We start from the raw sequence: 144,179 nt of genomic DNA on the forward strand, positions 1-144,179 counted from the left end.
TGAGATGTTTTAAGTTTAAATTTCAGGCCAGTAAAGCACTTTAAGCACCAACACCTTTTCAGTAAGTTTCAGTAAGTAGTTAGTAAGTTAAGTTCAGTAGGTTTGTAGAATTGTGCTTCAAATAAAGAACTTTATTTTGACCAGATTGCTAGTTAATCATTTACAAGTCAATATTGCCTATATGGACAGCGATTTAAAATTAATCGCTGTAAAACTGCGGTGTTAAATGCAATGCGTTTGAAAATTTGGGTGCACCTAACTTTTGTGCTGGTGCACCTAAGGAAAAAAAAGTTGGGCGCACCTGTGCAAAAAGTTAGTCTAGAGCCCTGCAAATGGATGTTTTCAACTTGTATCTAGTCCCTGTCTTAATTTATGGTGAAGCAGATATCTCTCTCCATGTTCAAACTCTCCAACTTAAAGCTTTTCACTCTTTACTTTGGCCTCTGAAACCTGGAGACATTTAAACTCTTTAAGCAGCACTCACAGGACTTGAACATAATGATCTCCGAGTCCCAAAGCAGTTTATTGACCCTCTGAAATATGCTTCCGCTGCTTTGTGCTGCTTTCTTGGCACTTTTTACCTGCGACTGATGACCACAGACGCCATCTTTTAGATTTCCAACGTGTTTCATGTGAAGCAGCTTTGCTCATCAACAGTTTGTTCAGGTGTTTCGTGTTGGGTTGGGACAGTTCTGTCTCATGCTCTGTATCCCAATAAAATCTATGACTTGTTGGTTTCAAAATTTGAAGACTGATAAAAATTGAGTGGAACCTGGAAAAGGCTTGAACTCAGTCGCTCTGCCTTCTCAAACTGCTCTCTAACAGACAGAGATGTTCTTCCTGACAGCAGTTTTGTCTGTCTTGAAGCTTTAGTCTTTTTTTTTTTTTTAGTTTTTTTTTTTAATTTTGTCCTTCAAAATGGAACAGCTTGTGCTATGTGACCACACAGCTGAGATGCTTCTTGAGCACACTTCAGCCTTCAGAAAATCCCTTTCAGACTTAAAGCCTTCTGCTAACAGCCTGAGCTGTTGAAGCAAACAAGTAGACTTCTTTCTCAGAGCATTTCACTCTTTCTTTCATTCTTGGTGGCTTTGACAAAATTCCAGGAAGGCTCTCAGTCATAACAACGCTGCCTTTCCTTTCCTTTCCTAAAATATCTGCAACTTGTGAAGATTTGGACCCAAAAACTGCAACACCAAACTTCTTTCTAGCATCCTGAACTATCTGGTCTGAGAGACTTTCGCTCTTTATTTTGAGAGTTAAGCATGAAAATGTTTCAGTCACGAGCTTCGACAGCCTGAGCAAACACTCTTTCTTAAATCCTGTGTCTGTGTCCGCCGTTGAACTTCAGTTTAATGACACTTATTTGTTGCCAACATCAGAGAACAAAACAAACAACAGTGAGTTTAATATGATTACAACATTTGTAGAGTTAATATGAGCACAGGCAGGTCTCCAGAGCAAATGTACCAAAGCTAACGGGAACTGATTCATATGAAACCTCAGGAGCTCCTCTTAAGATGGACCAAACTCATCGTAAATCGTACATTGGTCATACGGTCAGATTCGGAAGGACAGCTCGCCTTCTCCGAAGACATTTTTTTTAAATCTGACAGCTCAGTTCATGGACAACATCTAAGCAGTTACTGTTGGGTCTCTGAGAGAAACATGATGTTGAGGCGCACTCAGTCACCCCAGCAGCAGAACATCTGTCTGCCATGAAGGTGGCGTCACTAAACTGAAGAAACGGATAACAAGGAAAAAAAATACAGGGGTAAGTAGTTCAAACGTGGCCTTGTTTCGATATAAGATGTGAATAATCCCAGTAACAGAAGGATGTACATTGTTTACATTCATACAAGACACAAAAGGCATCCGACTCTGAGAGATTTTATTTATTCCATAACAGAAGCGATGATGACTAAAGTGATGACACCTCTCCGAACGAGTCAAGAAACACGAACAATCAAGAGTTCATATGGAAAACTGCGTCAAACTAGCTGTGCTCGGAAACATTAGCAGCACAGCTGCACCGCGTTGCAGTAAGCCTCATATGCGGTGTTGGTAAATTGACCAGATAAAAAAAAACAGATTGTGACAGCTGACACAATTTGTCAGGAGCCGCCACTGGATTCACATACTCACTTATCACATACAGTAATTTAAAAGGAACCGAATAGTCTCTGAAGAAGGGGAAACCCACTCTTTAGTAGAGTTCTGGACTCATAGGGTTACAAATGAACTGTCACTATCAGCAGTTGGGGTAACAGCCTAATGTACTCTGTGCAGGGGATGGTGTCAACCCACGGAAAGCACCAGAAAATCCACATTAATGAAATGCTGAAATTACACTCGTCTCACCTGTGGAAACAGGTTTTGAATTTCTCCTGCAATCTTGCAGAGGATCTTGACAGACAAGGATAGTGAGCTGATGGAGTTTCTCGTTGCTTTCAGGGATAATAATTTTGCTCTCAAGTCATCCGATCTTAGAAGTATGACTAATTGCTTGAAGTGAAATGTCAAAGAAGCGGCTTAATTATTGCGACTTAGTAACACCTGGATTGTCATCTATTTACATAGAGATGCTCAATTTGTTTGTAACTATGATATTGCTGCGTTCAGTTTGAGAAATTTGTGATCACCCTCTGCCTCCCTGACAGACACCGTGGATACACGCAGTCGTAATTCTAAGGCAGACGGTGGGAAAAAACTGAAAAGTAAAGAGTTGCACAACATCAGAACCTATTCAGAATGGGATGTATTGTCAAACTGGAACTAAATCCAAAAATCGTTCTCTGTTCGGTAGTCTCATTGAAACACTTTATAACATCACTCGCCATGTGACTGCTCATCAGTCCCAATTTGAAATTCGGCCGTAATTGATTTGTTACAATCACTGATCGTAGGACTTTGAACAGAAGAGCATTTAGACTTTAAACAGAGGAGCATTCAGACCAAATGACGGCTTCCCAATGCACTGTAAGCCATTTAAAGGGAAAATAAAGCAGTCGCTTTTTCACTTTCTCGATTCTGCGCCTTCCTCTCCGCCACACCGCTGGACTGACTCTGGAAACATCAGTGAAACAAAAAGAATTCTCAAATTCTTGGTGGAATTTAGACCCTTTTTTTGTCACTTCCTCCAGAGATGCAAGCTATCAGGTAAGATATTTTTCAAGTAGAACGTTACGACCAGAAAGAAGGCTACAAATAGTGGACAGTTGACTTGTTTCTGGCACTGACTGTTTGGCCTGGGGTGATACACATCGCACACCTTCTGGCTTTAAACAAAAAAGCACTGCGCTCAGACTTGTTCCCCTTGAATTTTTTTCTCTTCAGAGTAAATTGTTAGATTTTTCAAGATCATTTGTACGTTACTTATTTAAATCTCATGCCTTCTTTGTCAGGTCTCTGTTCTTCCTCAAATGGACCTCAGATGTGAATCTGGAAGGGAAAACTGCTATAGTAACAGGGGGCAACACTGGAATAGGCAAAGAAACCGTCAAAGATCTGGCTGCAAGAGGCAAGCAAAACGTTTTTAAAGCTTCATAAGTTCACCTAAATCAGGTGACAAATAGATGGATTACAATCAGAAGGACCGACATTGGCTTGTTTAAAGATAACCAAAGATAACTATAATCTTGCTCACACTCCGGCGTGCATGTACATGCAAACCCATTCACCATTAGGAGGAATATTTCTCTCCTCTGTAGGTGCTCGGGTGATTTTGGCGTGCAGAGACATGACCAAAGGAGAACAAGCTGCTTCTGACATCATGAGTGATGTGAATGGAGCCAAGGTAGTCGTCAGGCAGCTGGATCTGGCTGACACCAAATCGATATGTCTGTTTGCTGAGAACATCTACAACAGTGGGTGACACACTCGCCTGCACACATGCGTAGTCGGAGAGGGTCGCAAGAACACAGCTAAACGCTGTAATGCGCATGTTGTGTTTCTTTCAGCGGAGAAGGCTCTTCACTACCTGATTAACAATGCAGGCGTGGCTATTTGTCCTTATGCCAAGACGGTGGACGGTTTTGAGATGCAGTTTGGAGTGAATCACCTGGGTAGGAGATGAAAACATTGAAGAAATACAGAACATTTGGAGAACTTGTTTTATGCTTAGTTTATGCCAGTAAGTACGCAGCAATTGAACAAAGACTCAGTGAGTCTTTTGCTTGTGCTTTTCTGTGCCTGTGTGCTTTTTTCTGTTGCTCAGAAATCCTCATCTTTCGGTCTGCTTCCACTCCATCTCTGCCTCCTCAGGTCACTTCTTTTTGACCTACCTCCTGCTGGACCTGCTGAAGCACTCTGCGCCGTCCCGGGTTATCAACTTGTCATCGGCCGCTCATGCCATGGGCAAGATCCAGTTCGATGACCTGGATGGAGAAAAATGGTACCACCCTGTCAGAGCCTATGCCCAGAGCAAGCTGGCTAATGTGCTGTTCACCAAAGAGCTGGCCAAAAGGACTGAGGGTAGGCTGTGTAGCTGGGGAACAGATACTGATGATGTGTGTTTGATTACAAGAGTCTTTCTGTTCCTCAGTCTCTTTCCTCGTGCATGATAAAGAAAAAAGGATCTGCATCTCTTACCAGTGTGAGAGTCTCATGCTTCAACCACAATAGCTCTGGGCAAGAAACAAATATTTTCATGGGATCCCCATAAAGTCCGACAGTCATGGGATGATGTAATTAAGATTCATTCTAAATTATAATCAAGTTTTTTTTCAAAGTTGAAATGTAAACAAACGCATGAGTGAGAATGTGGACCTCTCTTGCTGACTCATGACTTGCCCTCCAGCTCTAGGTGTGATGGCACTGGCGGTGGACCCTGGCGTGGTGAACACTGAAATAACAAGATACATAAGGCGCCCTCTTGTGGATATAGTCAAGGTTTTCAGTTTCCTGATCAGGACCCCAGCAGAGGGAGCCTACACTACCATCTACTGCACTGTTACTCCTGACAACCAGATGGTCACTGGTGGATTCTACAAGTCAGTTTAAAATGCAATTGCACCAACAATACCACAACTGCTGCTTACTGAAATTAGTCAAACCATGCCTCTCGTAAAATAAAATCAAATGTCAGGCTAAATGTCATTTCTTGGAATGGTGCAGTTCACCAAAGTATTGCAAAGTATTCTCCTAAACTTGAGATCCACTGGGAAAGCAAATCCATTCAAACGTATAAGGTTTAATGTCATGCTTACAGAGGCATGTAATAGCAACGGAAATACATAATACATATACATAAAATACATAATACATAAAAGGAGGTGATACTCATTGTTGTTTCCTCTTCTTGGTTTTCCTCACAGGGACTGTGCGTGTGCAGACAGCTGCAGGGCGGTTCAGGATGATGGCACCGCCTTGAAGCTGTGGGCTGTGAGCTGCCACCTGCTAGGCATCCGCTGGAGATGAACAGCTCGCCTACACGCTGTCCAGCAGCACTTCTATGTACCTTTAGTAATACCGTTTTCATTTAGCGTGCTAAAAACGTCCTATTTCAACGGGATCTTGTGCATGTGATGGATATGATTTGTGTGAGTAGACAAAAAGCACGTCAGTGCAAGTCTGGGATGATATTGAAATGTTTTGTCTGATAGAAGAGCTACGAGGGCTGAGGTCGTAATAAGCAGGTGGAAGACAAGAAGACAGTAAATAAAGGATATCCCCAACGAGTTTTAAGTTGTCATTATGTGTTCCTTTCTATCTCCTTCTCCCTTTTATGGACATTTCATTGTTTTTTTTTGTAATTTAGCATTTTTGACATTTAGTTTTTTCTACAACTTTGTTTGGATGTTTTAGTTGTTTTGCATCTGACGTTCTGCGTATCCACGATTGTTCTGTATAAAGGCCTAGAAGGGCAGTGCCTGCAACTATGGATTTTAAAGCTGTCATCCCTAGAATTGATCATTTCATTGTCTCAAGCCTCTTTTGAGAGCAGGTTAAATTATTTAATCATATCCCTAAAATCTGCCCTTTACATGTCTCGAGGCGAGACAAAGATGCCAGCAATCTTATGGAGAACTCAAAAATTACCTTTCAAGACTTCAGTGACTGGGCAGGATCCTTTGCTAAATATTGAGAAAATGCATGTTCGATATCTAATCTTGATTCCTTTACTTTGTAGAGCTGACAATATCTCCTTATCGTTTTCAAAAAAAGGCAATAGCTAAAGACAACAGGCAATCCCTTTTTGCCATCTTACATTTTCATCTTAAATCAGTTGCATCCATGCATGGCACTCCTGATTCCTGACAACCCTTATGACCAGTAACCAGGTCCTTAATTAATCTAAAATAGTTTTTTTTTTCTGAGTCTTTCAAGTCTTTTTGTCTGTTAGTTTCTTTTCTTGTTTGTGGTTGTTTTGTCTCTTTTTTTTTATAGTAGTTGCTAGAAATCTAGCTGTAATCACTTTCTGTGATTGACAGCGAATTCTTTGGACCCATGCCAATTATCATGGGCCCCTTGAGCAATTCGAGGGACCTCTGGTGGCTGGAAAACAATGCTGCAATATTATCGTGCAGAAAAAAACAAATAAACTCAAATAAATAAAATCTCAGAGATACAACCGAATAAATTCATTTGTCTCACTTGCAGTTTCCAGAGATGTCACCATCTGCACCACTTCAGCTAAAAGCAGACTGGGTGAGATTTGGTATCAGTTTTTTTTTTTTTTTTTTTGGGGGGGGGGGGGCGCTCTCTTCGTGACAGAGCTCTCAGACAGCAACAGGAAGGCAACAGGAGAGCCGCCTGTTCCACAGCCTGGAACTTGTGAATCAATTATGCGTCAGCTCGCCTCTGATTGGCCCAGCCGTGAGATGTGAAACAAACGCAGCGGGGTGGGGAGAGATGACAAGCACGAAACCCGCTGATGAACTGTTGGATGAGGACTGGAGGAGGTGCGCGACTCATTTCACCGATCCTAAAGTGGAAATCAGTTTCTGTCGAGGAACAATGTACCGCAGGTAGGAGAAAGCATTTCTACAAGCTGAACGGGTTGGCAGCTGACTCCATTGATAAGAGGAATGTCAAAAATGTTAAGCAGATTAAACTACAGACTCCTACCATAGGCCATTTGGTGGTGTTATTAGACTAGTTATACGCAACTATTTGTGCAAATCCTCTTAAAAGTAAAAAAAAAAAGAGTGATTTTGAAATTAATTTGACATTTTCACAAGATTTAAGACTGTTATCATTGAGCCCCTGATACCTAGCACAATAATTACTTAGACAGATATGTGTTGGATATCAAAAACTGCAAAACTTGGATTGAAAAAATAAATAAATACTCGTGATGAAGGTGTAGGCCTATGGCGTTTAATTGTGTGTGCTGTTCAGGAGTGTTTGCTGTAACCGTTGGTCATCTGAGGAGAGGTTAGATGGGAAAACAGTCATCATCACCGGAGCCAACACTGGTATTGGCAAAGAAACTGCCAAGGACTTGGCAAAGAGAGGTACGGCCCAGCTGTGTGTCTGTCCATGTCCTCGTCACCTGTCTCTTCCACCGTCAGTAACTTTTAAACTACTGCATTCTGCGCTTTTACTCAGATTGAATTTAACTTTTAATCAGGCTTCATCTGTTTTACTTCAACTTCATTCTATACGATGGGAGTATCAGCTGCATCAAGATAGTACATAACCTTGGCATACCTTAAACTCTTGTCCAAGACTAAACGGAATTGGGAAAGAGTTTGAATTTGTTAACTATGGTCGCCACCTTGCTGAACATTTTACCAATCTGAGTGATAGACAGATGGCAGTGATGCAAAGCAAATGAGGCGTCAAGGGGACAGAGGGAGCATTGTGAGGGTCTGCTTCCCTCCCGAGCCCGACAGACAACAAAGAGAGTTTGGAGGGTGCAGCCATGCATGCGCACACATAAACCCAGTAAGACATATAAAAACTACCGCATAAATAATTTGATTTGTTTATTCATCTTCGGCCCAGCATGAGGAATAGCTTTGCCACTTTTTGTAATCAACTACCATGCATTTGACAGTGTTTAGAATAATAGCTTTTGTTTGGTAAATGAAAGTGCAAGTGGGAATCATTTTTGTTTTTCAAATTGGATGATGTGTACCAAAAGAGGATCTTTGCTGCTATAAATCAAATGACCACAGAACAACGTGAGAGATGGAAGAAAAAAAAAGAGACGGCACCAAAAGAGGAATCGCCTCAGGAGTAAATGAATGGAATTGTGCTTCTTGCTTCTGGAGGATTCGCTGTCAAATAATGGTATCATCTTTCAGTAAATGGAATTATGCAATGACATGATGACAACATGATTAGATTTTGCACAGATTCATAAGTCAGTGGTACCTGGGGGCAGCTGCACCCCACCATGGAGAATCACACTGAATCCCAGCAGTTTACATCATTATTTCGTAGGTTAAAAAGACACTCGTGTTTTGGCCAATTTGATACTTTGACAAAGTGAAATGTTTGCCATTATTAGGCTACTTATAAAAGGAGTCTGAAATACTATGATATATTTTTTTTTAATCACTGGCTGGTTTATGATACACTATACTCCAGAATTTCAACTTTCTGTATATTGTTTCATTGAATACAATTCATTTTGCTACTTTGGAAATGTGGGAAAAATTGGGTTTTCCCACATGGGAGCTACGGGACAGAGACAAAGACACAGTGATGGGACACAGACGCTGTGCTCCAAATGATTAATGACTCGCCTCTTTCTTAATTGCTGAGCACAGCAGTTATTTTGTTTGTGTGAGTGTTGGTGGTGCTCGGTGGTGTAGGGGGTGTTGTCTCTGTTTGTTAGTTTTTATGGGCGTGCATGAATGTTTGTGTTTGGCTGAGAGAAAGGGTGTGTGCACGCGTCCTCAAAACCCCTTTCTGTGCTCATTAAGGAGAATGTGTGGCAATTTGTGTCAGCACCGAATGAAAATGACACAGTTGAGAGGGTCTTGTGTTCACGCGAGGGAAGCAGTAGACTAAATGAGATCTGAGCGAAAGCTTAGCGGATGATCAAAAGTACAAAGAGATTTAGGGACTTCATTACTTATTTGGCTATGGTAGCTTTGTGTGCCTCCAAATGAGCAAAGCTGCGGTTGCTTTGAGTTTGATGTTGAACGTTTTGAATGAATGATTTCTATCATTATAGCACTTTTTAAGTTTAAAAAAAAAATTATTATAGTAATACAGTGTATTGTAACCCTAACCCTAGTAGCTGAGAGTATGCAAAAACAGAGAGGGGTCGAGTACACAGAAACGATGAGTTGGAAGTGTACTTGGCCTGGAGAGCTGGGTTATAAAGTTGTGACGGATGGGGAGAATGTGACGTCGTGATGTCACCAACTTGTTGCTGGCCCTCGCTCTTTAGGTGCCCGCATTATTATGGCGTGCAGAGACCTAGAGAGAGCAGAGGAAGCACGGACCGAAATCTTGGAGGACACAGGAAATGAAAACGTGGTCATCAGGAAACTGGATCTGTCTGACACCAAGTCCATCAAGGCCTTTGCTGAAGTCATCAACAGAGGTGGGCTGCTGATAATCAACAACATGATTGATACAAGCCTCAGAAAGAGATTCCAATTGCAAATGGGTTGGTTATGGCTCAAGCAACTGTGCGTGTGCTATTTCTTCAAGATCTAATACTCACTTTACGCGGTATGTTGTTTTCAGAGGAGAAAGAGGTGAATATCCTGATAAACAATGCAGGCATTATGATGTGTCCCTATTCTAAGACAGCTGATGGGTTTGAAATGCAGCTGGGAGTCAATCATTTGGGTAAGTTGTTCTGCTTTTTTTTTTTTTACGTGACCTACCTGGATATGTATTTAATTTCTTGTATTTTCTCAAAAGCAGGAAAATGGTTTGGCTGACTGGTTAAAAAAAAAAAAAAGACTTCAGTCTTGATAACTAATTTAACATGAATATTTATAATTCTGCATCCTCAAATGATTTAAATGTGAGATTACACAGAGAAAATATAGATTTGGTCTTAAAACCTGTACAGCTGTCCTGACAAACCCTTCAGCCCAGAAATAACCTGAAGTTACTGCTTTCATTAGGCTGGTTTCAACTGCCTGAGTCTGTGACTTCCTTTCAGAAGATGTTCTCCTCCACGATATTTTTGTCACAGGCTGTCAGTGTGAACTCTCTGTGCTGGAACACTGTCACCCACCCACATACGAACAACCAGATGCACACATAAAGACATGTGCACAAAGCTTCTTACATTTCCAAACATCCTTTGTATGTGTGCATTTGAACTTTAAGTAGTGATAATGTTTAGGTCGAGAGGAAAACAGGAAATGGAGAACAATTGAAGTCCACACACACGTGAACTTCGACGGAGATGCCATTGTGAGTGTGTCCCCCAAGCAGAAATAATTTTCTCACAGGTTTTTCCTTTTTGTTTTCCCACTGGATAAGGAAGTCCAATTTTTATAGTATATTCGTTACCCTGTATTTACATCATGAGCAGGCATAAATTCTATTGTCTAAACTTTCTGTCTTATGACACGTTAGTTTTATTCTCTGCAGCAATGAGGCTGAATAAGCTTAATGATGTTGTAAGATCTCTATGTGAGAGTAAGTCAGTTTCCATGCATGGAGAGAAATTTAAGATTGTCTCAGTTCATGTGTGTGTATGAAAAAGGTCCATAACCACCTGAAAATCCAAAGCTGTGCAGCTATTGAGACATTAGTTTTAAGTTCTAGGATTGACGATTTTCACAGGCCATGTCCTGTTGACCTACCTGCTACTTGACCTCATCAAGCGTTCAGCTCCTGCCCGTATTGTTGCGGTGGCATCGGTGGCCCACACCTGGACTGGGCTTCGACTGGACGACATTAACAGTGAAATGAGTTACGATACCATGAAGGCCTACGGACAGAGCAAGCTGGCCAACGTCCTCTTCGCACGCTCTCTTGCCAAGAGGTTACAAGGTACAGGAAAGTTTTTAAGAAATAAATGAATTATCAATGAGAAGAACATGGGATGAGGCAGAGTACTAGCAATATATTAATTTTCGCATAGCAGCAGAGTGATTTAAAAAAAGAAGAAGTCTGACAAGTGATACAGCTCTGCATGTATTTGCATAAATGTGCTGCATTTTTGCAGGTGACCTTGTAGGTGTCTGTGCATGTGTTGCAGGTACAGGGGTGAGTGTGTTCTCTCTTCATCCGGGAGTCGTACAGTCCGACCTGTGGAGGCATCAGCACCAGTGTATCCAGGTGGCAGTGAAGGTCTTCAGGATTTTCACTAAGACGACAGTGGAAGGAGCACAGACCACCATCTACTGTGCCGTGGAACCAGGCCTGGAGAGCCTGAGTGGGGGGTACTTCAGGTAACTTTCAGCCAATAGCTGTTTAAACAAAATGAGAACTTTTAGAGGACCGACTCTAACCTGCTCACTAACAAAAGGGCACCTTGTACTCATTGTAGAGTTTACAGCTTTTATCCTTTTTTTTTTAAACAATCACACATTTGACCGCTCTCTGTCCCTGTTCTGTGTTCAGCGACTGTGCCCCTGCAAGGTGCTCAAGGAGTGGCGCTGATGATGACTTAGCCCAGAAGCTGTGGGAGGTCAGCTGCAACATGCTTGGCATCGCCTGGCAGTGAATGACATTGTATTCTCTGTGTCAACTGTTAAGCACTTTTATAGATCAGTTACTCTTGTAAAATGGTTGTATGTTACGGCTTAAAGTGCAGTAGAGTCCGAAAATAACTTCTTTTTTTTTTAATATATATATTATCAAGGACAAATCACATGTTGTCGTGTATGTTCCTGTGTAAATGAGTTTTTTAGAATTTGCTGACGCTCGAAATATCATCGGTTTGTGAGCAGAATTTAACCATGTCAAAAAACAGTTTCACTGTATTATCTATTTAAAGGGCATTTACTAACTGATGTGGGCATTCTTTGTTTAGTTAGTCTTCTGTTTAGAGAGCCGATGTAGCTCCATCTTTAGGATATGTGAACATGGTCTCGCTTTGGATGTAAATGAACTGAGATGTCTTCTACATTTCACAGTGTTTTACTTTACTGCAATTTCCTAATCATTGCAGATTGCTTATGACACTTGAGCTCTCATTTTTATAACATATACAGCCAAGGTTTCCAAACATGACATTCACTAAGGAGGCTGCCTGGTAACTCACCATTATTAATTGATTAATTAAAGTCCCAAGCATAACAAGCAACACTGCAATCCTGCTATTGGCCCACCATAGGATAAGTATAGACAATTTAGCTAAAATATCAGAACAAATCAGTGTTAATCTTAATCTAAACCACATGAGGGAGTGCTAATTACCAAAGGAATGTAGTATAAGCAAGATGTGTGGTTACAGAAGTCTAACGTTTGATCTTGTTGTAACAGTACTTAAAGATAAAGTTGATGTTCTTGAAAAATGCCACAAAGCAAATATTTTTTTTACTCACTTGCTCAACAAATAAATCCTGAGTTGTAGTGTTCAACAGAAAAATGAAGGCTTCAGGAGCAGGTTTTACCTCCTTTTGAATAATACTACTTTTAGGTATGTTGCATGAATCTGTCATCTGACATTGAATTGCTTCTTTTTGGCCATCCCACAACCCTCTATTTCTTTCTTTTTTTTAGTAATTTACTGATTGATTTGATTTTATCTCAAATTTTGGACAATTGGGCTCTCTTGGGTTAGGGTTAGGTTACTCATTGTTTCAAAGTATATGAGGGTTAGCTTGTTCTGTTATACTGAAAACAATTTCAATGCGATGTAACGAATTTTCAACAACCTGGCTGGCTATTTTCACACTTTTCCAACTTCCTGCACCATATATTGAAACACATTTTTATTAGACTGAAAGTGATCATTTATTTGTAATTGCAAGACAAAAAAAGTATAATATGAGTATAATTATTCCAGCTTTTTTAGAAAAATAACATTACACAAGCAAATGGACAGTGAACATGAACATGCAAGTATATTTAGTTGGAATCAAATTCTGATAATTATTCAAATGTCAATGTATGTCATTTCTGCAATGTCTTACGCTTTGAAATCACTTAGATCTAAAAAGCCTATTTCTACTTCTGTTCAATGGAATCCATAAAGTGGAATAAATATTAAGGAAGTCAGTAAAATTGTGTGTTAATGTGCAGTGATTGGAACTACTTGTCGGTGTATGTAAACCTCCTTGCCTGCAGGTGGCAGTGTAGACAATATTTCAGGCAAAAAGGAAAAACATTGACGCATGCGCCTTATAAGGCTACGTCAGCTCTTCGCAGTTCTCTACAAACGAAGCTGTGTGAAAGCTACGTGGCCCTGACTCTTCACCGTCTTCAGACCGAACGACACGTCGGAAAAAGATCAACTAAAAGGTATCTTTAAAAATCTGTTTTCGTTTGTTTTAGAAGAAGGTATTCCATTAACTGGTAACCTCTAAAGGTTTGTTTAGTTATATTTGTCTGATTTTAAATACAATGCTAATTCGACGTGATGACTAGCTTGTCTTTGGATAATGTTAGCTACTCGAAGGAACTAAGGTTGACTTCTTTAAATTACATCTCACACATCTAAAGACATTTTTTTTTTGGTTTAGTAGTAAACATTCAATGGAAAACACGGTATATTGATGACTGTTCGGGTCTTGGTGCCATAATATGCTCATGCCGCTGGAGTTGGCGTCAACACTGTTGAGTAATCAGAGCTTTAATTCTGACCTCAATTTTTTTTTTTTTTTTTTTCCTGCCTGCAGCCCAGACACCATGGATCAGGTGATGCAGTTTGTTGAGCCTAGCCGGCAGTTCGTCAAAGACTCCATAAGACTCGTGAAGAGGTGTACAAAACCGGACAGAAAAGGTAGGAATAAACCGTATTGATCTTCCCCGTCTTCCTTTGAAATGTACCCACTTAACACGTATCCACCGCAGGATTTCTGGTGTATTTTGCAGTATTGTTGACGTGGGTTGTTTTTGGTCCTCTCTCAGAATTTCAGAAAATCGCCATGGCCACAGCGATCGGGTTTGCCATCATGGGTTTCATTGGTTTCTTTGTCAAGCTCATTCACATCCCCATCAACAACATCATTGTGTAAGTAAAACGCACCTAAGAAGTGCTCAAAGTAGTTTAAGAGATTGAGATTGATCCTGATTCCATGTCTTTTCTGTCCGGAGAGACTGTATTAACATTTTGTCCTAATGGCTGATATTGGTTAAACTTACCAAAACGATCTTGTCCTGTCCATCTGCAACTTTCAAACATAATCTGTTATCTTCAAAGTCAAATGGTAAAGCAGAAGTGTACTTGTTAGTATGATTCTCCATGTACGGTATGCAATGGCAGGTTAAATATTTAAATTTCAGTATGAACCTCACTTGTTAATTTGTTAGTATTTTTGTACAGTACCAGACTAACAGCAATTCTACACAGGCTGAAGAGCACTTGGGTTACAAAACTCTTATAGACCCTTTTAGAAGTGTCTTAAATCCACCAGAACACACTGCACAATAATAATTATTAGTGTTGTAAAAACCTTTTGATGCTTTGCAGACCAAAATCCAGCAGTTATGTTGTCAGAATTGGTTCAAATTAAAATGTAGAATAAGAAAATACTAAACTCATCAAGTACCTTAGACATAGTGAACACACATGATTATAATTGTATTTATTTTCTTTAATGGACACAAATGATCAATATTCTCTTCATGAAGACGAGTGCACATTTTATCAAATAAATGGTGAAACAGTACAAAAGCACAAATTTTCCCTAGAACAGTAAAAGATGACATAGAAATCCTGTGTAGGTTGTTATAAGTCACAATATTCAGTGTAAAAGTGTCGGCGATCTTTCTGTGCCACTCAGTCACTGTATAGAGTTGGTTTCCGATGGAGCATTTAGTTTTTATTATTATTAGTTTTGTCATTCAAACAGAATGTTACAGCATTTTATTATAGCTGTGGTTGCTAACACTGCTTTCTTTGTTTTTTCCTTCTAGTGGCGGTTAAGCACTTCTAAAGCAAAAACTTCAATATTGCTGGAGACTGTGGGACTGGTGTGATGGGGACTGAAGGGATGCCATTTTTACATTCTGTGCTCAACATTTATATGTCGTTGTGTAAATAAAACAAGTGGAAACCCAAAGATTGATATATTTCCTACAGTTTTTTTTTTTTTTAAGTCCAGAAGGAACATGATGAACCAATACTGAGGCACTGCTTGTCTTCCATATTAGTTGTTACAGAACAGTTGGACAGGAACATGGATATTAAAGGCACAAACTGGAAGCTGTAACGCAAAGCAGATCCCTTCTCACATGCCATGCAGGATTAGTAATTGTTAGCTTTTTAACCAGTGAATTTTTCTGTTCCATCTAAGGTGACAAAAAGTTAATACTGACACATCATCCTGAGAGACTTTCAATAAACATTTTTTCACCGTGTATAATAGTGCTTTCACCATCTTCTACCTCGTGTTGTAGATGACAGGTCGGTCTCTGTAACAATTGGTTATGTTACTCCACATTTGTCTGGATGCCCATGCTCCAAAGCAGAGGTTGGTCTGTGGTCACAGTTACAACTTTCCTGAGGTCTCCTGGGGTGGTGGGTTCATAGGTGTTGGAGGTGCTCACCAGCTTCCCAAACTGCAGGACCTGGTTATCTGAACAGAGCAGACGCATATTAACAGTTTTACCAACAGATTCTATTCACATTAGCTGCTTTATTGCCTACAATCAGTCAGAAAAATGTACATTTGATAAGTTCTTATAGTGCAGTGACCTTTGTACTTAATGATACTTGACCAATCATGATGTAGCCTTGCATTAAAGACTTGTTTGATGAGTTATGGTCTGGAGCAGCATGTGTCCCTGGACAACAACTGAAATTCACAAAGCTTATCACGGAGAGGCCACAGAGAGTGCTTCCACTCTCTGGTTAATGAAGGGCTAACAAATCCTCTCAAATGAAAGTCACTTGCTGGAAAGGTGACCACTGCGGTGTCACATGAGGGTTTTTTTTTTTTGTTGGGAATACTTAATTACGACAAGTAGTGAGTGAAGGACAGGAAGCTGAAAAGGACAAATTCAAGTCAGGATTTCAGACCAGACGCCATGTTAGATGCATTTTCACTTCAACGATCAACACAAAGATTCAAATAACAGTCACGAGTTAACACTTACAGTTTCTTGCCGTTAGACTTGACAGGTTAAATACAGGTGGCTGGTTTTCATTCCATTAGGTTCTGCTTCCAAACTTAACATTAAAATAAACACTTAGTGAGTATTGTCTTTTGTTTAAAATGCAGAATACTGCATTGTGGAAAGTTGAAGTGGGAATTATTTGAACTGTACAAATCTGAAAGGACAGCTGAGCAACACTGCCATCAAGTGGCTAAACAGGGGAACTTGAGTATTATCAGTTGTCAGTGTAAGACTGATTCTGCCATCTGCTGGTTCCCTGCAGGAACACATTAGGCCTGCTGTGAAGGATATTTCCTATACAGAACTAACAGTCATGATTGCTACTAATTTAGCTTTGTAACACTTAATCAAAGTTTCACTGTTGGATTTTGATTACCTTTGAAACTCTTCATAATTTTACTTTTTTTTTTGTAAAATTTCTTTTTTTACACTTCCTCAAATGATCAGCGGATTTTTGTGTTTTTTTCTGTTGAAGTGGCATCAGATTCCACCAGTGTAAGTCTACGTGAGCTGCAAGACCCAAGTCGAAGGACCAAAAACGCATCGTGTCTAATTCATTAAATTCAATCATGTCGTTTGGAGGACTGCACAGCTTCTGAGGATATACACGCCACAACTACAGCACTGTTACTCATCCATATATAGATCAGGATAATTATGCGTTGAACCCAGCCACGCAAAAACGATTGGTCTCGAAGGAACAAATAACAAATCATTTGATAATGCTTCGCCGGGCCCAAATGGCAGATATGTGCTCTGGCAAGTCACATTTTTCAATTACCAGCTTTCTACGTTTATTTATGCGGCATTAGCTCTGAGCGAGCTGAGCCGACAAGCTCCCTGAGAAAGGAGCTGTTGAATCGTGTCTAATATGAAAAGGGCAAGAATATTTACAGCAGGGCTCCGTTTCATTTCTTCAAATTAATCTGGTTATTACCATCAGTAGCAAACAAAATATGAGATGAATTTATGACCGTACAGGTAAGCAAATCTGCAACAGGTCAAATCTGCAACTCTGTATATTGGATACTGTGTATTGTTGTACACACCTTGTACATTTTATATTCATATATTTTTTATTCTTTATAATTATATCCTATGTTACATGTTTGCACCTTACGCCGCAGCAAATTCCTAGTTAGTGAACATTGTTCACTAACAATAGCAATAAAACGAATTCTGATTCTGATTCTGATTCTGAACAGGTTGCTTCAAAAGTGTTGGTGCTAAAATAGTAGCTGCACTTTAATAAACCAGAACTCAATAACTTTTTTGCCTTTATAGTCTCTAAAGCCCTTAATTGCCAATTTACTTTAAAAAACAAACAACAAAAAAAGTCATCTTGATGTAATTATCTGGTTTACCTGCTCCGTGCCAGCGGATCATGAGCAGTGTTTGAAAGTGCTTTCAGAACCACAGACCACAGCAGGAACACAGGGGTTCAGAGGAGTTCAGCCCACTTCTGCCCAATTCAGAGCTCTCTTTTAGTGTAGCAACAACATTGCTGCCTTGTATCAATCTTTGACCTATAAAACAATCAACGGTGACTACAGTGCATCCATCAAGCGAGCTAATTGTGAAGATGCTTCAAGAGATTGTCGTCTCTCTGCTGTTAAGTCACAAACCATCACAAACATGTTTCAGAAACCACAGTAAATACACCCATTATGGCTTTACCACCACATTCTAGTATTATGGAAGAAGCCGTGGGGTGCTTAAATCCACAAAGATCCGGGTCAGGAGGTTCAGTTAATGTTCCCATCACAATGTGGGAAAAATAAGGAATTTCAGTTACTTCCAGGAATGATTTGATCATCAATGAGGTCAGGGGAGAATGGCGTGTCCTTGGTCATCCTCCTGACTTCCTCCCCATTAGGAGGAGTTAGGGCTCTACTCTGAGATGCACTAAAAAGAAACAGTTTGTCTCTAAGGTTGACTTCAGAGTCCCTTTGCTTGTTTATATCTTTAGTATTGTTCTTGGATTAGCATATGTGGACCCACGATGAGTAAATACTCCAGACAGGAGCCGGTAGAGGCGCAATGTTGTGGCATGGCGAATGGTTTCTTGACACCTTAATACCATGCAATCCTTGTTTGAAGAGCCATTCTGCGTATATTTCTGTCTCGCCTGCGCGACCTTTTATCACAAGAACCCATAACTCGTCGTCTCCTGACGGCCTCCAGCGTGATTATGCACCATCAAAGCAAATGGCTTTTCCGGTCACCAGGTCTGAATACAACACTAAACCTCTGGGATGTGATAGAACAGAAGCACAAATCTACAGAAATGATGTGATGAAATCATGTCAACATTAATCAGAATTTCATAATGAAATGCCTCCATCATCCTGTCCAGGATGCAACCTGCCTCTCGCCCAATGACAGCCCCCCCCCCCCTCCTCACTTCACTTCCTACAGATGTACCGTGACACATGAATTCTGGGTTTTACAAATGGAATCTGAGTTTTCTATATGAAGGTGATTTCCTTTCAGTTCAGAGGAAATGGACTAATTGCAACATAATGACAGAATATTGCACACTGGTAACCCCTGGTAACCATGCAGTGTTTCAGGACTGACTGCCCTGAGAGCACAAAATATGTAGATCCAAAAATAAGAGTTTTATGAATATGCAAAAGTAGTTGTTGAAATAATATCACACAAGGGCAAAAATGAGCACAAAAGAACAAAGTTGGGAGGGGATTAAGCGAATCATTTGTCCACAGGCGCCTGCACGCGCATCAGGGACAAAGAAAATCCTATTCTGCTTCAAAGACTCCTAAACAAGCAAGGTATTAGAGCTCGACTCAAAATGGGGAGGAAAATAAGCCTAATGTGAAGTGAGGTTTCCTAATAACCGAGTGAGCACAGAGTCACTGGCAGAATCACTGTCATGAGTGAATGAGAATGTGTCGGACTGTGTTGAACTGCTGGTCTGAAATCGTTTCTTGGCAGGATGATGTGTTTCTACCATGTTTTTACCAGCACGTGTCAGCCTAAGAGCTGGGAAAATACAGAGTACTCACGGTGGTTATTGTATGTTCTTGTAGCATGTGCACTTTATTGCTCTCTTTGGAGGGTCACAAGTCCTGGATTGTGTCAGGTGAAATACACAGGGACTTCTTGGTGACATCTAGCTTCCCCTCTCTGCACTTATATTGCAACCAGAGAAGCATCTACACGTCAAACTGAGGATGTTTTGGAGGAGTCAAAAGTGATGAGCGACAGGTGTAGGTAACAGATCTACCACTAGAGGCACTAGAGCCCAACAAAAGGAGCCACTATGAGCCAGTCTTAGCAGGATGGCTGAGTGGTACCGACATTTACTCACACATAATCTCTATCTCTACATCCATTTACAAACCTGCACACACCAGGAAACACACACATGTGTGTGTGCTAACTTTACTAATAACAGCAGGTTTTCAAATAGCTTCATTAGTAATCCCCTCCTCAAAGCTGATAGCAATCAATAACAACCCCCCCCCACACACCGGGCTGCAAAGGGGGCCGCAATGAGCCCTCCAGTGATAACAATGGAGATGTTTGCTGCCTGTAATTGCATTTCCAGCGCCACAACCGAAAGGGCCCGTCAGCTGTAAGTAGGGCCGTATTTACACAACAAATTACCCAGGAGAGAGGGCGGGTGAGGAGATGTGCGACTCACAGACACTCACGCTGCAGCGGACAGGTAGAGAGGGGAATTATGGGTGGCTGGGGCCATTTCTGAGAGATGGAGAGGACTGTTGCTGCTCTATTTTTGCCTCATCATAATGTTCTGTGAAGAGGCTCTTGGAGGACATGTTAAAGGGTGCTGGCAAAAGCATTTTTAAACACTGAAACATCAGGAGCAAAACAGAGCAACGCTTTGGGCGACTGGTGTCTATCGGTAACGTTTTATTTTTTTAATTTTTTAAAAAAGGCAGTAAAAATAAAGATGGCTTTTCTGCATCTGTTGAACTGAGATTTTGAGCTAGAAAAAAGATGCTGGTGTTATTTTGAGCCGTGACCATGCTGGTCATTGTGAGAGTGAGTGAAAGCCCCCCCCCCATCTTCTCATTAATGACTTTGCTTATTCGTGCAAATTACACTAATCACTCGTAATGAAGGATGAAATTGGTCACCGACAGGAAAATGTGACACCGTGGTGCAGAAAATGCTCTTTGGCTTAGCATGGGACTTGGTATGAAGTATTAGTCCAACATGTTATGTGTAACATTTAATGTCATTATACTGTATGTTGTTCTTTAATCATCTGTAATCATGTAAATAGTGTGCAGAGAAATTCTAACCCACACACGTGACATATGTATTAATATTAGCTGAACTGAGAAGCAATAACATATAATAAAGCAAAACACTTGGGTCAGCATGTCAGCTTGTTGGAAGGAAAACAAACAAGAAAGGGATGGAGGCAACACGCTGAGATCTTTGTTAGCGTTGGGTTTGGGCTGTAAGTGGGCTGTGACCTGTAAGTGACATCAGGTGAGCATTTAGATGCTGGAAGCTTTACAACTGAACTTGGATATGTCTGGGAAAGAGTGTCTCTCATTGTTTTTGATTAAGAATAACCAGATCAGGTGACACCATTCACATTTACAAAATGTAAAGAAATCCTGCATACTCTACAGTGTATAAATAAACCAACACTGAGTGAGATATCTGCAACTGAACTGCATCCTATCCTGAAACGGATCACTTATAAAATGCACCACTTTTACAGGTGGTAACAGGCCAACGGCACGAAGAAACTTTAAGCATTACGAATATCAACAAACAAATGGCTGTGTTATTCAAGGACGGAGGCGCTGGATATTACAGGATATCGCTGCATGATTTCAATGCAGCAGCTTCATTCATGTCATCGACCTGACTCCGTCCTTACATCTGAGGGTTTTTTATTGGTCCCGACGCCAGCCAAGACGTGCGTTAGCACCATCTGCTGTGCAATGATAGCTGCTCCCGTTTAACGCCGCTGGGTCTTACGAGTGCGAGGTGACAAACCTTGTTTGGGCTTAAGTCGACCTTCAGATAAGAAAACTCATCTCTGCCGGGAATGTAGTGACAATCAGTCGGGGGACAAGCGTATAAACAGACAGCAGAGCAAATTATAGAAATTGATAAGAAAAAAAAAACCCTCAAAAAAGAGAACTTTTGTATTTGGCTTGATGGAGAGGTTGAGTAGATGAATTGATTCCATATTGTGTGCATGAGTGAGTGTTTGTCTACATAGTCGGGCTGTAGCTATACATATTGGTCTAAATTCTTGCAGTAGATTCAGTGTGTGTGTGCGTCTACTCCTTTCAAGTCTAAAGCTCCACTGGGGGTACTAGCAGCAGTTCACATCAGGCTGCTCTTAATTTCCCCCTCTGCCCCTCTGCGTGTGATGTGCACACTGTCAGAAAAGCTACAGATCCATAAATAAAACCATGAAAGAGCAGTTTTCCCTCCTGCTGCCACACCATGCTGCCACAAAATACACACACTTGTCATTTCCCCCCGACTAGGACCTTAGCGAGGGGGGAGTGAAGGAGAAAGGGAGAAAATGATGGGGAAGACAGAGAGCAAAGGTGGCATGAAGGTGTACAGGGGCAGAGAGAGGGGGCGGCATTATGTAGAAAAGTGTTGGAGAGGAAAAGAACAAAGAGTATGTGTGGATGAAGGGGGAGAGAAAAAAAAAAGCAAGTCAGACAGATAAAGGGAAAATAGATTTATTTCTTGAGACTAAACCACTAAAAGAAAACACACATTAAAATAACAAGCAGAGAAACACAGGGAAGCAAAGAACAAATATGAAGAGAATAGGAGAAGGTTAGGGTGCATGTTTGCATCTAAAGAAACAGCAAGAGACGGAGAAATGCTACAGTCGAGATGTCTGCCTGTTCAGGGACACCGAGTTAGACCTCACTGACTGAGCCAAGCTTCTCAGACATATCTAGCTGTTTGAATATAAGATAAAGCACACTGATTTGTCTTTTTCAGTAATTAGAATGCTTCCCCCTACACTGAAATACAAGGCTGCAACATATTCTTTGGATTTATTCCTTCTGAATTCACATGAAAATCCTTTTCTCCCTGCTATTTCACATACATTTGGTAGTCAAATACCTAGAAAGTTTTTTTTTCCAATAAGGATGTTGAATGCTGTTGGATTTTGAACCAAACATCACCCATCCAAAAAAAAGAAAAAAAAAAGAAAAAAAGGATTTTTTCAACAGAGTATGTAAAAGTAAAACACGTTTTCACTGCTCCTAAAGTAAACAGGCCAGTGGGGAGGCCGTGCAGAACTATGGCCATCACTACTATCACAGTGGCTCAAAAGGCAAGGGCAGTTGCAGAAAAAAAAATGACCGTGACCTGCAGAAAATGTCATCAATTCTATTTAAAGCTCATCCATAACAGTGAATATTCATCAGACTTAATTAGGCTCCATGCGACTCATTCGGCACGTTTAAGTTGTCAAAATGCTTCATATCTGTGCGCTCACACCGCTTCTTCGTGTTCAGAGTGCGACTAAAAATATGGAACATGGAATGAAGTCCTTATTAAAACACTCATTAGCATTCCAATGTGTTTTTGAAGGCTTACATTTCACAAACAGCATGCTCTCATTAACAACAAGGGCAAGCTTTCTAATCTCGCCCAAAGTTTACTTTTAATTAAGATTTCTCAATTGCTTTGGCTCTCTGAGAGACTTTGCTGCTGTAACCCATCTGTGTTCATGTCTTTTATTTTTTTTATCGAATTCTGCACCTGCCCGCGTTGGATTTGAACACCTCATGGTGTGTGTCCATGCATGTCCTGTCGCAGTTGTTTTTTTTGTGTGTGTGTGTGTGTGTGTGTGTGTGTGTGTGTGTGTGTGTGTGTGTGTGTTGCTTTGCGATAACGAGGTACTAAATTCCTCCCAGTGGGTGATTTGAAAATCCTTTATGACCTTTTAAATTCAGCTCTAAAATAGTGTAGGTCTTTAGCTGCATAGTGCATCGTATAAACCTGGGATCATTCTAGGCATGTTTTAAAGTACACGAAAATACTCTGCTGTTAGCATGATTTTGTTTCACAAGGTTTTTCCACACACGGATTTCAGAAAAGAAAATGTAAAAAGCCTTAAAGGCTACGGGTTAGAGAACTCTCTCGCCCTCGCCAAGAAATTCTGAATCTGAATCGCAACGCACCAATTTCCTCCTCTTGGGTACTTTTCAGACTGGCGTGTTTGAGTCCCAGTCTGGCAGGCCCATGCCGAAGCCAACAAAGAACTGCAGAGTCTGGGGTAGAACTGCTCTCATATTTTGGCTAAAAGCTGTTCTGCTTTCCCAAACCGCAGATTCTCTACATGCGAGGGAGTTAATGAAAACTGGTGAACGCAGGCAGTGACACAAACCACCCAAAGTATATTCTGATCTTGGAGGAAAAAAAATAAAAATCAAGGAGAAATGCAGGGACGGTTCTAAAGGTTTTTTTCTTTTTTTTCCACCTCATACGTCTGCCAGCGAACACGAGGTGAGTTTCCGGCTCATTGTTTTGGCTCTTCTCTCTGTTAGCTTCAGCTCTGCTCCTCTGGCTGTTTTTATGTATTTTTTTGTTTATGGGAGGTGACAGAAAGGTGGATGCCATCAGTGCATGCATCCTTGTAGTCTTTAATATTTTTTTTCTCTTTTTACAAACAGCGGTCACACCATAGCTGTGAATAAAAAAGGTGTCCTTGTTATGCTGCTGCTGCTGCTCCTCGGTAATCCATACACGGCAAGAGGAAGGAAGCACTGCATCAATATGCGATTACCAACAGCAAGCCAGCATGCCTCTTATCAACAACAGTGTAATTCTTAAGAGCTACTTTGTTGCATCTAAACTTTGACCTCCCATTCTTAACTCTATACTTGCAATGAAGGTGCATCAGTCCTGCCTGGGGCAATGTGTAGGCAATGTGAATTGATCACTAATTTCCCATATGTGAGGGCAATGGGCTTAGTATGAAATGACAGATATATAAAGCCCTTAACAGCATAGTTCACATTCACCCATTTGCACACACTCAACATAAACCTCAACTTTTTGAATGGGACTATCTGCCAAAGACTGTGACACGTAACCGAAGCAGCTTTTAACTGTACACTGTCAACTTTAGGCCTTTGTTATACTGTGAATAGAACACAAACTATTTCTGTGACTGCCAACAACCAATATCTTTGTCCAGTAAGACTCACTGAAATGAATGATTATCAATCTGGTTCTAGGAAAGGTAGAAAAGTGGCCAACGCACATTGCGTACTTCAGATCCAACATTAAAGTTCAAAATTCCTGAAACTCCTTTGTCCTTTTTTATTTACTTATACACGTATGTATTTCTTTCTGTTGCAGACATGCAAGTTGGCCTTTTTCTTGAGAAATGTGTCATACTTGTTTTGCCATAATCACTGCAGTAGCTGTTCTAGCTTGTTTATCCCCCCCTCCCCCCAAAGATCCAAAAGAGGCTTTTTTTTTGAGGGGGGGGGGGGGTAATTGTTGTGAAAACAACAGATGATAAATCTTAAGATTTATTAGGGCAAATCCTGATACTCCAATGAACAAATCTAAGATTATACTGAATTCTATTCCAAAATAGTGATTTTATATTGATTTACAGCCCAGCTTTAGGGAACGAGAACCTGAAGATACAGTTATAAGGAACCCTGTGTTGTGGAGTACCAGCATCTTATTTGCATATCAGCCTGAATAGAAACCTTATCTTCCACAGATATTCTGCCATCATAGGCCTGACAGTGGTTGTTCGTGAATGTTTAACATACGTGCACACACACACAGTATATATCTGCATACCTACACATAAAAGGAGCTAATGCGATGAAAAACAAACAAGAGCACATTGCAGTGTGCACACGCACACATGCATGGCCTATAATGCTAAACACAAGCGTATACTAGGTACATTCACACCCACCCACATGCCATGCAAAGAAGAGAGGGTTTGTGGATGACAGCCATTCAAATTTGTTGCTCATTATGATCCACTCTAAGCCGAAAACATCATGACTAAGCAGGTTCTAACAAACACAATCACACATAAACCGAGCTAGAGGCCATAACTCTGGAGGCCAGACTTTGTTGCTGCAGGATGAATGCTTTTCAATATCAAGCTGTCAGATGGGAGAGAGCTGAGTCACATACAATGACTGTGGAGGTTTTCCACATGCCAGCAAATGACACACACACACACACACACACACACACACACACACGCACGTACACACACGCAGCACAGGATAATAGTCAGTCAGTTGCAGATGGAGACTTACTGTCTCGCTGACCTTTGTAACCATAATTATCAGCAGAAGGGCTTTGCTTTTAACTCGCTGAAAGAAAGTTCTGCAGTAATTTGAAAGTCCTCCAAATACCCAATTGGAGGAATTTTATCTACTGACAATAGCTCTTGACCCCTATTTTCAACTTAAGGCACAAAAGAGATGGATTCCAATAAGAGGCATAATAAGTGTTTGGAAAGAACACATAAATCCTGAGCTGTCGTTAAACGGTTTAGAATGCATCTTAGAACTGCTGGGGAGGATCAGTATTTGGGTGCTTGTTTTTTCCCCCCCGAAAACTGCAGTCAGGACAAAGTAATGCGCAAAACTACTGCCTCTGGGTTTAAATGTCACAGTCACAATCAAGACTTTGTACGAGTGATGCTCCGACAGTAATTTTTAATTATGAGCAAAGTTTTATTTGCTACAAAACGACACTTTGAAGGTATACACGCCATAAAAGCAATAAAAGGAAGCCCTGCTAAAAGACATCAGCTAAAACTGGGGCAGAGTGATTTAACGTGTCTGCCATTTAAGCTCTGTTCACAGTGGATGGGTACGTTTGGCTTGAGTACCTTTGTAAGTGGATGCATGAAGCTTTAATCATTTTAATGAGATACAAAGGTTCATCCCTCCAAGTGGGTCTTGTTTCATTGATGGACGTACACCAAACAATTCCAGAAAAAGCAGTGTCCCAGAAAGCGTCGTGACGGGGAAGAAATGAAAGAACAAAGTCATATTCAATCATTTTAACTCTTCAAAAATAAGTTACTGCGCATCCTTCTCCGGCAGAGTTGGCCTAAACAATAGTTTTTAGGCCGCGGCGTTATCATGGCCTACAAAACCAACACGGAGCCCCCTTAATCATCCACTCAAGCCTGCTACCCTTTTACTGAAGTCAAACCTCAGCTTGAGGGCTTCATTTTCCTCATATCAAAGGAATCAATGCGCATTCTTTCTCGCCAGATGGCTTAACCTTGTCACCAATCGTTTACATAATGTAATGGAGGATATTTTCGGTAAATTTATTGAGCAAAGGGATGCTGGTGATAAGTCTACGAGGTGCATGAGCTGCGAGGCGAAAAACAGTGGAGCAATATGAAGCTGTGTGTCAAGGAACATAATGACCCTGACTTCATGAGCTCGCCCGAGTCGTTTCTCGCGGTAACTAAACTTGATGAAAAACGCAGAAAACAAAACAGGTCTTTATCATCCAAACTATGGCCCTCCATGACTCGTGTATGCAATATCAGTGCGTGTCACGCTGAGTGGGTCTCCAGCTCTCGAACACTGCTGAACAGTGTAATCAGAGTAAATAAATCCATAATGGTAGAGCATGCAGAGCAAACCCCATTCTCCAAATTGCTGTAGAGATTGATGCGTTTGAACCTGCAAACACACACGCGCGCACTGTGTGATCTCAAGGTTGCTGTGGAAGAGCTGAGCATGTCAGTGGTTTCCAGTGGGTAACCCCGCTCTTGCTATCATGGCTGTGGAGACTCAGTGACACCCCTCTGTGTCACATTAATGTTACAGTACTTATATGTAGCGCCACTCATATTCTGTGGGCTGAGTGAAGTCTATGGGCTATTTGATGCTGATAAATTGGCTGGGTTTTTTGAATATTACCGCTGATAACGCAATCAAAACTCATAGGCTCTTCAGCAAGAACTCGGAAAAAGTGAAAAAAAAAAAAAAAAAAACAACCTCGAAGATTGAAAAGAATTTTAAATAAGCACTGGTATCAGCAGCCCAGCTTGAGCTTAGGAAAGGATAAGAAAAATGTTGTGGTCTGAGTCTGCTATTGCTTGCGCTACAGATACTTAAGCTCAGGAAGAAGTGTGAAATATTGTAGCTCGTATAATAAAACTAGAAATGAAATAAACGAGTGTCAAAAGATGGTGACCACACAAATCGAAAGATTCTCATAACTGCTGACAGGTTTTCGGCATGTCTCTACTGGAGTTTTGAACCAGACTTTATTTCCATACAGAATCCATACAGACCAGTGTGATGGCAGGGAAGTTTTCTGACCTCAATACCAGAGGCCAGATGCATAAAACTCACAACTTTCTGTATACACGAAGGCAGGAACACACTTAAGAATTCTTTTCGCCAGAATTGTGAAAGCTGTGTATGGCTCTTTTTTTTTTATTTTAATTTTTTATAAAACTCGATTACTGGGAAATTTTACACATGCACAAGCCAGATGTCTGCTCCTCTTTGTAGCCATGAACTGATGAAGACAGTCCCATATGCGGCCATTTACATAAAAAATGCACCATTGACACCATAACTAAATAGACACAACAACGAAAGCAAAAGCAAAGAAGCTGAGACGCTACTCGGTGAAGTAGAGAAGAGGAAAACTCCTTCGATGTGGGTCTATGCTTTGAAATGACAATAACTCCTGAATGGAAAAGAAGTAACAGAAGACAAAAACGATCCGAGTTCAGATGAAAGGTCCCCGCGGAGGTTTAAAAACATAAAATAGAATAAAATGAAACCAGAGCTACACAAAGGTGCTGAATTAATATAAAAATCATGGAATAATTTCCCGCACTGTAATTTTCCTTTCTTTCAGTCTGAAGTATTTCTGTTGTTTCCTCTGAATATAAATAGGTTGTGTCCACATAATCTTCATGAAAATAAAAAAGAATCTTTGTATGAACAATTATTTTGTCTGTATTACTTTTATCGGTCTAAAACTGAGGCCAAGCAAAAGGAAATAAATCAAATTAACCCGTGTAGAATATGTTGACCCAAACTTAATATATTAATGATACAACAGTATTGCTTAATCCAGAAAGAAAGCCATATAATTGTGTGGAAATCTATCTTTTTAAATCCTCATTTTCCTTACAAAATAGCAAAAATTAATTACTTAATAAACCTATGCGCAACATATTTATGTAATGCTGGCATGTTTCTGTTGAGTCTTTAAAACATTTGCCTTTGTATATTTTTCTGAGTGAAGGATTAGGGCTGGCAACTGTCTGCAACGGATGAATGCATAGTCTGTGTATTGAGTAGAAGAGCCTTGAGCCTTGGGAAATGACCAAGAGGGAGACACTGAAATTCAGATGGAGCATGATGAGGTGGCTGTTTTCATTATCAGCATTCAGAAGCCTTACACTGCATGAACCAACAATCCTACTGTGCTGGGGGGAAAAAAAATGAACAATTTCTATGTACTACTTGACTTAAAGTTACATTAGTCAGCCGCAACAATAGCAGATTAGTCAACCTTATGCACTGACTCCTAATTTATAACAATTGGCTTTAGAACCCAGAGTATATTCATATACATATATATAAATAAATATATATATATATAGAGAGAATAACTAGTATTAACTAATGACAAAATGCAAAGTTATAAAGACATTTATTTCATGCAGTTATATTGTTCATTTTGTTTCATGTTCAATTCTTTCGCCTAATTTTTTTCAATTTCAGCTTCAACATTGTTAGGCTTAAGATTATTTAATTGTTTCCCATTCAAATAAAAACTCATTGTGAAACTTGACTTCATAATTTTGTCTCGTGGGCCTGATCTTTTATGTGCCTTTTATCACCTCTTATTCCCTGGGCTGAAGCAGTAATGGACTGCACTTACCTTTGCATATACAATTGAGCCTGTCATTACCCTCTGGGTAAAGTGCACAAGACCTGAAAAGCTTTACTTTTTAAAGGTTTCACACTTTTCACACTTTCAGCCTCCCCTGAGAGCTAAACAATCTTGTCTGCATATATGATCAAGCGAACCCCGGACTGCTTTTGGAACAAAACAAGCTCGAACATTGTATGGTGCATTTTGGATGTCTGACCTGAATTGTGTTATTTGAACATGAAGCGTGCCCACACGCTTTATTGCTTGCATCTACTTCATAGGTCCACATAATACATCTTAAGGATTAGAGTTAGCATGGGTAAAAAAAAAGCACATGAAGCTAAAAACAAGCCTTGGGACACCTTCCACAGATGGTTGCTGTATTTTGTCTGAGGAAGGAACAGATGCTGTGCTTGACATTTAGAATGAGGACAATTTGAAAAAGTGAAAACAAAATGGAGACCTTTGGTGAAACTGTACCAGAAAAATGTGCAAGGGAAGCTGGGGCAAAAAGAGAAATGAAGATTTCGATGGAAAAGTCATAAGAAAAAGCTTGGAGAATGATCCACTTCCCTTCCTCCAAATTTTACCTTATTAGATATGGCCTGGTGAGAGCTGCAAACCGTAGCAGATGGGGGCAAAGCCAGAAACAGAATCCCTGAAGTGTGTGCAGGCAGATGTCACAGGCCACAAGAAAACTGCTGCCATGGTGAAACCAGGTCAGAAGGGACAACATTAAAAAGAAACCATCCTTGACCACAAGTAATTGTCTCATTTGTCTCGTTTTGAAGAAGGTGGATGCCTGGTCAGGGCGAGACCATCATTTATAGCACTGAAGCCATTCTCAATATTTATAGAAATGCAATTATGGCCTCACACATGTGCATGAAGGAAAGAGATTTGGAATATTCTCTTGATGATGATGACGATGATGATAAGAGATTTGTGTGAATGGTCTTACTTTCAACAGACCCCTGAAAGTGAAGCTGGTGCAGTTTAACAGAATGTTTTGTGACCCCAAACAAATCACGAAACTGGTTACTTACAATCAGGGCTATGTTATAAATGCAAACAGAGAACCTTAAAAGATTTCAGTTGGACATACTCACAAATACAATTAAGCACAGAGCACACTTGCATATACTTATGCATCACAAGTCTCTCCTTGCATTTGTTTGTCTGAAGCTTGTCAAAAGGCTTTGGCAGAGACTGAGTGGGGGGAAGAAAAAAAAAAAAAGCAAAAGGAAAAGAAATGAAAACACCGTCAGAAAAATAGAAACAAATGGGCAAGCACCTGCCATGATAAAGTGCAATGGAGAAAGTAAATGAGCACAGAGCACTGCTGTGCAAACCCATTCAGCTGCAAAAAAAACACATTGGCAGCTGTATCTTCTGTAATCTGATATCAAATATTGGGAACAATAACAGAAGTGAGCACAGAGGAGGGGATTAGATGAGGCGGGATCGGGGGAACACGAGCTTCCCGTACAAAAAGAAAAAGAACAGAATACCTCTTTTCAAATTGACTACATTTCAGCTGAAATTGGTTGTGCCCGCGTGTGTGTGTGCGCATCAGAGTGTGAATAAACGCGAGCCCCGGTTAAAAGCTCCAACACACTTCCCAATAGTTTCCATAATCCGTCATTTCCTGCTGCGTTAGCATCCAGAAACATCAAATGAACGAGACGCATGACAGGTCTCATTCTCTCCCCCTCATATGTCATCCCATCACAAGCTTTTTTTCCCCTCACCGTGCTCCGACTTCTTTGCCTAAAACCTTCCTTTATCTCCTCGCATTTCTTCTGACTCAGCCGCTCCTACCCTGTCACCCCTGCGTTTGTCTCGCTTCCTGCCACTTCCTCCTTACGTTTCACCTCAGACCCCTCTGTGCACTGCATTTTTAGGAATCTAACTCGATTCAATTCAGTTTTATTTACATAGCTGCACATTACAACAAAGGCCATCTCAGGGTACTTCAAAGACACAGTCCAATTCAAGCCAACTTGAGTCCGATTCACTTTAAAACAATCATGATCCAATAATGTCCCATTCATTAAATTCCAAATGAATGAAAATAAGTCACACATGCACTTTGCTGATGGAACGGCACTGGATTATCAGTAGTATCTCCATCCATCCATCTGTCTTATATAATTTTCACAGGTGTCAGCTTCAACTGTCTCACAATTGTGTGAGGCCTTAACTAGCCTGATAGGGTCATGGCTTGTTACCAATCATCGTTAGGAAAGACCAGTTGATGCAAGTTTCAAAGCTTTATAAATTCCCAGACTCCCCAACAATCAGCAGCCGTTCCTCTAAGCGGTTGCCTAGAACTCTGAAACTGAAAATGACTGATGCCCACAAAGCAGTAGAAGGCTATAAGAAGATAGCAAAGCATTTGCAGAGTTTCAGCGTCTGAATGTTGCAAAAGAACATTTAGAAAACAAGTGCTGTGGACCGATGAGGTTAAAATAGAACTTTTTGGCCCGAACGAGCAAAGGTATGTTTGGAGAAGAAACGGGCACAGAATTTCAGGAGAAGAACATCAGTCCAACTGTTAAGCATGGGGGTGGATCAATCATGCTTTGGGGCTGTATTGCAGCCAGTAACACAGGGAACATTTCGCAGGTAAAGGGAAGAATGGATTCAATTAAATTTCAACAAATTCTGGAAACAAACATAACACCATCTGTAAGAAAGAGCATGGCTTCTACAAATGGATATTGATCCGAAACACACCTCAAAATCCACGATGGACTACCTCAAGAGGCGCAGGCTGAAGGTTTTGCCATGGCCTTCACAGTCTCCCGACCTAAACATCATTAAAAAAATCTGTGGATAGGCCTCAAAAGAGCAGTGCGTGCAAGGCAGCCCAGGAATCTCACAGAACCGGAAGACTTTTGTAAGGAAGAAAATCCCTCAAAACAAGAATTGAAAGACTCTCGGCTCCCTACAAAAAACATTTACAAGCAGTGATCCTTGCCAAAGGGGGCGCTACTAGGTATTCACTATGCAGGGTGCCCAGACTCACATGTATGTATATACTGTACACACACACACACACACACACACACACACACACACACACACACACACAAACATATATCAAACTTTAGGACTCTCAAGCTTTCATTAGGATTTAAATCAGACGAGGAAGGTGAGCTGGCCACACTCAGTCATCTCTGAGGCATGAAAATCATGGCCTTACTGAATGCTGTGAACTTCAATTGCTTGAAGATAAATAATCTTCCAGAGGCTGGCATTACTTCTGAGTTTAATTACAGTCTATCTTCAACAAAATAAATACCAACAATTCATTCTTAGGCGTCCTGGGTTTAGGATGTAGTGACCTCTAATGCAATAAACTTAATATTATATTGATTTATCTGTTGCTTTTCTCAAAGCAACTTACATATGAGGAACATAATGTGAAATGGGAACTGGGGAGGTTGGGGATAGAACTAGCAACCTTCCAAATGAAGGAATCTCTCTCTCTCACATATTATCCTGCAGCAGTAAAAAAAAAAACCCAGAGAAGGACCTGCTTTGGAGCCAGTGTAGGATTAGTCCATTGAGAGGTACTGTTGTAGCATAGGAGTGGTTCTACGCTAAAAGAAATACACTTATGAATAATACATCGCCTTTGTGCTTACAAATATCACATTAAGTGTTACACACAGGGACATCAGTGACAGCAGCCCGTGCCTGCATAACTCAGAGTGATGCCCCCTGTCCATTAATGATTAAGCAAAAGCCCATCCAGGAGCCTCTGTAAGGGTAACACTAACTTCATCTGTCAAAAAGATATTTCGTGAAGCATCCACATGATTCTCCAACTTGAAAATCTTCTTCGGTCAGTGGTCATGTTTTAGCCCTTTTTACCTCGGCCTTGTCACTAAAGCACTTAACACCTTGCACTTCAGGTAACAGTAAAATGGTGACATTGGAGGGTTGAAGTCTTTTTCTTAATGGTCACCTTTCCTTCTCCATATGCTTTTTGCCACCCTGTAGGCAAACCCCCCCCCAAAAACAAACAACATTTGATTGCCTGAAATGGCTCTAAAGCCTGCATGCTTTAATGTCATCGTTTCTGGCTTTTAATTTGAAAATACCGTGCCTTCCACAGGCTAGGTGACGGGAATTTAGGAATTGCAGAGACATCCTAATCTATCAATCACATAAAATTGTAAGGGGCGAGTTATAAAATGTTGTGAGAGTATGTGACATATAGGCATGAATTTTAAAAAATAGTCCACCAGGAATAATGCAGTTAATGTTAATGATGTTGCCCTGGGCTAGTGTATAAATCTCACAGTCTACTTTAAAATATGCATGAAGTGAATGAAAGTTCATACGTATAGATATATAGACCTAGCTAACTACACAATAACTTATGTGGACACACACAGAAAATGATAGTATTTACAGATAGTTTCCTGAGGGGAGTTTATTAATGATGTTTGAAAATGAAAACATTGTGACGATGATAAGCAGCTCAGATGTCACAGTCTCCACCTTATGAGAAGGCAGATATGGCAGGAATGTGACAATGGAGGAAAAGAAGAGAATCAGAGTAAATTGGATGGCGGTAAAAAAAAAAAGGAAATGTCAGTGAGAAATTAGACACAATGTGAATTATAGCAGAACGTGAGCGACAGCAACATTGTCACATCCCAGATTCAGGCCAGCTAACTCTCATCCATCTTGCCTGACTCTGTACAAAAAAAAATAAGAAAACAATTCTCTTTTAGTGTCAGTGCTCAACAGAGATTCTCTTGAGCCACTTTCTCATCCACCTTAGAGATGCCCACTCCTCCTTTGTGCTGCCTTCTTCACTGCACAGCAGGGTTATCAAACCGAGGAATTTTCTACAAAAAACAGACTCTTTCACCCGAAAGTTGGGGGTTGAAACATGTATTTTTAATCCAATGCGCTACTTACTAAACAATTAGTTAAATGCAGCAAATTTCTCCTCATCAAGTGTTGTTTCTGTGTCTGCTGCAGCCAACAAACAAGCAAGAACAACAGGTGACAAAATAAGTGATGCAGAGCAATCAGGCAACAGTGGATTTTTTTCTTTGCAGTGGAAGGATTTCATGCAGCAACAGACAGTGAGACTCGTAAAGTGTGAGTGAGAGAGGATTGTAACATGCTCCTCTTCTCAGTAGGGCTCTCTTGTTCGGAGGAGGGAATCCTATCATTTTGATCAGGAACATCCAGAGGAAATTCACCCTATCTGTGGAATTGTAGAAGAGTACCAGCAGAGACCTTATGGGGAAGCGCTCTTCAATCTTGTGGCAGCTTGACACTGACTGTGTAGTTCTCCTGATTCATGATATCATACATCCCTACAATTATTGGGAAGAATTTCGTTTTAATTTTTTTAGAGCCACATTGATCTACAAACACAGATTTGCTTTCATTTCTGGATTGTCAGTTATGCATTGTTTGAAACTATTGTGCTAATCCTTTCATGAAGTAGTGCTGTAGCATTGTAGATTCTATTCTTATTCAGCCAAGTGTCTACATAGGGAGAGGTTCAAGAAGAACAGTTGCAATGCTGCTTTCAGATAGGATGTGGTAGGTGCCAAACTTATTCATGTTTATGTGCTATGTTTGGGTGTAGTTTTCTGTGACAACACCTAAACGTGCCCAATTGGAGGGAATTTGTTGATCGGTTGTGTGAAGTTGACTCTTATTTTTGTGTTTCTCTCCCTAACAGGCTGCCAAATTGTGTCACACTGAGCCTGTAAAGTGACTCCTACCAATTATCCCAAGGGGTCACTGTACAAGACCACTTCCAGTCCATACGAGTTCAGCTCCTGGACCAACCTTTACTCTTCAAACTGCCGTCTTGCCCTAAGGATGTAATGAACCCACACCCTTCAAGCTACTGCCAGTCCACCCTGTATGGTTGCCTAGCAATTGGACAAAGGATGTTCGCATGCACACCTTCCTTCCTCTGCTCTGCACCTCACCTCTGCAGTGAAAAGGGATCAACTATTGTCCACTTTGTTCAGTGTCTCAGAAGCGGAAATAAACAGCAAGTAGCATAGTATGTTGTCTCTCTTACCCTCCTCAATCACTCCGGAGATGGCCGAGACCGTACAAAGTAATCGACCACGAACCAGGCAGCAGCACAGACACTCCATAATGGCTGCCAAGTATTATGGTACATAATGTGAGATAAGTTGAACACTACTATAAATATGCTTGGGGTTGAGGCATTCTTATTTCTCATGAAGCAGTGCTGAGCACAATCCATTACATTAAGCAGGCTGGACATACTCTGCGGAGAATTTAGCCCACATACTCAATGAGCATAGCAATTTCTTCTTCCTGGTTTATCTGGTGATTGTCAAACTGCTGTGGTGAATGACTACCATCATCTGTGGGTCGTAATAAATCAATGGCACTCTTTTCTTTAACAGCGTTAAAGTGACATTGCATTTACTCATTATTGTTTCAACTTTAACAGCCCTTGTGTGAGTTTCTACGATGCTGGCAATCAGCCTGCTAAACAGCTCATCAAAATTGACTACCCGAGACTTCTGTCTTTTCTTCCAAATGCTTTATCAAAGTCTTTGGGAATTTCATATACCTCTGCTTATCGCCGATTATTTTGCAAATTGCCATAGAAACCACACAGCAGATTGCTTCTGCCATGACTTTAGTGCCAGCAGTACCTCCATCCACTTGAACACCGGGGCATTGAGCTTATTTCCAGAATAGTCTTAGCCTGACTAAGACTGTGTCAAACAGGGTTAGTTAAATGGTAATGGAAAAAGCACATTTTGCCTCTTACCCCTACTGGTTTTAGCCATGTAATGTAAACAGGCTTTTAGATATTTGGCTCATAGCCCTCTGAACAAACACGTGTACTGTGTCTGTTCAGATCCCACAAACAACATAAATAATTCACAGACTTAGAAAAAAAACGAACATATGATCAAATCTAATTGTGCCAAGGTTATTTCAGCTCTTCCTGCTCACTCCCCCTGGAGTGTATTAGCCAGGAAAAATGTTTGCTCAACAACTCACTACTCAGTTCAAATTTACGTTCTGGATCAAAACAACATGAATCACTGCAGGATTTCATTCTTTCAAGCGAGTGTAAGAAAACAACCTCCTGATGCAAAGTCTCCCTGGGCCAAGAGGCTGTATTGGATGATAGCCTAAAACACTTTCTTTATAGAAATATCATACATTTTTCATCATAGAAAAGCTTTGAACCCAAGTGTGTGGGGCATCATTTCAATGAACTTCTAAGGAGCCTTAGTGTCACTCAAGAATGGCACTCTTCTGAGTTGGGCTTCCCCAAAGCGAGTTGCATTTAAAATCCTTCTCAGACACAAATTCATGCAGTCAAAACAAAAACACAAACCAGAAGGAGGTATTAACAGTGACGACAGTGTTTATCCACTGTTCCTGCATCAATACACAAACTGTGCTTGCAGCTGTAAAACCTGTGAGGAAAAAAATAAATGATATTCCTCATTTTTTGTTTCATATTCTGGTCCTTCCCTTCGACCCCAGAGGGAAATCAGTACTTCAAGCCTCCTAAATATGCATGTGCTTAATTCTGCATCTTGTTATCACTGGCTAATCTGCATAAGGCTTGCGTGTATAAAGTACCTCTTATTACCATTCAGAAGGCCATCTCGCAGGTGTGTCAAATAAACATACTGTACAACACATTGTAGCTAATCAAAAAAAAAAAAAAAAAAAAAAGGTTCACATACACATGCATAATCAAAACTCCATAGCGGCGTGTTCAAACAGGCAGACATTTGTGCTTGCTCAGGTCTATAGACTCCTGGAAACTACAGACACTCAGTGGACGCCCACCAAGGTGCAGACACATTATGCAACCTCAGTGACAGAAGGTCCAGGTTTCCCTCATATGGGTGGCAATTTGGTCGGTGCCAACTCATTATGAGCACAGCTGGCAGTTTGGCTCGGAGTGGGGTAAAACCACAGGGGTCTTCAGATAAGTGTCCGGCTGCATTTTACTCATAATGCTCAAGAATAGAGGAAGTTCCTCGGGGTATGTTATCTTCAACACATTAAACTTTTTTCAAACAACAGCTTCATTTGACTGAAGCAAATCAAGCATTTGTACATCTTGACATCTCATTATGAGAGCTGAAAGGCTTTCACCTTGAATGGATAAGTCAGCATTTGATCTTTTATTTTCTTAGGGCACAAAGCATTGTGGTCCTCAGAACTGTCAAAGAATGTAAATACCTCATTTTATCAGCCACTGCAGACTTGATACACTGCGTCTCTGGCTCATGAGTCAGACAAATGAAGCTGGGGACTAATAAGAAATAACAAGAAAGGACTCACCGAGGTTCCATTTGAGTCCTGTGGTGACTGTTTGGCATGGTCCACCCACTGGAATGAGGCTGCACCAGTCCCCCTCCAGACCCGTGTTCACCTCCAGTCTGTGGCTCCCCTGCTGGCACACAGCACCAAAGTGTACATGAATTACGATGGGTGTGTGTACTTAGTGTGAAGACGATAAAAGAAGAAAACAAAGTATTGGGCGATACTTCTTGGACTTTTTTCAGCACCGACTGAGAAATGCAGCTCCACCACCCAGGGACCAGCAGTCATTAAAATAAATTATGGCTCCTGTCAAAACTGTATCCCATTTTCAGCTCCCCACACTTTAAAGACCTCGCCATCTTGAATTATAGCCTATTGTACAGTGTGTCACAATGAGTCAAAAGAGTTTGACACAGACACCCATAATTAAACTGGTAACTGGCTTTAAACGTGAAAACAGTTATAAAAAAATCTCCTTTTAAGCTAACAAGCAGTGTATAATGGAACATATTTCAGTTACTTTAGAAAGAATGTTGTGCATTAAGGATGCAATTAACAATTGACAGTGCGAATATATGTTTCCTAGCGGTGTCTGAAAGGTGGATCCGACTTTGTTTTTGAGAAACGGTGGCATACTTTATGGATTCTCAAGGTAGAAAACAGATATCAGCAACATTCGGAAATGCCACCCGCCCTGAGAAATTAGGGCTCTGAGACAAAAAGCAAGGGAATCAACACAGCGTAGGTGAAAGAATGACTTTTTGCTTTCGGGCCCGCTGCCGGAGACTTAAAAAGGTCAAAACCAAAGTTTCTCTTACTCATAGAGTGTAGAAAAATGCACCAAGAAGTATGCCAACTGCATGCTGTGGGTAACTAAAGAAAACATCTGCAATGTGATAATTGTATTTCATAAGTATAAAAATGAAAACCCAAATGCCACCTTCTATGTGTAAACCACCACACACAACAGAGAAAACGGGTTTAAAGCTGTATCTTAGTCTATCAGCCATCAAAAAGAAACACACGCACTCAATTACGAGTTTGAAAACTTTGCTGTGTGAAGTGTTTAAAGTAGAGGGTCTTTTTTTGTTTGTTTGGCTTCTTGGAGCTGCAGGGCCAGGGGGAAGGAATAATGGGAAACATCTAAACTTTGGAGCTTTTGCCCAGAAAACAACCCTGAGGTTGTTTTTTCTGTGCATATGCACGGCATCTTTGTGTTGGTTCCTCAGAATATAAGAGGGAACGAGGAACAGAGGAAGAAGCCCATCCGCACACAAACGGGGGAGAACCTGAAGAGTAAAAACTGGAAGCAGACACCATTTTACTGCTATATTACAGTGCATCACCTTAAAACTGTTTATGATTGCACACTAGATTATGTTAACGGTTAAGTCAGTTTGGACATTTTTTGATTTTTTACTGCTTATTTCAAAAGGGAAATGAAGTCTTTGACTTTTATATTTAATGTCTATAAATCACCACAAATTCACAAAAAACCAAGAGCAGATTTGGGAACAATACTTTAGAAGATAACATCACCGTAACAACACTATATTTGGTAGCAACAAGCCAACCAACCGCATTTACAGATTCATTAATATCATTAACATGAATGAAGTTTAAATATGAACACAGCTCATCATTACTGGAGCAGGTCATTTACAGATTCATATTTATCCGTGTGTGCTTTGTTTTTAAAAGATTAATTAACCTTTCATTTACACAGAGAGATGAAACAGTAATACAATAAGGTACTCTTGTAAATCCCCAGTAAATTTAAAGGAATTCATCACAGCGTACTGTAAGAGTCACATTAATCTGCAGATCAATGGAGACTCCGAAGCATTTCCGCTTCTAATACAATGAACACAATTAGTGCTGACTTACATGCATCTACTGGCTGGAGAGTGACAAATTAAATTCAGATTTACATTTAAAGAGTTACTCAGCCACTGTGGTAACATTTGCTCTGTGTGATAATTTGACTCTTGTTGAGCGAGCCTTTGAAGTGGCAGCTGAGTGACAGATGTAGTTCTGAAATGTCTCGTCCCTGCACAGAGTTTCCCACCTGCTACTGCGCACTGGAAACAGGTTGGAGCACAAATGTGCCATACAGATGGCTGAGGTAATCAATACACGGGAAATTTCCTAACTTTAGGAGCACAGCCAGAAAAAAAAAAAGAAAAAAAAAAAAAAAATCGATATCATGTGGGAATATTATAAGAAAAGTATAGAGCTTCTCATTATTTCCCCCCCTAGTTTTGTTGCTGCTTTTCCACCTTTGATTTGTGTATAGAGAGCCTTACTTTTTCTTCTTTTGCATTGATTGCCCTAAACGATTAATTTAAGAACAGAACACACAGCACAGTGGCTTAGATGATCAGACACAATTCAGGTATGAATTACCTGAATCATTTATCAACTTTATCATTTATATCAGCCACTGCATTGACAAGTTTCAGTCTGGTAAACAAGCTCACAGTTTAGAGCTGAAGCCTGAGTGCTAGAATGATTTATAGCATGGGCTGGGCTGATGTAGCATTGCACATCATGCGTCTCACACCACACAGAGCAGGTCCGCTCTCAGGCATCTTCTTCAGAGGCTGGGTTGCCAATCTGAGTAAATGGGCCTCTTGCTTGGCCTTCTTACCAAAACTCAACTGAGCACATACCAGAGGAAGAATAAAAAAAGCCAATCAAATCAGCACAGCCTCTTTCTTTCTTTCTCTCTCTTTCTTAATATTTTCTTCTTGAGATCTAGATTGAGTAAATTTAGCACTACCTTGGGACTCTTGTTGTGCAGGGATTCAAAATAAAAAAAATAACAAAAACGCCTGCAGCCCTTATAGCCACCCCTACACATAACTTAATAAAAATATATGAGAAACATGCAGAGCACTGAGCCAGAGAGATAGAACAAGTGAATTTAGCTCGTTTCCTCGAGATGGCATGACAAAACTTTGACACCTCCTTTCCACAGAAAAAAACTAAAACACTCAGAACCTTGATTTAATCAGAGCAAGTCGGCGACTCAAACATACTCTGATTGAGTTGCCTGTGGTATGAAATGCGCTATATAAATAAAGATTGATTGATTGATTGATTGATTGATTGATTGATTGATAATGTAAAAAAAAAAAATACTCAACTTCTAAGTAGCTTTAAGGCTTAATAGATTAAGCAACATTTTCAGGTGACAGTTCCCATGTGTGAGTGTCTGTGTTGAATGTAGCACTTAATCCTAAAACCAAGCACGTAAAGAACCTGTGATTGCACGGAACTGAGATGTTGAGGAAATTTGGACGAAAAGTTGTAAACACTTCAATTACAGATGTATCTTGAACAAATGGCAGTGGGCTTTCTAAGGTTGCGCTCACCTTCATGTACGGGCGTCTGCGTTCATCAGGCGCCGGCAACTAGAAGCTGCGTTGACAAACGAGCTTAATTTACCCTCCCTGAAGTAGGATTAATTGGAGGTGTCGGGGTATGAAGCAGCAAATGACAACATGCCTTTGGAATAGTGACAAGAAGTATGGGGGGAGTGTACGAGACAGAGGTTTGCTTATGATGTTCCTGAGTGTCATCGGGAAGTGAGACGGTGAGCTGGTTTTCCTGGAGACCTCGCAAAGAAACAACAAAGCGGGGATGGGGACTGGCGTGTGTGTGTGTGTGTGTGTGTGTGTTTTGAGGCCGTTCAACCCACTTGTAAACTCAATCAACGCAGGAGCGTGAGAAAGAGGCTGGCACTGAGGAAAAAACAATTTGGGAGCATCAAAAGAGAGTCTCCCACTCTCAGCAAATTGGGACGTCAAGAGATGCAGAGAAGTGAGTGTGTGCGAGCGTGCGTGTGTGTGTTCTTGAAGTGATTACTTAACAAAGAAACAAAATGTTCAACACTCCAATCAAGATGGAAGCAGAGCGAGGGAAAAAAAAACTTGAAGAGAAGGACTGGAGATGGGTGATTAGGGAGTTGTTAGAGCAAAAGAAACAGAATCTCAGCCAGAAAATTCATTCTTGGTCCGTCTTCATGTGTAGTGTTTTCATGCAATTTAAAAAGAATATACAGCTTTAGTAAGACCAGTTTTATCTTAATGAAAAGTGGATTCTTAGGAAAATTCTTGATTTACCTTCGGGGTGCAATTCCAAACCTTTACTTGTAGTACAATAACTGGTCCATTTAAGCTTGCGTAGCATTAATCACAACTGAAATACAGCTTTGTAGTTCAGCATAGAGAAAGCTAAATAGAAAAAAGGACTGATAAAGTGAAGGCTAGTGCACCGGTCAGGGAAAAGGAAGGGTAGATAAGTTAGGAAGGTTTAGAGTCGATTTACAATTTACTCACGGGTCTGAGTAGATAAGCCAAGCTTTCGCCCTGTATGATCGAAACGGGGAGTTGTGTCATGGACATAGCGTGGTAGAGGGTCTCAACAGATGCCATGGCCTGGTCAAACCTGCCCTCCAGACCACCCAAAGTCACGATAGTATCCACCTGGAAAGACAATCAGAGGCTTTAACAAGATGCTGTTCTGCTGCAGTTTGCTTAATTTAAGCGAGATGTGATCAGTGTTTGGCAAAGTGACAGAGGTGGGAGGAAAAAGCTGTATCTGGATCCAACTTAAACACATTGTGTCAGTGTCACGAAACACCTGGTGTATCTTAGTCCTCTGGTACACGGAGGTCCATTGTGGTCCGTAATGATTTAAAAGAAAAGAAAAAAGGACGTAAGGACAGTGAAACTTTAAAAGAAACACAGCAAGGACAACAAGCCTGGAGAAATAAACAAAACGGAGGACATATCGTCAGTAGTAGATCAAAGAATGTTTGAAGGCTGTTGAAATGAGGGTTATCAACATTCTGTCTATTGAATTAAGAGGCGAACGTAATAAATGTATATCAAGTGCACTAAGTGGATAATCTAAAACTATTTCCTGCAAGCTCAGAGATGAAAAAAAGATTCATCTGAACCTTAAGCCACTAGTTCACTGAAGTACAACATTTACAGCTCTCAGCAGTTATATTCTTATACTAAGTCCCCAAACAGCCAAGCGCCAGTGCTGACAGCCCTAAAAACCCAACAGAGTCTGAAGGGAAAAATAGCTGTCACAGGCTGACAAGTGCCAGTCACAGCAGCACAGAAAGTGAACCAAAGTCCACCCATCACACATGAGCTAGTTTTTTTTTTTTTATTTCAACCCCACTGCGAATAATTAGCAAAGAAAAAAAAAGAAAAAAGCTTAAAATAGACCATTTATTTCTTCATTAGCTTTTTAAATGGTGTGAAGTTTAGGGTTGCTGAGACTTCTTTTTCCATGACGCTGTCCTTATCCAAACGCAAAGGAATATGCAGCCTGCTTTCCCAAAACCTCGGAGAGCTGGTTAGATCTCAGTATGATGACACCGTATCAAACAGCAAAGAGAATTTGCCATTCGGCTCCACAGAGGTGTGGCAGTTAGCACTGTCGCCTCACAGCGCAAAGGCTTCTGGTTGGAAAATTGTCTTTGTGGAGTTTGCGTTTGTTCTTACGGAAGAGTATTAGGGCCAGGCATAAGAAAAAATAATATTTTGCCTGTCGAGATTAAAGTCGACATGTTGAGAATAAAGTCGAATTTTCGAGAAAAAAGTCAACTCCTCTGGTCCATCATCTAATTACTTTATTTTCGACATTTCGACTTTATTCTCGACAGGCAAAATATAAATATTTTTTCTTATGCCTGGCCCTAATACTCTTCCGTAAATAACAGTTCCTCACAGTTCAGCCCAAATTTCTATCCCAAAGAATAAAGAAGCGGGTCGCTGCTTTGATTGACTAATTACTGACACCTGCGGTGTTTCAGCTCTCAAATCAAAACGACGCGTTTTTCTTAAGGGGGAATCTTGTCGACTTTATTCCCGACAGGCAAAATATAAATATTTTTTCTTATGCCTGGCCCTAATACTCTTCCGTATGTTCTTTTTGTACCTTAGGTGGGTTTTTTTCTTTGGGCTACCTTCAACAGCCCAAAAACAGGTTGATTGGAGATTCTAAATTGACGTTAAATGTGGTTGTGAGCATGCACGGCTGTTGTCTCTGTGATGGATTGGTGAGCTGCTCAGTGCACCCTGCCTCTAGCCCTATGGGTTCCAGCCAATGCTGGTTTCAGCACATGCACCAATTTTGAAATTACAGCACAGTGACAAAAACAAACTTGTGCTCATAACGGGAAGACGTTTACGGAACCAACTGGATCATAACTAACTTATTGCCTCAGGAAGTGGAGTGCTTGGATTGAGGGTGCTTCAACATCTGTGCGACGCCCCCACATGAAGAGACCTCACCTGTAAGCAACTACGCATGGTAAACAAACTCCCCTCTGCGAGAGAGACAGAGCGACAGGGGTGGAGAGGCTGTGAAGTGAAAATGCAAATCTTCCTGTCAGACAAGTCTGTATGCTTTGATAAAAATACTAAATTATCTGAAACTCTCTGCTTTAACCTGTACAGAGAACTCCATCCAGGCACCGCACACTATGAAACATGTATAAAGTCAGTGCTACTCGCTATTGTTTAACTCCATGCTTTCAAATCATATGTAAAACAACCAAAAAGCAACAATGTGTAAACTGCTTTCTGAACCCTCCAACTACTGTGAAGTCAATGGATCTAAACCCCAAATCTATAAATTCCCAGCAGCGATACAGATATTTCAAAAACAGTTTAGAAGGGCTCAGTAACTTCCATAACAGATGGGCATCATACCTTTTCGGAAAAATGTTAATTAGGAGTACATGCATTTATCGGTGACTATCTTTAGTCACAGTAACATTAGGACCTTTACCATTACCCTTTTTCAGCACCAGGACTATGTCATTTAGTGCCCCAATTGGCCTTCTCAATGTCTCTGGATAACAAGGACTGTCTGAGGTACAGAGAAGTAATCTGTAATAGAAGTGGGCTGAATAATTTCAGTTTCGGGAACTTGTTAATTCTTACATTCTTGACATTTACATTTTTTTTTTCCCCCTGGTAAATAAAACATTCATTATATATCAAACCATTGCAAATATAAATGATAATTTCCTACGATATAATAAAGCATTGTACTATTATTTAGTACTATTTCATTCAACCCTATTCTACTGAGGTGGGATCTCTTATCTGCAACAGGACTACATCCTTTGTATCTTAAACCTAATCTGACACAAGAGATAGTTAATTACACAATTCGGTCTGGGAAGCCAGTGTTGAAAACTGTTTGGAAAAAGGCAAGTTGGAGGTGACTGGATGAACTATCGGTCTATCATCGTCTATCGTGGAGACGAAGGAGATTAATAAAGCGCTGCCTGTTTGGAAAAATCAAGGCTTTGTCGAAACAGCAGGAAGAAGAGCAAAAAGCTTTCAGTGTTGTACTTTTCTACTCCTTTTTTTCAAAGAAGCGATGCAAAAGCATGAATACCTCTTTAGGAGCCCCCTTGGTCACACCTACAACCCACCTATAGCTGCCATAGTGGGATGCTGGCTGCTTCTTACGCCTGCCACAAAGAGTGTTTGGAGAATGACAGGATGTATTTTCGCCTAAATACAGCACATAAAGCAGCAAGAAACCAGCTGCCTGCCAAGATAATATAAAAACCATCCATCAAATCATCCCTCAATGTCCTTCCCTTTCTGTTATTGCCTAAAAAGATCAAATTATTGTAGAATTCTTACACAGATCAATTCCCTTATAAGACCTGAGCTGCTACCGTACCACAGATGGATGTAAGAGATGGTTATAGCTTCTGGGTCTAAAAAGTAAAGCTGACATGGGAGTGGCTTAAAAACCTGCATTCCCTCTCATTCTATGGGAAAACATATTGTTGACTGGTTTTCAGTCAAATCCAACTCTCGCCCGTCACGCTTGCTTTCAAACAAACAAGATGGTGAGGACAAAATTGTCAGTGAGCGTTCAAGGCTTCAAACCAACACCGAGCACCATCACTGGGGAGTTAAAGCCAGCTCAAAATTCCCAGCAAGGAGACAGAACGAGAGGACAGTTCTCAAAGACAGGAAACCACGATGAAAGAAAACAAGCAGCAATGACAACAGAGGGGAAAATCGACTACACAGAGTGTTAGTCTGCAACAACACCTTCTGTTCCGTCAGCTATGCAGATCCAAACGCTACATGAATGCACACTTTTTTATTTAGTTTGTTTACGAAAAAAGGAGAAGAGGGCAAGGAGAATCTCGCGACCTAAGAAATGAGAACTTAACAAGTTGGCTCGACAAACAAAACCAGTCGTTCGGCAACTGGAGGGAAAACGACAGAACACTCACATCTTTATCTTATTGAGAATCATCAACAGATAACCAGAGGTAAACAGAAGGTAATAAAAACACATGTACTGCTTAGTTCGGCAAATGTGACGCTAGAACACAGAGCAGTAGATATCTGCACATAAATGTGTGCACACGCTTCAGCAATTACATAAAAAAAAAAAAAAAAAAAGAAAAACACATTGTAATACACAGCAGATAGATGCAACAGCATAAACATTTTCTAAACCCCTCACACACAAATATAGATACACACAAAAAAGAGAAATGCATGACTTTAAATTGCTGGAAAAGTTCAGCGTCTATATAATCCAGTCTTATTTTAGGCATTGAAGGGACCAAAGCTCAATGATGAGTAACAGTGGGCAAAGCAAAGCGGAAATATCCTGGCAAACAAACAAGAGGCCCCCGTCAGCAACTCTTAGGAAATGTCAAAAAACTGATTGCCAGGCTCCTATCTCCAGCGGGCAGACAGACAGTCAAACATTCAGCGCCAGTACAAAAACAGATTAAATATTAGCCCGGATGAGAGGGGGAAAAAAAAAAAGAGAAAGATGATCCATGGAAGGGAAGGACAAAGCCAGACACAAACAAAAGTGAAAACGTACAGCGTGGCGACACATGTTTCATGTCTCAAAGTGTCTTTTCTCGTGGTCTTTCATTAGCTTAGAGATTTGAAGTGATTGGGACACTTGGCATTGATTGGAACAACACTCACATGCTGCTTAAAAATTCTAATAGAAGTGAGGAAAAGAATAGAAGGAAACAAAGAGAAAGGAAACAAAAGCCTGAGAGAAAGATGGATAAATATACAAAATATAAAACAATGCCTCACGAAAGTCGTGATGGTGATCACAAAGTTCCGTGCACTTCAGGTGACATTTTGAGAGCAAGAATAGAAACTGTGTTGATGTGTAGATCAGATCACAGCTTGTGTCTGTTGCAGTGTGCAGCAGCCGTCTTGACACGAGGCTTTAATCTGACGAGGAGCTCTCTGGGAGATCAGTTTGGGAAAAGACAAGACAGCAAAATGCTTTAGTTTTTAAAACTTGCAAATCACACTTTCCATTTTATATCGAGCTGTAAATATGGGTGTGCTTATTGCAAGACATGTTTGAGCAGTTTTTTTCTTCAGGAAATGTGGCTTGTTTCGTCCCCAGCAGAGACAGTGTTTCATATCCTCGCCTACACATTCCCACCAGGGATTTGCCAACAGAAAAGTAAAGTCTTGACCCTGCTGACCTCGAAGCACTTTTTCTAAAGCACCCGAGGACCGAATGTCTTACATAAGAGCACTAAACCCTGCAGAGACTGCAGATGAGGATGGCCTCAACTTGTTTGTTTTACCCGAAGCTACGCCGACTGCTACTGATTTCAACGATATCTATGAAAGATATAAAAATAGAAACATTTACATCTGAAGCGACTGCAAAAATGTTGCATCTAAATATCCATAAAAACAGGATTTGATGAGGTGTTTGTGTTATGTAAGAATCACATATGCCATAGTAAACATTGGCACAAAAATGTCCAAAACTGAAAGATATAAAGAAAAAAAAAGACAAACTCTGATAAAATTGGCTTTGTTAAATGCTGTACTTTTCCACGATGGACACGATACATGACCTTAAGTGATCCAGGAATAGGGAGACAAAACAATTGGCCTGGGAAAGCAGGTGCAAGATTCACACACACATTATTTGGCTTATTCAGAGACATTATTTTGCTTATTCAGAGAATATGACAAAGCATGTTGAACCTACTCATATCTAATCATATTTGGTCGACAATGAGTCCAACCTATGTGAAACAATCAGGCATATAAATACAAAATGTTACCGGAAATCGGGGCTCTGTCTGACGGATTTCCTGCGAGAGGTCTGTCATACTGGGTTCAGCACTGATATACTCCATTTGTTACGACAAATAAAGACTTCATTTAACTTGAGATTACGCCGGCTTGTTCTTGAGCTTCCAATGAAAGAATCGAGCTAACAAACTCCTACAATGTATCCTTAATGCCGACAATACTAACATGAGCCTCACGCATGTTTTTGCAGGTCATGTAAGAAGTGTTTTGTTTGGTGTGGATGGTCACTTCCATCTCATTGACTTTGTGCAGGTTGAGAAAGTTAGTTCTTACAGCAAGAATTTACGACTCTACAATCGCCTGATCTGGCCCGATGACAGTTGATATCTAGTTTCCTCCCGTTTGGTCAAAGTCAGTAGCGTGACATATCTTGTGCTGCAGTAACTGACATTGAAAGCAAAACACCACCTTATCAATGACTGACAATGTCTGCAGTTAAAGATAGGGGTGGGATGGAATGAGTCACATGTCTTTTGTTTCGGTAACTTGGATCTGACACCTTTCTGAGAACACTTTTCTTTTCATCGTGGTTTCCTCATAGCCCCCCCCCTCCTTCCACTCTCACAAGCAAAGTAAGTAAGGAGTGTCGGAAGTGGTCGTTTTTCCCCAGTCACAAGATTCATTAGAACGATGGGTTCAGTGACTGGCTAGAATCGCTCTTTGCAATAAATGGACTGCGAGGGAACTGTTTTTTACAGGAAAAGAAGAAGAAGAAGAAGCTTTTCTATCATGGATTAAAGTCTCTGCAAAACTATACGGAGAGTAAAGTCATTCCGTAATTATTTTGTGGTGACACAGCGCTGCTGTCTATTTCCAATTAATAGTGAGAATGCATTAAGCATTCTCACTATTAAGTTTCTGTTTCTCTTTATTATTATACCGTATTATTCTTCCGCCGATTTTTGTCCTTCAACTACTTCAGCATACTTTCAGCTATTTCAACAATTTTGGTATCAAAATGTTCAGCTCTTTCAGCACATTACTGCTATTGCTTCTGGTATTTCAAACTTTTCAACTTTTTAAGATATTAAGCTTTTTGTTCAACTTTTTTCCCCATTAAAAGTAATGGTAAATCTTCAAATCCTTTCAAATCGTAACTGCTTCTGCATACTTTCAGCTAGAGACACCATTCAAATTTTAAAATGTTCATAAGACATTCAGCTGTTACCAATTGTTTCATCTTTTAAAAATATTCAGCCAATTTTGAAATATGACAGTTTAAAAAAATATGAAAATTAAGTTCCTTCTTCGATTTTAGAGTGAGACATTCAGCAGTGCGAAAAGTTTCAACTTTTCAAACAAATTACTATAACTTTCATACAGTTTAACTGAGAGAAACGAATTATACCTTAAAATGTAGGAAAACTTGTCCTCTTTCAGCCAATGTAACTCCTAAAGAGCTCACATGGACATATTTTGAACTATGAGCCTTTAAGCTTCAACAAAATCTCAAATTCTGACGAAATCTGCCATTTTTGAGTCCTCAAAATCAGCTTCAAGTGTTTTCAAACTGCTTCGATTTAAATATAGTTCACTCCACAGATGTAAAACTACTTTGCTAACTTCCTCTAAGCCTTCTGCTTCTAATGGTGTTAAAATAATTTTTCTAGCTGCTCAACTTTTGTCACAGGATGTCATAGTATGGAGACTTGCGCTTCAGCTTTCGCCCGGCGCAGGACCTCTGTGTGTGTCTCATCTCTCCATATGTTGTGTGTTATCAAACTGCTTCGATTTAAATATAGTTCACTCCACAGCAGTAAAACTACTTTGCTAACTTCCTCTAAGCCTTCTGCTTCTAATGGTGTTAAAATAATTTTTCTAGCTGTTCAACTTTTGTCACAAGACGTGTTAGAAGACACTCAGATTTGTCCCGCGGCTACAGCAGCTTCGCTCTGTGTCTGTCTGTGTAGTCTTTAAATAGGTTATGTGCACTCACAGCTTAACAGAACGAAATGGCCTAATGGTAACACTAACGCCCTTTCGTCCGGGCGGCCTGGGTTCAATCCCCAGAATGTCAATTGAGATTTTTAAATTTTTTATTTTTTTTTATAACTATTTAAGCATACTTTCAGCCATTTCAACTGTTTCTAGCTTAAGTTTATCTTCAAATCCTTTCAAATCCTTTCAAATCCTTCAAATCCTTTCAAATCTTTTCAAATCTTAACTACTTCAGCATACTTTCAGCTAGAGACACCATTCAAATTTTAAAATGTTCAAATATTTTTGCTTCTTTTGATTTTTTAGCAAGGTTGTTCAGCTCTTGCATTCTCACAGCTGTTTCGCAGGAACAGCTCTTTCTAGTTATAGATAAAATCGACTAAAAAGTAGCAAACCGTTGCAAGATTACGTAATCCAGTAAACACATTCATCCCGATGATTTCCCCCTGTTGCATCTGCATGTTGCTTTGTGCCAGCCCCTTATATCCGTTTACCTCTCATCGGCTCTCTATGTTAGCATGTACTGCATCTTAATGAAGCCACATTTTCTACTCGGCTGCCCACATTCACATATTTTCCTTGTTTCTGTTGTCTGGCGGCAGAACCGCTTCGATACTGAGACTGAGCAGTGGCTCATCAGACTATGCTCACCCGCAGAGACCTCTTCTTGAGCAGAACTGTTTAGGTTTAGTGTGTCACACTCAAGATGCCCAAGGGTTCTGCTGAGTGGCTTCAAAAATCTTATCGGACAAAAATATTGTGTGGTGTCGACCTGGAATGTAGGGGTGGTGGGAGGTGGATTTAGTTTCCTTAAAGCCTGGTTATCCATTTCTTCGTACCTCCAGTGTTTAGGGCTTATCATTAATATACGGTAGAACAGACGAAAGTCATACAGATTAGTGTAATTCCAGATTTCTTTAGAATAAATGCTGTACCCAAACATAAATGGCAGGTTATAATTGAATTGATGAGTGGAGTGTAGTTTACCTGGAGCTCTCGCTTCTGAATCTCATCCACCATTATTGCAAGACATTTGCTGTAGTCTGTTAGATCCTGGTCAGCTGTTTCTATCAGCTTGCACCCCTACATACACACAACAAAGACAAATTAAAATGTACACAACAGCAACAAATCACGATCTGGTATTTGTGGACATATAGTGATAGCAGAGCAAATATCTGGGCAGAGATAAGGGATGGAAAAAAAATAAGAGAAAGGGATGGAGACACGGAGAGAGGTATAAATCAGTGTTTTAGTGTTGTCTGGCTGCTTGCGGGTTGTGTCGTTGAATAATGTAGAGGTTCCAGTCAGTGGCCCTAAACTACAAGATCTAGGTAAACAACCTCGCTCTGGCTTTCTCCCCCTCTGTCTCTTTCTCTCTCCGCAGTGTCACTTTCCTCCTAAAACACACCGCCTTCCACATATCACAGGCACACACACAATTCAGCAAGTTCACACAAACTTGTTCGCTGTGCTCCGTTTGATCGCATCCATCTTCCCCTCACTCCCCTCCACTTCCATCATCCTTCCATCCCTGCTTCTCTTTGTCTCTCTCCCTCCCCTATGGATGACTTTTTTTTTGGTTCTCTCTCTTTTGCATTTATGCAGAATTATTCACCGTTTGCAGCAAATCTCTGAAGGAGCGTCCCATTGTTCTGCTTCAAAAGCATTACCATAACAGTCTGTTCTCTCTCAAGGAAAAAGGCATTGCTCTTATTTTTTTTTATCATAGACAACCTGTGTGATATTTGTGGGAAAATATCTAGTATTAGAGATGGCTACAAAGAGAGAGAAATGGGTAAAAGGGAAAAAGACTCACAGCCAAAGGCGTACCAAAGTCTGTGATGCGCGTAAGAATATGTAAAACTGTATGTTACGATCATCAGATCCAAACTTCAGAGTGAAAGAAATGCAAAGCCCATGTGATCTTTGCATGTCAGTCTGCGCATGCCTGATGGATTTATCCAGTATCAATTATTCATTCAACCAAGCCTGCAGTTTGACTTGCTAAAAACACGGAGAAGATCCCCTCACTGATAAATTAGCATTTTCGCTTCATGCTCCTGGATAGTTGAGCCCAACTTTATAGGCATGAACATATTTCTTGGAAAAGTAGGCCTACAGGGAGCAAAGGCTGGAGTTTAAACAGGGGAGTCCAAAGGAGCTCTCTCTTGTTCCAGTTATGTTTAATGTGCAAAGGTCATAGAAATTGCTGATCAAATCACTAAAATATCCTCAAGAATGACTAGTCACAACCTTGTATGATAGTCATCTGCATTAAATTTATACCAATACATTTTTATACTTTTGACTGCACGTAATATTAATCATTAATTTTTTAAAAGATTTCTTATTTACCCAGTGTATGGCCCTTAAAAAATTATTATTATTTTTTTTTAATATAAGCTGTTATTTGTTCGCGGAGGAGATGATATCTGTGGACACAGTTAAGCGATTCTACTTTATTTGAACTAAGTTGAACAATCAGCACTTACTTGTATGACAGTGAGCTTTGAGAGTAGTAAAATTTGAACAATTGTTTCACTGAATTGAAACCGATGTCAAACTGCTCTGAAACACCACTGCACACCCAGTGTGAGAGAACTCTGTTTGCACTCTCACAAACTTGTCCTACTGGGTAAATGATGAAATGGAACAGATCTTGCGTGTGTGGGCAAAAATGGAAAATCTCTCTCTAAACTTAGAGAAGTGCTGCCTACAGATGCGCCAATTTGCAATTTCTCAACCAGGTCCAATTTCTCTTTGTTTTGGAAAAAAAAAGAAGAAAAAACAGCTGACCGACAGATTCCAATTGAGCCTGCTTTCGATTCTCTACATACAAAACTACAACTAGCAACACACAACGTACCTTTCTGCAATTTTTGTCCAACTATGTGATATGTGATCTGTGAAATTGAACTGATAACAGGACCTTTTCACTCTGTCAATAAGTGGGTTACTGGATTGTATTTGGACAAATAAAATCCTACTGAAAAGGAATAATGCCAAATCTTCCTTTATGCAACAGTTTATAAGTCCTTAACCTTTTTTCTTTTTTTTTCTTTTACTGCACAACCTCTGATACAAAAGTGCACCAGATAAGGGGACAAACTTTTTTCCCGCACAGCCTCAACTTAAATCAAAATGCACTAATCATACTTTTGGAAATAAAAAGAGGTGCACAATGTAACAAAAGCAGTCGAGTGCAACAATGTTGCATCAAGAATTCCATGATCCTCCCTGTAATGCTCATAGCAGTCAAATACCGTTGTTACATCTAAATTAGCTTGTAGATGTGCATTATTCTAAACCTCAGTTCAGTGAAGGCTACACATGAAATGCAGACGAATTACATCCACACCTTCCTTCTTGGGAACAACTTTGACAAAACCAGAGGATGGCATTATCTACACTGCATCAGGCTGTGTTAGATGACACTTTCTGATAAGCACCGCTTCATGACATAATCGTGTTGGTTTATTATTTAGGACTGGACTGAGACGTCAGCCTCACACAGCAGGACACCAGGAGAGCTTTTATGGTAAAATGGAGATGCAAACACTTTCCACACTGAAAATATGCTTGCATGCGAAAGTGTAGCCGTACGTGTTGCTATGCGTACGGTGCGTTTAATGTTGGGCAAAGAAATACGAATTCTTAGTGCCAGATCTGCAGGTCACCAGTCAAGCTGAAAATCATCCATCTCTGGTCACTTGCCGAGCAAATGGTGCATGTATAGTTCAGCCACAAGAGAATCGATCATTGGAGGCGTCTCCTGTCCAGTTCTGGACATATAGGCATACAGCTATAAGTTGTAAAGGTGCATGTTTCGTCCTTGACGTCGTATTCTTAGAATGAAGCAAAATAATTGTATTTCTTTTGTTCAGATTCTCCTCTTGTAGCTGCCTAAAGTCCCACTGCTTCTGTGTACCGGTACATGTGTGCGTGCAAGTTTTGTTCCACTCACCTTGTCTGCATAGAAAGCTTTGACCTCAGCGGTAATGGAATCAAAATCCCCACTGATATAGTCAGGCAGGAAGCTGGATGCAGGGATAGAAAGAGATGGTGAGTGACAGAGGGAGAAGGTTAAGATTGAAAAAGAGTGTGATGTAGAGACAGAAGAAAGAAGGAGAGAAACGACATTGGGGCATGTGTCAGCTCTTTGATCTGTGCAGTGAGGGAGAGAAGTGACGCCGCCAGGGAAGAGACATGGAAACTGACAGGGTGATTCTCTGTGGCGCCGAGCCCGGCCCTGTCACACTCGCACTCACACGGCTGACTGCGGATATATACGTAGATTGACGGGAGAGCACACCAAAGCAAACATGGAAACATACAGAAGCAAAAGTGTTTGTGTTTATGCTCTGATAATAAGTTACATACAGCCTGATAAACTCAAACGCATCAACACAGCAGAGTAATTACAGGCTCGGGGGCAAATTTGCTCATTAGTCACAAGCATTGTAATAAATAGATCTCCGTCACTCCCACACACACACACACACACACATATATTGACCTGTTCAATTACCTGAAATCAGCACATTCTCTATCAGAGCAGAACACCTTCTTAAAAATTGTCTTCAACATTTCTTAAGTAGGCGGTAAGGGTCAAAGTAACATTTGTGGGGATGCACGTTTCTCCAGCTGAGGACTGCACTGTTACTCACTTGACCCGTCAGTAGTTTTAATGTTGTGGCTGATCGTTTGATGGCACTGTGTAAGTCGATGTTTACTGTTTTCAGAAATGTGCTCAGTCAATGAGCATTCGGTAAGAGAAAAGAGAGCAAAGTTTTGAAAAGAAATCCTCAATCAAAAATAGTTACAGACTTATTTTTCCCTAGAATTTGAATGTCCTATACATCCATACATGTATTCCATATTGATCAGCTGAACCACTGCAAGTGAACCTGTATTGAGTGAGAACTCAGACAGCAACTGTTATCCAGCTACATTTGAACAAAATGCGGTAAAAGTTTTTGTATTTGAATCCAATGGGCTAAGATTTCACCTTGACAGATAGGCATATATACTCATCAATACGCATAAAAACAATACATTTTATTCATCCAACCATCCTTTCCCATGGTGTATGACTTCCTCACTGAAAACTGGAACATAGATCAGAAATATATTAATTGTCCACATAAACTAGAAAGAAATACCACATTAATGTAGGTAATGAAGATTTTCACAGTTGTAAATTAACTTGTGCAGACAGTTTGGGGTCTACCAGCTTTCCGGCTTTGCATCCTTAACTAAATCTTCTTGTGTATTTAATTCATACAAATGCCGCTGTGTTTTGAGGCCACCTGAAATCCTAAGCCGTGGGAATTGACAATTTCTGGAGCATATATTACTGAAAAGAGCCAAAAAAAATCTACCAGCCACTACTGAGTGGAGCATTCCGTCAAAAGAGACAGATAAGTCTCTGTTCATTCCGTTTATTCCATTATGTGTGTGTGTGTGTGTGTGTGTGTGTGTGTTCACGCGTAAGGAGTAAAACCATGCAGGGATACAGTTGCTGCTACCTAGAGGCATTAACAGTTCTGACATTACGATTTCACGGTTGGCTGGATATTGTGTTTGTGTACGTTTGTTTGTGTGTGTGCTCCCCGGCAAGCCGCGAGGGCTACGTTCCGGTCGGTTGCAGAAAGAGATACATGAGGATTATTCTCTCCCCGCCCTGCTCTGCGTTCCCATTTGCACCAACAAGATACACCAAGACTAAGAGAAGAGGAATTGCATGTAATCTGTTGCTGCGCATGTGCGCAAACACCAGGCACAAATTAGCACAACTCCACCTGAGCTGGACAAAAAAAAAACCAAAAAAAAAAAAACCCACAGATCTAAATCGACAATAAAAATTTTTATTGTCGACACTCTCATACCTAAAGTCCGATGTGATCACACACAGTTTATTCAATATGCGGATACACATAGCCACCAGAACATTTTGTCCCCTTATAAAACAGAACACCACAATCGGCATCTCCGTTCAGAAATAACCTTCACGTGACAGATGGGATGAGATGTGACACAGGACCTGATCATAGCTGCACATGTGGGTACACACACACACACACACACACACACACACACAAAAAAAGAAACACCTCCTTGCTACTTGCGTGCACGACACCGTTGGCTTCGAGTAATTGACCAAGCTAGATTCAGAATTCTATAGTATTTGTGTGTGTGTGTGTGTGTGTGTGTGTGTGTGCAAATGCTGTTTATGCATGTGTTTGTGTGCCTGCCTGTTGTGTGTCTGACAGTCTTCACTTCCACATTAATATTAACTGACACTTTAATTTGGATGGGAAATAGAGCATTTTACTACCAGTTTGTCTGAGTATCAGTGGCGGGGATGGCAGTGTGACCTTTGCCTGAGTGTGCATGTGTGACTGTGTCTGTCTATCAGTCTGGCTGCGCCTCTCTTTCTCTCTGCATCCTATCTTCCCGGCTTTTTTCCTGATCCCTGCTCTACCCACGGCCGTCCCTCTTCTGATGATTTCTATTTTACACCCCACCTCCATTCCCCTCACATTTGTGCTAATCTATGTAATGCAATCAACTTCCATTGATCTCACGACTGTTGCTCTTCAAGGATCCCCCGTAACACATTATAAACACTCTTTTCTCCTCATTTTCTGGTCTTTTCAGCTCCAGAAGAGATGAGGCTCTGTTTAGTTCTCTTCTCTTCTCCCTCTCTTCTCCCATCCAGAGGAGAGGAGAGAATGAATAGCTGGAGGAAGCATTGTGGAAAACATCATTACAGCTCATACACATAAACAACCTTGAGCAAAGCACTTTGACAACTTTAGTTCTCTGACTCATGAGCCAGAGAGCTAAACTCGTCAATTGACAACAAAGGAAAATTAGAGAAACAGTGAATTTGGTCTATTGTCCAAAATGTAGCCTCGTGCAAATGATGACAAATGCAAATAATGCATACTGACATTTCTCTTTGCTACAACCACTTGCAGCTTTTTCTTGCTTCTTTAATCTTGGATGTGAGGATGTGAGGAGAGATGCAAGGAAGGATGCGGCTGTTTTAAAATCGCAGAGACCTCCTCCAGTGGCCTGCCCCCTCCTCTTACTCTAGAGGTGCATTTCAACTATCACAATATCCTCCACAATGGCAGAAGAGGAGAGATTTCCAGGCCGCGTGGGGAGAGAGACACAAGGAAGAATATGTTAGCATAATGAGAAAGACCCCATATGTAGCAGTGCCACAGCATCTCTTAGGAAGGATATGTGGGCTGGATCATAAATTTTCACTGTTTCCAACCGAATTTTCAGCTTTTAAATGTGACCACCGTTTCATGACTTCAAGCAAACTGCGAATGACCTATATTTTTTCTTATCTTATCCAAATAAACATTATACAACAGAAGGGAGCATGCCACCGAGTTATACCGCGTAAATGTCTTCGGATTAAAGATCGCACCTCTAAAACGCTCTCTGAAGCTCGGCTTTTAGACAGTCATTAACAATCGAAATGAGTACTTTAGAACGTATTAACAGGAAATGCTAACAACCAAAGAAGAAACGCTATGCTGTAAAGATGAATACATACTGTACATGATCACTGACACATAACTTAGAAAGTGTGTGATCAGGATTTAAAAAGAGCCAAACCGCTGCTGTGGCTGATCTTCTACACTGTGCAAAATAATGCACTGCTTTCACAAACTACTTGTTAAAAAAAAACAATCGAGTGCTTCAGACTTGGCACAGACGTCATCCCAAATCCTGTTACCCCTCGGATGCTGAGAAGGACATTGCAAAACATCGATATCCACCGCTGACATTCAACCTTGCAAAGGGTTTCTAACTCGCTCTTAAGCATAAAATTGCAAAAATAAATTAAGCAAAATCACATGAAAGCACACTCTTTGAGGAAGTGAGACCAAGAAGAATTTGTTAAGCTAAGATAGAGTGCAGATTTAGGTAGGTAGGACTGTGATGATACAGTAACTAGCTATATTTGATTCCTACAATTTTTGAATGGTAAGCATTAATCACATATTTAGTCTCTACTTAGATGTTTTGTGGTTTAGTTTAAACTAACCATGCAAGTTAGCTTTTACCAGGTAATATTAGATAACTTGCTATCAATAAAGATTAATGCCCACCAATGTAGGTGGTTCAAGAGTCAGTGTTCACCAAGACAAACCCATCCACCAACAAACCTGGGGGGGGGAAGTCCACAAGGCACACTGGGTATCCACCTGGGCATTGAGCAGTCACTGGGAAACATTAGGCAGTGGATACTAATCCATACTTTAACCCCCCTTCCTGAGATATTTAGCCCAGAACTGCAGGCAACACAAAGGAGAGAGTCGTAAGCATTAACACAAAGATGACAGATGAAAGGTCTGATCGGTAAAAAATGAAACAGAGGGAACTGACAGCAAAGCGATACATCGTCAAACAAATGAAATACAATTTTTTTCCTCTTCAGCTAAAGTGAGGTTTACTTTCTCTAAACGCCTAATTTTTGTTTTGATATGAGGACAGTTTTGTTTGATTATATTGCTACAAATCTCATTCCACAGAGAGTCCTCTGAAGAATACACTTGTTAAATCACTTGCACTTTGACAAAAATAATCAGAAAGTAATTGCACGAGGTGGTTGTCTATCTAACACGAGTGACTGCAACCAATTAGATCAAAAGAAGCTTTACAAGCAGAGCCAGGCGGTGAATACAATACACCATTGTTAATTTTTATCACAGTTGAATCCCAGTTGTACTGTAGCTGCCAGTAAAGTACAGACTAGCCCACACATCTCTTTACTGGCTCCAAACTGACGACATGGAGAAGAACAAGATGGATATATTGCAAATTTGGTAAGAATCCACTTGCACTGAATGTTTAATGGAACAAATTTAAAGTATTAGCTTTAAAATCAATATATGAGCTCCACTTAAGCTCCTGGGAAAATCAAAGGTAGCAATCAATATACTATGAAATGATGTAATATTGCACTGAGGTATATTTACTTCTGTTCAGACTTGCTATTTAGTGATGCAAACTTTTTAAAGTGATTTAAATGAGTGTATGCTCTATAAATGCCTGGTTTCATAAGAAGCAGCTCTGCCGAGGCAGGCATGAAAAACAACCGATCGGTTTTAAATGGACCTCTTATTATCCCTCTGCAACAAAGACTCTAATCATTAAAACCTCAAGTCTAATGACTGTAAGCTTAGCTGCAGGATAATGTTCTTGTGATTTTAAAATGCACAACTTATATATGTATATTGAAAGAGTCGGAAGAAAGAAACGTCCCACCCTTCACGTCTTATAGGGCTTGATGATATGTGTGATCTAATTAGTGTCCCAATCCTCCAATTAATCAGATGCTTGTAGGCCACTAATAACTACATATCAATATTCTACACACCCCCCACAGCTAAACCACACTAAGTTTATTAAGTCTCTGCATTACTCTTCGGGCTACGAGGTGCACAACAGAGAGGAGGAGAGAGGGGGGAAGAGAGAAATGATTGAAATTTTAATCATTCTTAATTGTTACACTTTTACCAAAGTAAACTTAGCAAAAACTAGCACAGCACGTTATGTAATATCAGGAGAGTATAGCCCTCACGTTAGATGGCAAACCCCAGGCCCCCGTGCTCATCAACTCAACCCAGCACGTCAATTTCCAATACAGAGCAATAAAGTCAGAGGGAATTTTCAATCAGTCACTAATAAACAAACCCCATCTGGAGAGTAGTAGGGTTGCATGTGAAGAGAGAGACTAAAAAAAACACACAAAAACTAGGTTGGCTTTGACAACTATACATACTCATAATAGCCATGTTTTTAGGTTATGCAATTCTCTAGTTATCAAGTACCGTGCAAATGAGTACAAACCCTATGAATAAAGCCCAAAAATAAACTTTATTTCCACACCCTTCCAATCAGTCTTCACTCAACACACCTTTATTAAAATTAAGCTAACAGCAACTTCTAACTGCGACGTCGTCTTCTTATAAAACTACAGTTAAGATCACACACACACACACACACACACACACACACACACACACACACACGCTGATCAAATAAAGAGAAAAACAGAATGTGTAAGATGCGAGTAGAATGACACACACAGGACAAAGAGAAGCTGTCATACATGTATCTTTACGTCTAAACCTTAAGAAATAGGAAGACAACTTCATTCGCTGGGTTTGACAACATTATCTTCTCCAAACCAGGAGGCATACACCATAATATGCTGACACAACTGCGCTCCTCCACATAGTAAAACACTGACACAATCACATTCGCCATGTTTGCATCGCTCTGAAACTGCACAGACACAGCTGAAAATGTTCTAAACTCTGCTCATACTCAATTACCTCGTTCCACATTTAAAAAATGTACCCCCCCCTTCCCTCTCTCTGCTCATCTATCTCTTGACTTCTGATCCGTCTCTGAGGATTTGATTAGAAACACAAATTAGGCAAAATGTAATTTCCATTTGAGACAAGGAAGATAGTCAGTTAGGTTTACAGAAAGGCTTGGAGGCGTCAGCTCCAATGAAAGCAATCTTATTTCAACTTAGGCAAAAAAGTCTTCCTGGGTGAGGTAATCGCTCAGTGGTCCTGCATAAATGGCAAGATAATCAAAGTAATTTCCTTAATGGTGCATAAAACACAGGCTACAGACATCCCAATAGTTTCAAATCAGTGTGGTTCTCTAATTTGTCACAGTCTAGTTGACGACATCTACTATCTTCGTTTAAATAAAGGAATAAGTGTTTCTCTTTTATTCGTGCACCACACGGAAGGGGAAGAGGTTAAGAATAATAAGTTCACACCTGAATAACAATCCCTGAACCTTGGTTCATGGAACTCCAGCAGTTGCATTGCTTGGTGAATCTCAACCCTCTAATGTTTAGCTTCTACTAGACGCACCAGTTTACACACCTGAGGTTAGAAGACTGCAGTTGAATTAGCAGTGCAGGTAACTAGTTGTTACACAGCGAGTTGTAGATTTAGACGAATGTTAATCTGGAAAGAAAACTTAATGTTATATAGAAATGAACACTGTGTGTGAGTAATACTAATGTGTACAGTTATGGGATGTAGGCTTATCTAATTCAAAATGAAAAAATAAATAAATAGCACTTTAAGAACATACAAGTGCGTCAGAAGAAATACGGAACTGTGCGCAGAGTGATAATGGGCATATGTGCCTGCTGCAGGCTTGAAAAATGACAAGCGTGGCACCAAGAAGACAGCCTATGCATATTCACTCATACATAATATGACTACGTTTTAGCCTAATATGAATAAAAGTAGAACACTTTAATTAAATGATAAAACAAAGGGGATGCCGGCTAAATCTGGGTCAAAAACATGCACTTTATGTCTTCTAACACTCCTTACAGTGAAGTGGAATCACAATCACTTGACTCATCTTAAGAAGCAGAAAGCCTTAACCTGAAGCGTTCCCTCCTCCCTGCATCCCTAATGTCTACCATTAAAGCTGCTTTGACAGAAAATTACGTGGCACCTTTCTTTTAACGGTGCAAAAGTCGTCCACCCACTCTGTTCTGGTGACGGCGCCAGATACTTTGAAGGCTGGCAGAAGTATCCTTATTATTCTTTGATGGGAATACAAAGTAACAAGCCAACATATGAACAACAGCACACTACCATGCACTCCAAAATACTTTTTCTAAAAAGGTTTGAAATCATTTACATTTTTCAAAGAAAGGATTGAAAAGAAAATTGCGAAAGCATTAAGCTTCAGTTCTTGTTTGGCCCCCAGATTGCATCCAATTCAACAGTTGCACTGCACACAGGTGAAATGGCTTCTCTAAAATCTACTCTAAAGCAAGCATTGTTTAATTTCCTCTGGGCTTCTGTACCAACAGGCTCGTGCAAGAAGGCACAGAGGTGAGGAGAGTGACTGGGGCCAGTAATATGTTTGTGAAATACATGTTCACATGGGCAACTTGCTTTGGTTGTAGGCACAACTGTTCACATACGGTTACCAGAGGTTTCTACTTAAGGGCAAACCAGATGCCTCGGACAGAAAAAAACAAACAAACAAAAAAAAAAAAAAAACAACACACCACTAACACGTTCCCACTCCATTTCTTAATCAATTTCTGAGGATATGCACAAACGATGCTTCAAACAGTCCCAGAATGCGCGCCTCAACCACGATAAACACGGGTCTCTGCTAATAAAAGTAAGGATATTCCTGGTCTAATTGTGTCTTAGGATGTGAGCTACTCATTGTAAGATACTGAAAACCCAAGGATACTTATCATAATGCTATTTTACAATCATCAAATCACTGTTCTGAAGCGTGATGGATGAAGAAAAGCAGTTAGCTGACCCTGAAAGAGAAGCTGATGTATATTCGCCTCATCAGAGATTGCGTGGACTGTGAATGTACATAATTGCTATTAACCTAAGACAGATGCAGAAGATGATTACACAAGCTTTAACTCCCGTGCCATTTTAGAAATGCATTTAACATCTTAATTTGTTCATTTCACGGCAGTTGCTTCTGTAGAAGTAAGAGACAGTGTAAGTTTTTGTTTTGATGTATTTAAGCTAACTGTTGTTTTCCCTTCATACACCAATAACTTTAAAAGCTGAAGCTGCGTGTTTGAAAAGAGTAAATTGCTTCTTTGACAGTATATTACCAGAGCTAATATGGTTATCCATAAATGCTACAAAACTTGCACTCCTTTCTCTACGAGTTTTAATTTAAGAAACTACCTCTATTATGAACCTGTACAGCAAAGAACTGTAGTAAATCATGTTAATGTCCCTGTTTATCCGGCATAAAGTAGCTGAACACCATTTAGACTCTAAACTCTGAATGCTCTGATAGGAGCTTTAACTCAGCCAATAGCAACAATCAATCATAGACGCAATTAAATTATGGATGTAGCTGTCATGACATCAACCACTGGTTTATGGACTTCCATTTTGAAGCCTTGGGTTCAGCATTTGGACGGGAATCATCATCATACTCCTCTGAAACTATAAGTTATGAGCAACAGTTGGATCTGACAGAACTGTGGAAACACCCATCAGGTAGCAGTCTCTCAGCCATTATCTAGCCCCACCCTAAGGCATATCTGACTATATCAGTTATATTAGGAAAAACGGGATCATAATTTACTAAATGAAGAACATGCTCTTATAATAAGACATACAATTAGTGACTGAAACCACAGTCTCTACTCAAATGTTTACGGGGAAAGAAGAAGGTACTTTCCGATAGGACTCTATACAATCATACTGTACCTCTTTTTGATGGCCATTATGCAGAATGCATGTTTAAAGCTCTCCTGTCATGGCTTGATTTCTCAAACCGATAGGCTGCATCCCTTTTCTATATATACACTCAATTAACACCACTATTATCGTGGCATCACGTAGCACATATGCCTTAAAAAGTCGTCATGGGAGGGTGAATCCATATCATGTAACAGTGCTGAGTCTGCCTTGAGTTTAAGTGACATGCTTTGGTCTGAAATAGAAACTAATAGTACTATCACAAGAGTTCAACTATATCTGCGGGAAGAATTATGATTCAGTTTATGGATCCTGATTTAGTCCAATGAGATCAAGAGCTAATCCCTTGCCACTATTCCCCACTCCAAAGCCTCAAGTTGTGTCATATTCAGTACAACTTTCCTCATATATTTGTTATTTCTTTATCTTATTTTGAAAATATCTTCCAAGCCATCCATCTCTTTCGGCCGTCTTTTCTCTTGTTTTTGTCTTCCTGAGCATTTCTCTCATGCAGTACTTCCCTTCATTTCAGGACAAAGCGGGTGCTGCTCTCGTCCGTTTCCCAACAGACTTTGATTGATCACTTGCATCTCTCTCTCCCTTCCTCTTCTCTCCTCTCACTCTGTAGTCCATTAGTATGGTAATGTTGGGTTAAATACATCTCAACTTGTTGATGATTAATTTACAGATCCCCACCCATAAACACATCCTCTCTGTTTTTTCTTCATCCCTCCCAACCTCCTTTGTGCGATGCACAACCTTTTAGCACAGATGCTGTTAGCGTTGGGTGCAGTCAGACTAAAAGGAGAGCCTGGCTGTCAGCTCCAGGGCTCTCCTTTTAGTGTGGGCTGCTGGCAGAGCTCGAGTGGATGGATCTGCTGTACCACACTCTACGCTATGAGCCATTCCTCTGCCGGCAGGGATAAATCTAAGACCCACATTACACAACAGACCTGTACACTAATAACCCAATCTGAGAAATAGGTGGTGTCACAGTAATTAGTTTAGACCTCCTCAACTTGTGAACGAAGATAATTCACCTAAATCGGTAAATGGGCCGTTTTCGGTTTAAGAACACAACCACACTGATGGATTGTTAGAACAACATTAAGATCTAGAGCATGAACAGCTTTGAATGTCATCAATTCAAGGACTAGAGTGAGTTTTCTTCATGAAAAAGTTAATGGGCCTAAATGACGTCACTTCCCAGACATTTGCTCACCACTGATGTCAGTGACTTCAGATAGTTTCTACATGGAAAGAATTGCAAAGACAAGCACCCAGACAAGCACAACACCCATTCACACCCCCGCTGAAATGCACAGTCCTACTCGCACTCTGGGTGTTAATGTGAAAGTCTCGACACTTCAGGGACCCGGTGATCCCCGGATCCGTCTCTAACGTGACGCCCAGCCCTCCATTAGCCGCAAAAAAAAAAAATGTTGCTGCAGATTACACAACATAAAAACACACAGTCAGTGCTCATACGTAAGTGTATTTTTTCACCTGAAGCATGCACACACACACACACACACACAAAAACAAAAGCGCAGTCACTCAAATGAACAAGATGAAAAGCTTTTGAATGCACAATAAGGTTCAGAAGCTGATGATTTTCCGGTAAAAAAAAAAAAGTTCTTTAAACAGACACAGCGTGAACTTTCTCTGTTTAATCGTCATCCTTCAAAACACAAATGCAACAGCATAACAAAAATAAATAAATAAATAAATAATGCATTTCAGACAAAGCACAACTAATTTATCAATGTCAAAATGTACCCGAGGCCGACTCACCTGTCGCGATTTCCAGCAGTGATGTTGTAAAGGTGATTGGCAGCTCCATCAGCACATGCCCTCAACACGGCTAAAGGAAAGCAGACAGTACTTTAGCCCATTTAGCTCAACTTGACTGACACAATACTGTACACATTAGTTTGACTTTACTTTTAAAATGCACTAAGCCACCATCAGGTGTGATGAAGTTCAAACTGGTATTAACAGCGTACGGTTAAGCTCAGCGCTCCATTTCAACGCTTGATGAGCTTAAAGGTTAAGCTCACCTTTAAGAGGAGGCTAACCTTTAAGATGTGTTGACTCTCGACTTTGCTTTTATGTTTCAACTTACCAGAGTCATGCTCTCCCCTACACAGGCCAGGTTTAGTTTGGACCTATTTTCAAAGGGTTTTCAGACTAACTTACGTAAAGGAAGTATATTAATGTACAATGTGAACACAGCACTTTGAACCCCATCATCATCAATCACACTGTTCTTGTCGAATAAATATACCGACTTCAAGGTCCAAATCAGTTGAAGCCCAAATGGTTTAAGGCATTCCAAGGAGGCTGTTATCTACAATTTCTGAAATGTTATTCATGTTTCGTTGAATTATATGCAAACGCATGCTCTTTGAAAGCTTCTATTCTAATTGAATAGGCAGTCTATTTTCCCAATCCCCCGCATTCTGTTTACGGCTCTTGTGGTGCGCAGAGGGAAATGCTTCAAAAAGAATCAGATTATGTTTTCCTCTTTCACCTTGTTCAGAACTAAGTAAAACCTGCACCAAAGAGACGGGCGACACTCCAATGTTTAATTCCTTTTCTTGCTAGCAGGGTCCTTTATCCACACTCGAGTCTTTCTTACGGATAATATGATGCAGTTTTAAAAGTGTGCGGTCATAACTTTTGATTTAATCTCGAAAGCTACAATGTGAGTGTCGCCACACTGGTGCGTGTTGAAGGGGATACTGTCCCGCATTCTGAGGTGTTTAATTAAGTCAACCCAAGTGAGATGTTTTAGTTATCACGAAAGAAAACTGAGAAGATGTTTTCTTGTGAGAAACTTTACACTTCAGGGGAAAGACTTTTTTTCAGTATCACACACATGAGCTAAAGCAATTAAGCACCGAGTGAACCGTGATGGCGCAGAGATTAAACTTAGAACTGCTGCGAAACTTCACAGGCATTATCCGTTGAAAAATAAAGCCACTAAACTCAAAACCCATCAGGAGCCCCCGAAGAATACATGAAGAATGTCACAATGAATCCTGAATAGCACGTACATACTTTAGGTGATAATCATACACACACTACTCTGGCTTCAATTAGCAGATTGGTAAGAGCGGAAAGATTGTTCCAACAAAAGGGAGGGGTCTTCTTAATCTACCGGCCACCATCATCACAAGCTCTGAAAAACTGAGAACTGAGAGCAGACACATTTCCATCGATGGAAATAAGACATATGAACTCAAGGTAGTGCTTTCATCCACAACCCTCACCACCCTGCTGTCTATGTTCTGCATCAAATAATAATGTGAATGCAGAGAAAGACTCATTATCACTGAGAGAGAGCGAAGGGCTGAGAAAACCTTCCAGAGGAACTTTTTCTTTAAGCCTGGTGACAGACTGTTAAGCTATTAGTCGTTATCCGTGTAGAAGTTTATGCAGAACACCTACAACATATTTCTGTCTGTCAAACCATATCCTCAGCTCGGTGTAATTACCTGGCATTTAGAAGGGGAGGGGGGACTAAAAGTATATATTAAAGGTATTTAAAAATAGTCCACCTATGTGTATGAATAATCAATTAATCAATGCTTCTACCTGTAATTGAAACAAATGAGGGTCGTGAGCCAAATAGAAAGAGAAACAATTGATAGAAGATTTCTCCTTAAGAACTTGCTATGTTTGAGTCAACCGCTTCCGGCACTGGATGAAAGACAATGTGATAAAAAAATAAAAATCATTTATAATAAGCTCACATACAAATTATACCAGTAAAAACAACAACAAAAAACCTTTTACTTATTTTGATGGTACATTATTATTCATTATTTCTCTATCATATTTTATGTTAGCACCACTCCCGTGTAGTAACTGACATGAAAAATGATGGTGCGAGGTTGGAAAAAAGAAAGAAAGCCGATATACTGTAGCAGTCGAAAAGTTTGAACACACCAACTCATTAAGTCTGGATGAGTAGTTGTGTCAAAACTTTGGACAGGTGCTGATCATGAAGAGGACACATACTACACCAAACGTAGTATGCTGAGGTTAGCTTTAATAGTTTATACTTAGCAGAATATATGGTTGAGATCTGGAAGACTTTCATTACTTGTTTGCACAAAAAGATGTGGTTTCTCTGTTTAAACAGAAATACTCATAAAACATCTGCTCACATTTCAAAGAAAGTTTCTCCAACACTGGTGGGAACATCTGTCCGTCTAGAGCTCTTAAAGTCCCATTCATCTTCATCATACTAAATGGCTAAAGTGGGTGATCTGAATATGTGAAATATCATCTCTCCATCTGTAATCCATCCACAGGCAGCGTAGACCCCTTTACTGCCATTCTCTCAATGGAAACAATAAATTGTTGGCTCTTCAAAATTCAAAGTAAGCCACATGCACAACACTAACCAATCTGCTCGTCTTCCATCACCTCACAACATGCAGTGAAGTGACAACAATGATCGTCTTGTTACAATACAATGATCGGCTGTAAAACTTCGGATCCTGGCGTCTACGTTGATCCTACTTTGACAAGTACCACTCGAAGGACTAAAATACTCACCATAGGATGTCCCCAGAGGTCTAAACTGTTTTACACAGGTGGTGTTAATGTTATGGCTGATGTAGATGTCTCATGAGTCGTGATGGCAGTATAACATCAGCTGAGTAGAGACAGCAGGAGCAGTCAAGAATGATGACCTTGCAAGTAAACTAGCCATCATATCCCCCCCCCGCAGGTGTCAGAGCCAACTACTCCTGTCACTCAATCAGCAGTAAGAAAGATAATACACTTGCACACACTGCCAAGCCACTTAAGGGCTTTCAGTTTTGTTGCTGCTGAGTTTGATGCAGAAAAGGTCTGAGTACACACTGACGTGGAAACACACACACACACACACACACACACACACACACACAGGCTGCTGAGTGGTATATATCAGGGCAGGCCTGTATTGATGAGGTTTGGGAGGGGGGATTAATACCTGTCAAGTTGGGGCTTTGGGGCTGAACAGGAGAAGGCAAAAGGCCACAAAAAACGGTGAAAAGATTACAGTCCTTATTATGATACCTCGGTGCCCTTCCTTCATCTATCAATGCACCTCTCTCCTCATCTGTCACCCTGTCTCCAGATCCACCATGATCTCTGCACCTTTGCTCAAACTTGATTGATCTCCTGCACAAGCGTCTCATTTTCCTTCTCTCCAGCCCCACTCCGTTGCCCTGTAAACCACTCGATCCTTCTTTGTAATTCCATGTGGCACAGTGTCACCAGACCATTCTCTTTCCCCTTCCTTTGATAGCGCTTCTGGGGTTTGGGTTTTAGCTGTTGTTCAACGTCAATCCTCGCGACAGTTTTTCACTTCAAATTCCTCACAAACCCAGCAACCCCATCTGTCACGTGTTGCTGGGTGTCATGGTGGGAGAGCAAACCAACCCTTTTTCAGCTCTTTCACCGGACTGACACGGCTGTTACGTGACTTGCAGGTGGGGGAAGTCCTCAAACTTTAACTTTCGTGAGCTTCTCAGCATCAATAAACGATGAGGAGAGGCACTCGTGATCAACACAGGCCCACCTTTTTGTTTGCTTTGCTGCGAGAATTCTTTTAACCAATTGGTGCTGTTGCACAGTGAGCAGGTGAAATGTCTCACGATAGGTATACAAGTGACTGAGTAAATGAGTGAATGAGTGAGGGACAGATGGGCTAAATAAGCGAGAGGGTGCATGAGTGAGATAAGCAGCTTGATCCAACTTAACAACACCACACTCGACACCAGTAAATGAGTTCCCCTTTGATCAGAGTCGCGCTCTTTTAGTCTGAATCGCGCCTGTGCTCCCTGCTGCTTTACGTCTCCCACAGGGGAGGAAGTTGAGGCCCTGGGGCAGCACATCAGAGGACCTGAGAGTCATGCACAAGTGTGTGCATGTTTGTCTGAGACTGCAGATGTCTGTGTCTATAAAGCTGGAGACCTGGCGACGATGCCTCCAGGTGAACAACCATCTGGAGACTGACGCACTCTAAGACACGCTCATGAGGACGCCAACATCTGCTTATCACATACTTGAAAATACACGGGATTTCAAGGGAGGAATGATTAACTCGCTGTAAAGCATGTTTACCATCAAACTGTGAGAGATCCGAGATCTGTCCATCACACACAATCATCAGCCTGTCAAGATTTCCCATGTGTCCCATGTGCATTGGTGCCAAGAGCAAAGTTAATTAAGAAAGCCTGCCATCGTGTGAGATCCAAGCGAAGCATTGCTTCTGGCACTCTGAAAACCAGTCAAAATCTCTCAGAAGCAGTTTTTTTTTGTAGTAACGATATTATCTAAGAGGGAGCAGCAGCCCAAATATTCTACGTGTCAGCACCAAGCCGCATCACACTGACAATGTATGTTTATCACACATTGGCTGCAACACGGTTCCCTTGACTGGTTTATTGATGCGATACAACCTAACCTCATGACTCTTGTGCCCACAGTGAAACAGGAACTATTCTTTTTAATACTTTCAACAAGATTAGTAGGGGGGGGGGGGGGGGGGGGTTGTTTTTGTTTGAAAACAAGGTTTGTTTGACCCTCACAGACAACTTTCACCACAGTTCCTGAACTTAATTGATTGCTAGGCTTATGAATTATTCACCACTATCCTTAGTCAGAAAGAAAACATGCCAACAAACAAAGAAAAAAAGCTAAATTGCTAAATGTTTTCAGGTGACAGTTTCCAGTTATGCGCAGTAATTAACATAAAAGCAGCCAAAGAGAGCTTTCAAAGAGAACCGCAAGCAGTTTCGCAAGAAAGGGAAATTTAATTCCCATTTGACTGTAAAAGTCCTTCAGGAAGTTTTCTCCAACTCTGGATTGATCAAGCTTTGGGCTTGTGCTGCAGCCAGCGGCATTTCACCGTTCGAAGGAAAAATGGATTTAATTAAATACCAACACATTTGGCCAAGCCTCCGTAAAGCTGAGAAGAGGCTGGCTTCGACAATAGAATAATATTCATAAAGACACAATCCACACAATGACCCATCTCAAAGAGGTGCAAACTAAAGGTTTTAACACAACGCCCAGCAGTCTCAAAAAAGTGGAAGTCATCTCCAAATCGGGGTCACACCTCCAAAAATGCACAAAATGTGCAGTGCATATAGCCTCATGATGCAATATGGGCCTCATTTTCTGAAAAACTGCAGCACAATCACATATACCAGAGTGTTGCCAGTCCAAGCAGTAGCCAGGCCCCCAAGCCATCCCTCGCAATACACAGACACGTCAAATCAAGCCCTGGAGAGCAGGAAGGCCTCTTTCTGTCTTTTAGTTACATCAGCCCACCACGGCAATCACTGCTTAGAGATGGTCTACTGCAGGTGAAGGGACGATCACCCAAACAGAAACAAGAAGAAGGTTCGGCTTCGCTTTAAGGTGAACGTGGTGTCTGAGTAAAAAGGTGAAATCTTGGGCATATTATTCACCTCAGTCTGCTCTCTGACATGATGCGAACACCTAGAAAAGTTAGCATGTATCACCTGTACTGACTCCACTGTTGAAAGACACATAGGTCTAACTGCTACTGCTTTAAAGCACTTCCTTTTTTTAATTTGTCTGTTTGTTGCCGTTGTTGTTTTTTGGCTTTGCTTTATTTCGGGTTAAAGTAATTTTTTTTTTGAAGGACAACATCTCTGTTACCTTTGACAAGTTTTGGGCTCTTAAAAAACATCATTAAGGGGCCCAATTTTATCAAGGATACTCCTGCTCTGAATGAATACCTTTAAGAAATCCACCAGTATTTGACTTTGCTCAGCTAATGGCTGTAAAAGAAATGCCTAAAACTGTGCACTGTTTCTACATCAGTTCAATCTAGACACATCTACCTCCAAACACTGCTGTTTGATCAATAGGGCTTATTTCAGTTAAGTAGTGATTATACACTGGATATAAACTGGAATGCTGTGGGTATACAGTTAAAGGCCTTGATGAGATTTAGCTTCAATTCATTTTCTCGACAGACAATTTTTTCTCCTTCAATGTGGGTTTCAAACATATATTCATAATTCATGTATTTATGCTCCTTAACAGCCTCACATAACCGTGACATTTTTATCTCATAAAGCAGGCAACCTTCAGTGTGAAGTCTGATGGGAACATTTGCTGTGTCAAATGTCATTTAACATTTTGTAGAGGTTCTCCAGTGTGATCAACCAAGACGGCAATGTCTATCTACGTGTGTGACTTCTGTGAGATGAAAAGAGCTCAGGTGCCTCTTGGGTGCTTGCTGAACTGATAAGAATATCAAAGACTTTGATGATCAGATTTGAATTTGAAGCTGCTTTAATTGGTTTTAATCACAATTTGCTTTCAGTTATTTTGTTTACAAGCCTTCTTGCAAAAAATGCATCACATTGCTCATTCGTTTTTATTTTATAAGCTAGGATATGTTTAAACTTTATTTCTCATTCCGTGGTTTGGGCATTAAAAATGTAGAGAACAGAAGAGCCAGATCACTCCTTTTTTTTTTTGCTTCGTCCTTGATGAAACAATTAACTGAAAAAAAAATACAGTTTGATCCAAGTGACGCATGTTCAATTAGACTCAAAGTGGTCGGCTCACCTGATTTAAAAAAAAAAAAAAAAAAAAAACTCCTTTTTAGGGTAACCAGAAATGAGTTTTACATCAATCTATTTTCTTAGCAACACCTCTGAGAGTCTGGACATCCAATCTCTTCACAAACACCCTCTCATGCATGTTTCCCCCAGCAACGGGAAAAAAACAACAACAAAAAAAAAAAACAGCCAGCTCTTTAAACTGCCGGCAAATTTGGGGCCAGCAGGGTGCTGATGTGAAAGCGAGTGAGCACAGTTCTCACCATCTTCAACAACAATCGTCAAAATGTCCTTGGGCACGACGGTTATTCAGCGATTCCAAAAGTGGAGCCATTTGGTGAGCTCACACTGAGCCGACAACCGTACGTTTGAAAATGATTAGTAAGCGCCTGTCCTGCATTGACTTTTTTATTTTTGCCCTTTTCACAGAGTTGCGAGTTATTTGCTATCTTTATGTCAGAAGTATATAGCAGTGCAAAAGACCTTTAGGGAGAGATACAAACTGCCTCAGCACACCACACAAAAGGATTCAGATTTGCCCAGCTATGGACTATTCACACCATTTCTTCCTCATTGACAGCAGAACGTTAGAGGCCTGGGTGCACTTATGAGAATTAATCTTAAATCATGTGCTATCTATTACTGCTTTAAGTAAATATAAAGAGTCAGACAAGGACGGTTGACATTTTAACACAATGTGGACGGTACAAAGAATGTGGAATAGTCCAAATACTTACAGTATTGACTGTAAAATGCAGTTCTATAAATGCTTTAAAAATGAGACCTTAAGAGAAGGTGTAACGCCCTTACAAATTAAGTGAGTCCCTTACAAATGGAGAAATTAATCTAAAAATTTGTGGTGCCACTGACCTTAACAGCATATAAAGCTCCAATTTTTGTGCACTGTCCGCAAACTCAGCACCTCCACTTGGCCCTCCTCTCTGGCTCAGGACCAAGAGTACTGGACCATCAGCATCGTTCAAGAATTGTTCGGTGTGGCCAGCCACACGAGAAATGTTCTGGAGCACAAAAATGACGATGCCCACTCCTTTGCACACCTCCACACGACCCCTGATGGGTCCAAATTCTCTGGAATTACCGTGAAATCTACCCTTCTGCTGAGTGCGTCTGTACTCGGTGTGTCTCAGGCTCAGCAGGACAAAGAACAGAGCAGAGGGTGAAGGCAGGGTTTTAACCCAAATGCTATTTTGAGGCTGGAGGCCGCACACCCTCTGCCCAAGGCTGCAGCTGAAAAACGTCCGGAAAACATCAGGAGAAGATAAAAACAAGAGAAATACTAATTGCAGTCCAACAGTGTCTGGGGAGAAGTATAACACAACACACTTAGGGATGGGAATTAACAAGATTTTACTGGCACGGGTTGCATTGTGAATTATGCTAATGGATCCGGTTTCAATGAAGAAACAAGTACACTACGCAGACTTTAAAAGAACCAATTTTGAGTTCAGATCACCACTAAATGTAAGTTCCCAGCACTGTGAGGGATATTATCATCCCAACCAACACCCTCACCTATACTCACCTATATTATTATTATCCCAAACTTCAACGGATGTCGTTTTGTGTAGCTACACTGAAAAAAGTGACTTTTTGGTGAAGTAAACTCTATTAGAGTAACTGTCATAATTTCTACATTGTATTTTTAAGATTCAGTAAGAACTAGAGTTTCTTAAAGTGTTAGTTCGCCATTTTGCACATTAAGCCCTGTTTGGGGGTATTCTGGGATGAGTTAGAGATGTTCTGATCACAATTTGGACATTTGGTGCTGAACGGAGCATTTAGGTATCCACTGCTGCAGCCCCCCCCCCACCTTTGCATTGAGTCAATGACCACTCAAGCAAACAATCATAAAACGGCATTAAACTTTCGTTTGCAGAGACATGAAACTCACCGTGTGGTCTGTGGTGGACAGCGATACGTTGGCTCGAAAATCACCGCGAAATACGCTTCCAGAGAAGTTATATTACCATTATTGTCCGTCTTCATTGATTTGTATTGGTTTGACTAGTATTACTCCGCGCGCTGTATGTCGCTGGATGTCTTGCTGCTGCTATTCAACGGTGTCCGGAAAAATAGGTCCACCAAATGCTAAAACAACTGTTAGAAGGCACATTTCGCTGCGATTTTCGGGTCAATTTATCGCTGTCCACCACTGACCACACGGTGAGTTCCATGTCTTTTCAAACGAAAGTTTAATGCCGTTTTATGATTGTTTGCTTGAGTGGTCATTGACTCAATGCAAAGGTGGGGGGGCTGCAGCAGTGGATACCTAAATGCTCCGTTCAGCACCAAATGTCCAAATTGTGATCAGAACATCTATAATTCACCCCAGACTACCTAAAAACAGGGCTTAATGTGCAAAATGGCGAACTAACCCTTTAAGTCAAATGAAACATTTTATTAACGTAATACATGAATTATTGGGGAAGAGTAAGTTTTACTTAGGTTTCCTCATACAATTTAAATGTTTAATAGTTGCATGTACATAAACCTAGAAATACTACATAAACTTTACTCTGAATGTGTATCGTTTTGAAACGCATGCACGACGCATGCGTACAACAGGATTGGCGCTCATCCGCACGTTAGATGCAGGATCACAGAGCGAGGTGGAGCACGAACGATTCATTTCACAGGTAAGTTATTACTGTTCTGTTTTTAATTTGTGATAATATATACGTCGGCTTGTAGTTTGACGCAAGATATGTCACTGTTCATAAGTTAATTTAAAGTTAGCATTACGCCACATTGGTCCGTGCTGGCCTGTAAGTGTGTGTGTGTGTGGGGGGGGGGGGTTTACTCAGGATTCATGTTTTTGTAGTTAAATGAAGAACCGATTGTTCATTATAAGTTCTACTAGCAAATATACACTGTCATGAATAGTTTTATTTAGCTACACAAAATAAAATGTTCTGCACGGTGGTGTGGTGGTTAGCACCGTCGCCTCACAGCGAGAGGGTTTCAGGTTCAACTACCGGCTGGGCCTTTCTGTGTGGAGTTTGCATGTTCTCTCTGTGTATGCTTGGTTCTCTCCGGGTACTCCGGCTTCCTCCCACTGTCCAGAAACATGCATGTTAGGTTAATTGGTTTCCCTAAAATTGTCCTTAGGAGTGAGTGTGAGTGTGTGTGATTGTTTGTCTCGTTTGTCTCTGTGTGGCCCTGTGATGGACTGGCGGCCTGTCCAGGGTGTACCCCGCCTCTCGCCCAATGACCGCTGGGATAGGCTCCAGCCGCCCCGCGACCCGACCGACGGGTTCAGCGTGTATAGAAAATGGATGGATGGAAAACAAAATGTTCATGATACAGTTTATTTCTTATTAAAATATTTTTCTTTCAACAGGAAGCAAATCAGAACAGAATATTATTCTCATCATTCAGTCAAGTAGAAAATAATGTTTGCATGATGTAATATTGTTTTGTTATTTTCCCTTATTCATCCATTATAACGTAATATTAGAATTGTGGCTGAATGTTTTAGACCATTTTTAATACCACAAATTGTGTCTCTTCATTTTCAGGGTGCTCTTTGGAGGAGCCGGTGGGCTTTGTGGACAGTTGAAGTTGAGGTCTAGGGAGAGGAGGTCGAGGAGAAATTCATCAGGGAGAAAGAGTAGGCCTCTTGTGATATGAGATGGTCGTGCAAAAGATGCAATTTTAGGTCATCAAAACGTTTAGAGCTAATAAAACATAGGTTGAAGCATCCACACACTGGTCAAGGCCGGTCACTGCCCTGCTTGTACTCGGATTGTCCTTGTTTATTTAAAAGTTGGGGGGCACTTCATAAACATTTGTCTAGAAATCATACACAGACTCAACAGTCAGGGCAGATAGTTTAATTTTCGTGTCTTGTATGTAATTCATGTAGTTTTAACACAGAGAAGCAATATTTTGAACACCTCGGGACTGATTGTGAGTACAGTACGAATATATATTCCTGACCCTCTCTCAGAAGTTGTTTTGAGCATGTTTGTGTGTGTTAAATGTTCTTGAATATCTAAGTATTATATTTTATGTAATGAATGTTGAAACTCTGTTTCAGAGGGTTGTAAGTTTTTCACTGCATATTTGAAAAGCACTATTCCAGATCTGCATTATAAAAGTATTGGGACACCTGCACAATCCAATGCAATTATTTCCAGTCCACAGCTCTGCCAGCTTCTGCTTTTGTTAAGCTTCTACATGCTCAGATTTTATTTACATTGTAAGAAAGGTGATAATTTGACTTTATGTTTATTACTGAAGTTGTGGTGGATGGTGCTGGTCTACCATTATAGTGCATTATGTTGACAGTGTTCCTAATATTTTGTCCCAATAGTGTATATTGGATGCAGTGTCTGTTCTTTTCATGTCAGTCATGCCAATGTTAAACTTATGGCTGCCCCATAAAAGATTGGGCAATTCAATCCACAATAGTAGTGGATTTACTTTGACTGTTCATGTTAAACTGTTTCAAATGAAAAATAAACAGTTTAATTGCATTGTAATTTGGTTGCGTGATATGTGATAAATATATATTAAATGCATAGAGTATTGGTTAAATTTATTTGGTAACATTTATCAAAAGAATAATGGCAATGATTACCTAATTTTAATGAGTAATGTAACGTAATGCAACCAAGTAAATGTCAAGCACAAGAAAATAATTCAAATCTACTAAATTACTTCATAACAGCAAATACTACAGATATATAAAATTGACTTAAAATTTTGAGTAAAATGATGTTCCTGCATATGTAAAACAAGCAGACTTTACTTAATTTGTTTAAATAAATATAACTTAAAACTCAGATTATGTAAATGTTATTTAATATCTTCACAACTGTAATGTTTTATGGTAAGTAAAATTTACTTGATACTGGCAAGTGAGTGTTACTTGATATTGCAGCCTTAAATTACTTACAAAGGGTTTTTTAAGTAAATCTTATGAGTTGTTTTTTTTCAGTGTATAAAAGAATCCCTTCTCGCTCTAATAATCGAAACAAAGTCAGAGCAGGAAACAGGTGAAGAAATCTGGTTTTGCGAGAGGATTTTCTTTTTCGAGAACACACTCTTCATCTAAATGTGCGAAACGTTGTCTGAGACAATCCACCGCGCCAAAGGGACAAAGACCTCAGACCTTCTAAAATATCCATCTAAAATTGACCCAGCTTGGTCATTCACACACATATCGCGGTAACGCCCATCCCTCCTGGTCCAAATTACCGAGACATTTACAGAGTTGGTAGGTTGGTGTGTTGCCAGACACGGTGACCCTACCACAGATCAAGGTGGATTTCGTGTCCTTCCCGTCAAGACCAGCTGGGGCGTTTAATCCGACTTTGCTGGAAGCTGCCTTCTTCTCCTTTATAAGAGTCCAGGATCAGCGATACTCTCCATTTTAACAGACTAAAAAAAAAGATCAAACACAAGCTCCATGGATCCTCAGCTAAATTCTCGGAGATTTGGCAGCCCCTTTTAAGAACTCGTAGACAAACTGCAGCTTTGTAGCGCACTCAAGTAAGGCTGAGGGCCCTCTTCCTCATTTCATTTTACAGTATTTAAGTTGCGGGTTTTGTGGCTACCCCATGGAATGGATTGTGGCACTAACATATATATTCCTGTTTTGTAATGTACAAAGAAGGCCTACTTCTCTGATCTTGTTGTTTATATTTTACACTGTCGTATGTTTACTCAGAGGACCATCTAGATGCAACCGGGTGCGTGAGCATATGTGTGTATTTGTATCTGTATGTAAAAATGTGCAGGAATGTGTACATGTGTTGGTTGGGTTTTTTCTTTTTTACGGATTAGGGATCGTCTTTCACTTTGATACATATTCTAACATTTCATTTGTTTCGTTTCCGCGTCTTATTTTCTCCTGGTTTTGTAACAACCTTTTTTTATTTTTCATTCTGTTTTTACTGGAAAAATGTCAAAAATGCACCCAGTGCCATTTCTGTTCTTACAGAAAAATGAACAATGAAAAGCAACTTTGAGATCATCAGCATCTTTTCCCAACTCCATACATCTCAGATGTACAGCAACCCGCTGGTGGCGGATCTTTTGCTGATGAAAAAGGGTGCAAGCCTTTCACAAATAATTCAGCGACCCCGGAGAGATCTGTGGAATCTGTTCACCCTTTCGTCACTCATCATTTTCCCTCCCTGTGCAGCAAGTGTAATGGGGGGTTGAAATGAGCTGAAATGTCAGTAGCTTTACAGCTAATTTTAGCTGTTGCAACAGTCTTTCAGCAACAGTTTTCATTTAGGCTTTCTTAGTCAAAGAAAAAAAAGGAGCAAACACCGTGCTGCTGTGGTTTTAAGGCAGGATATTTACTGCCAGCTACAGATTGCCTGTCCCGTTGGTAAATATAAACAGTAAGAATTCTGCTGCACATAGAGTGTCAAATGCAAGATCCTCTTGGAAGGAAATCACATGTTGTGTAGAAGGAGATTTTTTTATGTCTTATGTATGTTATCCCATTTCTTCTTGAAATCTAGCCATGCTTTGTTTCATTTCTTTCTCTCTGCCAATACTCAGATTTCTATGGCAACACATATAGACACAAGTGTATCATATCGATTGATTGCAAGGAATTCTCAAGCGGAACCGGTTCACAACTCCTATCTCTGCACACATTTCTAGCGAGGCCATTCGACCGTGACTCACACTTTTGTGTGAGTCTAAATGTTGTTTGTGTTTTCAGGAAACTCCTGCTTAGTTTACTTTTTTTAACCACCTGTATAAGCCCGTGAAAAAGAAGATGACAAACAGCTCTGTGGAATCCTTCATCCCCAGCTCAGCTCTGTCTTTATATCCTGTATAATTAGTGCTCATCTAAAACTTGTTCGGCGCAATTTGCCATTATAACAAGCACCATCTGGCTGCGATCGGATTGTCTTTAGATGAAGCAGCTAAACATATCGCATGTCTGCAACTCGATACGGATGCTCGTTCTACAGGTGTTTGAGATTTGATGGACGTTATAGCAGTTAGGGATAATGAGCGGTATTCTTTCAGCTTGAATACGGTATAACCTTAAAATGTGTTTTGCTCTTCTCCTCTAAGTAGAGCTCCGCTGTCTGTTGTCTGTCTATGGAGTGCAGCTGCGATCTTCATGTAAACAGGCACAGTCACACAGAGAGCAGGTAACAGGAATGAAACAGTCAGACAACAAATCAACCAAATGATGTCTGGAGCCCGAGCCCATGCTCCGTATCATTACACATAACAGTTTGCTGAAATTCCGTGATTGGAGTTTGCAATAATTTCCTTTAACCACTCAGTAATTCACTGCCCGCTGATATAGTGTGCATCTCTAATAGTGGTGCACATGATTTAAAAGGATTTTGACTATGAGTACAATAACTGTTTATCTCACAAAGCCACCAAAGTCATTAAAATAAACACAAAGGCACCCTTGCAGAGAGGAATCTTTTTCCTGCAAAATCACAGTATAGGTGAGCAGAAGGTTTGAAAGAAGCACATTCAACAGCATGGCATCAAATTAATGTTTTTGCACAATCGAGACTGCACAGTCTCACAAAAAGCATCCAGGGGAATACATGCTCAGTACAAACCGATGCAAATGGTTCACAGTTGACTATTAAAAACGGCTTGTCCGACCAGTCTCCATGACGTGTGAGAGATTTACCTTTACTCCATAGAACGTGTAGGTAGTTCTTATCCAGAGGCTGGTTCAGAATGATCAGACAAATCTTCTGTGTGCCTTCAGAAGGAGACAGAAGGAGAAGGGAAAATAAGACACAGACAATAGGTAGAGCGTAATGGCCCAATATGACAGAACACATCATTACTGCCTGTTCAAGACAATACCTTTTAAATACAGACTGGAGGCTATGGCTCGTGGCAGTGACTGTGCTCAATAAAAGAGAAAATTAAAGCAGAGCTGCGATAATGAGGTCATGATCACCCTCCACGTGGAAATGGGAAAATGAGACAGAGGATTAAAAGCAGAAACCATTCCAAGCAAGTGTTGACTTCCCGAGAGTTTAATATTCTTCTCGTTTGTTCTATTTAAGCTGAAAGTGGTTTGTTTGGGACATTGGAGGGGGTGACAGGACCAAATCTGGGTAGAGACCGTGTGTATCCAGCTCAGGCAGTTCGTTGAACTACGGTACCTTCACTCTCCTTGACCAGGGTCACAATCAACCTCCAAGTCCTCATCATTTGTCAAAAGAAAAAAAGAAAAATCTGTGCACACATCTGCTTTCACACATTTAATTCATTCTCATATGAATACCTTGACCTTAGTTACACACACAGCTGTGGGTGCATGAACACGCAGAGGGCTTTTCATCCTCATCTCTCCCTCTTATCAGTGTACCTCCTTGTTTCTTTGTCAAAGCCTCTCTTTCATAGTGCAACATTTCAACAACCTTTTTTTCCCCCCTCGAACCCCCATTAATCCTGTTTTTAGCTTTTTCTTTTGCACTGCTGCTCACGCAAGTCCCCTGACTAATACTTTAGAACCGTCATCTATCTATCTGCAGGAGTTGGATATATATTTTTTTTTTAAAAAAGCCTGTATTTATTGACAATGTAAAAGCAGAGCAGCTGGAAAATCCTTAATGGACCCAATATGAAAGCACTACCTCTGTTCCTTGCCTCCCAACTTTTCATTGCTTATTCATTTATCTTTCCCTCTCATGTATGCCCTTATGAGTGATTTCTCATCCATTTTTTAAAGCTGCCTTTGACAGCAAAGTCAAAATGCCAAAACTAAGCATAAGCAACACGTTACAATTAATCTCCCCTTGCTAATATGTCAATCCCACACGCAATATGGAATGGCCAATAAAACTTGCATGCCTCCCAATCCACTACTAATGGTGTGGGAAGCCATAAAAAAAAAAACGCAGAGGAGGATATTCATAACATGTATTTTAGCTTTCGTGAATTTCTTACACCAAAATCACTCCAGAGAAAAAGCTGGGATTTATACCCTCAGGTATAAAAAGAGCATCTTTGCTTGGCTGAGTGACTGTGGAGTTAAAAAAACAAACAAAAAAAAAAAAACATCCTCTGGCCTTGTGACTTTGTGGCAGCATTGGGCTTGATGTTGTTAAAAAGTTCACATCATGGAAGGTCACTTCAAATGCGAAAGTCCACCCTGCCCGCCTGTGTTAAAAGGAAGAAGATAGGAAGAAAGGATATGAAGGGAAAGGAGGAGGAAGAAGGGAAAAGAGGACACGGGGAAGGGTAGGTGAGGAGGAGAAAGAGGAGGAGCAGGTTTGTCAGTCTTGTCTTTTAATCGGCCGGATGTGTACGGAGAACAAAAGACAAACTCAACCAGCCGTGACTTTTCAGATAACCCTTCGTCACACATGCGCACACGAGGAGGTGCGTGGCCTTTTTCTGCACTCTGTTCAAAGAAATGTCACCTTGGGATCTTTAAAAATGCAAGACGGCATAAATAGAACAACAACAGAAGCGTTCGCACACACCGAATCCAAGCACATGAGACGGCATGCAGATATTCCAGGAATAGGCATTTGTAATTAAAATGGTGAAATTTAAAAGGCCAACTGTGCACACCGGGGAGTTTAAACGCCGACATCCAGGGGCTGTTTTCATATTCTCCTCCGAGAGTCTAGATAAACATTTCCTGTATAAGATTAAACCAAGGAAGCCATAGAAATATATTCCAAATGTAACTAATGGGAGAAGAAGTGTGTCACTGTACTGTGGAGCCAGGAGAAAAAAATCTCAATGATGCAAGGAACCGCAAGCACATCTTTTATCATCTGGAGCAAATGACCAACTTATCAACAAAATGAAATCATCAGATTGTGTGCTCAGGTTTTCTTTGCTCTGTGAGATCTTTAGACTAAATCTTATGAGCAAACGCCTGTAATGCTCAGCTAATGAATTTGAGTAAACATTTGTTTCAGTAGATGCTTCAAATTTACTGATGGCTTCCTGACAGAGGTGGGCAACTCTTGAAGGATGCTGACCTTTGCGTTTTATCAGCTTTCAAGCTCAAAGCGAAAAGAAATTCAAAAGCAATTCTGTGTTTCTGCACTGCATAAATCACACACGTGAGACTATCAAGTGTGCAAACATATCTACACAGGCCTGCAGCACAATTACTACATCCGCTGGAGTTGAACATGATGATTACCCTGATTTAAAACCAGTAACAATGATCTATAAAAAAAACATACAGGTAGATGCAGATGACTGAAGTTTTTGTTACTTTAGCAAAACACAATTCAATTACTCTTGGCTTAAAGTGAAAACCCTTTGTTTGATGGCTTTTACTTCTTAATTGGAAAGAGCTCGGAAGACGTTTTACAAAGTAAAGTTTAGAAACTGACCAAAAATCCTGTGAAGAGCATGACAGTCTGACATCTGCAAATCATAGATACCACCAACCAGAATGGATTGTTTGCCTTGTGATGATTTGCCAGGGTCTTAATGGTAGCAGACTGCAGTGGCTGCTGCAAGCAGCACAGACCCCTAATCTGCAAATATTGCTAAATGACTGCAATGAAGTTACACCATTTGCATGCCAGCAGAGTGCAGGAGGCTTTTTCTTGACTTTCTTGGCTAGGTAATAGCCTTGCCGCCTCGAAAGAAAATCCGGATGGTAAACTTGAAGCCATGAATACATCTTTAAGATTGCAGCAAAGGACCACAGGCCACAACTTTAACCTAAGGCACCCACTCAAGCAGTTGAGTAAACTGGCATTATAGTACGACTCTTTCCTCTGCATGACGGAAATCCTGCAACCAAACACAGCCAACCTTGTGCCATCCCTGTGTGGGACTTTAGATTGCATGCCAGCGTGTTAGCCAAATCTGAGCTGAGAATATATCAAGGATTTCACAGTATAGACACTGCTCTCACTCACCAAATGTCTCTCACTGGGGTAAGCCTGACAACTGGCTGCTTGTTTTGAATGGCATTACCCTCCCCTTCTGTTGTTCGTATGTTACAATCTTAAAAAAATGTCCTCTGAGCTGCAACCTACATGCTGAAAATGGCAGTTTGTAGAGAACAGGCTTGCTTATTTTGCCGATCAATTGTGCATATTAGCCTTACTACATTTGCGGGGATTTTCTTGCATGTTTGCACACCTGTTTCATCAAAACCTGTTCCCAATTTACACAATATTCCAAGGGGCACCATCACTGCATCCTCTGCTAAATGCTGCCCAAGGCTATTGTGACTAGTTTAATCCACTTTTTCTACCTTCAAAAACACCTGGGTTGCCCTTGCAGTATGTTTTGGGTCACCGTGGTCCAATAATTTTGCTGTGTTGTTGATTGTGAGCAGGCAGTATATCCCCTGTGCACTTGATAAACACGGGCAACCCAGAGCCATTTGAAGCCATAAAAGCCCATGCCATCCCAGCATCTCCACCATGTTGCACAGATGGTGTTTTAAGCTTCAGATCCTGAGCCATTTCCATCCCTTTTTTCCCCATCCCTTCAATCTGGCACAAGTTGAACTTATTTTCATCAGTCCAAAGAAATTAATTCCAGAACTGTTCTGGCTGTTAAGATGTGCTTTTGCAAATCTGGCTTTTCTATTCTTGAGGCTTATGAAGTCTTCTTGTTGTTGTAGACATGGAACGCAATATGCCCGCCTCTAAGAGAATGTACTACATTTGGCCGCATCATATATCAATTAAGTCCCTGCTGCTGTTCATGCACGTCCATCAATGTAAGTGCCACAGTTCATATTAGTTAGTCTGTGGTCTCAAAGGGTTACAGAAAAGCACCAGGGGGTGTAATTCACAAATGACACTGACATGTTCAGCGTTGCATGTGTGAAATATGCTCCTGCAGCAACATCTAACCGTTTACCTGCTGAACTTGTTGAGGAACAGAGAAGAAATCCTCTAGTGCTGTCCATGAAACAACGTTCAAATGAACTGTCCAACTTTATTTTTATGTCCCATTCGATGGGTTACAAATTAAACGCATGAATATGCAACATTTTGCACTCCATATTCATGCTTATTTGAATAATATTTCAGACATATTGTCTTCAGGTTTGTCTGGAGCAAAAGGAAAGAGTCTGTCTCCAAATGTAATCTGAGTCTGTACTTACAGCTCAGCTTTAGCTAGAGTGTGGTTTATACAAGTGAGAGTCAAAGGGGACCGTAGAAACTAGGAGCATTCTTGGGATTTTCTACAAAACCAGAGCGGTTACCTGACACGGTAAACACAGGTATCATTAACAAGATCTTTTTGCGTCACTGTCTATCCATCTATACCAAACTGTGGCTTTGTTAAATCATAAATTGAGTTTCATTTCATCAGTGACTAGCCTTTTCTAATACTTCCTTTTAGAGAATTTTTCACGCTCAAATTAAATCATTCCAGTTCTCTCATAAAAAGCCATTTTCCTTGCCGGTATATCAGGGTCATTCTTCTCAGGTGGGTTGATCTTCACATTCCACTCCAAACATTCCAGTCGTCAGCCAGAACCAACCAGAGCTCAAAACAGCTATGTCATGATACCACGGCAGCCACGGCAGGTTGAAGGTAGGCGGTTAGAGCAATTTGCCGCACTCCTTTATGAGGCCGCTTCAGGAACGCAACAAACAACACAGATGGCTGAGATTAATTAAAAGGGGATTTTTCAAGGATTAAAACCTGAAAACTCATTTTGTCACCACACACAGAACAACGTTTTATGAACATCTGTGATTATTAAATGGCAAAAAAATATATAAATTCAAAAAAGGATCAGACGGGCTCAGATAGTGCCAAGCATGCTCGGAATATCGCGTGTGCCTTTCAATTCTAAACTCTCTATTAATATCTTCCTCTGGGTAAACAATATTTATAGCCCGAGTGAAAACGACACACTTAAGTTTCCTTTGGACAAACAGCGCTTGTTTTTTTTTGTTTTTCTATTTTTTCCACACCAGTAGCGACCCCCCTATGTATTAGGATGTGGTACCTTGTGAGGCAGTAATTACCCGACATGAAAATGAGCTCTTTAAAACAGATCTGAAAAACGACATGGAAACAAAAAAAAAAAAAAGGAAATCTAGTTGAAATATAACAGACTACGCGTACCCTCCCGTCTGCTCTACAGGCCTAATTGTTGTGCCTCTCTGACCTTTACAGGTTTGGGTAAAGCCTGTCCTCAGGCTTATGTGAGCTTTGCTACCTCCAAACTCGCACACACTTGCTACACACTCGCACTTAAATTATCAGGGAGTTCACGTACACCTCACATGCCAGTGTCTGAAGGCAGCATTGGCCAGTTTCCGTCGAAGGTCTGCAGGGCAGCCTGTGTTAACAATTGAGTTTCTTTTTTCAGACCACGGAAGGTGTTATAATGGTTCTGTATATGTCTTTCAAACAGCTTTGCACACACACATCGGCATGTCTGCAGCCACTTGTGTAAAATTCCTTTTTTTTTTTTTTTTTTTACCCTAACCCATTCATTCTATGCAAAGCCTCATTGCCAAGGGACAAGACACTGTTGTTAGAAACTGCATGTATGCCCATCACCATAGCCTCCATGGAGGTTGAATTGCAATAAAGCTGCTCTCTTAATCAAATGAAAGCTACCTAAGTGGATACAAGTGACAGATTATGAATCCATATTGAGATCTGAGGCAACCTTTGCATTTTGGTACAGGTAAGTATATTTCACAATAAAGACTGAGAAAGAATGTTTAGTTGGAAGGGTGATTGGGAGAAAGTCTCTTCTCTCTAAAAAAAAGAACATGGCAGCATGGGTAAGGTTTGGAAAGTTGCATGTGAACAAACTTCGAAACTTCTGGAACACTTTCCTTTGGACATATGAGGTCAAAGTGGAGATGTTTGGTCACATTACACAACAGGAGAGGAAAACTAAACAAAGCTTATAAGTGCAAACATCTAATAACAACTGCCAAGCACGGTGGTGGAAGGCTTATGATTTGGACTTGTTTTGCAGCCACACGGCACCTGGGCACCTTGATGCCTCATAGAGTCAACCATCACCTACTCTGTTCACAAAAGTCTTCTAGAGTCAAATGCAAGAATATCTGTCCAAGAGCTGAAGGGAGACTCAAATTGGGTCATGCAACAGTACAATATCACAAGCAAAATAGCAACTAAACTAGTGGCTGAAAAAGAAAAGAATCAAGGTGTTGTACTGGTCCACTTAAAACCCACACGAGCTGTGCTGGTCCTTAAAAGAGGTGTGAATAAACAAATACCTGCCAGCTTTAAATAAAATTTGGAAATGTTAAGACGAGTGGGCTAAAATTCCTTCCCCACAATGTGAGAGATGATAACAACATACAGAAAATGATTATTTTGAGTTATTGCTGCTTGGGATAGTTCTACCAGTTACTGAATCATGAGAACTTCAGAGTTTTTTGGCTTATTTTTGGCAAATAAATATCGATGTGTACACGTGTTCTTTTTTTCTTTCTTTTTTTTCACCCACTTGACAGTATGTTGTGTCATGCCCTAATGGGTTAAGAACATTTCAAACACACAACATGTCAGATTATAATTAGAGAAACTCATCTCTCTACAAAAAAGAAACTTTTGAAAATAGTTGATTTTCTGAGTCAAATGTCACATAAAGGACAGTATTTTGTTCAGACAAAAGGAATTTAAAGGGCAACTGGGACTTCATTTCATTTAAGAGCTAGCTTGATTATACATTTCTACAATCATATTATGCCTTCAAAGCAAGCGCATCAAAAACAAGAATCTCATATATATATATATATATATATACATACACACACACACACACTGGTATAAAGAAAGTGGAAGTGATTTGTTGTCTGAAATCCAATTTCCTGAGTGTTCAAAGTGAAGATGGGAAGAAAAGTTGGGCAGTAATGTGAATAAGTCTGCATTAAGATCAGATGCAGACAAATAAGCGTACACATATCAGCTCCTTGCAATCCAACACTCTTCAAGAAAAACCTTGGCTCCTGCCATTCATGTGGACTCCTTTTACACATTGAACTGAACCCTTTTGTACACCAAACGCACCCTCTACTCCCCTCTATTCAAGCCTCTGTTGGATGTTCCGGAGCGAGCCACATCTGGAGGTCACAACGTGCAACTTGCAGGACTCAGAGGGTACAGTGCCAACATCTCCATTCCATCCACCCACCCAACCAACACGAGACTCACAAATTCTTAAGCAGGTGGTTTGTGCAGCTTGTGTCCTAAAAGACTACCCCAGTCAGTGCACCGGCCTGTGTTTCTGAGTCATTGCGAGCATGTGTGCTTACACGTGTCCTTTGAAAGGCAGTACCTGAGGGCAACAGGCAGTCCAGAGGTGCCCACTCTTTATCCATGGCCATGCTTTACAGGAGCCCGTCTTCAATTAGCCAATTCAGTCGACACTGAGGAAAAGAGAACTTTGTGAGTTTTCTTTTTGCATTCATTCTCTTTTTATGTTCCATCTTTTTCGCCCCTTTGCTTTAAAACCTATCAAAAGAAGTCATTTCATTTTTCAGTTTGTCTCTATTCGCAATTCATCACCTGCCTTCCCCTGGGCATCTTATTCCCCTCTGAAGAAAGCAAACAGAATACAAACACTATTAGAGCATGACAACAATAAGGCGGGTGACTCCAGGCTAAATGGCTGCTACAACTGTACGCGATGGCATGCACATTTTTTGTTTTTTTTCGGGGCATCCCTGCAGTAAAAACAGCTTTTGGGAATAGTTAAGCGAGTGGATGATGAAGGGTTGTCCGAAAGGCATGAAGGTAAAAATGAAAAATTCTTTTCATAGGATGAAAATCCTCTATTATTTATGTTTTGTTCATTTATGTTTTATGTTTAGAGTCAAAGAATCTGAAAAAGAGAGAAGTATGCAAAAGTTTGGGTAATCCAAAGGATTACCTTTAGTTCACTTAGAGAAATTATTATCATTTTTTTTTACATTGTATCCAAACGTAAATACAAATAGATGCCACTCGAATTTTTCCGTCTTTAGTGTTGTCATCAAATGTGATGTTTTGTCTCAAGATGGTTTAAACATCTGAATCCAAAGTATTGGTTAGAATTCCAGCAGAAGTAAATGCTTGCCGAATGATCTTATTTTTGTAGCTGTAACATACGCTGTGTTGAACAGGGTAAAAAAAACAAAAACTAATCAAGGTAACTCCTTCAAGAATTAATCAGTCAGCTGACGGACAACAAATGTTCCGATGAGTGATTTAATGGCGTCAGTCATTACCAAATAGTTTGTGGATGAAATAGCTTCGATAATAATCCTCAGCTGTAAGTGCAAGTGAAAAATAAATGGTATCGTTCATCATGGAGGGGGTGAAACGTTTGTTTGGATCAAGTTCCGACAATTTTGTGACCATATGGCAGCAAAAACTATTGCACAATGAATAAATAGGCTTAATACTCCAACTCTTAATGTACTCACCACGTTCTGACACGTATAAGCAGAGGTATAAAACAAAATATATAGCCTACTGCACCTTCTCAGCACTCCTGCTGCTCACCTTTCAAACTTTGGCTGACAGAGAGGTGCAAACCGTGATGGAAGCAAATGCAGACATCAGGGTGAACTGACTGATCGCAGTAAATATTCAACCTCAGCTGGACTTTTAACAACAGGGTCGACTTCCCCTCAGTAATCCTCAATGGCGGGGTCTTCCTTCTCTTCCAAAGCAATAAAGCTTATGTTAATATTTAAACGGCATCACAGTATATCCTTGAACTTTAGAGGAGTCATTCTACAGAAACTATCAAGACTATTGTGGCAATCGATCAAATCAGCAATAGGTAGAGCTTTTGTACTTTCATAAAATTCATTAAAGATTTTACTATTGGTCAGTGGCACCATCTTTTATATATATATATATATATATATATATATATATATATAAAAAATAGACACATAGACACTGAATTAATGGACTCACATCATGGACCAGTGACGCAGTATCTTTTAGTTGCTTTCATGGGGCTTTTTAATACAGATTCATGATTCATCCAGTTCAAATTTAGCTTAAACACCAGTTCATATTCATGCCCCATGTATTCCTCCCCCTGTTGTTAATAAACGTGTTCACGCCGATGACAGATTTAAACACTCCTCTTAAAACGAAACCAGATTCTTCGCTGCTGCACTTCCTCCAATCTGTGAGATGCGACCTGTAGCCTACCATTTGATATCATTATTATTATACCTTTCACATGATTCTCCGACTTTTCCACGGCTGCTCTTAATGTATACAATGGCACGTCGATAAGATTTATGTTGTGAACGCATTTCAAATAAAAAAATATTCGTGTATATGAAGCATTCATTGGCAACACTGCGAAGAATCCTGGGCTCCATTAATGTACACCACCCGTGTTAAACCGACCCTGGAGTCACATGTTAGGCAACACTTTCCCTGAGAATTGGACATTAACATCGTTACCGGCGTCTTTTTTAAATGCATTTTCACCACACCTCCAACAGATGTGTGTTACCACGATGACATGGGGGCGGTTGTCTGCTCTGCTCCGAATTAAAGGCTATTTTGACAAAAAAAAAACAAGAAAGGTGTCGACTGCGCGTTTCCCCTCTAAAATGCCGACTGCACACTGTAAAGCTTTCATTGCTATACGACGTGAAAAATCGGCAAAAACTTACAGAATCAGGCAACTTCCGCGATTGATGTTGTGAACAGTCAACGTGGGACGCGCAGAGCTCACAGAGACGCTGCCGAGCAGGAAGGAGGAGTGGCTTCTATTTGTTACGGCGACATCTAGAGGCCAAAAGTTACTTGCACTTTATCTTTTCGGGAACTGCAGACGGGTATCTCCAGCTTTGTTTGTTTTTGTGTTGTTTCATTTTTCTTTTTTAATGTATTTTTAAAAAGTATTGTCATTAATAAATATCTAGCTTTCATAATAAATTTCAGTCTCCATACCGAAACCCAGGAAGTGACTAATCCTTCCTTTCACTCCTAATTATTATCATTATTATGATATAATTAATACATGCTGAACAAACAGAAAAATAAAATGTGCATCAAATATAAAAACGCAAAAGAGCTCCTTCAACAAATCTGTATTTAGCTGTGCATATGACACCTGAAAGTATTTTATCTGCACTCTTCATGATTATTTTTTATGTATTTAAAAAAAAAATGATTTTATTGCCTTGTTGTGATTTTATGTAGCTGTAAAGCACTTTGAATTGCCTTGTGTACGAATTGTGCTCTACAAATAAAATGGCCTTGCCTTGCCTATGAGCATCAGTGACCCAAACCTGAGGATACTTACATTAAAAAGAGCGATTTTCCAGTGTAATTCTAATTGACTTTAATGGCCCATGACGAGCCTGACAATTAGCTGCTTTAATGATCCTCCCACAGAAGAAAATCTACCAGATCCTATCCTGTTTAAAGTAAGGTGGATACACCAGAGAACAGTTTCCTAACAGCTCTGTTATCCTGCAATTTAAAAGTGGTATTAGAATGCTTCAATGATATCTTCACCATGACTCAAGTAACAATTCAAAATATTTCCCATTTGGCTGAAGAGTCCTTGCAAACCAGCAGAGGCAGGTGAGGACAGTGAGACCGTGTCATCACAACATGTTACACTCACATATTGGTTATTTCATTGGTAGTTTCAATATTTCATTTTCACGGTTGGGGTGGTAATTGGGGAAATGGTTAACGAGCACTTTCTGGCACACACAACTATGCACACATGCTGTCCCTCAGTTCATCCTCACAACACTGCTACATGTAATCACTAAGAATGCAGACACATCAGGAAACTCATTCCTACTGTTACACACTCACACACGGATAAACAAACATCCCAAAATGCGCACACACGAGCTGTAAACTCATGGTGTGTGCTTCCGATATCCTGAAGTGAGAAACCAAATCTCTATCAAAGTGAATCCACTCCCGAGTCTTGTTAGAACAATCGCCCTCTCGTCAGTCAGTACTTGTTCTGTCTCGGTGACACATTAAAAATGTACACATTCAACACACAGTTGGGCGAAGACAATCAGAGGCTGCACGCACGTGAACACATGAGCCACACATGCTATGGGAAGTCATTCATTCTCTGGGCATGCATTATAAATACATCTATGAATAAATCTGAGGCTGAGTGCATTCTTCATTGGCAGTTTTTTTTTTTTTTAAATGAACACCGCCTGAATTTTTGATCAGATCTCTTTTACTCACTTCATCTATCCGGCTCAATCACCTTTTATTGTCCATTAGTCTTTCCAATATTTACCCTCGTTTCCTGTGCCCCTCTTTTTACACTTCTTTCTCTTTACCTTGGTTTATTTTCTTTCTTTCTGTCATGCGCCTGTAGTTTGCGGCTCCACCTCTCTTGTTCTTGATTCTTGATTGTTTGGAATTCCTAAATATGACTTTTTTCCCCCCTTGACTATTTAGTGAGGATAATGAAGAAAACCAAGAAAACAAGGGGGCTGCTTGTGGAGGTAAAGGTGATGACGTGAAGATGAAAATAAAAAAACTGGTGGAGGTACATGATTTAATATTAAAGAGTGGATTGATGAGCATGTGGAATGTTTGTGAAGTAATCAGCCAAGTGATGTTCTCACACACACGCATACACACACACACACACACACACACACACACACACACACACACAGACACTTATTTTAGACTATATTTGGTGATCCCACAGTTACCAATTACACCAAATAAACAAGCTGAAATTTGAGGAAAAGTATAAAACAAATCAAGCATCTAGAATACTAAGTGGAATGCAAGTGCAACCATGTAAGAAACGGGACTGATTTTTATCATGTCACGCAGTGTAAACATCATTAGACTTCAATAAAAAATTGGAGCAAGTAAATATGGAATACCATCATGTGAAAAACAAGATAGATCCTCGTGCTGTGTGATACACAAATGATCAATAACGTTGTGCATAATTAATGTCACAAGCACCTGATAGGTCACATACAGTTTCATTTGTCTATCACTTTGTGTCTAGGCAATGGAAGATGCAATGACATCTGTGTACTACCATGTAAAAGTAATACAAGCCAGATAAACTGAAGATGATATGATATTTTTCATGAAATAGTCACTTTCAGCAGTTGATATGTTTTCAATGTTCTATAGTGAGCAAAACATCGGTCTATGCGATTGGCCACTCATAGTATTCGGTTATCATTTACATTTTACACAGCATCCTGAAATTTGTTGGAACTGGAGTTGTACTTCATCTTTTTTACGTGGCTGTATAATGTGTTGCACACTCAGCTGGAGAAAGAAAGCTTTTCAGTCTGTTACGTGACGTTGACAGGTAATCAGCAGGCCCTTGGCGTGTAGACTGTATGGCAATTGCGTTTTTCTTTTTTTTTTTATTTCTCATGATCATTTCAGAACCCCTGGCTTTCGTCACACGGCCCTTTAACCAAAGTAAAGACAGTGAATTGACATTAACATTCTAACAGCTGGCAGATGAATGAAAGAAAAAATGCCCCGAGGGATAAACCTCTTTCTGCAATTTCCTGCCTTTTCCTTTATGCAAAGTAAAAAAATAGTGGATCAAAGCCTTTTGCCGCTAGCATTTCAATAATTTCTTTGTACAAAAGTGTGGCTAGTTTTAGCTCTCAACTTTGTAGCTAATCACCATCATTATTTGGTATGTCTGAGCCATGAAGCCAGTTTCTGACCTGCAAAACATTGAGAGGAAATCAGCATGGTTACATGCACAGCTTAAAGCTAGACTCTGCCATCTAACTGGACCTCTGCCTTTGTAAGGCAGTAGGGCCTATGTACAGGAGTGGAATTGAGTATTGACTCAAACATGTTTGACGCCATGTGGGCTGTGTAAGAAATCGCTTAAGACTCTCTGCCACTTGCAACTCTCTGTGGGAGATCATCATGTATGCAAGTATAGCCAAATTAACTGCACAGATGTTGTCTTGCAGATACTGACATGTCAGATGATACTGCGGTTATAAAATCTGAATTCTATTCGAAAAGCACAACAGTTTGGAAATGCTATCGGCAAACTGCAAGCTGATACCGTATGTCGTTGAGCACATATACAGTATGCAGGAGTGATTTGATAACCACACGTATTGAGAAGCTCAATTTCATGCAATTTTTACTTGGACTTACATGTTTATATTAATTTCAAAAGTCCGGTTTTAGTCAGACAAACACAATAATTAGGCTTTTCTTGTGTCATGTAGGCTAAGTGACCCTAATTGCATAAAGCGGGTAAGGAAAATGTATGTATGGACGGATCGTGTCGTGCTTAATGACTGAAACGGCAGTGTTAGAAACAACACTTTTCCTAAGACATGAATGCCCTGTAATTTTCCTCTAAAATTGCCACCATGCTCATAGATACAGCAGCGATAAACTATAGCCGCGGAGATCTAGATTTCATTTTCTCGTTGAGGTCATATCATGGTAAAGTGAGTGTGTTTGTCCTGAGATCAATTTAATATCCCCTCACAGTTGATACATGGGTCACATTATTACCCTTCTAACACCTGTCAGAAAACACCTGTTATTGTGGCAGAAAATGAGACAGAAAAGAGAGACACTCACTGTTGTGCAAATTTAACTTATTCTCTCCCTCATGCACTTTCTCTGCTTTTTATATTCTCAGTCGTTACCTCGACTCTATCCTGTCATTTCTCTTCCACCTGTTCTTTTTTTATCACTAATAAGCTTTCTCTTTGACTCTCTTGTTCCTTCTTTATCTGCCTTAACCTCACACCCCTGCTGCTGTTTTTCTTTGTCTGGCTCCCTTTAGTCTCTTCCTTTCTTTAAGCATTACTTCACTTAACACGGCCAGTCTGCTTTTTCCCCCCTCATGCTTTGGGGGTTTGTATTCATGCAACATTTATTTTCTTGATGATTTCTTTTATGGTGTAACAACTCAAACAAGCCAGTTCAGGTGACTCCAGGGATCTTTGCTCAGTTGGGGACAACTGTTGACTTGTGCTGATGAAATAGCAGGAGGTTTGAGCACAGGAGTTGGGGCTATATAGGTCACATTTTATTCTTATCTGCCAATGATCATGACCTGTTTTTTTTTCTTCTTCTTCTTTTTTTAACGAAGGAACAAGACACAAGAGCAATGGAGGGCAGCCTTTTCCTCACATGTTTGAAGTGAAGAGTATGCCACGGACTACCAGTGCAAAAACAACACAGTCTAAAGGGTTTCTTGCAGGGAGAGTTCTTTCTCGCAGCTAAGTAATATCTCCAAGTGGAAAGAGACAGGGTTTAAATTACTACAGGAATGCCTGAGCAAGGAAGAAATTGCTCACTGAGACCAAGAAGGGCAAATTGCATGTGATTGTTTGCCCTTTTAAGTCAAATTATTTGGTAAGGCACCGTCTTTGTTGGCTCCAATACTATTGACTTAAGTGTGTCGTTCCTTACCACCCTGCTCAGAAGCAGGGATATAGTTTACATATATATATATATATATATATATATATATATATATATATATACATATATCATATATACACACACACACATTACTCATGTCCCTGGTTGTGCACGTCTGTCCTGAGGACCTGGAACCCTCCGAGGTATATATTAGCGGGTGGTGTATTAAACCACAGAGTGTCAAATGTGCATATGGGGCTATGATACTTGTCTTTCATCAAAATATATATATGTATATACATTTATTTCCACTGGCGCATATCATGCATAGTTGGGCAAGGCATTACATAGTTCAAACACATCCTCTGTCACCTAGGAAGGAAAAAAAGAAGAGCTGAACTGGATCGAACTGACATGCCAGAAATGGCTGGAAGGGTTCACAGGGGAGCCGCTGGGGGCCCTGCCAAGCACTGCCCGGGATGCTGCAGATGGTGCCTGGTGATGCCTCAGGGGGGATGTCTCTGAGCTCTCTGTGGTGCAAATAAACCGGGGCTTGGCACAAGAGAATGAAGGCAAACTTTTAGGGGTTATTTTGGACAGTTGCAAGGAAAAAGCTTTTAGACGGCATGTGTTTGGTTCGTGAATGTACTTTGATGTTCATCAGATGTTCATGCAGTACATTAAACTGCTGATTAGCATACTAGGATAGTGATAGAATCATTGTGACAGATCAGCTTTTGAAGACCTCCAGAGAAGGACACCAGCTTTAGTTTGGTGGTAAAGAAACATGCGGGATGGCTGTGATGTGAAAAAAATAAACTTAAAGCGATGCTCCATTTTACAGTGTGACTTGATTGCCTACAGGCTTCACATGTTTGAACTAGCTTTGTGCTCAATTTGATCAACAAGAGGAAAACCTGGTTGGTTGGATACCAAAGTGTTTATTTCTGGTCCCCTGGGTTGATGTGCAAGATGGGAATAAATGGTTACATGAGTTGGGGGCAATTTGCCTGGGGGCAGTGGAATGCAATAAAATTGTGAGGAAGAGCATCCAACTGTCTGTATTTCATTGTCAATAATGCCTTTGGGCCTCTGCTGACGGTGTGGATTTGTGGTGTTGCTGCTCAGTTCTATTTGTGTTCCTGCAATGTGTTTCTGCCTGTGTCCCTCATTTTGCGTGGCATCTTTGGAACCTTTTCCTGTGTAAACATTGGCCTCGTCCAGACCAGTAGTCCTCATGGGGACCAAGACCTGGTCCTAATTACTTTACTAATCATTCAAAACACTATTTCTGACACCCTGGTTTGGATTACTGGTAAAGTGTGACTTTGTTAGGATTACTGTTAGCTTAAAGGTTTGGTTAAGGCTAAGTACACTGAATTGAAGTCTGCCATATCACAGAAGTGCAAACTTTGTGGGGAGCAGTATACCTTTTAGGGCAAAAAGAAAGTTGACATATTGTAGATATTTTTTAGTCAGAAATATGATTTTAGTATGAGGACTCAGTTTAAAGGAGCAACATGAAAGACTGTGACATATTTTCCAAGCTTCCATGTATTGTCTACAGGCTACAAAGCATGTCCATGATGATAAGAAGTGACTATCCTCCTCCTCATCTTGTGTATTGATTGAGCAATTTATTCTTTCTGATGACTGACACTGGCATTGCTGCCAATTGTCTGTGTAACAATACATCTAAACTAGAGACTGAAGTTTTAGAAAGTCTCTATGAAGAAAACATTCATTTGGACTTTTAAAATGCCAGATACATGGACATACCTGGAGAAAACTGTGTATAGGATCATTATTTTCAAGGTATTGTTATCAAATCTGGCCAACCAGGCTGTGATCTGGTTTTCTTTTCCAGCCAATAGGTCCAGACTGTTATGATCTATAGTCAACTCTTCATTTAATTTGAGTATGCATTGCAAATGCATTTTTAGCAATTTTACCAGAGCGGCAAACAGTTAGAAAGATTAGAAAGATTGTCTAAACGTGTCAATAAGGACTGACAGTTATAGTAAGTTGGTGTAGCATCTTGCCCAACCTTAGTACATCGTATAAGAAGGAAGTAGAAGATTTTAAGTATTCGGACCAACAAGTTGAAACTCCAAATTGAAATACAAGCCATATAAGTTGTTTGTTACTACACCGCAATACAGATCATAATAGCACCCTGTAGAGTATCACCCTTACACCTGTCAGAAAGGAAATATGACTGATATGAGTGTTTCCACATCAGATTATATGTCATTCTTAGCTTAGGGTTTGCTAAGCAAGCAAAGAAGCAACACAATCCAACCAAAACTGCATGGGGCCGCGTAACTAGTTAGCGTGCCGGAGTCTGGTTCGTTATCGGAATTAACCAATAAAATAATCTGTGCAATAAAAGAAAACATTCTTTTCATGATGCAATCGTGACCTCCTTTTTACACTTGTCAGATAGTTGCTCTCTTGACCACTACAGGTTGCATATTCTTTAACATAATCATTGCCTGTATCTGCCTCCATGAACAAACGTCACATGGGTACATTCTGAGGAAAAGGCCAGTCTCATAAGGACAAATTACATCTTAACTGGTCCTTTCCATTTCTTAAAATGAGGTGGCATTTTTTTATCGCTTCATTGTCTATTGAACAAAAACTGAGCTAAAATGCAGAAGCAGTGTGTGAAAACCTAAGTACATCCATACCCCTTCCACACAAATAAAGGAGGTAAGTAGCAGACAGGTGCAGCTAATCAAATACGCTTGATTGCTTGATCATCAGCAGGTGTGAGCATCTCTCGAAAAGCAGAAGTTTAGCAGTTTTCTTATTTGGAGCATTCAGGTGTGTGTTATTACCAGGACAAGGAGTAAAGTAAAGTAAAGTAAAGTAAAGTAAAGTAAAGTAAAGTAAAGTAAAGTAAAGTAAAGTATTATTCACATACGAAAAACATACAAGGAGTGGATGTCCAAGCAAGTTCACCACAATGGCGAACTGCTCAATACTCTGCAAAAAACCCAAGAGCTCCAGCTCAGCTCAGACTCCGCAGGCTTCAGTTGTCATGCTAAATTGTAAAGTTAATAATAGTGCTTTCATGACATTAGGTCATATTGTGTATTGTCGTACTGTGCTGGGTCTTCCTGTTGGTGGTGATGTTGTCCCCTGTGTGTTTGTTTTTATGGATGCGTGTATTAGATGACAGCAGGTGATCAGTCTGGACACTGATGACTTGTACCCCAAAACGACCTCCATAGATGCAGCTCTGTTTGCCCTGCCTCCATCCTTGCTCCAAGACCAACCATGCTGAGCTGAACTCTCATGTCGTGCTATTTAGGCTATGCAGTGACGATGGCTTTTGTGTACGGTTACAAGTAAAAAAATTTAGTTACTGAACACAGACAACACTTAGAAAAGTGAGAAGTCTGGGTAGCTGTAGGGTTGCAAAGCCTGTTTCTGTTGCTGATCCCTAATTCTCCTATTGATCTTCAGGGAGTTGAGTAAAATCCCTGTATTTCCTTTTGATTTCCTTTTGTTATAGGTAAGATATTTTCTTAAATTTAAGATTTATTTTGTTTGTTGTTTTGGCCATGATCTCCAAGAAATCGAATCTACTGTTGGACTACAGAAACTTATGTGGGATTGATCTTCTTTGGGTGTGAGGGAAAAGTGGGAATCACTTCTGTGTTGTGCTCAAGTTTCCCCCAAGGCCGTGTATAACAGTACAGTATGAAAAAGACAGAGCTTAAGCTGTCTGACAGCTGAAGCTTGGCTTTAACTGGGTCATGCAACAGGACATCGATCCCCAGCACACCAGCAAAGCTACAACAGCATGGCTGAAAAAGTTGTCGTTCATCTGAGATTGTATTTGCTTTGTAGGCTTCCACATCATACAAATGTCACAGTCACTCTGTTTGTGTCATTTTCTGTGGGGCTCTCTCATTTCCCTACCTATTTCATTCCTCTGTTAAAGCAGCATTGATCGTTTTTCTGGCCTCCCCAGTCTCTTGGGTTGCTGTGTTGTCTAAACACACAGTTCAACAGAAGCTCTGACAATGAATCAATCAGTTTATTGAATGAACTGTCGAATGTGTCTCTGTTGCCATTCTTCTGAAGGGCTATTTGCAGAATCCCCCCTGCTCTTGTCTTACCTTTTTTTCCTCCTCCTTTTTTGCCTTTCTCCTGTTCATCCTTTGGATATAATTGTACCAAAACTAAATTCAAACTCCTACAGGCCAATTCACTGACAAAGTGAGAACAACAATGACTGTTTCATGACGGCATGTTGATTAAAGCGCTGCACGTAACTGCATGCAACTCCCCCTTCATCCTTATGAGGATGTTGTGGCTCTTTGAAATAAAGACATGAAAATGACGCCTGCTCTGATGTGACTAATGCTCCCATCAGGCACATTTCTCCTATATCTCTTATAGGGGCGGTACAGTACAGGACAGTGTCATGTGTTGTATTAATAGATATGAACAAACAACCTATATGCCTATACGTTGCTTGATATATACAAACTCTTACTGATTTTAGGGATGAACAATCTGAGCTGATGTTGAACTTCCGTCAGCGCCATTGAATCTAGCTATGCTGTTCGTTTAACAGTAAGCTGCTTCCAGCTTTACCTGAACCAAACACACCCTGCAAAATAACAGCGGAATGTTCTTTTGGCATCTTTCCAAGGACTGTTGTTAACCTTGATGTCAGCAGTAGCCTTCTAGGAGTTGTAGCAAGATTTTTTGTGTGTGTTGCAAGTGATGCTTAATACACTTGCATTATTGATTTTTTTTAATTTGAATTGGGGGATAAATAAAGTATTTTTCTTCTATTCTATTCTATTCTATTAAGCATCCACAACAGTGATACATAGGTTTATCAAGTCAGATCAAAACCACAACCAAGTGTGGTTTGGATCCAATTACCAAAACCTGAATTTCATGTGTTTTGTTTTTTTTAATTGTTGCTTAGATTTTCAGGAATAACTTATCCTTATTAAATATGTCCTTAGGCCATGTCTTAAATCTTCAGTGGGTTTGTGCTCACAGTGCGTCAGCCTTAGACTCAGAAAAGTGTAAATTCAGAGGCTTTTTAGCTTAATGTAGGAGGTGTTTGGCTGCATTCTTTTTATTGAAATGTTAGTAAAATATGATTGTATTTCATGACTACAATGCAGTCTTGGGCTCAGCAGGCATGTCTCTCTGTCTCAGTCATGCACATGTTGACTCACAAATTCATCATAACCTCATATTAGCTTCTGCATGATTTTGAATAATTGTCTTTTCAATTATACACTGAACAAAAATATAAACGTGACACTTTTGTTTTTGCTCCCATTCTACATGAGCTGAACTCAAAGATCTAAAACATTTTCTACATACACAATAGACCTATTTCTCTCAAATATTGTTCACAAATCTGTCGAAATCTGTGTTAGTGAGCACTTCTCCTTTGCCGAGATAATAAATCCCATTCCCACCTCACAGGTTTGGCATATCAAGATGCTGATTAGACAGCATGATCATTGCAGGTGTGCCTTAGGCTGGCCACAATAAAAGGCCACACTGAAATGTGCAGTTTTATCACACAGCACAATGCCACAGATGTCGCAAGTTTTGAGGGAGCGTGCAATTGGCATGCTGACTGCAGGGATGTCCACCAGCGCTGTTGCCCGTGAAGTGAATGTTCATTTCTCTACCATAAGCCGTCTCCAAAGGCGTTTCAGAGAATTTGGCAGTACATCGAACCGGCCTCACAACCGCAGACCACATGTAACCACACCGGCCAAGGATCTCTACATCCAGCATGTTCACCTCCAAGATGGTCTGACACCAGCCACTCGGACAGCTCCTGCAACAATCGGTTTGCAGAACCAAAGAATATCTGCACAAACTGTTAGAAACCGTCTCAGCGAAGCTCATCTGCATGCTCGTCGTCCTCATCGGGGTCTCGACCTGACTGCAGTTTGTCGGCGTAACCGACATCCTCACCGGACATGTCACCCATTGAGCATGTTTAGGATGCTCTGGATCGGTGTATACGACAGTGTGTCCCAGTTCCTGACAATATTCAGCAACTTCGCGCAGCAATTGAAGAGGAGTTGACCAACATTCCTAAGGCCACAATCCACAACCTGGTCAACTCTATGCGAGGGATTTGTGTTACACTGCGTGAGGCAAACGGTGGTCACACCAGATACTGACTGGTTTGACCACCCGCCCCATAAAGCAAAACTGTACATTTCAGAGTGGTCAGCCTAAGGCACAACTGTGCAATGATCATGCTGTCTAATCAGCATCTCGATATGCCAAACCTGTGAGGTGGGATGGATTATCTCGGCAAAGGAGAAGTGCTCACTAACACAGATTGACAGAATTGTAAACAATATTTGACAGAAATAGGTCTAATGTGTATGGAAAAAATATTTTTTTTTAGATCTGTGAGTGAAAAATGGGAGCAAAAACAAAAGGGATGTAATGTGATACTTATTTATATTTTTGGTGAGTGTATGATGATATGACAATAATAATGATAATAAAGTTTATGGAACTTCAGGCCATTTCATTTGACTAATTAATCTGATTTTTTTTGCTGGTACTTACAATCGTTTAAATGCCCCAAGTAGTTAAACCATCAGATTTTTGTTTCAACTTTCAATTTCACTTCTCAAATGTGGGAATGGATTTGGTTAACAAATAAAACAATGCCTAGAGGCACAAACTGGAAAGCTGATAAGACTTTAATAAGTCACAGTGATTGGACATGTTTTAGTACAGTTGAAATCTGGGGGGCAGGATAAAGAGATGAGGAGGGAGGAGGTATGATCATTTATTCACATCAGACAAAACCAATATCCTCCTTTGGTTGTCCAAAGCTGTGGTTTAAAGCTGAGAATAAATGTATTTTCTATTTTTATCAATTCGTACAGTTTTGTAAAAACTAAACAAGAACAAATGAAGTGTTTTTGATAGCTCTTTGGCACAAAATATTAACTGAGGACAGTGGAAGATTTCTATCACTGCTTGGAGGCTTTGAATCAACCAGGTGTTGGAGCAGTGTTATGGACTCTTTCACGCATATCTTCTCAAGGTTCATTGTAGATTTTGTTGTCTTCGTCTTGACTTTTATGTTAGCAATGTTTACTTTTGATGAGATTTTGAACAACATCTTAATCAGCAAAATGTCAGATGTACAGAGCGGGAATCAGCCAGGCATGAAGCAAATACAAGACAATAAGAATAGAAGAGAAAGGAAGGGACAAAAGGGGGAAAAACACAGAGGGGAATAGATCATCCTGTAAGAGTTGCTGTTGGGGCAAGATTTAACCTACCGTATAAGCTATCTTGAGAGTGTCTGCATGCATGTGGAACACTAGTCTCTTAAGGCAGTGCTTTTATTCTACACAACATGCCACACAAAGTCTCAACTCTCCGGCTGCCTCTTTTATATGCCAAATGCAAGGACATATACACACGCCTACTCATGCAACACATATTCTGCTGCATATCCTCTGCTTTTCACCTAGAGACACAATGCACTTTATTCTATTCAACCACAGGGTTACTGCATCCTGTCAGGTTGGGTGTGTGGAGGGAGGACACGGATGCGGACTTTTCAAAAGAACAAGGTAAATTTATTAAACAAAAACAAAGTACCAACATAAAACGCGGCTGAGCCGGAAAAAAACGTAGCTGTGGATAAAACACAACAAGGAACTTAACACGGCATGGATAAATACTTAGCTTGAAAACGACGTGGAACATGATAGTATCGCATGGGTTTACCAACTTGACATGAAACAACAAAGATCCGGCAAAACTGAAAGGGGAGGCAGGTACCGGCTTCGGGCAGCAGGAGGCAGTGGTCTGGCGGACGCCCAGACCGCAGATGGCATAGCAGGAACAGGCGGTGGTCTGGCGGACGCCCAGACTGCAGACGGCATAGCAGGAACAGGCGGTGGTCTGGCGGACGCCCAGACCGCAGACGGCATAGCAGGAACAGGCGGTGGTCTGGCGGACGCCCGGACCCCCGATGACGTGGCAGCAGGCGGTGGTCTGGTTGGCACCCAGACTTCCCTCTGCGTGGCGGCAGGAGACGGCCCGGCGGACGCCCGGACCCCCGATGACGTGGCAGCAGGCTGTGGTCTGGATGGCACCCAGACTTCCGTCGGCGTGGCGGGAGGAGGAGCCGGGGACCGTCCCAAGGTCGGACAGACCTCCAACGGGGGGGGATACCCCCCTTCAAGGGATGGATCCCAGACATCCCCAAAGTCTGGGGGTGGGAGGGAGGGGCTCGAACCGGTGAGTCCATGGGCCCCATGGGCTCTGAGGCTTTGTGGGGGGCTGCCGCCTCGTGGTCAGGCCCGGAGGCCTCTTGGTCGTGGTCGGGGCCGGGGCCAGCTCTGGAACGGCCGGGGCCGGGGCCAGCTCTGGAACGGCCGGGGCCGGGGCCAGCTCTGGAACGGCCGGGGCCGTGGACTGGGATGCTGGAGTGGTGAGGGAGGGTGTGTACAGCGCGGCTACCCTCTGTGGCTCCATGCCAAAGATATCCAGCATAGCAGCGCCCTGTACACCCCTCACCTCTGCCCAGATGTGCGTCACTCCTGACATGTGCCGGAGGACCTGCTTTCGTACAAAAAAGTCAATTAGTTCATTGGCAGAGTTCAATTTCTCCCAGGAGGTGCAGCTCGATGAGAGGCAACAGAAGTCCCCAGCCAGCTCCCAGAAGGCTGTGTAGTCCGCCGCGTCCGTTTTCGGGCCGGATCTTTCTGTCAGGTTGGGTGTGTGGAGGGAGGACACGGATGCGGACTTTTCAAAAGAACAAGGTAAATTTATTAAACAAAAACAAAGTACCAACATAAAACGCGGCTGAGCCGGAAAAAACGTAGCTGTGGATAAAACACAACAAGGAACTTAACACGGCATGGATAAATACTTAGCTTGAAAACGACATGGAACATGATAGTATCGCATGGGTTTACCAACTTGACATGAAACAACAAAGATCCAGCAAAACTGAAAGGGGAGGCAGGAAACTAAATAGGGAGTGAGAGTGATTGGGGAGTGAGTGCAGCTGAGGGAAAAAACACAGGTGAAGTGAGTGAAACTGATAAACAGAGTGCAGGGAAACTAAAATGGCAAAAACTAAACATGGAGTGACACACAAACATGACCTAAAACATGAAACTAAAAACGTGAGTCCATGGGTGTGACAGATCCCTTATATTCTGATCTTTTACACCTTGTGTTTGGGAGGAAATCCACTGAATGGCACACTGGAAACAGTGACACAGTGGAAAGAAAAGAATCCTTTGGGATATACCAAAAATTTGCTTTTTTTAAATTTGGTTGATGTTGTGTGTATATGTGTGTGAGTGGGTGTGTGTGTGTGAGAGAGAGAGCGTCTTTAATGTGGAAAGTCTGTACTACCCTTTCAGTTACTTTCCATTTGAAATCATTCTTGATTAGGATATTCCCATTCCTATCTTCTTATTTTGTTCTTAACATATTTGCATGTGGCCTGCATTGACATCTTAGAGCTGTCTTCAAGAAAAAAAACAGCTGGATGAATTCAAACACTGTGATGCTATGGGAAGGCTGGGCATTTCTCCGTGAGAATCAATAACACTTTACATCAGAAGATGATCATTTCACAGGACCTGAGCTTCCCTTGTCAGAGAGCATTTTCCTTGTGTCCTGGAGAAAGAAATGAAATCCTTTAAATGCCTTTAACTTAAGGTTCAGGTTAAACAGGAGCATAAACTCTCCCTTTTTTGCAGCTCATACCTTCATCTGTGTTTACTTTCTGTAGATGAAGGTAATGTGATACTTATGGATTTTTTGTTAACTGAACTGAACCCTGTTTTCAGCAATCGATATTTCACTGGCATTTTGCTCAGTGCTCTTGTTAATATAATGTAACATTCCTCTTTCCACTTGAATGAGAAAAAGACTACAGTTGGTGCCATCTAAATGGTAAATGGACTGCATTTTTACATCACTTCTCTTGTCTAGTTGACCACTAAAAGCACTTTTCACTAGAAGAAGCGTTTGTCCATACCTTCATACAGCACTTCAACCTCGGCATTGAATTTTCTATATCATTCAGACATTCACACATTGATGTATGCAACAGGGGAACTACACTTCAGCCTGACAGTGTTATAGCCTTTCAGTTATTTGTTGTAGATATCTTAGCAAACTAAGGATAGATAAAAGTTTGTGTGGCCAATTGCTTTCTTTAGATTTGATAGTCATTCGGTAGCGCTTTTTCAAAAGTGTACTTCTTTTATCACTTCTTTCCCACTACTAGAGGAATGTAAGAGTTTGAGATTGTTATACTTAAATGGGAAACCGTGTTTCATTAGAGTTTCTTGTTTCCATATGTTGAAGAACAGAACTTGTCCTGAAGGACAACATCAAATAACCGCAAAGATGAGAGAGAAAAACCAAAAAACACAGTTTATCTTCAGTAGTGTACCATATGCTGTTTCCTGTCTGATATATAATGCTAATTAGGTAAACAATGATGTAAGAACATGTTTACATGAGTTACAGGCTGTTTGGTTGAGCCCATCGGGTAAATGCTGACCCACAGGTTTTCTGGAGAGGAGCTTTTTTGGCTGGACAGATTGTCTTGATTGTCTGACTTTCCTGAATTGCTGAACTGACCTGCCAGCAATAAAAGAATAACAATAGTTTGTACCCAAATAAAAATCTAACGGCCACTGAGGATGTATAAATAAAACACAGCTTTTGGAGCATGGAATGCATTTTCTCTCAAGTCATGTTATATCTATAAAAATGATTAAACTGAGAACATGAGAGGCGATACTGGAAAATGTTGACTGAAAAGATGGAAAAGTGAGGGGGGTGCACGATTGAAGCAAAGCACTTGGTTCAGCAGGATCAGCAGAAAAGTAAAAGCTCAGACGATACTGCCACTGTGCCAACAAAGGGATTATTTATCTCATGCAGGGCTAACAGCAATGGCCTCTATAATCCAGATAGAAGAGAGATAAATCTGGTCAAAAAGTTTGACATTAATTAACTCGTAACATCTCTTAATTACTCTTTTACGCAAAAAAAATCAGATATAGAATATGAAGTGAATTGGATGGATAACATCTTGTCGACATTTGATTTTTCTTCTTTTCTTTTAATCCTTCTTTCTGGCTTGCGCCGTTAACATTTGATTCATGTTTTTAGCACTGCCATGAGTTTTATTATGACACACACTAACCCCCTTTGTTTACTTGCCAAATACATCTTTTGACAACACTGATGGTGCAACGCCGGAGAGACATCAAATGATATCTTGTTGAATATTAAAATATTCTCTTCAGAAGCTGTGCTCAGGCTTTTAGGTTGATGTGTTTTGATCTCTCAGTGGGCAGCAGGACCTCAAGCAATAAGCTCAAGACTGAATCTTTGTTGAGTTTTTAAGAAATTTCCTAACTGTCTGCGGTGTATGACATGTAGCTGAAAAGCTGTTACACTTTGGCACAATTATTGAATGATTTAAAAAAACAACAACACTGTGTTTAAATCTGTAAACAGTGATATATGAATTCCTCAGTAACTGTCGACAACTGCAACAAACCACCTTCACATGGCTTGCTGATAAAAATCTAATGTTTTGAATTTTAGTCAAACTGTCAGACACTTCACGACAATCTTTGGCCTTGTACCATTACATGAAAAATGATCCAGACAATTACAATAATCTGTCAGACATACACATGTATTTAATAAATATCAATGACTTATCAATGGGACATGATGTCTGTGGAGTTGGTAGTTTACCTTCCAGGTGAAGTAAACAACTAAATCCCACGACCATAGAGAATCTATTTTGTATTTGGAGACAAAGCTGGGTTCATTTTGGCCAAAGGCATGAGATGTCGCCACGTAAACACATCAAGTCCCAAAACACCAGACTCTGAAGGTTTACAGGATCTGAAAAGGAAGCAGAGACGGAACGGTGAGTAAAGGTAAATTTATTTACAACTGTGAACTTTGATTGTGCAAATGTGGAGGGAGTGTTCTCCCCCGGTCCGTGATGCGAGTATGGTGGTGAGTCTGCGGCTCTGTGAGGGAATAATTCGATGAGCAGGATAATTCGGAAGTTGGAGTTTATTATGTATTCCACAGAATTTGCAATACTAAAAACTTGAGGGAACATGAGTAGTTGGCCTGTGAAGTTCCTACTCGGAGTGAACAACAATCTGGTGTCAGAAACTGGAGCTGAGGTAGGGGAGCCTCAGCAGCAGCCACAGGTGGAACCCATCAGGGTAATCAGGAATCACCAGCCACCAAACGCAAGGAGTAGAGGAGGAGGAAGTGACTCAAGCAAACAAAACACGCAACACCACAGAGCCTGGATGTGTATAAATATGCAATTTGCCATTTCTGAGAAAGATGTGAACATATTTCATACACTGGGCCCTTATACACCCAACTGACTTACAGTGCAGCTCTGTCTCACCAGAAACTAAAAAATATGATTTGCCCACACGTCCAAAGCAAGGTAGTTTCACCAACCAGGTTTCAAAATGTTGAGATGAAAACATTTTGAAACTGCGGCCAAGAAGAGGAAAATATTACGGTCCATGGCAATGCATAGCTTTGCATCCCTTACAACATATTTTTTTTTAACATGTAAACCAAATCATGTGCATTTATTGAAACCTTGACCATAACACCTAACTGTAACCTATAGGGGGTGGGAACAAAGTAGAAAGTAGGTAATCATAGAAGTAGAAATTGCAAATGGACTTCAGAAAAGATTGTCAAAGATTAGATTTTAGATCAACAATCTCTCACTTGAATGTTGAGGACATGGTGCCACCCACCACCCCAGTCTGAGAAAGCATGTTGTGCGGTTCAATATGTTGTCCTCTGTTTTTTTTCTTTTTAAAATCTCATTCTCTTGGATAGTTGAATTTTGTCTTTTTATTGTTCTGCGTTGCAGAACAAAAAAAAAGAACATTAACTGCGCACATATAAATGCGTGTCCCTTTACTGTGTGCCAGGGTATCATACAGCATGGACTTTTACCTTCTACTACAGCTGGAGTCCAGAAACCTCACTGTCACATACAACAGGATGCAGCTGACCAATCGATTATGTTCTACAAGAAAGTGAAAATAAAACACATTCTAATGGGAGAAACATTTCCAGGTTAGTGCAAAAAGCATTGAAACATAGTTAGTGAACACAACATACACAATGACAAAACGATTTTTCCATTTGGTAGCATTGGCCATTTTATTCATTTGGTCTGAAAGCTTGACATAGCTTTGAAAAATTCTTTGAAATATTCTAATTGAACTGAAAATGACCCAAAGTAAGTGAGCAAAGCTCTACAGAAGTTGTTGAAATAATGTCTTTATCAGGCCCCTCAATCAAAAAGTGAATTATGAGTGTCTAAGATGAGATGAAAGAGAAAGTCAAATGTCCCCCTGTACTTTTAATGGAGGACATACTTTTGGATGAAATGGAGGCGTTTTCCTTGTTTGCCAGTCACCAGTTAAGTATTCTTAAAGAGACTGTCCTTTCCACAACTTCCCAGTTTGTTCAATCCGGCAGATAAGGCCAATGATTATATTGAAAACAGATGTTGTCTCCATTGGTTGTAAGAGCAACTGCATCCGGGTTGTACATGTATGTTTTTAGCTCTAACCATGGGTATTTTCTAAACTTACCCCATTTATTTTTCTCATAATGTCTCCATGTAGCCAAGAGAACAAACAAAACAGCCCCCATGACAGTCACAGTTGCGTTGAAAAAAGAATGTTTTCGATCTGACCTCGATCATTTTCTAACCCCGGTGAAGTAATGTTACTGCCTTAATGATAAAAGTGCTTTAGTAATGTGTTTTCATGTTTTCGCCAACAAAACATCTTGGCCTCAATCTCCTGTCACACAAAGGCCCATGGTTGAGCGCTCCAAGCTGCTCAATCCACCCCTTTCTTTCTTCATAATGAGGACTTTGTGGCTTCTTAAATTAAAGACTTGAGTATGACATCTGCTCTAAGTCCTCATATGAGTCATATTTCCCTTCTGCCGCTTGTACGGATGCTGTTATGAGCTCCATTGAGGGGTCTGAATAAACAACTTGCATTTTCCGTGTGAGGACTGTTCCTTAAGCAAAAAAAAACAAAAAACAACAACTGACCTATATCTGATACAGATGAAGAGTTGGGTGTATGAAAACCAGAAATTGTTTATGTGACATTCAGATTCTAGAGATCTACGCTGGCAACATTGATTGTTTGTTTTGCTTTGGAGTCAGACGATTTCTGCGACAAACAGATAGTACATCAGTGCAGGGCACATATTGATCAAAGGAGGGAGTCTGAAAATCTGTTTTTCCACAAGACCTGGATGCCAAGAGTCAGAAGGTTCACATAACCCCCTCCCTCCTCAGGGGCAGTTTCAGTCAACATCCTCAAAAACTTGACTCTTGAAAAAACGATTACTTCTAAATCATTTCTTTGGCAAAAGAAGAGGAGCGATTTAGGAGGTTTGGCAGGATGACTAGGTATGGTCAGCTCTGTCTTTCTCTTAAGTGGTCAACAGATCTCTGTAGATCTCTGAGAGTGGGACATTTTGCCCTCATCATTTTGAATTTCTCCTCTCGCTTGCCTGTAGGTCAGCCTGCTCGACACCAGTTTTATGGATTCTTAGACAAAGGCACCAGCAAAGGCTTGAATAAGTATGTGAAAAGCAAGTGAATGTTAATCTTTATTTTTTTTTTGGTGTGCTTTGCACTCAGACCAGTGCAGAGAAGGAGAGCAAGAAAGAGAATCCCATACACATAAACGACAATGTTATGTTCGGTGGGTTTAATTGAAAAGAACAATATCCCTGCATGTGGGGCTATATCATTTTAGTCTCTCAGCAAGTCCACAGTTTTCTTATCACTTATGGCTAAGATATTGACTCAGAATTACACACAAAATTATCATTTTTACCCTGGCTCATAATTTACTTGCGGTTTTGCATCTCTGCGAGGCTCTAAACTTGATATGCACCATCACCATTTCCCAAGAGGGAAATAAGTGGAGGATCATTATGATACTGGGAAGATAAGCAAAGAACAGACGCCGTCTTCGCACTTGGTGCATGGGGGAAAATATAAGCAATATGCAAGAATGGAGGGAAAATATGCAATTTGAAAGTTTTTGCAGATTTGAGAGCATGAAGCATTGCTACTGCCAAACGATACTATACAACTCTGAATTGAATATGTGCTGAGAAGAAAAAAAAACCACTCAGACACAGTACTTATTGACAACAGTTATTGATGCCTTTCTCACCACAGTTTTTCAAGTTTTTTCTCACATTCAGTGAAAGAATTACCTCAACATCTGAATATTGGCCCCATAAAACATGCACGGCATATTGAGAGCGCTCAAGAGATAACAGGAGCCAGATTTGCATTAATCAGACAGATGTGGAAGAAAGTATAGATGGAACGCAAGCAAGAGGGGAGAAAAACTGAAATGTGAGACTTGATGATACTCGGCAGAGTGTGTATATCCTGGGGATAATGATATTGGCTGGTGATGGAAGTCTCCTTAGGAGCACACAGTTCCTTCACCCAGAAACAAATCATGTCACAGGAAACCTCTAATGCCAATCTTAATGAGATATCCCATCCTGGAGAATGCCACATATATGAACCTGTACCCTTCACCGCAGAGAAAGAAGTCAGGAGGATTTTTGTCTCAGCAGAAGTAATATTACTGCCTGCAGGAAAAACCCTGAAAGGCTATAATTAAATGGAACTTGTAAGAGTTGGGGGTTTGACTGATATGAAGTGCCCCTGTTGCTCACCTAGTCTATGATTTTCGGCAGTTGCATAGAAAAACAAAAAATGTGCCACAATGACATTGACGTGCTTGTGATATTGTACCAGTCTGTCGACACTTTCCCGCTGCATGGCTTTATTTCTTTCCAATCATTCATAGCCCAGTTAATCAATAACATACTTAAATGAGACAAAGTTTGGATGTGAAATATCTGACAAGCTGCAACAATTTGAACATCAATCCCTGACAGATCTCTCAGGGTGGACTGAGCTGGATGTTTAAACAATCAACTGTGGGCTGTCTGTCACTCAGGTAAGAGTGTGTTAGCCTCCAGTGACCGATTTTGGTCATCTTTTTAATCAAAGCTTTTCTGTTCTGTCATGTCTTTTGAATAGTGGATTCATCTAGATACCCTAGACACAGTCAGTTTGAAAACCAGACAGCGTTGAAGTTCTTTACATACCCAGATGGCTTGACACGCCCTATTGTAGCCGATTCAAAGGTTGATAGTTGATCTAAAGCCTTTAAAATCCTAAGTTGAATTAACTCCCTTTCTTCATGCACACTGATTGAAGTGGACTAAGCATGTAAAATTAAATGGGGATCAGAGCTTTCATCTGGATTTATCTGATCAGTCTTTTTTGGGGAAATATGGTGATTTGTGATATTTTTAATAACCAGAGAATAAAGAATTGAAATATGCAATGCTGTTACCAGTGACACTCTCTATAACAGTCAAATTTTCTTTGTGTTTTGAACTGGACCACCATCTATAATGATTTTTATGTGTCACAAATATGTTTTAGACATAATTTATGATGACTGAATCCATGTGAAACATTATAAGCTTTAAGCTTTCAATTCTAACATACTACAAAATTGTGCATTTGCAAAAAAATATTGCTGTGCTCAATATGCAGCATTAAAGCAATACTATGTAACATTTCTACCTTAAAATAACAGCTTGAAAAAAATTGTGCGACTAGAATGAGTTTTAATATTACGATTGGCCTGTCTCCTATGCCCTTCGGGGGTCTGAGTTGGAATAACTGCGCTATGTAACTTTGCTGGACCGGCCAGGGAGCTGAGCGGAAGTACTTCGACTTGCTTTCTGGCACACGTACCGCAAAAACAAATAGACCCCTCTCACGCTCCCAGGTACATTTGATTACTCTTACCTTCTCGGTCGACATTGCTTGCACCTTCTGACTCCTCGCCGGTTCGTCAACAAACGTGAAACGTGAAAGCGAAAGGGTGTTGTATTTACGACAGTGTAACCGTACATTACCTCCAAGCCTGTAGGGGGAGCTCCATAGTGGGCTTTTTGAGAAGTTATATTGCATTGCTTTAAAATCATAATAACAATTTCAATTTTTTTTTAAAACTTTTTTAATCCTTTGTAAAAGCAAAAGCTATTTCTCTCTTCAACTCAGGCTTATAAGTCATTTAAATTGCTTTGCTCTGAGGTATTGCTGACAGGCAAGCAACACACCATCAATTACACAATGCTTTACATCTTTTCTAAGGCCAACATATATTTCCAGCAATGTTCTTGTACTTGTAGCAATGATGGATGGAACTTTTTATGCTCTTTACATCTTGAAAATATATGGTGTCCAACATTGCTCATGATTCAAATATGCTGATTTTATCACTTTGTCTCACAGATTAAACCCCCTTGGGAACTTAGGTTTTAAAGCACAAAAATAGATTGATTCAAACAGAGAAAACTAAAGGTTACAATAGGAGTTTTACAAACCATTTAATCACAAACAGAATGGACGATTTGATCTTAAGTTCACAACCACTTACACACATTCAATTGCATGCACAAAGAGTCTGTAGATGGGGAGGGAGTTAAACAGAGTGAAATTAGATAGTGGCTGGCTTCTTTTAAAATCCCATCTGGGACTTAGTCAAGCAGTCATGACACCAAATTAGCATTTACGGCAAGGAGCAATTACCAGGAGAAAAGCTAACTGCGCTCAGCGTTCTGTGACCGTACCTGCCTTTAAAACTGGGGATGCCATCTCTTTCAGTCACACACAAAGGCCTTATGCATATAATCACTGGCTTTCTCACACACACATATGCATTTGTTCTCTCCATTCTTTGACTTCTTCTTCCTCGCAATCAGATTCTCACAATTTCTAATTTATCACCACTTTCATCACATGCATACATACCCAAGCTCTTGCTGTGACAACATTTTTATGAGCTGTAAAGCAAAGTGAATAGCAGCAGCCCAAGGTGGAGAGGACTGAGGTGAAAAGGGAGGAAAGAGAGTGAATGACTAGCAAATGATTGGACGGGGGTAAGAAACTCATCTGCACTAAGCACCACTAAGCCATGGCTCCTCGTCCACGGGTTTCTTTCTTAGTCGCTTCTGCAATTGTAACTATATAAGGTCACCCTCCCATAGACACAAAGCCATCAAATATCGCTCCATGTGCCTCACAGCTTTTATCTGCCCCCTGCTGAGACAGCATATAGCTCTCCACAAAAGAACAGCAAAGTATTGAAAAATATTAATAAAGAGTCAGAGTGGCAAATTGAAGGTGATGGGAAATGAAAGTTTACATTCGGCACAGCTTTGTGTCCTCGTGGGATTTGTGAAAGTGGGGGTGGCTCTATAAAGGTGGACGTTAATAAAAAAAATCTTGTGTGGATGGAGTTGACCAACACAATGCACAAAGACTTGTGATGCTCTAGAGACAAGCTTATTATATTTCATCATGAAATAATGTGTGTATAAAACGTGAGAGTTAAGAGGGAATTTCCGTCTGTAATTACTTGAAGTTTGACTTGAATTTACAGACAAATCAAAGTAGAGGAGAAACAACTGTGATAGCAATTGAACTCATTCATTCACAATCACAGCGTGAAGGTGGGATCCCGAGTCATTGGAGGCTGTTCAGTTTGTCACAAGCATGTGGATTATTTTCACATTCACATACCAAATGGTTGTCTTTTCAGCTGTATCAGCAATAATTAATCCGTTATCTTTCTCTTCAGGGGCTGATAACATGACCAGAGTTGAGATGAACTCGAATCTTGTCTTTGTCCTCCAAGCACTGACCACAGACTTTATGTATTGGCACTCACCTATGCCCACTGTGTTAACGCAGGCAAAATCTGATGTCTTTCGTAATTCAAATTCTGTTCAGACCTTGAACTCTTGCATATGTATGAGCATATTTCCTTGCCTCGGCTCTCATTGAGTGCTCTTAGGCAAAGTTATGACTCGCCTCAGTAAATGGCAAGAAGCACGTTTCAAATCCATAAAATTCTGTAGTTGCGAGTGGAACGATGAGGAAGTATGCTGGTAAACACTTAACAGGAGAGATTATCGTTGTGAGTAGATCATGAACTTTTGTCATTCATATGAAAATTTGGTTCTGTGTCACAAATGTTTTTGAATAACGGATTTAATTCAGGAGTCACATATAAGATAGCCTTCAAAAATATGAGCATAACTCCTTCCCCAGGCACTGAATAAATCCCTAAAACATATTGCCACTCATTAAAATTACATATTACTAATGCCCTAAAATGACATAGTTGTAACTATGTAACATTTAGTATTCAAGGATCTATGAATATGCTAATTAGACCTACATCACCCCCTGTCGCTGGCCTGCAGCTCAGCTTCATTCTGTCTCTACAAGCAAACCTGATCACACATTTTCTTTTAGAAGAGTGGCAAAGGTGTGGTCCACCCAACTCTGCATCAAATTGGCTGAAATGAACCAATCCCCTTCAAATTTTTCATAACCCTTATCAATCCCACTCTTCATGTCTAATTCCTGAGCCTTTTCCGCACCTGTCCCTCATTAGCGCTCCCATACAGATGGATACTCAAGACCTGTCAGAATTTGCCAAACTGTGTATTTTCAACCAGGAAAAGACAAGTCAGTCCTTACTTTGTTACTCAGAAGGTCCAGCAGCACAGAGAGGATTCTTATTCTATCAGGACATGCTGGAAAGCTTTTGTTGCTACCGTACAGTAACTTAAGTCATTAAGTTGAGCAGATGAAGTAAACAATGCTGTCTTTAACTTTCCCTCCTCTCCTCTTCTGTGTATTGCAATGTGCTCTGCTTAACTGGATTAACAGTTGAACTTGCAGACCATTCAGAGGTTCTAACTCCGTGAGTTACAAGGGGAAAAAAAACATCAAATAGGCAAGCAGAATACCGCTGCACCGCTAAGCCATATTAGCACATTAAGCGGGACATTTATACATGAAAAAAAAAGTAAAAAGAGAGGAGCAAAACAGCAGTAGAGACTTACACTGAGTAAAATGAAACAGGTGCACATAAATTACAGTTTTACTTTGTTAATAAACATTTAATTATGTGTTTATAATGTCTGAAACATTCTTGCATTGTACTTCCATTGTGGAAACACTCAGCCGTCGTGCTGAATGCTTGATTTGGCCTTCACATGTTTTAACACATGAAAACAACAGTGCTGCAACTTTATAAAAGTTAAGAACTTGATTTCCATCTGAGGTGGTATTTGAAATGTATTCATTCTTTTTTAGATGAAGGACCTCTAAGGACTTTGCAGTCTCGCTGGCCCAAATATGACAGTGAACTTAATTTTTTGTCAGCAGTTGATACGACAATTTCACTAAAACAGCCACTGCTGAACACAGTATCTTCAGAAGAAATGACTAATTAAAATCCACTCTTACTTAAAAAGTTGAAAATCTAAAACATGTTCATTCGAATCACATATTACAAATACTTCATTTTGTGGGTACTTTGGACTGTGAGAGGAAATTGCTACACTTGGAAAGTCAATACTGTGATGGCAAAAATATGACCTCAGAATGGAACAAATGGGGGGACTATTAGTCTGAGAAAACAGTGCTAACCACATTGTCTGCTGTTCTGTCCATTCTGATATATCGCTGAAAAGAGGACATTAAACGTTTTTACTGTGCTGTTCTTTTAGATTTTGGATTGATTTATTGTAACATAAGAAATGCCATAATGCTGTAGACTAACAAGATGATTGAAATGAAAAGATATTTGCCATTTAAGGGAAAGTTCAGCCTTTTGAATACTTAGCAATTACATATCTATAATCAATTTTGTACATTAAGCAAATGCTGAAATTCAAAGAGAATCACAATTAAGCAATGCTGCATCTAAAACCATATTAAAGTCACTGTTTCGGGACAAGGACTATCACCTACAAAGATACTGCACTAGTCAAAATTAATTCAGTGAATTCCCTGTAGTCTATGTATGAAAGCTGGCTTTCAAACTTTGATCTCATAACGACACATGTTATTCAGACAGTCAGTCAGCTAGCGAACAGATTATAATTGCCTTCCTTTTAGCTGTTAATGAATTCAGAGGCAAGTTTCTCGACATGCCAGTTTCTCTGCTGCCTTTTGCCTTTGGTCCTCATCTTTTCAGGTTCCATCACATCCTATTACCTAATGTGTCTCCTGTTTTTTACTTAAAAAAGCTTGACCTGATATCCCCTGAGAACCACTGTTCTACAACTCAAGCACCTTGAAAACTTACCTGAAATAATGCTCTATTTCTATATGACCTCGACAACCTCAGTAATAACCCTCCCCTGACCCCAGTCCATCACTACCGAGGATGAAATGTGACCACCAGCAACCTTTGAGCCCTTACATTGCCACAGTGCAATTCAGAGGATTTACAACATCTGTCAAATCCAGCCTTTTCTCACCGGGGATTCAGCTCTAGTCTTTGTCCAAGCCCTAGTCATTTCCTCACTAGACCGCCTGTCAGCTCAGCTCCTAGTGCTCTGCAATTCACCTATTACATCACAATCCACTCTCCTTAAACTCCTCTAAGGTTGTCACCTCAGTACTGACAACATTATAAAGGATCTGACAGAAACTGTATCCCATACCTCCAGGCAATGGATCAACCTTATATTCCAGCCTTGCTCTCAGTAGTTAATAGGTGCTAAGCATTCTCTTCCCTGTGGCGACCAGGCTATCACAGCGCTGTCTGGACTGCTCTCTCTCCTGGGACCTGCTGGTGAAATGATCCTCCTGTCAGCTGCAAGACAGCAGAATCACACCTTATCATCCATTGTATAATGAAAACTTCAGGCTACATCTCACCCCAGACTATATCCAACCTCCTTTGTCCTTTTTTTTTTCTGAACAATGTTATTGTCGGTTTTGCTGTTTTTTTTCCTGCAATATTACTTTTCTTTTTACTCGATCATTACTTCCCCAGCTGTTTTGTTTGAGGAATTGCTGCCAATTAACAGAGTAGCAAAAAGATTGAAATGTAATTGTAGGCACAATAGACACTTGTAGATGACGTTTGGGAATTCAGAAGTGCTAACTGGCAGGCTGGCACGTGCACATAGCCTTCATTCTTTGGTTTTAATTGATGATTATTTGCTTAGACAGGCATTTTTTTTTCCCAGACTACGTGTCATCAGTATGGTGTATTCCGTATATTTGTAATGTATAGTTATGTACACAGTATTGTTCAGTAACACCTTTTAATGTTTTACCATCAAGGCTTTAAAGTAGCTCATGAGCCTTGATAACAGTGTTGTTTGTGTAAAAAAATCTGAAATCTCTACTGATTGTCAGTTGACTGATCTTTCTTTCTTACATCTCATGCAATTGTTTCACGCCACAGTATTGACTGCAGGGTGGGCTTATTTCCCAGATAATGACCAGGATTGAGTTAAAAACATCCCTGTCCTGATCGAGTCTAAAGAATAGTATAGTGCGTCGCGTGTAGGAGGTGGCGTGTAAGGAGGACCCAGGTACAGACACAGATCGAGAGCCAGGAGGCAAAAATGCAAATAAACTATTTATTTATAAACAAAGGCGCGGCAAACCTGGAAATACATTAAACTAAAACCGGGAAAACAAGATCAAAACGCTGAGTAGAACTTGAATAGACTAGACTGACCAGAATAGAAACAAGAAACTAGGAACAGCACAAGAGTTTTTGATGGTAAGGATCTGGAAAAGAATGAATGAAACCAGGAGTTTAAATACAGAAGAGGGTGATTGGTGAGTGAAAACAGCTGAGGGGACGTTACACAGGTGAAGGGAGTGGAGCAGATGAAGGGACTGAAGAGAGACTGAGGAAACAAGTAAGGCAGTGACGGAACCGAGACAAGACAGAAAAAAAAAACTAACAATAAGAAAGAAATCGGGACCTGGTGTTCATTTATCATTGTGTGCTGTTGCTCTTTCCACTGGAGAATCAAACATTAAATGAGAGAAGGTATTCACATCCATCCAAGTCGCTTCCCATCACTGGAAATGACAGGAAAAATGCTGACTCTGCCCTCTCTCTAAATTGAATTTGAGATATATTATATTCCTGCTTTAATACGAATGGTAGATCATGTCCAAATGACCGAGAGTCACTCACTCTGTGCTCTTTGTGCTCTCTTTCTGTCTCTCTGAATCTGTGGGTGGGTGGATGAATGAATGAAGAAGTCAATTCAAGTCTTGCTTTCTCTCTGCAACAACAAAGAACAAACATGTACACAGAGAAATACACAATTGATTTTGCCTTAAAGTCTGTGTTGCATATAGCAAAGCTTCTTCTCTCCCTACCTGCCTTCACTTGTTTTAAAAATTGAAAAAGCCAAGCCTTGCTTTCTGCTCAAAATTGCAAGTCCAATACCCAGCTGACTGCAGCAATACGTCCATTCCACTTTGTTGTTACCTAAACACGAAGCAGCAGTCCGTGACGGCTGACTGTTACAATTAACTGATAAAGACAGAGAAAAGAAAGAAAAAAGAACGAGCAACAGTTTAGAATAAGGTTCACAAAATATTGCTTACCAGCAAACGAATAAGGAAAGAATAAGCAATTAAATGATGTTTCACCTTAATGATTTACAAATCACTGCTTTCCTAACAAAGCTGGATTCGAAGTTAATGTCAGGGCTGTTGCACTGTCAGTTAGTTCCTCCTTCCCTTTTCATTTGTTCCCTGGCAACTAAGCAAAATTTAGCGTACTGTGTTTGAAAGTGTTTTATCTGTTTGTTATTTTTTTCATGTCACATTAACATGCTTGCCGTGAACGCCAAAGCAAAGCCTTCTGCTTGCTGCTCGAAGCTGTCCATTGTTGATACTCAGGTTTGTTCAGGATCAAGGTTATGTTCAAATGAAATTAGCTTTTCTTTCTTCTTTTTTTTTTTTTACAGTCGGTGAGATGTCCTGAATTTGACTGAATTCAAATGATTTGATTCCAACTTCCATCAATGATTCCTTCTTGTTTTTCAGTTCAGTTGGCTGCAATGCCAGCCCAAAGCATGTTCGATCCATATATTTTGCTCAAAATGTTCGATTTTAGTTCCATCAGTCTTCAGGTCTTGTTTCCAAATTGTATCAGGTGTGGTTAGATTTTCTTTTTTTAAACTTCATATGATGAATTTCATGTTGTGGTCGCAGGGGATGTTTCCTTCTTATCCCTGCAGTAACTGGACAATAGACCTGTTTACCACCACCACTCCAAAACTTCCAGAAAGACAGTCAAACACTCAGATTTCTCTCAATTCTCTCAAAGGTTTGCCTGGTTTTAAAAACCTCAGCCTGTTCATTGTTATTTCTTAAATACATTTTGAAGCAAGATGGAGCCTACCTGGAAATACCACTGTGAGTCAGCTGTTTAGATGAGCTTTTGGCAGCTGGTTGTTAAAACAAGGTTTAACGAATAAGAATGTTTAAAAGGTTCTGAAATTTCCACGACCACAAACGAGCCAAATCCTTAAAAGCTGATTAAGGTCCCTATTAAAAGTTATCTAACGGCACAAACTTTTGCGAGACCTTCTTCCACACTAGTTTTGTACAAAACATTGAATCTCAAAAATATGTTCAATCTCTAAGTTTTTGCCTTTTGGAGATCATTACATTGTGTAACTACTTAAGTATTTTCAGTAAGAGAAGTTAGTAGGGGTGCCCAAATATTTGCATGACACCGTATTAAACTATAGTCTCACCATGCCCTCCATTGGCATGGCTGTGCTGTTTCTTTAAGAAGGGAACTCCATTCAAACAACATTAACACTTGTAATCAGTGATTTACTTGATTAAACAACCAATCAAAGAACTCTTTCTGACTGCCTTTTCACTACTTATGGATTGTTCTCTTTTAGCAAAAAAAGACAAAGTAACATCCAGTTTTTATCAACAGAGCCACACACGCACTCACACACACACACACATGAACTTCCCACAAAAAACGGCACTGGCTTGTGAGTAACAATAACCCATCAGCAACCAATGGCCAGAAGTCAGTTTGTTGTGTGAGAGCTCTTACAGATTTACAAGCACAACAAAACGGGGACAAAAACCCTTGGCTGTTAATGCCTTGTCTGCTGTGCCCATCAGTCAAATTGACACCACAGAGTTTGAAACTATTTGACTTGCTTATTTGCTCAGAATTGGGCCATTTATCATAATTTTCACGGGCCACATGAAATGAATAATTGAGAGGGAAATGTGGGAGGAATAAAGAGAAAAACAAACAATAAAACAAGGCTTTTCCACTTTAGCTTCATTTTTTTGTACTTTTATAGACAACAAGAAAATCAGTAAAACCTTGTAGCTGAGTAGTAGTATAATGTGTTCAACATCTAAGATCAATCATTTGACTCCTTGTATTATTGTTCCTTACCTCTCAAGTCACTGGCAGGTTGCAGAATGAGAATGGCCCCTTGCAGAAATGTGTTGGATTTAAATTCTTAGCAGTGATTGTTTTTCTTGCTTTTACATTGCCACTGAATTAAGGGTGGCTCAGTCATGCACGTACACAAACATTGTTCACACACTAAGTGCAGAGATTGTGTTCTTACTTACTGGCCTACTGAGGTGCCATTTATGCTAATCTATTTCTATATCGTTTCTATCGCGGATGCACTGTCCATTTACATTAAAATACTGGAATACGACTTCATAGGTGGAAGGAGTCAAAGACGCCGGAGCCCACGTAAGCATTCGCATACGATGCTGATTTTAGCAGTTGTAAACGGTGAGAAACGAGGATACGCAGTGCTGAGCTCTAGCTACTGCGGACGTACTCCTCCCTGATTCGCTAGACTGGTATTGTTGGTCATGTGACTTGAGTGCTGGGAAACTAAAAACAAACAGGCGTGCTTCACTTCAGTTACACACTTCCTTTCTATTCGTGTCATCGAGAAGAATATGGAAATCATGGACAACCACGATCAGCATGGGAGCCTGCTCCATGTCCTACTGCTGGTAGTACGCTGTGCACAACAATACGTGGCAAGGAGGCGCCAGATTCAACAAGCTTTTATGATGAGAACCCAGCCACTGCAGCAACGCAAGCCGTACATGGAGCGCCGCTTTTGGGTTAGACCGGGAAGAAGCAGCGCATGGTGGGACAATTTCGTGGACCAAGTTGTTGTCGCCGAAGAATAAATAATAAAGCATAATAAATAATAAAGCAAGGGCGATCATGTGATGTGATGGCTGATTAGTCATGTGACTAGCGAATCAGCCGATCCCCGTTTGTGTGTAAATGTAAATAGTTTGCAAGACGCCGACACGAAGAAATGGTGAAATGAATTAATGTAAACAGAGCCTGACTAATGTGTGTCCCCCCCATCCACACCAACACCCCACCTTTCAAAACACTCACACACAGGCACTGAATACTGAATACCTTTCCACTGTTGTGACAACTACAGGCAGTCTGTGTAGTTAATCAGAGAAGCAGAAATGGGATGTGGCCTGCAGTCTTACCTGGCATTCATTCCTCTCAATAGAGCTTATAGAGACATTAGGCAGAAGTCATTAACTACAGCAGAGACAAGGAGAGATGGAAAGAGAATCCAGCTCTCTCGCTTAGCTGAATGTGCAAAATGAAAAGTCACTGATGCATGGGGCAGTGTGTGTTTTGAAGAGTGTGTGTGCATTTGTGTGGGTGTATGTGTCCCTGCACCCAGGCATTTCCACAAGGCTCTGTGCTTACACTTGTGCATTTAAGAGGACTAGACAATGGCTTTCCATTTGCATCATTTATTTGAATATATGGCTTAATCATGAATGCCATTAGCCAAACTATGTTTGTGCAGTGACACCGTGCAAAGTTGCGATGTTGTAAGTGACGACTGCTGTGACTGATGTGTGGTGTCTGAATTCTCGTATTTCCCCCGAGTTCATCTGCATGCAAAGATACATACTACAAAGAACATTTAAGCTCTCAACACATAGGATAGCAGCAAGTATGAGTGTTAACACAGACAGTGTTAACATTCAGTCCATTAAAATAAACATGAAGATGTTTGAATCTCTGCAAATGTCATCATATGCCAAAAATCATTTGCATTTGCTTTCATATTCAAATCTGCTCTCCCATGAAATTCCCTTATTGGGAAAAAATAGCACCATAAACATTTTGAAAACTGTGACATGATCCATGCCTCCATGTAATGTGTAGCCCCTGTTGTGATGCATGTATTACGTTTCATTCACACGGACCCATTAGGGATTTTTAGTTTTATAAATGGTTGATAAGGAAGTACACCGTGGTGCCATTTTCACAACATGTTTCCACTTTCCATCTCTTTTTCAATATGTCAAGGTCTGACTTGGTTTAAATTAAAAATGGGTGATATATCCATCCATCCATCAGGGCCTAGTTGAAATATTGGTAAGTGAAATGGACTTATACGTCTATTCAAGTGTGTGTGTGTGTGTGTGTGTGTGTGTGTGTGTGTGTGTCTGTCTCCCGGTGCAAAATGTGACAAACTTAAGAGACATTTATCATGATTAGTCTGTCATCAGTGGACCAGAGGAGGCCTCTAATATCACTGACAGTCGTTCTCTGCTTTTTCCATCTTCATTTTTTATCCCACCCTCCCCTGTTTCACTCAGCTCTTCTTTTCCAGAAGTTGTTTTGACCACAAAAGCTCAATAATCAGCAAAATGTTACCAACCCTCTATCCTTCACCTCAGGCACATGAGTACACACCATCTTGAGCTTTCTATCTGTTCAGACTCAGATAAGTAAGCTGACACGGTTCGATGATAGGCGTGTTTGTCTTCTCAGCATCAGTTGCCCCATTTATAAGACTTACTTGGCTTCTACTTGCATGCAATAAATGCTAAGAATCACATTTGTAACTTGAGATGAGAGTAAAGACAGACAACACGCATTAAGTCTGTGGACTATATAGTGGGTTAACTAAACCAAAGATGCAGTCTGAAAGATAGTGTGTTGTGCAAAGTTAACATAGCCAAGTGTATTTCACTGCTAGGTTGCCTTTGTTTTTATTGTTCTGTATCTTTTCCCAGAAGGCATGGGAGAAAACAAATGATTTTGTCTGTCTTTTGGAGGAACGTCTCGGAGGGAGGGTAGTGTTATGCCAGTAACATGCTCTGCTGCTCACACCAACTGCTGCTGGCCCCTCTGTTTCTCCTCTGTGCAGCAGTTGAACCACACTGTGCAGCAGTAGGTCAGGATGCTCTCTAACGCTGACCGATAGAAGTCGGTCAGCAGGTGATGAGGGAGGTGGGTATGCTTTAACTTCCGATGGAAGTAGAGCTGCTGTTGGGCTTTCCCCACCTGATGGGAGATGTGCGTGGTCCATGGGAGGTCAGCTGAAATATGTACACCAGGAAACTTCCTCTCCTTGTGGGCAAGGTTCTCTTTACGTTTCAATTTCCAGAAGTCCTGAATTTCCAGAAGAAATGGTATTAGATAGAAATGCCCTGGTTTCAATAGAAACCATTCAAACTTGTGTCTAGTAAGAATTTCACATTTGATAATTCCCCTCACACTGTTCAAAACTAATTCCAAGAAGAAGTACTCTTGCTCAACCAGCAACAAAATCAACATCAACTCTAGATTTTACAAAGAGATAAGATCACTTAGACATGAAAATAAGTTTTTAGTTAAATTTGCCTCTTAGATAAGGGTTTCTGCTGGTTATACTTTACATCAAAACTGATCTTAAATCTGTTTTATGAATGAAATCTGAGGATGGGAAAGCCTTATTAAAACCAGTCTGTGCAGAGAGTAGAAACATTGATATAGCCAAACTCCTGTTTTCCAACAGTAAGTAAGCTTACTCTGAGTCATGAGAACTGTAACTCACATCATGGCTTTTGGTAAATGAAATAAGTCCAACATCAACAGGATATTTTGAAATAGCAACATTTTTCCACACCTCCAATATGTACCGTTAATAGTCTCACAATAACACTTGAATTGTTAGATTACAATGTTTTGGTAGGCAGTTGTTTTGTATCGATTAACATCATGTCGTATGATGGGAGCCAGGGATGTAAGAGCACCCACCTCCTTCCTCCTGAAATTGCATTTTTATCCTAATGAAGAGTGACAAGTTTTGACAGGAGTGGAAACGCCATCAGTAGCTCAACAGGAGCTGTATCCCAGCAGAGAACCGAGGAAGGAAAATGTAGCAACTGACTATTTTTGAGCATTTACTCTGAACTTGTTTTTCCGTGAACCATTAGATCATGTTGATTACATTTTAAGCCTTCAATGCTACATATAAAGGATTTTATCTTCCATAAGGCACAGAAACAAGCATGCAGCAGATAACTTATGCATCTAATTGTTTTTTCGATTATATAAATTCCGGTTGGATCATTTAGTAAATTAAGAGTCAGAATAAGTTGAAAGAGACCAAGACAGTCTTTCAGCTGTATGCATAGGCAGTCTTTCAGGCCAATAACTGAATATCAAAAAAGCTAAAACTAATATTTACACTTTAACACTGAAACCAGCAAACATTTGATCCATTTAATGAGAATTTATATAGGGGTTAGCTAAGCTGAACCATTGCTCTCACTAGGGTGGCAAAGAAACTGATGTCTTATTATTTTTTTTCTTATGTCCCACAATGGCTACATGATTATTATTGTTATTCTGACTGCCATATAGAAGTACACAGTGCTTACGTGACCCTTGCTCAAACTGAGAGGCAGTTTCTGACGCCAAGCTTTCTGAACAACTGAGAAATCATGAAAATTCCGCATTTAAATTGCAGTAAATATCTACAGTTATCTATTGCACAGCTCCGTTTTAGTTATTTATTTGTTTACTTATTTATCCATGATTATTAGCTGTTTTTCCATCTTGTTATCTGTGTTCATTCTTATTGTGTCCTGTGTCTGGACTCTAATTGAATTATTTTTATTTATTAATGTACTTTTATTCAGTTGTTTTAGTATCTGGTTTATCTGTTTGTGCTATCTCTAAGGAAGCCAGTAAATTAAACATATTTTTCATTGAATTTGATTTAATTCAATTTAATTTCCGCTTAATGGTCCAATAGTAACTTTTTAAGATTTTAAAATGTAACTGTCATGATGCCCCAGGTTAACTTTGTTCCTTTTGCGTCTATTCCCCTGGTGTTTGTGTGTCATTTGTCTCCCCTTGTTGGGTGTGTGTGTGTGTGTCCTCAGGTGTGTGTGCAGGCATGGCTTCTTCCTCTCCAGCAGGTTCTCCTTGCACAGCTTTTTGCCATCACCACTCCTCGCCAGATCGTTGTTTGGCTTCTGTGGTACAACTCAAGTGCCTTGGTTAAAGGTTTCTGTCTGACAAACCCTGTAAACCCTGTCTGACGAAGTACGTCTATTGCAGAAAAGTAGGAGATAAAGCTGTCGCAGAGAATTGCTGGAGCATCGCCAATATCTCAGAGGAATCACACCGAGCCTCACCCACGCCAACTACCCAAAGGATCTCAGACCTACGGAGTCAGGCTGGAAGCCTGGAGGATTCTTACCAAGCCAAATCCACTCCTTGACCTGGAACTATATGCCTAAGAGGACTTACCTGCGGGTCTTCAACCTTTGGGTCCGGAATCAAAGACCATCACCTGCTACAAACAGATCCTCCATTTCAGGAAACCTCACCTGTCCGCCTGCCCGTAGAAACAGAGAAACCAAAACCTACAAATCTCTCCATCTGGAAAAATCCACAACTTTTTATTAATGAAGCTGTTTAACTTTTACCTTTTGTTCTCAGTCTGTTTCTTAGGTCCAACTCCGTTGATTGTGACGATAACAATTTTTCCATTCTTTTATCTTATTCTTTTAATATTATCTCGTTGTAAATCAACAACTTTTTTGAGATTTATTTTGTTCTTTTGTCCCTCATTTAGAGTTTTTTTTTTATCCAGAACACAGACCATCAGCACTTTGGGCTTGGAGGTGGGTTGGAGGGTAAATTGGGATGTTGGGTTGGGGGGAGGGCCTTTCTGTGTGGAGTTTGCATGTTCTCCCCGTGATTGCGTGGGTTCTCTCCGGGTACTCCGGCTTCCTCCCACCGTCCAAAAACATGCGTGTTAGGTTAATTGGTGTCGCTAAATTATCCCTAGGAGTGAGTGTGAGTGTGGTTGTTTGTCTCTGTGTGGCCCTGTGATGGACTGGCGGCCTGTCCAGGGTGTACCCCGCCTCTCGCCCAATGACTGCTGGGATAGGCTCCAGTCCCCCTGCGACCCGACCGACGGATTAAGCGTGTATAGAAAATGGATGGATGGATGGGTTGGGGAGAACGGTTTCAAATTCTTGATCCCTTTAATGATCTTTTTGCTTTTACATTCAGCAAATTTGCTCTACATTATACATGTATGAAAATTTTCCACACGTGTGCAGTTTGGATGGCCAATAAAAAAGGGCTCTACATGTGCAACTTGTACAACCAATGAGGACAAGGATGAATATTTCGTTCAAAAATGAAGGGAGCAATAGACAGAAAGATTTCTCAAGAGCAAATGTTCAGGTGGACACTGTGCTACGATGCCATTATTCTGTGTCCCTCTCTGTTGTCCAGTCATCTGAAGTCTCAGAAATTCTCCCTGACCCTGATCCTTTCATCCCTCTCACTGAATCTGCCCAGTGTTTCCATTAAAAATAGTCACAAGATGTTTTTCATACTCGAAACTACCAAACGCACTATTCAGCACAGCTAGGGTCTGCGGTTGTTCGGGGAAGACTCATAAATGACAGAACAGGGACACAGTTTATGGAAATGATTAGGTTTGAGAACACATCGTGTTCTGATGTTGATGATCTGTTGAACTCTTACACATCAAGTCTCTTAAATGTTTTGGAGACCATTGCTCCTGTCAAGGTTAGAATGGTTAAAAGTAGGCAAAGGGCGCCATGGAGGAAAGAAGAGTCGGTCAGGGCACAGAAAAGGGAGTGCCGGAGAGCCGAACAGAAATGGCGCAAGTCAAAGCTCCAGGTTCATTATGAGACTTACAAAGAAAAGCTATGTGTGTTCAAGCAGACTTTGCATAGAACGAGGGAGAGTTATTTTTCTGAAATCATCAAAAACTGCAGTAACAACTCTTGTGTCCTCTTTGCTACAGTAAACAGATTAACAAACCCTCCAGTTTCACTGCCTTTAGAACTCATTTCTACATACAAGTGTAATGAGTTTGCAATATTCTTTAATGACAAAGTTCAAGGCATTAAAAATGCAATAATTTCCACAACACAAATAACTACTCTGCAGCCAGCTAGACACCTAGAGCTGACACATTTCACACCTGTTACTGACAAAACAGTCGAAGGTTTGGCAAAGGCCCAGTTGGGATAGCCACAAGTTTCAAGAGCTTTCTTGGAGTGTTGATGTTCCTTCTGTTTTCCCTCAGCCTTAGTAGGGACACACTCTCAGCCTGGTGATGCAGGCTATGATTCCTGCCTATGCATGAGTAACCCTCTGTGGAACTTCACCACTGGTTGTGTTGGGTGACAAGAAGGTTTGCCAGGCTCAAGTGGCTTTGTCTGCTTCAATCATCATTACTTAATTTCCACTTAATTCTTTAACGAACTAATCAGCAAATGGTTTTTGTTTAAAGATTTTTCTGTGAAACACAAACCAAGTAAATGAAATTGTGAGATAACGCTGTCGATGAAACAGACTGAAAATGACATTGAATGACCTCCTCCATTAAGAGAATCCATCTTCTACTCATCAAACCAGAACTTGTGGAGAAATATCATTACACCAAGGAAAGCCTTGCCTCTTGCCCTCTCTTTAGTGTGTTGAGAACAGCAGCACCAAATCTGAACCCTTTATGTGTCCTTTAACTACACAGTGACTGCCAACCTCATTTTCAATCTCAGGCGAGACAAAGAGGCGGCAGAAAAATGCTAGACAGTCATTCCGCACCTTTCTTGGAGGGCTGAGAAAATCAAGTGTGGAGTTAAGTCTGATCTTGTCAGTGCAGCTGATGGTTAAAGGGGACTCAGCCGTGGATGAGTGAGATGTTTCTTTAAAAGCTAAAGGAACCACAGACAAACTAGAAGCTGGAGGTCTGCTCGTAATTCCTTTCTCCCTGGCAGAGAGAAAAACATACATTCTTGTTTGATTTTATTTGATGGTGTTAAACAAAAATAAAAAATTGCTATAAAAAGCAACAATGCTCACAAAAAAAAGCTCACAAACAACACGAGTGTACACTCTTGTATCAACACTTACACATGCATATGGCATTGTTTGTACTCCTTCCTTTGGTCCTTGGTGGTGTTCTTTCTCTATATTCACAAACTGTTTTAAACATCAGCTCTAATTTGTTAATCTCTTGTTCGGTCAAATGTTTCACGGTCTGTGTGAATGATCTTTCAAACCTCACTAAGGGGGGTTGTTACAGGCGTGGTGATGGACTGTCCAGACAATTGTTTTTAACAGACCTGAGGGGAAAGTAGGACAGAAGTACTGATGTCTCACCTCAGCGCTTTTACAGATACTACTGGTGAAGTAGGACATAGTTAAACCTTAACAAAATTTAAAAAAAGTGTTAGTTCATGTGCATGTTTGACTTGTCTGTATGACTTGCTTGTTATCAATCTGAGAGCCCATCAGCTACAGTCTACATGACTATCCCTATGCCAGCATCAGACAGTATTTCTGAGCTTCAAGTGTATGACTTAAGGCCTCAGTATGCTTCTCCGTCACTATCCGTCAATCTGTCTCCGTAGTCACGGAGAGGCTCTCCGTCCTTTCGAAGTTCTGCGTCGGGCTGTCGGATACGCAAGGCAATTCACCTCCCGATCAGTAGGCGTCGCTACGTTAGACGACCCAATCTCGCGACGTCTATCGTGAAAATCGTTGATTGATTGTTTACCTTCCGGCTCCATTCCACTCCTCACAGTGAACGATGGCGACAGAGAGAGAAAGACTGTTGTTGGAGTTGGAGCTTTTTGATTTTGAAATGCAAACAATTTTGACCAAATGTTGACCGGCACACAGGAAGGTGCTAAACCGGAAAAGTGATTCCGGAAATGATGTTGTTTGCCGGCCAATCACAACCCTTGCGGTCTCCGTTGACTCAACGGATAGATAGGAATTTTGGCCGACTCACGCAAGCGACGGCGAGCGTCTCCGGGAGGGTCTCTCCGTAGAGAGAGGCTCTCCGTAGGTGACCATAAAGCAGCCTTTATGCCTTTTTCTCTGCTTGCAACCAAGGCCAATGTCAGAACTTCTTTGAATACAAGGTGTGTAGATGGTAAAAAAAAAGCTTCCAGGACCAAAATGTGGTTCCCTTCCCTACAGATGCTGCATATTCACATGCAGACATGTGTATATAGAAATGAGTGTGTTGAACCCCAGTTCTTTCTTGCCAGGTTGTGTTTGAAAGACCACAACCTGGCCCTTTGCTGGGCATGTTAAGTAAAGAAAAGTTTCATAGGTCATGTGAAGGATACCTTTTCAATTAGGAACCAAATGGGTTTGAGATTTTTAAGATGTTTTTGAAATGTTCTGAGAGAGAGGTCCGTCTGTTAGTGTGCAAACATGCATGTGCTATGAGAACGTCAAAAATATATGGACAAGAAAGTTCAATAAAAGGAGAGAGAGAAGTGAGGAAGGCACTTTTTTGAAAGAGGAAAATCTCGAGGACCATTGAAGTGTATTCTCTTATTTGTTCTACCTGGCAAACAGGAAAATTAGGTATTGACTGATGAATAATGCTTTTCATTTTAACAAAAACAGAGGCATGCCAACACTGAGCAACCTGCTACCTTATACATTCACTGAACACACACACGTGAACAACAAACTGACACAAATCAGGATGAAATGTATAAAAACATTATGCAAAAGTATAGTTTTTATTTGAATCTAAATATTAGGCGTTATATATTTACAATTACAACTTACTTTTAAAAGATAATCAGAGTTACACTGGAGCCTATTGTGCGTCCAAACATAACATTTGATCTAAAATCACACAAATCACACTGCTCATATGAAGAGAAAGACCTATCTTCATTTCATGAGCGTGTAGTGATTCACATACCTTTGAGTTTTTCATTGTACAGCAGCCTATATGTGTTGAAAGGACTGCTGATGATCGTTTCACATAAGTGCAGAACAAGGGCTTCAGCTGCAAAATCAGTGAAGCTTATTCAGACTCTTAGTGAGGCGTGTGTGTGTGTGTTGGGGAGTGGGGGGGGTTGACGATAAAGTAGCCTTTATTAGAATGCCAATAAAAAGTGAAACCCATGGTGGAGCTCATTTGGAGTATTATTAAAAGACATAAATTGACCCATAATTATCCTGTCTTGCTTTTAGCAAGCTCTTGACAATCTGCGCACAGAACTTGTGCTCATTGTGTAGGCAATTAGTGAAAAGATGTTCTAGGTGCCAAGACAGATAAATATTCAATTTGCTGTTGCTAGGAGATTCACGGTAAAAGAGGAAACACAATGGTCAATGCTGATTTTACTGATCTTAATGCAGGATTTATTGACAGAGCGAGTCGAATGTTATCTCTGAACAGTGTAGCGGTGGCAATTTGTCAAAATCTTTAGAGTTGACTTTTTCTTGCTGACAATGAAGAGACTCTGAATCAAATAGTTACCCAGGGAGAAACTAAACGTGCAAGGGAGGATATTGGTGATTAATCAGCTAAAGAGAAGGAGCCTGCACAAGTACCAGCAAGAAACACAATCTGCTGAGCTCTGAACCAGCTACATACATCAGGCTAATTAATGTGAAGCATTGAGTGCTTCTCAACAAAATAATGTGGTTATGAAACATATTCTATTTAATAATGTGATATTTGAAAAATGAAAAAAAAAAACGACATAAAGAGCTTTTACTTCTTTTTTCTCACTTATTCTTTTTCTCCATGAAGTACAATGTAACAGTTTTGCTCTGAATATTGAAATTATTTGCTTTCACAACTAAAAGAATAGTTTTCTTTGATAAAACAATCCCGGCATCCCAGTTGTACTCTTGCAAAGTCTAGTAAAAAAAAAAAAAGTACCTATGAAGTTATGTTCCATTTGAATTTTTATTTATTTATAGATATCAATGTTAACTGACTTCAGAGAGTTTTCTCTCCTTATCTGTCAAATCGTCTCTCCTGCCTGTCTCTCTTACTCTCTGGTCCTGCTTTAATCTGTTTCAGTCGAGGCAAAGTATCAATCCATCCATAAAAGATTAGAGTTTTATTACAAAAGGATTCTCATTTCAATCCCTCCTGCACAAGTGCCTTTGATCGTATCACACACACATACACACAGAGGTATCTGAACCCATGTGCAGACATTCCTTTGGGTCTCTGCACTGATCTGCATGACTCTTCCTTGGAGTCAACACAAGTTTTACTGCTGGACAAAAAATTGTGTGAAACTGTGTGTGTGTGTGTGTGTGTGTGTGTGTGCGTGTGTATGGATCAAAGGTACTCGGGCAGATGGGCTAGACATGATAATCCTCCAACAAAACTCTCATCATTTATGCATGGATTAAAACTTTTCCTCTTCTCTATTGTTGCAGCCCGGGGACATGATCCCAAAGACAGCTATGACATAATTAATATATGGATTAGTTTTAAGGAAAATAACCATCACAGCTGCAAATGCTGCTGAGAAGATAAACATTGAGTTCAAAGATAGCAAGAAAGGCCCAAATCAAAACAACAAAACGCCCTCTTTTAAACTCGAGTTTTGGGCTTTTTTATTTTTTATTCAACGACATGGATCTTAGAAAAAAAAAAAGAAGCAAGATTAAATGTATTCAAATTAGAGCTCTTATTCCAAGTACTTAACTAAAGGAGTATGGTGCATTCAGCTTTGTTTTCTCTTGAATATTTGACTGGACATCAAACAAATCTCTCTTTCATCTCACAAACAACATTTGCAATGACATTGCCAGAGTGACTGCAAATAAATCCAATTACTACCATATTTTCAACTGTTCCTATTGACTTTATTATGATTCAGCAGGCATATATCTGGACTTCCACCCCTTTCAGAAGTCAAGCATCATTAAAGTGTGGACGCTGTGTGTTCTGTGCATGTTCAGTTCAATCAAACTGAAATATCTAACAGTTGACATGGTTAAAACCGTTTAACATGGAGAATTTGAAATGCATGTTTGATTTATTAATTGAATTCATCTGTTCATGCTATTAAATCTGGAGTGGCTTCTAACAATGATTTTTTATAAGCATAACAGATTAATATTGAAAACAAGCAATCTTATTCATTCCTTAATTTTTCCAAGCAATTTCTAAGCCTTCTACAAAATAACCAAACCAAAAGCTAAAGAATGAAAGAAGCGACAAATGGCTTTCTTTGAAAATGTTGCCATTGGCATTTGTCGTCAACAGCTTTTTACAAGTGTTTATCATTCTGTGGTCGCAATTTTTTTTGTGCAGGCTAATAAGTATCTTACGATCCTTCAAAGTCTTGGAAAGTGCTCCACAGGCTGAAGACAACTTCCAGAGATAATTGTCTGTGAACACAGTTTACAAAGTCCTCCGCACTTGCAGACTAAAGCTCCATCATGCAAAAAAGCCAAATGTGAACATGATCCACACATGCCACCGTCTTCTTTGGAGCGGAGCTCATTTGAAAATGGCAATGTGGAAAACTGCTCTGGGGGTAAATCAATTGAATATTGAAATTATTTTTTGACAGTTGTGGACGCTGTGTCCTCTGGACTAAATAAAGCTGCATTTGTGCTTAAGGAACTGGCAGCTTGCATATCTGAAAAAGGTACCATCAACGCTGAGAGGTGTGTAGAAGTTTTAGAGCTACAGTGCACAGTGAAAATGAGTACACCCCCTGTGAAAAATGACATTTTATACCATAATTAAATGAAAAAAAAACAACATATCTCAAACAATGCATTTATGATGTTTATTAACCTATGCTCTTACATTATGACTCAAGCCGAAAGGTGAAAAGATTCCTTCAATTACATTTTTTTCTGTTTTCGTGAAGGTGGGGGGGAGCAAAAGTGAGTACACCCCACAACAAACACAACTATATTCAGTATATTTAGTACTTTGTATGGCCTCCATGATTTGTAATGACAGCCCCAAGTCTCCTTGGCATGGAATGCACAAGTTGACAGCATTTGGCTACATCAATCTTCTTCCATTCTTCAAGAATGACCTCTTTCAGAGCCTTGATGTTGGATGGTGTGTGATGCTGCTCAATCTGTCTCTTCAGAATTCCCCAAAGATGTTCAATAGGGTTCAGATCCGGTGACATGCTTGGCCATGACATCACACTCACCCTGTTACTCTTCAGAAATGCAGCAGTGACCCTAGATGTATGTTTTGGGTCATTGTCGTGTTGAAAAGTGGCACGACGACTAACGGCCCGAAGTGATGGAAGCATCTTTTCTTCCAGTATAGAGCAATACATTTGGGAATTCATGATCCCATCAATGAAATGGAGTTCTCCAACGCCAGCAGCACTCATGCAACCCCACAAAAGTACACTACCACCACCATGTTTCACTGTGGGCACCATGCACTTTTCTTTGTACTCTTCGCCCTTGTGACGCCAGACCGTTTTGAACCCGTCACTTCCAAAAAGATTGATTTTGGTCTCATCACTCCATAGTATAGAGTCCCAGTAACGTTCATCCTTTTCAACATGGGCCCTGGCAAACTCCAAACGGGCTTTTTTATGCCTGGGCTTTAGGAGAGGCTTCCTTCGGGGACGCCGCCCATGCATGCCATTCCGCAGCACTGTACGGCATATTGTGTCACGTGACACAGTCGGTCCAGTTCCAGTTCCTATGTCATTAGATAACTGTAGGGCACTTGCATGACGATTTTCCTCCACCTTTCTCATCACAAGACGCTCCTGCCTGGGTGTTAACTGTCTTGGACGACCTGGACGTCGCTGTATTTTGGCTGCAGTTCCATCTTTCTTGAACCTTTGAACCACTTTTGCAACCGTATTCTTACTGATAAGTAAGGCTTTGCTTATCTTCTTGTATCCTTCACCTCTCTTGTGTAAAATAATAATCCTCTTTCTCAGATCCAGAGACAATTCCTTGCCATGAGGTGCCATTGCTGACAGCAGGAAATGGGAAGGGGTGGTTTGCTTTAGATAACAGCCTTTTGTAGCCAACTTCCTAATTAACACCTGTGTAACGACTAATTAGACTCACCTGTAGTTGATTGTTTGTTCAGGTCCACATTGGGAGCCTAAAAACTTGCTTTACTCAGAGACCTTAAGTGGGGTGTACTCATTTCTGCAACACACTAATTTTACAAAAGCTGAAAAATATATAATTAAAGTTATATTATTAACCTTTGTTTTAAGTTGAAGAGCTCAACAGGGCCTGTGTTAAACTTAGTATGTGCACATTTTGGAAATATATTTTTGTTTTCCCTGTCGTATAGTATGAAATGTTACTTTTCACAGGGGGTGTACTCATTTTCACTGTGCACTGTATATATACTCCCATCCAGACGTCTTTTTCAGGAAAGACCTTGCACATTTCAGGAAGACAGTGCAAGACTGCGTGATGCACCTATATCAACCCTGTCCCCAATTTCTTTGGCCACAAGATAGTAAAGCAGGGCAATGACATAATGCATTGAGTGGTGGTCACAAGTTGACGAGGCATGGGAATGTGACAACGAATCAGTCTTAATAAAACATGAGCAGATTTGGAATCAGCTCTTTACTGATGACGATGTGAGAGCTCTCCATAAGGCTGTTATATTGAATGGAAACACAAATACATTTTTTAACTTTGTCTCAGTCTCATTCTCAATGATGTCTCATTCTTGGATGTCCAACTTTAACAGTTTTTACATGTGCGTCGCAGGTATGTACATTTCCTGGAGGGGCTGTAGGTGATAGGCCTCACACCGAGAATATGGCTGTGTGTGCTTTGCTGAAGTGCTGAATTGCATGAACTGCATGCTTGTCTTCACACCAACAGCCTTTCTGCTGCATTGCTGCCCTAATGCAGCAGCTGTCTCAACTCAATCATTTTAATGCGGTATGTCTCCGGTAATAGACATGAATATGCAGGATTTTTTTGTTATTCATCATTGATATGACTCAAGAAGTTAAGACATTAAATTTGCCCAGATGTGAGAACAGTCACATTAAGTTGTAGACATTAAAATCCTTCATTATCATCATTAATTGTCATCATAACTCGTGTTGTCAGAATAATTTTGTGATGTAGTGTTGCTTATATGAGCTCAATATGACGAACAGCAAATCTTTTTACTCAGTTTTTTGTTGAGAACAATTTCCATGTCACTCAGAATAGACACCACACCCATATTCTCAATGTCTTGAGGCTGCAGCACAACTTTAGCTTAACATAGTAAAAAAGGAGTGACAAAATTAAATTCACGAGGTTCAGCATATGCCACGTTCGCGGTGTGAACCCGGCCATAATCTATGTTCAAGAATTCTGTGTTGCTCCATCCAGTCCAGCAGTACATGCATGCTTGAGCATGTGAGGCCCTACTGCAATACAGAGTGAGTTAAATCCAGGTTTTCTTTTACTGGATAAATGTTGCCCTAGAGCTGAAAAGTTTCTAACACAGGTGGGCATAACAAAAATTGCTTTTGTTTTCCTGAGATTTAGAAATAAGCTCTTCTTTTTGCAATGATATGGCTGTTGGAGGGACTGTATGTACACACTGGATATGTAGCCAGTGGATTAATATTGTGGGGAAGAGAAAAACAACTTTTAACCAAAAGTAATTGCACGGAGAGCTGGATAAAACTGTTTTTTTTTTCTCTTTGTGCTTCTTATACATGGAATGAGATTTAGCTTACAGACACTCAGCTCTTGACATACTTTTAAGAACCATCCATAAAGAAACTTATTGCTGTTTTACATATTTTTGAAATGGAGGAGAAATGCTTTGGATGTAGTTGGTATGGTCTTGTCTTATATTATACAAAACAAAATATTGATATATTAAATATTTGTTTGTTTTTCCCAATGCAAACTTTTATGTGAAGTTGTGTTTCATGCTGCCATCTCGAGGAGGGCCAGTTGGAGGAAGAGGGACCATAATGGTTAAATAAAGGGCAAGCAGAAAAAAAAGTAACAAAATAGATGTCCTTAATCAAGATGATTAATTTATAAATGAACTACACAGAGGGAGCCAAGAACTGCAACATAAATTCCTGTGTTCACTTGACTGTGACCGTATAACAGTTTATGTTAATCAATAAGCTTTGATGCTCAGATTAAAGTTGCACATGTTCAGTAGCATCAGCTATTGAAGAGCAACGGACATGGAGCAACATGCATTCATATTAGCATAACTGGGACAGTGAATTTAGGCAATAACCTTTTAATGAGCTTTTTTTTAATAACATGAATCACAGCAGATGGATCAGACATCATTCATGGACCCTTTAAAATCTATTAAAGTAATCGGCCTAGACATTAAACCATTATAGTATAGCTCGTAATGGCACACTTGAATATATTGTATATGTCAACATGTTTTATTATTTTCATGCAATCAAATTCATGTTTTAGAATTGATTGCAACAGAAGAAAAGTCATAATATAGTTATTCTTGAACTTATCAACTTACAAAGTCAAGTTCTTTTAAACAAAGTGGCGCCTCTTTGTGATCTCAAGAGCCATTAAATATTGAAACCTACTGTGTAGCATTTAGTTGTGTTTTTATTAGTCATGATGAAAGCTCAGTAGGGGCTCATGTACCACCAGCTTGAGCTACCATTAAATCAAAATGTGTCCCTTTGTTCCACAAGAGCACTGAAAACTTAATTCTACTGAGAGGGTGTTACTTTGCTGTCTGTCTCTGCAGAAGACAGAAAACAGGGAGAGGTGCAGAGCTGGAACATGAGAATGAACCTGAATGTAAGAAAGAAAAGATCAGAGAGGAGGATGATGCAAAATATAGCTATGTGAGGATGATAAAAGAGATAAAGGGTAAGGGGTGTGTATAAGGAAATCCAAAATGGAGTCCTGAGAATACTGAAGAATCAACACAGCTACCTTACTTCACAGCCAAAAGATAAGTAATAAGATATACTTTCACATGGCCTTCAGCTTTATTATATAATTGTTACAGTACAGTACAGCGCTGTACATCTGAGGAGAAGTTTGGTTTGGCTTTTGTCTGGAGATCTGTGACATGAAGGAGATGTGACAGACTGTGGAAATGCTCACTCCTTGAATGATCATTCACCAGCACTGGCTACCCTACAATCAGACTGGTTTTAAAAGTTTTTATGCAAATCACTCGCACTATATGTGTCCTGCAGGCTTTTTCTTCACAGCTAATGCAAAAAAAAGCAATTTATAACATTTATTTAGTTCCATAAACTGGTGCACCAAAAGATTATTGCCTGTAGTGCTTATCCCTGTTGATACTTTGTGAATGTTGTAAATTTTCCAAATTATATCAAGAGTCTTAATTTGATTTTTTGTCATCCCAGCAGTTATTGCTTTGAGTTCAATGCACCAACTATCGTATACGGAAAACTTGCTTTCTCAAAACAACATAATAAGCATCGGTGTATGTTTCTCACTAAAGATGTTTTGACTCTACAAAAGCAGTGAAATTACAGTATTAATGGAACTGATTGAGTTCCATTTATGGTTCCCATAAGAGATAGCGCCGCAGGAAGCAGTACAAACAATCATTTAAAAACCTCATTAAACAACCTGCTTTTCTATACGCACAACGCCGTATCCAAGTCCCAAAACCACAGCAATGTCCCCACAGTCTGGAATAATTAAATGACTTTACAAGAACTCCAGTCATACTTTTAAAACCCAGGTTATTATGGATTTTATTTGCACCACTATCTAATACAGCATTATACAGGGATAATCATAACCTCAAAAGCAGGTCATTTTAATCTACAGTGACTGTGCAAAACTTTAGACACACCTACCCATGATGTCGGTAGCTACACCTGTGGAGGAGACTATAGAGGTGTCGGCCAAAACACATCCAACTCCAAATCATGTCTGGGTTTCAATCTCATCACACCTCACACTTCAGGTGCGTAGCATTCACTGCAGTTTACTGCGTAAATATGAGAGAACTGCCCTCCAACACTGTAGAAAAAATTCTAGAACAGGTTCTCAGAGGAAGTATATTATGCACAAGCAAACATAACTACACAGTTTCAGCTTCTCCTTTAAGTGGTTTATTGATGTTCCTGTAATATCTAAACCTTCTAGAATTTCGATGGGTCATAAAGATTTCTATAGAGAAGGACTCTCTCGCTCACTCTTTTCTGCAGCCTTTCCACTTTTTTAAATGTGCAACTCTCACAACGCCTGCAAGGTTATAAAAAAATTAGGAGGTGCACTTTCAGGCTAAGCAGCATTAAGCACACCAGGTGAGTCAGCTGTTGTGACTTTAATTTTGGCATGTGCCACCATTTGCCTTTCTTGCACCATCAAATGTTTGATTATCAGAACAATGATTAAGATAACTCTAAATTAACTGCACATGTAGGAATACGTAAAAATGTAATAATTGATCAGATGTTACATCAAGTTTTCCCTTCAGTATCAGCTAGTTACCCCAAAGGTCACCTTGAAATATAACCCTCTTATTTGCCAGTCAGGTCAGAAAAGATAGCAGGATAGCATGGTAGGATAACAACGAAATAGTGAAGAAAATGCACAGTGATATCATTTTGAATAATTTCTGAACATAAATCAATTTCCACTTTAAAATAATCTTAAAAAGACTGGGCAATCCATATAGCTAGTACACAATCCATACAATGATTTCTATACTAGATACAGTATATGACTGATACACAGGAGAGTGTACCTAGTTTACCGGCACATTCAAAGCAAAGGGTTGTCAGTGCAAATTAAATCATTTTATCTTTGATGTGCAGTCTGTCAAATTATATCAATCATTGCAAGCTGCTAATATTTATCAATAGTTACACTTTTATGGTCAGGTTTTAAAATGGGGGTGCAGACTTTAAAGGTACATAATCAATAGAGGTCTTTCCCCAGAAAAAAAATCAATTCATAATATATTTCCTGCATTTTTTTTCACCAACTGAACTTTTTCAGTTTAGTCAAGAAACCGCCAGCTGCACTGGTGCAGATTGGTTAGAAAGGGTGCCATCGAAACTAATAATGTGTCATGATCAATAATCAGTGCATTGAGACAGGAAATACATCTTTTTTTAAGAATCTTTTGTTTCATATTTAAAACGTACAAAAATGTAGCTACAAAATGATTTGTAAATATAAAATGGTCGTAGGTTGCAAGCTTCAATGTCAAAGGAGGACAAATAATGTGCATGACTTAAATAGTAATGAAATGATAATGAGAGCCACTCACTGAGATCACTCTGAGCAGCATGCTTGGGGATTAAAATAGATTTGTAGATATTATTCTATCGGTCAACTGATAATGTACAAATTCTGTTTTCACTGCAAAACAAAATGGAAGTGTGGCATAAGAGCACAAGAGGTGTTGTTGCATAATACTAATCCTCAGTGTGTGAGAGTTGGCTGGCCTGTTAATAGATGCATTATACTTAACTGTTAAACAGTCTATGATTCAGTTCCTTTTTTAAGCATCCCATCTCCTGAGCTGAATTCCGTCCAACCAGTGAGCATTAGGTTGGCAGGCTGACAAAGTTGGCAAATGTTAACAAATCAGATCAGCTTCACAGGGGCCAGACTATCCACTCATAGGTAATTGAATTTTCTCTGTAGTCAAAGAGCTGAGCAGGTTCATTGAGGATTTTCTGCCTTTGACACAGAAATGTCACTTCGACTCTTAGTCTGTCAGCAGCAACTGTTGCAACAACAACTATCATTTTCACCAAAATGCCTCATTAAAGTAAATGGATTGATGAGTTACCTACTTGGGGATCTGAAGCCTCATTATTGTTTGCTGTAGAAAAAAAATGATCTAACCCGGTGAGATTTGGGGGCTGAAATACAGACTGAATTACATGGGTTCTATAGTGTATATGGTGTTAACACCTGCCTTGATTATGCAGTCAGTAATTGTCTCATGTCTCAGACTGCAGGTCTGTTAAAATATAGAAATGATCTAGACAGCAATAACATCTTTAGCACAATAACAATAACATCAGCAAAGCACACAATGCTATCAGACACTGGTCTGATAGCATTGTGTGCTTTGCTATTCTCATGGGAGCAGAGAAAACAGAACTTTTTTTTCCTTTGTGTAAAGAATGTATGATATTTTGTTTCCCGGTGAGAAGATATTCATGTATCTAGTACATCAGATGGAAATAGCATTTTGCAGTCTCACCTCCATTAACACAGATAACATGTCAGGGAGTTATTCCAAATTTTGATAATGACCAATGCACAAACCCGGTTGAGCCAATGATTAGCTCATAATTCCCCAAGAACAGGCCAGAACACCAGCATCTGCAATCTGAAGCAAGAGAGATTTTATTGTGGAATATTATAAGGGATCTTGATGGAACTTTATCAACATTCGTGAAAACTGAACGTGTCTAAGCAGAGAAATAATTTGTATGTTTATTGGAAACTCCGTTCAAACACCTGTTGTTTGTTTTACACTTTCGTTTTGGACTTTACATGATCGTCCTTCAGCTTGAAATATGACAGCCTTATAATACTGGTGGAAAAAAGGATTTCTTCCTTGTGCGTGAGCATATAAACTTAGTCTTTGTCTGTGGGAGCAGATGTGCATGTGTCTTAAGAGGAGTTCCCTATGGCTGTGAGGCTTAAATGAATAACAGATGTCTCCAATTGGAGAGAAAATTAGTAAAATACAAGCTGTCAAACACAATTAATGATAACAAGAAACACAATCACTCACAGTCATCACAGCACTGGTTTTCTGTGTTTCCCTGTCAGAAAAAGGACAATCTGAGTGAATTATTTTTGTAACAGAGCACAGTGTATATTAGCTATAAAAATCCCCCAGAATCATTCGATTACACCATATGTATAAACCCTGAGGAGAAGTTAATTGGAAGATATGCCACAGGCAGAGAAAGTGGTTTCAAGAGCAAACCAAGGAGAAAAGAGAGTTTCTGTCTGGATCATGGTCATGCTTTTCCTTTTTTGAGTTTTTTTGGCAGATGAAAGTTTTGCTTCCTCCATCTGCCCATCGATTCAATCTTTATTTTGGTCTTGCTGTAAACAACAACAAAAAAGTCAACCTTTGAGACGTTTGCTTTATCTTATTTATTTAGGGGCTTTAGTCTATCCTGGATGACAGCGGATAAAAGGGTACACCTTGCACAGGTTGTCGGTACATCACAGGGGTAACACTAAGCTGCAGATGTCCACACATGCTCACAATTTAGTCACCGACACTTCAAATGGACTTAAAACTTTGGAGGAAATCCAAGCACCTGGAAGAGAAAACAGAAACAGAGAAGACGCAAACTTTGCACAGAAGGACTCCAACCAAATGGTAGATTTAAACCAGGAAAACCTCTTGCTGTGAGCTGACAGCATGTATCGCTGCACTAAAGAAACAAATATTTACTGGATTAACTAGAGTTTGCACACTATGTTCCTTTATTTTTCAGCAGAGAATTATTAGTTCATGGTTTAAAAGTGTAAAAAAAAAAATATTATTATTATTATTATTATTATTATTATTATTATTATTAATAATAATAATAATAATAATAGACTGCTGGGATAGGCTCCAGCCCGCCCGCGACCCGATCGACGGATTCAGCGGTATAGATAATGGATGGATGGATGGATAATAATAATAATAATAATAATAATAATAATACATTTTTGCATATTTTTGCAATTTCTTACTCTGACACTGTGCTCTTACCTGTGGATCTCCAGGACTAGTAGTTCAAAAAATTATGTTTGGGATTGGCTCAGTGGTTCGAGTGGGTTGTCCAATAACTGGAAGGTTGGCAGTTCAATTCCCAAAAAGATTGGTGAAACTGACAGCTGGAGGGGTGTCAGTCCAACTCCTAGACACTGCTGAGGTGCCCTTGAGCAAGGTGATTTGGCTGTGTGTATCCAGTGTATGGCATCTGTCTCTATGCATGTCTGAGTTCAACTCATGTGTGATGGGTTAAAGGTGGAGGACAACTTTTGTGTATGTATGTGCATGACAATAAATCTGATCTTAATCTTAGGTGTACAATTAACAAAATACATGGTTACACATTTACATATTCATGGCTACTATGCTTGTCACATCATGTTAACAATACCTGACAGAAAACATGACTGTAGAAAGTGTGCACCTATGTCACTAATCTAGACAACATAGACATGCCCCTCTGAGAGACACACAAGTGAATATCATCATAAATTATTATGGTATTTGGTCTCAACAAAGATCTTGTTGATCTAACCAACAATTTGTGGACCACCAAAATTAACATGTGGCCAGAAAACAGGTCACCTCATATTCATATGTGCTTCTTCTGTACACAGGGAACATTTCCAAAGCAAAGGCAGAAAGACTGAAAGTTTGGAAGTCTTTTGTTTTCAAGCAAGTGCGATAGTCTAGAGGCCACAGAGATGGCGGGTTTTGCCACTTAGCGGGGCATAACAGTGCTAAATATGCATATTAGCACAGCAGGTATTCTTAATGTCCTTTTTTTTTTGCTGCCACACAGTGCTTTCTTCGTAATGTGCAGTGAAAGCAAAGTATTGCTGCCATGAGTAACTTGTTAGCTGACAAAAGTAGCAGTTCTAATTGTTGCAGCTATCATTTATCTAGAAACCAAATCTAAAATCAAAAACATGATTTTCTTTTGAATGCCATCATTATTTCAGAGTACAAAGCATACTCAGTGATGATGGTGAAGGTTTATCGGCACCTCTCACACGGCGCCACAATTGCTCTGCCAGCAACAGAGTCAAATACTTTTCTGCTTAGTTGAGGAATTTTAGCTAACACAACACAATTCACCTAACACACAGAGGAGTAACAAGATATGCCAATAATTCATAATCTCTCTCTCCATCTGTCTCGCTTTCCATCTTTTCCAATTTTCGTGTTTTTTTTCTTTATTTTTCATATTTCCCTGCTTTTCGCTCTCTCCTACACCCTGTTTTCCTCCTTTCCATTTTCTTCCAACATTTCTGTTTTACAATGAAAAAGACAACTCACGTACAGCAAAAATGAGCAGGTAGGCTGTTGGAGGATATCTCCCATTCCAGCCAGATAGTTTTCCACATAGTCTTTCTATAATGAATGTATGGCTTTTTTCTCATGGGTTCAATAGGCTGCTTTTAAGTTCTGGCAGTGGATCAAGTTATTATTAGAGGAATCATATTTGCTAAAAGAACCATTATGGGACAAGTGGGCTCAGACAGAAATAGATCTATCTGACCCTAAAGAACGCTTTTGCTTGTTCGCATTTCTTCCCATTGCTAAACTTAATCTTCACTTCCTATCAGCTTCACATAACACAGAAATTTTGTTCAATTACATGTTTTTGTGAGTTGCTAAGATTGATTTTTACAAATCAATAATCTAACATGTTTTGAGCAGGGGACTTAAAACTCCCACTGACAACTGTTTTGTTTCGTAATAAAGAACAAATTTGACCGCAGATGAATGTTTGCATATGTACAAATGAGTAATGCTGAGGGATATAATATGATCGGCAGAACTATTTTGTTGGTAAATCTAGGGCACTGAAGCAAATTGCTACAGCTTGGTTAACTTAAACCTATAAAGGTCCCCTGTCCTAATTACCAATGCCAATCTCTGCACCCAGATAATTGTACTTATTCTCATGGGGGATAATGATGGAGCATCGGCTTATCATTTCATCCCAGTTGCTAAGAAAAGCATTACCCCCTGCTATCACACTGCTTGCAAGGGACATCTGCAGGCGCATCTGGAATTGCAAAGTGGTACGGCATCAGCAAAGCTTTCGAATTAAACAACACAGAGGTACCACCTGCACTCCAACCTGATTATACGCAGTCCAACTGAGTTAACGTACCCACGTCAACTTGACAACTTGAAAACCAAGAACTTGGAAACCAAATGAAGGTATTAAATCAAAATCAAATGTTTTCTTGGAATTTTCACTGCTGCTACCTCAAGCTTTTGTCAGACAGAATCTTATTTGTAAAACTGGTGTTGCAAATGCTCAGCAAGTGAAAGGTCGAAAGTTAATCTTTAAGTATTTTCTTTTCAAACTTGCCTTTTAGATGCACACATAACAAGGCCTCTCAGAGAGCACACCCTCTGCCAAAACAAAACCCTTGTCTGCTATTTTCAATGTAAGTGAGCCAGATCAGCCTCAAAATGTTATGATCTTGCACATGCTCCAATTTGCCGCCAAGTTTCTTTAGATTCAAGTGGATAGTTTTTGCATTATTTGGTTGACAAACAAATGGCAGTGATCTCAAACCTCTGCCAGAGTAATTTCTTTGGCAGCGGAATTATGTTTAAATACTTGGCAGCAAAAATCTAATGGGTATTATATTGGATGCTGAAGAAAAAAGTCTAACATTACAAACATTCAGGCACGTATAGTGTAGAATATTTAGCATATCGTGATTCCCTCCCTCCAGCTTTGCTTCTTAGCCTCTGGCGTTTTTTAATGATAGAAATAGCGTAAAATCACTGTGAAATTATTTTGTTATCCCATCTTCTTCATTATCACAGAGTTATTGCCAGTCATAGTCTGCACATAACATAATGGGTTGTCCTCTCACCTCCAAAATAAATGAAAAAAGGCCTCTGCCTTTCTTCAACCACCACTTTCCCATTATCCTCACAGTCTGCACTGAAATGAGTTGTCAGGTTCCCCAACTGGAATTACCCGGGACAAGACATTACCGTCATCGTTGGAGATATTACATTGTCATAGTTTTAATAATAGAATTACATCTGGGCAAGGTAGTGGTGTAGGTGAGAATGGTGATAATGATATTGAAAGGTGTGGTGTGAGGTGAGTTTGAGTTCATGGTTAAAATAATGAGGGTGTCAGGTGTATTAATATTTTTGGACTGGAGATATGAATTCATGAATGTGAAAGGTAGCCTCGCCTATCAACCAAATCTATGCATATTTGAAAATGTGAAATGGCTTGCTAACTTGCTGAGGAAAATATTGCTGTAATATTGAGAAGACTTGGGCACCATTTACATTTTTCATGCTACTGAGTAATGTGCCTCTATCACGTGTAATAGTAAGAGCTCACAGTCTCTCAAGGAGCTCGAGTTTAAGTTCAAGGAACAACATATTGCAGTATATTTAGAAATTTAAAAATTTCACACCACAAATCTTTCAGACTGAACCAGAATACCTTGAAGTGCGTGTCATATATTTTACTTTGTAAACCTAACAAATGCTCCATAAAATGCAGAATCCCTCAATATAATGATACACACAGATACACACTATAATGATACGGCATAATTCTTTGTTTTGGCAGATTCTTCTTCAAAGTA

The 144,179-nt window shown here is 40.2% G+C and overlaps 4 protein-coding genes across 6 annotated transcripts; 3 read left to right on the forward strand and 1 right to left on the reverse strand.

The window, feature by feature from the left end:
• The first annotated feature begins 3,089 nt into the window (after positions 1-3,089).
• LOC142370290 (retinol dehydrogenase 12-like) lies at positions 3,090-5,662 on the forward strand. Its single transcript, XM_075452786.1, has 7 exons — positions 3,090-3,159; positions 3,405-3,520; positions 3,711-3,866; positions 3,960-4,064; positions 4,264-4,473; positions 4,799-4,991; positions 5,316-5,662. Exons 1-7 carry the CDS (start codon positions 3,146-3,148, stop codon positions 5,416-5,418), a joined length of 897 nt encoding a protein of 298 aa, XP_075308901.1. The 5' UTR covers positions 3,090-3,145; the 3' UTR covers positions 5,419-5,662.
• Positions 5,663-6,824: 1,162 nt separating this feature from the next.
• On the forward strand, positions 6,825-13,141 carry LOC142370289 (retinol dehydrogenase 12-like). The gene is made up of 7 exons (XM_075452785.1): positions 6,825-6,968; positions 7,342-7,457; positions 9,350-9,505; positions 9,652-9,756; positions 10,711-10,920; positions 11,129-11,321; positions 11,494-13,141. The coding sequence occupies exons 1-7, from the start codon at positions 6,853-6,855 to the stop codon at positions 11,594-11,596; spliced, it is 999 nt and encodes a 332-aa protein (XP_075308900.1). The 5' UTR covers positions 6,825-6,852; the 3' UTR covers positions 11,597-13,141.
• Positions 13,142-13,229: 88 nt separating this feature from the next.
• Positions 13,230-15,101, forward strand: sec61g (SEC61 translocon subunit gamma). The gene is made up of 4 exons (XM_075452790.1): positions 13,230-13,338; positions 13,716-13,819; positions 13,948-14,050; positions 14,956-15,101. The coding sequence occupies exons 2-4, from the start codon at positions 13,726-13,728 to the stop codon at positions 14,963-14,965; spliced, it is 207 nt and encodes a 68-aa protein (XP_075308905.1). The 5' UTR covers positions 13,230-13,338; positions 13,716-13,725; the 3' UTR covers positions 14,966-15,101.
• On the reverse strand, positions 14,610-89,087 carry tpk1 (thiamin pyrophosphokinase 1). Of its 3 annotated transcripts, none has more exons than XM_075452789.1 (9): positions 88,998-89,087; positions 86,648-86,738; positions 79,043-79,117; positions 64,577-64,646; positions 53,473-53,545; positions 50,493-50,588; positions 41,745-41,891; positions 37,420-37,528; positions 14,610-15,617 (listed from the first exon to the last, which is right to left on the reverse strand). In XM_075452789.1, exons 2-9 carry the CDS (start codon positions 86,694-86,696, stop codon positions 15,472-15,474), a joined length of 765 nt encoding a protein of 254 aa, XP_075308904.1. In that variant the 5' UTR covers positions 86,697-86,738; positions 88,998-89,087; the 3' UTR covers positions 14,610-15,471. The 3 variants fall into 3 exon arrangements, with proteins under 3 accessions (XP_075308904.1, XP_075308902.1, XP_075308903.1); XM_075452787.1 differs by having other exon boundaries at positions 37,420-37,531; XM_075452788.1 differs by lacking the exon at positions 88,998-89,087 and adding an exon at positions 88,815-88,962 and having other exon boundaries at positions 37,420-37,531.
• Between the last annotated feature and the right edge of the window lie 55,092 nt (positions 89,088-144,179).

Source organism: Odontesthes bonariensis, chromosome 20 (assembly GCF_027942865.1).
Source record: "Odontesthes bonariensis isolate fOdoBon6 chromosome 20, fOdoBon6.hap1, whole genome shotgun sequence".
Classification (NCBI taxonomy): domain Eukaryota; kingdom Metazoa; phylum Chordata; class Actinopteri; order Atheriniformes; family Atherinopsidae; genus Odontesthes; species Odontesthes bonariensis.

What these genes read in the sequence shown, in the direction of transcription:
- LOC142370290 (XM_075452786.1), top strand. An exon ending in GTTTGGAGTGAATCACCTGG is followed by an intron (nt 4,065 to 4,263) that starts GTAGGAGATGAA and finishes CTGCCTCCTCAG; the next exon opens with GTCACTTCTTTTTGACCTAC. An exon ending in GCTGGCCAAAAGGACTGAGG is followed by an intron (nt 4,474 to 4,798) that starts GTAGGCTGTGTA and finishes CTTGCCCTCCAG; the next exon opens with CTCTAGGTGTGATGGCACTG.
- tpk1 (XM_075452787.1), bottom strand. Translation starts at nt 86,696, where the DNA reads ATGGCCATGGATAAAGAGTGGGCACCTCTGGACTGCCTGTTGCCCTCA. An exon ending in GGACTGCCTGTTGCCCTCAG is followed by an intron (nt 79,118 to 86,647) that starts GTACTGCCTTTC and finishes CTCCTTCTGAAG; the next exon opens with GCACACAGAAGATTTGTCTG. An exon ending in ACTGCTGGAAATCGCGACAG is followed by an intron (nt 53,546 to 64,576) that starts GTGAGTCGGCCT and finishes CCCTGCATCCAG; the next exon opens with CTTCCTGCCTGACTATATCA.
- LOC142370289 (XM_075452785.1), top strand. Translation starts at nt 6,853, where the DNA reads ATGACAAGCACGAAACCCGCTGATGAACTGTTGGATGAGGACTGGAGG. An exon ending in CAAGGACTTGGCAAAGAGAG is followed by an intron (nt 7,458 to 9,349) that starts GTACGGCCCAGC and finishes CTCGCTCTTTAG; the next exon opens with GTGCCCGCATTATTATGGCG. An exon ending in GCTGGGAGTCAATCATTTGG is followed by an intron (nt 9,757 to 10,710) that starts GTAAGTTGTTCT and finishes CGATTTTCACAG; the next exon opens with GCCATGTCCTGTTGACCTAC.
- sec61g (XM_075452790.1), top strand. Translation starts at nt 13,726, where the DNA reads ATGGATCAGGTGATGCAGTTTGTTGAGCCTAGCCGGCAGTTCGTCAAA. An exon ending in TACAAAACCGGACAGAAAAG is followed by an intron (nt 13,820 to 13,947) that starts GTAGGAATAAAC and finishes GTCCTCTCTCAG; the next exon opens with AATTTCAGAAAATCGCCATG.